This window comes from Pongo abelii, chromosome 6, assembly GCF_028885655.2.
Source record: "Pongo abelii isolate AG06213 chromosome 6, NHGRI_mPonAbe1-v2.0_pri, whole genome shotgun sequence".
Lineage (NCBI taxonomy): Eukaryota > Metazoa > Chordata > Mammalia > Primates > Hominidae > Pongo > Pongo abelii.
In genome coordinates, this window is record NC_071991.2 from 89,856,643 (window position 1) to 90,000,821 (window position 144,179).

General features: G+C 36.2%; 1 long non-coding RNA gene across 2 annotated transcripts; it reads left to right on the forward strand.

Moving 5' to 3' along the window:
- Positions 1-231: 231 nt before the first annotated feature.
- LOC129060261 (uncharacterized) lies at positions 232-112,006 on the forward strand. 2 transcript variants are annotated; one of them, XR_008526839.1, is made up of 7 exons: positions 232-336; positions 19,326-19,376; positions 41,263-41,325; positions 43,885-44,001; positions 60,495-60,552; positions 85,178-85,344; positions 91,701-91,932. It is a non-coding gene; the product is annotated as an uncharacterized LOC129060261 (long non-coding RNA). The 2 variants fall into 2 exon arrangements; XR_008526837.1 differs by lacking the exons at positions 85,178-85,344; positions 91,701-91,932 and adding an exon at positions 111,828-112,006.
- Positions 112,007-144,179: the final 32,173 nt, after the last annotated feature.

A 144,179-nucleotide genomic window follows, 5' to 3' on the forward strand; every position in this document is an offset into this window, starting at 1 on the left:
CACTTCTGCTACTTGTTGATTGAGGGTTTGCTGGAGTGCTGTTTCATGTTGTTCTTTGTCTGGGACCCAGGCTGATGGAGCAGCCACTATCTGAAACATTGCCAGCTGTGGCAAAGGGAACGAAAGATATACAGGGTCTCACATCAGCACTTAAATACTCTTTCCAGGAAGAGACACTCTTAGATTCTATGTACAACTCAATGGCATAATGAATCCCAGCAACCACCACTCAGGGGATTAGGTGGGTGGAGAGGTCGGAGGTGCAATCCTATGCTGTGTGTGGAAGACATAGAGCCTGAAATAACTGTTGAAAAACACGAATGAATTGATACAATGGTAAGACAGTGTTCATCTTGTGTGGGAGCTGTTTCTGTGTTATGTATTATCCCAGAATGGAAAAATAAGCATTTCTATTATCTGACCATTTTCTATGGGTTAGGCACTGTGTTATTGGCTTACATGTATTGCCTCATTAATTCATACAATGACCCTGGGAGGGAAGTATTATGATTATTATTATTACTTTTATAAAGATGAAAATATTGAAGTGAAGTGAGATTAAGTATCTTGCCCACTTAATAAATGCTGGGGGAGGATTAGGGCTCAGGTCTGTGTGACTCCAAAGATGGTGCCCTCAACAGCTGTGGTCTTTCCTTTATATTATACCTCCAAGTCCTTCAGACTCCATCATTTGGTTACTAATTTGCTTTTGATTTTCACTGGGCCCCTGAATGTCCTTTTGTCCACAATGCTAAGTAAGCATGCTTTTAAAAGTCAATACAAAGTAGAAAATGAGCAATCTGCTTTTGTTATAGAGACTGAAAGTGTAATATCTCTGATCTAAAAGGAAAGGTGCTATGAGACAATTCAGACAAACAAATAGTCAAGACTGATTAATCTTATTAGGCAAGACATGAAATTGTATTGTTCTGGTAAAATCAAGTTCTAGATCCTATTCCCATTGACTATATAAAATGTTGATTTGATGTCTGAAAATTGCTTATTGTAGTTCCAAAATGTTTACTAGCTTAATTATTCTTGTAAAATTGAAATTTCCATTTAGTAATAAGGTTTTCAGTTTTATAAAACAAATATAACTTCATATTTAGAATTTTTTCTGTGGAACTTTTATTCTATAAAGACAAGGTTTTCTTCCAATTAAAAAGCTTTAGAGATTATTTTAAGTGTAATCTTCTCTAGTGTTGCATTCTTTTTTGTTTTCAAATACAATATTAATTTTTGATTGGGTGAGGCAATCTCTTTTTTCCTTGTTTTATATTTCCAAACACTCAGGAATAAGCATAGCAGTAACCGGCCTGTTTGCCCTCTCATTCACTGCTCCTCAGGAGAAGAGTCAATTATCATACAGCTAACATACGTGGGAGAATGAACAGGGCTTGTACAACTTAACTGCTTCTCTTTACTTACTTCCTCTGGGATCTGCCCACACAAAGTATGTATCTTATTAATGGAAGGTCCTAATTTAAATGACAGGGAAGGTTCATTTCTCTCTTGGTGCACAAAATAATGGTACGTCTTACGAACCCGACATCATTTATTAGATAAAATATGGTATTCTTCTTTTATCTCTAATATATGGTAGATGAGCTGACTATGGGGGCTGTATTAGGAAGGCTTTCTGGCTACATATCTAGGCTATGACACCAACAGCTTCCTCAGTAATAAAACTGGCATCTCCATCCTTCTGAATCATTTGATCAGCTACCAGTTGGTTCTGAACTATAACAGGAGAAGAGTGTTGTATATTAAATCTTTAAGCCCTCAAATCTGATACATCGGACTAGTCAACTTGGCAATAGATAAGGAGCAGAATTTGGTAAGAAAGGGAACTGTGGAGATTGAAGCATCTTGTTGAAGCAAGACCCTAAGTGATCCAAAAGAATGGCCTTGGGGTTTTGTTTCACCAAGCAGCAATAGAAGTGGGAGTCATGTTTTTTTTTGACTTTGGTAGGTGGTAACTTTCTATAGCATGCCATATGGCTACTTTTTACAATTTATTATTGTTTTTTTTTTTTTTTTTTTTTTGGCTCATGCACCCTGGGTGGGTGGCATTAGGCCTCAGGCTTTAGTAAATTGGCCAGGTGGGATTTTGACTTTGATGGGTCACTGGAGCATATTAACTTTGTCCCAGGAAAGTGACAGTTTTTATTCAGGCAAGGCTGCAAGCACCTGTGCCTTAGACAAACTTTAGCCATACAGGTGACCTCAGCATCTTGGATACAGATGCCTTTAGGTAAGACTGTGACAGCAAGACCTTGAAAATTCATAGTCTCAGCTTGGCCTGGTATTTCAGGTAAAGCTGAGTTGAGATTAGTCGTTTTAGTACTTGTAAGGAATAACATTTGTTACTTTTAAACTGCAAGGCAGCTGAGTTTTGCATTTCTATAGAACACTAATGAGGTTCTGGCTTTGCAGTTTGTACCAGGTTTGTGTAGGCAGTGCTAGACCAGCTGTTTCACATTCTGTTCATCTTCATGTCATGTCACCTGACTTTAAGACAAAGAAAGATAAGTGTAGAAGGAATAAACTATGTGGCCTCAAGTTGGATTGAGTTGTGTTAAGTGACTGAACATTGGCTATACATCCCAATTTCAGAGACCCATGTTATGGGTTTCCCAGAGATGTGTGGTAGAATTTTATAAATAAATAATAATGAATGAAAGCCCTTATTATGAACAGAATATGCTATCCTCTTGAGATGAAGTAAACACAGCTCAAAGTTGAGTTGTTGCAAACCCAGTCTAAGAAGGCAGTTGAAAAGTCCTGTATCAGCCATTATGGAAAATAATATGGAGGTTCCTGAAAAAAATTAAAAATAGAGCTACCATATAATCCAACAATCCCAACACTGGGCGTGTATCCAAAAGACATGAAATCAATAATGTCAAAAAACATCTGCACTTCTGTGTTTGTTATATCACTATGCACAATAGCCAAGATATGGAATCAACCTAAGTGTCCATTAACAGATGAATGGGTTAAAATATATGGTATATATACACAATGGAATACTCTTCAGCTATAAAAAAGAATGAAATTCTGCCATTTTCCACAACATGGATGAACCTAGGGGACATTACGTTAAGTGAAATAAGCCAATCACAGGACAAATAATGCACAATCATACTCGTGTGGAATCTATAAAAGTTGATTTCATGGAAGTTGAGAGTAGAACAGTGGTTATCTACTGTATTGTATGTTTCAAATAGCTAGAAGAGAGGATTTTGAGTGTTCTCACCACAAAAATGATAAATGTTTGTTGTGAAAGATATGTTAATTGCTCTGATTTGATCATTAAACAATGTATGCATGTATTGAAACATCACACAGTATCCCATAAATGTGAACAATTATTATGTATCAATTAAAAACAAAATGAAAACATTCTTAGCAAAAAAAAAGCCTGTACTTTTTTAACTCTAGTAATCAAGTTACTTCAGGAAATTGAACAACAACTGGAATGATTTGTTAAAAACAAAATAAAAGAAGACTGCTAAATAAGCCGAAGAGAGTTGCTCATTGGAAAAATTGATATTTTAGTTGGCAGACTAGACAAATATTTCCTTTTATATCTGACAAACAATACTAGTCAGATATAGAAGGAAGAAGAATTGAACTAGGCCTACCAGCTCTAAGGAGATAGAAGAAAAGGAGAGATATTTGTTTAGTTGTTGCTAAGACAGAAATAATGACAGCAGGACTGAATAACTGTGCTGGAAGGAACCAGGATCCAAAAATGACTATGGAGGTTATCTTTGAAAGCTGAAAATAGAAGATCCCTTGTAAGAATAATTGAGTAAATATACCTAGAAGATTAGGAGGTCTCTGACATTTGGTTACAAGAAAACTTGGACACGTTCAAGGGAAAAAATTAGGACTATCATTGCAAAATATTCAAATCATTAGTAAGTGAGTTTCAAAATGACAGTTACTATAGGGGGAAGTCATATATTACCATCGTCCTGAGGGAACATGCTTGAGGAATTTATGAATTTATATTCTACTGGAAGGCAGAACAAAATGAGGCAGGTGGAATGATAATATAGTGGGGCTTTATCTGTACATCAGTCTAAAGAGGATGTTCTATAGGTTGGGATTAACCAACAAGGGAAGATAAATATTTTTTTCTTGATAGACCCAGACTCACTAGTTTTATCTCTCTCACTATGCCAGCTTCCAAAAGATAAAATCTGAAGAAGTATATTAGTAAAACAAGCTTCTCGGCTAGAAAATCACAATGAAAACAAACAAGTCACTGAAATTCAGTAAACAGCACTAGTCCTACATCTAGTAGAGAAAGAAATTAACTTAAGTAAAAATCAAATTGTTACCAGTACTCCTTAAAACAGCTAAGGTCATCCAAAACAAGAAAAATCTAAAAAACTGTCACAGCCAAGAGGAGCCTAAAGAAACATGACAACTAAATGTAATGTGATATCCTGAATGGGAGCCTGGAACAGAGAAAGGACAATAGGTAAAAACTAAAGACATGTAAAAAAGCATGGACTTTAGATAATGTATTAGTATTGATTAATTAATTGTGACAAATGTATCATTAATGTTAGATTTTAATATTAGGGGAAATTGGGTATGGGTACATGGAAACTGTACATCTTTACAACTTTAAATCTCAAACTTGTCTAGAATAAAAAGGTTTATGTAAAACAATTGAATTGTTAGAAGATAAGACCTTGGGCAATTGCAAAGGGAAATGTTAGGAATCACAGTGTTTTGAGAAGCCGTCTTGGTCCTCAGTTGGCTGCAAAGGACAGGGCACAAGTATTGATAGCAGCCACAATGTGGAAGTTCACTGATGATGATTATCTAAAACAACTGTGGGAAAGGAGACACTCTTTTTAAGAGACAGATTTTAAAGTAGCCTATATGAAGAGGCAATAGAAATAGTTATTGAGACATAGGACTGAAGATATTCATTGCAAGCATTATGGAGGTTGCATCATTAAATAATGCTAACAATTCAACACTAGGGTGGCAGAAATTCAGGGCTCAAAGGAGAGATAAAAATTAAGAGCATTTGAATATATTAAAAGGAACAGATAACTTCCATAACTGAGCTGGCCACTATTGCAATTTTTCAAACAACACAAAAACACACAGAAAAAGCAAATGGAGGATGGAATGGTATAATTTGGTGACTTTTCTATTCAGTACAAAACTGATAAACTTGTTGCTATTATCCCATTTGTGGAATTCAGTTTATTCTCACAGGTGGAAGATTTGGCACATCTCTCATAGATTGACTGACATCTTAGCAAGGTTGACACCAAGATTCTTTCTGTTCACTTTCCTTCCCTCAGATATCTCTGAGACCTTGTGTGATATCTGGCATTATTGTGTTGAGTTTCAAAACGTAGTTTTGTCTGTGATAACTTTTAGTAGCTGAATAATGGTTTGTTTTCTAAGTTCCATGGATATACGGTAAATTCTGTGATAATCTTGTATATCTTATTAACTTTTTTGATCTTTAAAAAATGTAGCTTATGACAGACTTACCAATAAGTATATTCTGTCTTAAGTTACCAAAAGAATTACCAAGGCTGGAGTTGCCGAAGGCTCCTTCTCCCCAGCATTAAGAATCCACCCTATTGAGAATGAGGGGAATAACACATTGATGGGAATACATTTTGGGTTATTAATTTTGTGGAGATTTTAACTCACAAGGATGAATAAAATTTAATTTCTTTTGACCATAAGTTACAAGAAGATTTCTGTTTTTATACTGTAATTTCCTACTAAGAAATTTTAATGAAAGTTGTATTTAAATTGGGACACATTTGTAGTTCTATTTTATAATTAGATAATCTTAATGTCATTTAATCATATTGTAGATCTTCTGATGAGAAGTACTAAACATCATGTCTGTATATCATTTGGGATGGGAATAGAAAAATGTACCAAATTTTCTCATAAGGTAACAATGTGGCTTGAAATTAAAACATTGCCAAGACATTAAAAATCCAAAATATCTCCCATTATTGTGGAGAAAAGAAAGCATATTATGATGGCAGATGGATACTTTACCCCCCTATTAAAACTCAATATTGGAATGATAGTTTAAATTTTATGAAACACACTGTCATTTGATTGATTCATCTGTCTGTTCATTCACCCAACCATCCATCCTTTACTTGCCTTGAATACATGCCTGATGCTTCCCAAGCAAATAAAGATCTTACTTCAAGCTTTGATTGGCACTAAGCAAGCAAGAAATATTTGAATGAGTAAAAAAAGAATGAGTTCTGTGATAAATGCAAATCATTATACTTATAAAAGTGTTTAAATGTAACATAAGATTAACAATGCCGGCTAGGCTCTTTGGCTCACACCTGTAATCCCAGCACTTTGGGAGGCCAAGGTGGACGGATCACGAGGTCAGGAGATCGAGACAGTGAAACCCTGTCTCTACTAAAAATACAGAAAAAAAAAAATACCTGGCATGGTAGCGGGCATAGTAGTAGTAGTCCCAGCTAGTAGGAAGGCTGAGGCAGGAGAATGTCGTGAACTTGGGAGGTGTAGGTTGCAGTGAGCCGAGACTGCGCCACTGCATTCCAGCTTGGGCAACAGAGCAAGACTCCGTCTCAAAAAAAAAAAAGAAAAAAGATTAACAATGCCATTTTACATTTATATTGTGCTATAGGAAGGTATTTTAAAAAATGAGAATCTGCTACTTAATAAAATCACTGACTTTTTTAATATTACACTGCTAGTATACAGCGGACAATGAATCACAAACTGATTTTTCTCTCCTAAACAAGGGCACTTTCCACTACACAGCACTACATCCTTGAAAAACATGGTTCTAGTTTCCTTTTTTATGCTCCCAGTTTTCTTTTAAAAAAAAAATCTGTGACGATATAAATCCAAAGGGAAAGACTTTTTGACTGGTAGTAATTTACATTTCTTAAGGTGCCCCCAGTGGCGACATAATTGATTTTGTTGCCATTGATTAAAAGTCACATTAAGTTTAGAACTGTCAGCTGAGACTAGAGATATTTTCATAATGTCTTTTAATAAACATGAAAGAAATGATTTCATTGCATTCATAAATTTGATTAATGATATTTTCTCAGGACCAAAATAAATGAACTGCTCATTTCCAGGCCTAATTACTCAATTACAGGTATATTCTCCTGTAATACATATATTGGATAGGAGAAGAATACTCCAGATATGGGCCTAGCAAATGACTAAAAATGGATTCTATTAGTAATTTCAGAAATCTCAAAATGATTATGTTTTTATCTAACAAAATAGGGAAGAATATTTTGATTCAGATTTTCACCATAGTGAAAATATGAATATGATTTGTTTTTATCTAAAAATAATTTTTCTAAACAAGTATTTCTGAGCTCTTGACATGCCTCCTCCACTACTTTTTCTCCTTGAGTCTTCCACACCTCAGTAAATGGCAATTCATTCTTCCAGTTTTTATTCTGAAAATTTTGATTTAATACTGGACTCCTGTCTTTCTCCCCTATCAGTTCCATCTTCAAAGTAAAACCAGAATTTAGCCACTTTTCATCATCACCACTGGTCTCCCTGGTTGTGCTTTTGCCCATGTTTAGATGATGTCAATCCAGTGCCCTGTGTGGTCACATTATGTCATTCTTTCACTCAAAAATCTCCAAGTTTCTCCTCTAATTGGAGCAAAACCTAAAGTTTTAACTATGGCTACATGACTCTGTATGCCCTGTTTTTACCCTTCCAGTTACACTACCACCCCAAATTATCTCTCTGACTCTAAATACTGCCTTCCACCATGTAGTGAATGATTATAAGTTTATATAGCCTCAGTATCCATCTTTGAATGCAGGATTAACTTTCTCATACCAGAGGCAGGGCTCAGTCACCCTTGACAGTTTCCAGTTTTACATCATATCAAATGGCTAAAGTTGGTGGCCAGAGATGAGAATTTAGAGGCATCTCTTCAGGCTAGCAAAGTGGGCTCCCTGCTTTCCTGCCGTTGATATTTTTAAAGAGGTATTTCATGGATTTGCCTGTGAACTTAAAGTGACCCACACCCTATTCCCTTACATATACTTCTAGCTGCCATGTGCTCTTCTCTCTCTGCCTGACTCTTCATTCCTGCTTCACATGACCTGGGGATGAATGACTACTCTCCTGACTCATTATGCCCTCCTTTGCCCAGGATCTATATAACTAAATATCTTTGAACTTGTTTCTTATTGGGGTGATGTATTAAATTGGTGCCTTCCATCTGAAGAATCAGGAATTACCCCAGCCTGGGTTTCCCCCTGGATTCATGGAGGAACCCAAAGTCAGACTCCCAGTGGAAAGCGATTGTCAGGCAGGCATAAACTGGACGTGAGTCAGTCAAGAGCCATAAGGGTAAACAAGTTTCCTGTGTGACGGACATCTCCTCTCCCCCACAAAACTAGACATTAGGCTGTCTGTAAGGCATAAGAAGTATCCCATGATTAAACAGTCATCTTCAGTACTTTGTCATTTCCCTCTAGGGCAGAGTTGCTAGCTGCTTTGGTTCTGGAACCCCAATTTGGCTGGAGGCTCCCAAAACACACCATCACTCCACTTCAGTTATTTTGAGTTGCTTAGGCATGCTCTATAATCAGGTCTTTGCAACTGTTATTCTCTTTGCCTTGGACGTTTACCCCCAGATTTCTGCATGATGAACTACTTCTATTCTTTCAAATCTTTAAATTCTCTGGATATGCTATCTAAGACATCAACACATTATCCCTAAAAATAGAGTTTTAAAAATTCTATTTTTAAAATCCAGGTACTTGGAGACCAGCCTGGGAAACATAGGGAGAAGCTCTCTACAAATTCTTTTTTTTTTTTTATTTTTTATTTAGTTGAGCATGATGGTGAGGGCCTGTGGTCCCAGCTACTTGGGAGACCAAGGCAGGAGAGTCACTTGAGCCTGGGAGATCAAGTCTGCAATGAGCTGTGATCACACCACTGCACTCCAGCCTGGGCAACAGAGTGAGACCCTGTTTCTAAAAGAAAAAAATATATATCAAAATCAAATCAAATCCAAGTACTGCACAGGAATATAGTGCTTGGCATATGGTGTGTTTTTAATAAATATTTGTTAAATAAAATTTACCTGTGCTGTTCTTGGCAGCATACATATAAAAATAATTAAATTTACAAAAGCATAAGAAAGGGCAAATCAAATTGTCGAGTGCTTAAAGTTCCCACTCACCCTAATGACTGCCTTTCATTCGGTAGCCCTATTTACAATACTTATGTGATCGTGTTTATAAATAGTCCCCAGACCTAGTGTGAATGTAGGTCACATGTCCTGAGGTCAGGTTTTCCTCCCAACATGTGTTTCTACCCCAACTGTGAAATGGAGCTATACCTCTGAGAGCTGGACCTAAAAAGATGCAATATACCAAGGCCTAAAAGTGTTTCCATGTGACCTCTAGTTTCTATTGCTGACCTAGCTTTGATTTTGAAAAATGACCTCAGGCTCCTTATCTGGGATCCATATACTTTCGGAGGACACAAGCAACTGTATCACAAACTTTAAAGGCCAAATTTTCTCATTTCAACTGACTATCAATGTGTGCTGTACTTCCCAACAGCATCTGATGTGGTCTTGTTCCTGGGGTACTACCACATCCTCTCTTGGGCCCTGAGCCAGCACATCACTCTCCTCTGTATCATGTACTCTGCCAATCTCCTCACAGTTCTTCGGTGCTCCAGTCTCTCTCCTATGGTGAGAATAATGTAATCAACTAACAGTCTCCAGCCTTCTTCCACTTCAGGAAGTTCTTCTTTGGAAGTATGGTCGTCTTGATTGCATACCAGGTGCTACATGTCCACCTCTCAATTATTCCATAGGGAATTACTCCCTGTCCTGGAATTGAAAGTACACGAATGTTTGTATCCCAGTGTTTGGACTGTTGGGAGGCATCAGCTCGACTTTCTGTGAGAAGCAGAAGATAATGGCCTTACAGTTCTCAGTTGGGGGAATTTGGTGCTCAATGTGCACGCTTCTGACACTCCAGTATCTACCCTTATGTTCCAAACCCTGCTTGCTGATAAATAAGAGTTCCAGCTTTCAGACGCATGTGCAGAATTTATTGACCCCTGTAGCTCTATATTATTTGCCCTAGGTCAGACAGTTCTTTTCGAATTGCAAACTAGAATCAAGTATTAACCAAGTCTCTGATTAACAGGTTAAACACCTATGCACCTATGTCTTCGGATGGATACAAAGGGAAGGGTATATAAAAGCAGAATTATTTTTATAAACATCCACTTATTAAACAATGTTTACTGTATGCCTATTATATGTCAATCACTATTCTAGAGAGTTGACAGTATACAAACAAACCCTCCGGCCTCCTGGAAGCTACATTCTATTGAGAGATAAAGACAATCAATAGGTAAATAAACTACGTGTATATTAGATAACTAGAAATAATAAGAAAAAAGGCAAGAGACAGAGATAATGCATTGATGTCTTAGATAGCTTATCAAGAGAATTTATTGTAAAGATTTCAACGAAGTCATGCAGAAATCTGGGAGTGGGGGGCAACGTCCAAGACAAAGAGAATATCAGTTGCAAAGACCTGAGGATAGAGCATGCCTAAGCATCTCAAAATAACTGAAGTGGAGTGATGGTGTGTTTTGGGAGCCCCAGCCAAATTGGGGTTCCAGTACCAGAGCAGCTAGCAACTCTGCCCTAGTGGGAAATGACAAAGTACTGAAGACGGAATTTAATAATATATTATTTAATATATATGGGGAAAGTAGGAATAGAAGAAATAAGTTTATTTTTATATAATCTAGAATATACATATTAGACACATAATTATATATATTAAATATAAGCTAAAATACATAAAAATATCTGTTTAAAAAATATTTTTCATCTCAAGGCACTTTAAAAAGCAGATTCATAGTTTGTAAAGAGTATCTCTTTAGCTACAATCTCTCTTTTTATTTCTAAAGTCTCTCATTATCCTCAATATTGAGTTGATCCCGAAACTTTATCTCTAGCTTTAATATTGTTAGTTGTATTGGCCTGAGTGCCATCTTTTATCAAGATCTAGACAATAAGTTTATTAAGAGCCAAGTCAGAGCCCTTTATCTACATTTGACTGACCTTCCCTCTCCTCTTATGGTAACTCATTAAACATTTGTTTGCATGTTTATAGGAATGCAGATACGTGTAACTTTGCTACTTTCAGGCACAAACCATTAAAAACAATTTTAAATCATTTCATTCATGATATATTTTTAAAGACTCTTAGTTGTTGAAACTGCGATATTGCTATAATTTTTGAGAAGTCCAGTGAAACTCCCATCCTCATTCAAAAGATAGAATTCATTAAGAATTATTTGAAAATAATTTAGGTTTTGAGAATTTGGCTTTGAAAGACCAGGAAGGGAAAGAAAGAGGTCAGAAATATTTTCCTTAGAATAAAGTTTTGTTCATATCCTTAAAAAAACCAAAGCCAATAATTTTAATGGATTAAATTTTAAATCTTATTTTTATAAAAGAATAATTCAGATTAATTTTTTAAAAATTACTTATATTTTAAGTAAAATCATAGTATATTGTAATTCCCTTTCAAAGGATATTTGTTAAAATAAACTGAAGATAATTAACCATTCTCTGATATTGAGTTTACCCTATAGATGCTAACTGTGGTTTTGATCTTTCAGTTATTTGTGTTTTCTTTGTACTTTGCACCTTTTTTTCCCTCACTATCAGGGTTAAAGAATCCTGATATGAATGGTACAAACATGCAAGTGGATAATGTCAAAATATATTTTTTGACCTAATATTATTTCTGGCAATACTTCTTAAAAATTTTTTTAATACAAAGATATACATAGTCATGAAACTTTTTAGCTTGAATGTGTTAAAATAAAACTTCAGACAAATCAAACGTAATGGAGTTTAATTGAGCAAGAAAAAAATGATTCACGAGTTGCACAGCCTTCCAATCACTGCAGATTCAGAGAGACTCCAGAGATGCCTTCAGAGAGACTCCAGGGATGCCCTGTGGACAAAACAAATGTACAGACCAAAAAAAAAAAAAAAAAAAAAAAGTGTCATACAGAAATCGGAAGTGAGGTACAGAAACAGCTGTATGGGTTACAGGTTGGTGTTTGCCTTATTTGAACACAGTTTGAACACTCAGCAGTGTATGAGTATTTGGGATTGGCTGCTGGGATAGGTCAAGACTCAGCTATTGTTACAAGTGCATACTCTTAAGTTAGGTTTTCAATCTTGTCTACCTATTAAGTTAGGTGATGGTTCATCCACAAGGACTTAAATATAGAAGTACGAAGTCCTTCTCAGGCTATATTTAGTTTGCTTTGATAAATGTAATATCTATCTTAAAATAACATGGGGTTAATTAGAAGCTGTGAGTTTTTGTTTTTTTGAATCAATGTCTCACTGTTTCCCAAGCTGGAGTGCAGTGACATGATCATGGCTCACTACAACCTTGACTGTCTGGACTCAAGTGATCCTCTTGCCTCAGCCTCTCAAAGTGCTGAGATTGCAGCTTTCAGCCACCATGCTTGGCAACTATTTTTTTTTTTTGAAGTCCACTGACTTAATGATTCACAAGTTGGGCAGCCTCCAAATCAAAGCCTCCCAATTAAAATCTAATTTAAAACCATTCCCTAATATTTGAACCTTGGCTTCTGTATAGTTTCTGGTTATTGATGTTTCTAATTGCTTCTCATTCACTTTGTATCTTTTACATCAGAATTTCTCATTCAAACACTTTCCTTTTCTTTTTAAGTGGATAACTGCCTCTGTAGTTCATTCAGTCTTTCTACTTAGTACTGGACAGATCATGATTTAAAGTTGCTTAGAACCTGTCATCCTGGATTATTGCTTCACTGTCCCTATTGTGTGCTTGACTGTTTCCTAGATTCTATAATTTCTTCTTTTTTTGATTTCCAATCCAATGTTGCCATTGTACACCCTCAGGTATTCAGGTATAGCCTCTCAATATGGAGTGCATGGAAGAAAAAAACATCTGACCATTTTTATTTATAAAAATGTTTTTAATCTTAACCTCACACTTGTTAATGAATTTGGCTGGAATCCTAGACTGAAAATTATTTTCCCATAGACCTTTAAAGGAATTGGTATAATTGTTGTATGACCTTTAATATTGCTGATGAAAATTCTAATGCCAGTCTAACTCCTTATTCTTTGAGTGATCCATTGTTCTATAATGTTTGTTGTTCTGTTTTGAAAACTTTTCGTTATTCTTGGTGGTCTAAAAGTTCACAATAATACATTTATTTTGGTGAGTTTAAAAATCCATCCTTGTTGGAATTTGGAATTTATATCTTGAAGATTCTCATCTCTAATTAGCTCCAAAATGTTTTTGTCTTTTTTTCTTTGCTTAATTTCTCTAAGATTTTGTGTTTCTTCTCCCTTCCTCAAAGTAATATTAACAGGGTAGCTGAATTCCTGGATTAAACCACTAGATATCCTATCAATTCTCTCAGTTAAAAAATCTTTATTTTACCCTTCCTATTGAACAGTTTATTTCTTTTTTTTTCAAAAAGTATTGCTTTCTTGTGGTAAGAAGACTTAAAATGAGATATATCTTCTTAAAAAATGTTAAGTATACATTATTATATTAGGTATAGGTACAATGTTGTACAGTAGATCTCTAGAGCTTATTCTGCTTGCTTAACTGAAAGTTTACGCCTGTTGACTAGTAACTCCCCATTTCCTGGAGAAAGGATAGTCTGTTCAATAAATTACGTTGGGAAAACTGGATATCCACATGCAGAATAATAAAATTAGCCCCCTATCTCACACCATATACAAAAATCAACTCAAAATGAATTAAAGACTTAAACACAAGACCTGAAACTGTAAAACTACTGGAAGAAAACATACGGGGGTGGGCACAGTGGCTCATGCCTGTAATCCCAACACTTGTGAAAGCCAAGGTGGGCAGAATTCTTAAGCTCAGGCATTCGAGACAAGCCTGGGCAACATGGTGAAACCCCATCTCTAACAACAACAACAAAAAATTAGGTGGACTTGGTGGCAAGTGTCTGCGGTCCCAGGGACTTGGGAGGCTGAAGTGGGAGGATTGCTTGAGCCTGGGAGGTAGGGGTTATAGTGAGCTAAGTTTGTGCTGCCACTGTGCTCCAGCCTGGGTGACAAAGTGAGACTCCCTCTGGAAAAAAAAAAAATTAGAAAACATAAGGTAAAAAGTCCATAATATTGGTCTGAACAAAGATGTTTTGGCTATGGGCCCAAAAGCACAGACAACAAAAGCAAAAATGGGCAAATGAGATTACATGAAACTAAAAAGCTTCTGTATAGCAAAGGAAACAATTAACAGAATGAAGAGATAACCTATAGAATGAGAGAAAATATTTGCAACTAGTACATTGGATAAGAGGTTAATATTCAAGACACATAGAGAATTCAAACAACTCACTAGCAAGAAAACAAATAACCCAATTAAAAATGGGTAAAGAAACAGAATAAACCTTTCTGTAAAAAAGACATACAAGTAGCCATCGGGTTTATGAAAAAATGCTCAGCATTACTAACCATCAGGGAAAGGTAAATTAAAATCACAATGTGATATTGCCTCATTCCTGTTAGCATGGGTATTATCAAAAAGATGAAAAATAACAAGTGTTGGTGAGGGTATGGAGAAAAGGAAACCCTTGTACACTGTTGGTGGGAAAGTAAATTAGTATAGCCATTATGGAAAACAGCATGTACATTCCTCACAAAAATTAAAAATGGAAATATTATGTGATTCAGCAGTTCTACTACTGGGTATATATCCAAAGGAAATGAAATCAGTATGTGGAAGAGATATCTGGACTCCCATGTTCACTGCAGCATTAATCGCAATAGCCAAGATATGGAATCATTCTCAGTGTCCATCAACAGATAAATAGATTTAAAAATGTGGAATATATACACAATGAGATACTATTCAGCCTCAAAAAAGAAGGAAAACCTGTCATCTGTGACAACCTGGACAAACCTGAACATTATGTTATGTTAAAACATAGAGGGGTGGGCACAGTGGCTCACGCCTGTAATCCCAACACTTGTGGAAGCCAAGGCAGGCAGATTGCTTAAGCTCAGGAGTTCGAGACCAGCCTGTGCAACATGCGAAACCCCATCTCTACCAAAAAAAAAAAAAAAATTAGTTGGACTTGGCATGTGTCTGCGGTCCCAGTGACTTGGGAGGCTGAGGTGCACAGAAAGACAAATACTACATCATACTTATTGTGGAGTGTTAAAAAAATTGAACTCCTAGGAACAGAGAGTAAAGTGATGGTTACTAGGGGTGGAGAGTGGGGGGAATGAGGAGATATTGGTCGAAGACTTTGTTAATTAAAAATAATAAAATTATTATTGAACAAAACTTTATTAAGACAGAAGTAAGTTCAAGAGATCTATAGTATAAAATGTTGACCACGGTTAATAATGCTATATCATATACTTGAAAATTCCTAAGAGAATAGATTTTAATCACCACAAAAAATAAGCATGTGAGGTAATACATATGTTAAATAACTTGATTTAGCCATTCTACAATGTGTACAGATATGAAAGCATCATGTTTACACCTTAAATATATATACTTTTTAGCTTCAATTAAAAATAGATAAAAATGGTTAATAAAAAAGTAACTCCCCATTTTTCCCCTCCCTCTAGCCCTGGGAACCATTATTTCACACTTTTATTCCGTGAATTTGACTATTTTAGTTAGATACCTCATAGTATTTGTCTTTTGTGGCTGGCTTACTTCAAATAGCATAATGTCCTCAAAGTTCCATGTTATCACAAATGACAAGATTTCCTTTCTTTAAATTCAAAATAGTATTCCATTGAATGTATATATCACATTTTCTTTATGCTTTCATCTATGGCTGTACAATTAAGTTGTTTTCACACCTTGGTTATTGTGAATATTGCTGCAACAAACATAGAAATGCATACGTTTCTTCAAGATCTTGATTTCAACTATTTTGGATATATACTTAGATGTGGGCTTGCTAGATCATATGATATGACAATTTTAATATTTTTAGAAACTTCCATATAGTTTTCCATAGTTGCTGCAATAAAGACATACCTGAGAGTGAGTAATTCATAAAAGAAAGAGGTTTAATTGACTCACAGTCCAGCATGGCTGGGGAGACCTCAGGAAATTTACAATCATGGCAGAAGGGGAAACAAACACGTCCTTCATGTGGCAGAAGGAGATAAAATAATGACTGCCCATCAAAGGGGGAAGCCATAAAACCGCCCAATCTTTTGAGAACTAACTCACTACTATAGAACAGGATGGGAGAAACTGTCCCCATGATTCAATTATCTCCACCTGGTCCCTCCCATGACATGTAGGGATTATGGGAACTACAATTCAAGATGAGATTTGGATGGGGACACAGCCAAACCATATCATTCTGTCCCTGGCCTTTCTCAAATCTCATGTCCTCACAATTCGAGACACAATCATACCCTTCTGACATTTCACCAAAGCCTTAACTCATTCCAGCATTAACTCAAAAGTCCAAGTCCAAAGTCTCATCTGAGACAAAGCAAGTGTCTTCTGCATAAGAACCTATAAAGTCAAAAGCAAGTTAGTTACTTCCTAGATACAATGGAGGTACAGGCATTTGGTAAATACTCCCATTCCAAATAGGAGAAATTGTCCAAAACAAAGAGCTACAGGCCCATGGAAGTCCAAAATTCAGTAGGGCAATCGGGCAATCATTAAACCTTAAAGTTCCAAAATGATCTCTTTTGACTCCATGCCTCACATCCTGGTCACGCTGGGTGTGGTTTTGTATAGCCTTGGGCAGCTCTGCTTCTGTGGCTTCTCAGGGATGGCTCCTCTCCTGGATGCTTTCACAGGCTGGCATTGAGTGCCTGCAGCTTTTCCAGGCACATGAGCTGTCAGTGGATCTACCATTCTGGGGGCTGGAGGATGGTGGCCCTCTTCTCATAGCTCCACTAGGCAGTGGCACAGTGAGGACTCCACGTGGGGGATCTGACCCCACATTTCTCTTTCACATTGCCCTAGGAGAGGTTCTCTGGAAATCCAGGCATTTCCATACATCCTCTGAAATCTACGTGGAGGTTCCTAAACCTCAATTCTTGACTTCTCTGTACCCACAGTCTCAACACCACATGGAAGCTGCCAAGGCTTGGGGCTTGCACCCTCTGAAGCCATGACGTGAGCTGTAGCTTGGCTCGTTTTAGCCAGGCTCAGGACTGCTAGGAGGCAGTCCTGAGGCTGCACACAGCAGAAGGGCTGGGGACCTGAGCCAGGAAGCAATTTTTCCCGCCTAGACCTCTGGGCCTGTAATGGGAGGGATTGCCACGAAGGTCTCTGACATCCCCTGGAGACATTTTCCTTATCGTCTTGGTGATTAGCATTGGGCTCATCATTACTTATGCAAATTTCTGCAACTGGCCTAAATTTCTCCCCAGAAGATGGGTGTTTCTTTGTTATTGCATCCTCAGGCTACAAATTTTCCAAACTTTTATGCTCTGCTTCCTCTTGAATGTTTTGCCACTCAAAAATTTCTTCCACCACATACCCTAAATAATCTCCCTTAAATTCCAACTACCACAGATCTCTAGGGCAAGGGCAAAAACCCACCAGTCTCTTTGCTAAAGCACAGCAAGAGTTACCTTTGCTCCATTTCCCAACAAGTTCCTCATCTCCATCTGAGACCACCTTGGCCTAGACTTCATTGTCCATGTCACTATCTATCAGCATTTTGGTAAAAGCCATTCCACAAGTCTCTAGGAAGTTCCAAACTTTCCCACATCTTTCTGTCTTCTGAGCCCTCCAAGTTTCTAGCAAGTTCCAAACTTTCCCACATTTACCTATCTTCTGAGCATTCTAAACTGTTTCAGCCTCTGCCTCTTACCCAGTTTCCAGTTGCTTCCACATTTTTGGATATCTTTACAGCAGTGCCCCACTACTCAGTACCAATTTACTCTATTAGTTCATTCTTATGCTGCTAATGAAGACATACCTGAGGCTGGGTAGTTTATAAAGGAAAGAGATTTAATTGTCCCACAGTTCAGCATGGCTGGGGAGGCATCAGGAAACTTACAATCATGGTGGAAGGGGAAGCAAACATGTCCTTCTCCACATGGTGGCAGGAGAGAGAAGAATGAGTGCCCAACAAAGGGGGAAGCCCTTTATAAAACCATCAGATCTCACGAGAACTAACTCACTATCATGAGAACAGGATGGGGCAACTGCCCCCATGTTTCAATTATTTCCACCTGGTCCCTCCCACTACATATGGAGATTATGGGAACTGCAACTCAAGACAAGATTCAGGTAGGAACACAGCCAAACCATATCAATGTACAAGGATTCTAACTTCCTCACATTTTCATCAACACTGTATTTTGCCATCCTGATAGGTTTGAGGTGATATATCATTGTGAGTTTAACTTCTATTTCCTAAATTATTAGTCACTAAGCATGTTTCATATACCTGCTGGCCATTTGTATGACTTATTTGGAGAAATATCTTTTCACATCCTTAGCCCATTTTTAATTAATTTATTAGTTTTTTTATCTTGAGTTTTAGAAATTCCTCATATATTTTGAAGATTAACCTCTTGTTAGATATATTGTTTGAAATATTTTCTTTCATTATACTAGTTGCTTTTTTACTCTGTAGGTTGTTTCCTCTACTGTGAAGAAGCTTTTTAGTTTCATGTAGTCTCATTTGTCTATTTTTGTTTTTGTTGCCTGTGCTTTTGGTGTCATATTTGTGAAATCATCAACCAGGCCAATATCATAAAGATTTTCCTTATGTTTTTTTTCTGGGAGGTTTACATTTTTAAGTCTTACATTTCAGCCTTTAATCCACTTTGAGTTTTTTGTAATGGTATAAAATCAGGATGCAATGTTCTTATTTTGCATATTCCAGTTTACCCAACACCATTTGTTGAGGGTACTGTACTTCACCCATTGTGTATTTCTGACATGCTTTTTGAAGATCAATAGATTATATACATTTGGATTTATTTCTAGGCTCTCTATTCCATGACATTAGTCTAGTCTGTGTGCCTGCATTTAAACAAGTACCACATTGTTTTAATTACTGAAGCTAACATACCCTGAAATCAGAAACTGATGCCTCCAGCTTTGTTCTTCTTTCTCAGGATTGATTTGGCTATTCATGATCTTCTGTATTTCCATATTGTCTTAGTCTTTTCAGGTTGCTATAACAAAATTCATAGACTGGGCAGCTTATAAACAACAGAAATTTATTTTTCACAGTTACGGAGGCTGGGAAGTACAAGATCAAGTTGCTGGCAGATCTGGTGTCTGGTGAGAACCTGTTTCATTTATGTTGCCTTCTTGCTATGTCCTAATGTGGTGGGAGGGGTGAACAAGTTCCTATGGGTCTATTTTATAAGGGCACTGTATTAGCCCATTTTTATACTGCTATAAATATACCATCTAAGACTTGGTAATTGATAAAGGAAAGAGGTTTAATTGAATCACAGTTCCACATGGCTGGGGAGGTCTCAGGAAACTTACAATCATGGCAGAAGTTGAAGGGGAAGCATGGCAAGTCTTACATGGTGACAGAAGACAGAGCGAGCAAAGGGCAAGTGCCACACTTTAAAACCATCAGATTTTTTGAGCGCTCACTCACTGTCACAAGAACAGCATGGGGGAAACCACCCTCATAATCTAGTCACCTCCCACCAAGTTCCTCCCTTGACATGTGGGGATTACAACTTGAGATAAGATTTGGGTGTGGACACAGAGCCAAACCATATCAGGCACTAATTCCATTGATGAAGACTTCATCCTCAACTCCAAAAAGCCCCTCCTCCTCAAGCCATCATATGAGTGATTAGTTTCAACATGAATTTTGGGAGGAGATAAGCATTCAGACTGTGTATTAGTTTGTTCTCACACTGCTAATAAAGACATATCCAAGACTGGGCAATTTATAAAGGGAAGAGGTTTATTTGACTTACAGTTCAGCATGGCTGGGGAGGCCTTAGGAAACTTACAATCATGGTGGAAGGGGAAGCAAACACGTCCTTCTTCACATGGTGGCAGGAAGGAGAAGTGCTGAGCAAAGTGGAGAAAACCCTCTTATAAAACCATCAGATCTCCTGAGAACTCACTCACTCTTACAAGAACAGCATGGGGGAAACCACCCCTATGATTCAATTACCTCCCATTGAGTCCCTTCCACAACACATGGGATTATGGGAATTATAATTCATTATGAGATTTGAGTGGGGACACAGCCAAACCATATCAGATTATAATACATATGAACAGTAGAATTGATTTTCTATTTCTGTAAAAAAAAGTCATTGGTATTTTAGTACAGAATTCATTGAATTTGTAGATCACTTTGAGTAGTATCGATATTTTAACAATATTAAGCCTTCCATTCATGAATACAGAATTTCTTTCTAATTGTTTTGTCTTCTTTAATTTCATTAATATTTTGCAGTTTTCAGTACACAAGTTTTTCACTTCCTTGATTAAGCTTTTACCTTAGTATTTTATTCTTTTCGGTGCTAATATAAATGTGATTTTTTAAAATTTCCTATTCAGTTAGTTCATTTATAGTGCATTATAAAAGGCATCCAAACTGAAAATAAACAAATTGTTCCTGTTTTCAGAAGATATAATAATATACACAAAACCTTAAGGACTCTATAAAATGGCTGTTAGAGTTAACACATTTAGTAAAATGTCAGGACACAGAATCAACATACAAAAATCAGCAGGTAGCTGATTTTTGTGTGCTTACTCTGTACTGAGCCAGTGGTGCAGAGCTATGGGATATACCATCCCAAGCTATCATCTTCATTTTCTCCCAGGTGGTTAATCTGTGATGAACCCAGCAGAGTTTCAAGAATGACAAGTATATTGCCAGGTTTTTAGGCATCCCAGAGAAGTTGGGATATTGGATACATGGATCAATACTTTCCCTCCCTGGGGGAAAGCTGAGAGCTGATATATATATATAATCTGATTATTCTGTGCTGTGCAGGAGAAAGGACCTGTGGTGTCTACAAGCCCAAGCTGTTGTCTTCATTCTCTTTCAGGCAGCTAGACCGTACTAGAACTGTTAGAGCTCCAAGACTGGCAATACAGAAGTGAGTCCTCTGGGAGCTCTCTCAGAAAAGTAGTGGCTCTGGATGTGTGAAGCCAGTCTTCACCTCACCCTAGAGAAGCTTGGTGCTAGGAGGCCTCTTCCTGCATGCATGGCATTGTGACACAGGCAGGTACTCTGGCAAGACGGTGTTGTGAATCTCTCTACTATCTTTGGTTAATGTGGTTTCATATTCTGCTAAAGAACCGAGGCCTTTCAATTATTTTCAGAATTTTTCACAAAGGAAATATGTCTGCAAATTGTTGCTGAATTAGTATGTTTTGGGGTACAAATAATAATTTTAATTTTCAAACATTTGACTTAATTGCAAAATATTATAATTTGACTTATTGTATTTTCTTGAGTCTCACTGAGGATGGTGATTTTTTAGAATATTGTTTTCTTAGGTTATATCTGTTTCTTCCTTGGTCAGTTTTCCTATTTATTTATCTTGTTATTTGTGTTTCAAGTCAAGTATATTTCCCCCCACAAATGTCTAGAGATTCCTTTTTGCTAATTCATTTAAGAGTGAAAGAATTATATGCTTTGTATAAGTAGGGATTTGTAAACTGGCTGGTTTTATTTTAGAGTGAGTGTACATTAATTTATGAGACCCTAAGCAGTAAAAATTGGAGTACATCACTTTGGATGCCATACCCTTAGTAATTTGCCAACTTCTGCATATATTTTATTCCATTCATTTAGTAAATACAGAAACTGCTCAAGTTCAGATAGTTGAAAGGACTCTTAAGACTACACAGGGTATACTCAGGTAAGGCTTTAATAAAAAAGTAAAGGCAATTCCATATAACAGAAGAGATAAAATGCAGGCAAAGGTGCATCATACTTGAATATTTTCTCAGTTGTGCAGGACATGCTTCATTTTCACATTACAAACTATGAAGACATGTACAAGATATCTTGGTTTCAGGGGAACCATGGCGCAATTAATGAATGGTCATTTATATCTCACTGGTAGGCATTCTGGAGATACTCACAGAGCTATTCTCATCTAACTGCAAATTAACCTGCTTTACGCAGCACAAAGAACCCCCTGAATTTTAGCTTAAAATAAATACCTGGTTGTCAGTCATTCTGTGTGGGGGTTGCATGTCAGTATACAGAATTTTAAATAAACTATGTTTCAATCCTAATTTTTATTTCCAATCTACAGTGTTTCACCATTTTTGAGTCCAGAGCTTCTGCGGGGTTTGGCAGACAGTTTGGCTCTTCCCTCAAAAGAAGTTCCTACAGAATGCATTCTAGTTTGTTTCCTCTGTTATGTTTGACTTCTTTTCAACCTCTTCCCATTTTCCAGAGTTTTGTTGAAATCGAAATATTAGTGAGTCAATGCTCTTTTAACTTATTTTCATCTTAATAGATCTATGCAGGCAGATGAAATTAATGAATATGTTCAGTCTTCCATCTTGAACAGGAAGTTTGTTTCGCTTTATAAAGGCATTTTATAGTTTTGTTTTTGATTCTGCTTCATATCAGAAAGAAGAATATGTAGAAAATGGGAACTCCTCAGTACCACTTTAGCAGGGGATTATGTTGTTTATGAAAATCAATATTTGAAATGGTGTTTCTATTATTCCTTAGCCATCATGGGATATGCTGTACATATGTTAGGCACTAAAATAAGCTTAGTAATTTTAAACTTTATGTAATGTTAAACTTTAGTATCTTGCCTGGAACCAAATCCAGCATTGCTTTTTAAACAAAGAAATTATTTCAATTTCCAAATAATAAGATTTGCAAATGAATTTTTAGAACAAAAACGATTTGTTACAAACCATTTGTTAAGTTGGCAATTTACCATGTTGCAAGGTTATTTTAACTAAAAAATGATTTCTGTAACAACATGTCTAGGTGGGAATCATAGGTTTCTTTATCATAGGTTTGTTTTATTGATTATAGGGTGTTTTGACATTTAAATCTCATTATTAATTTATAAGAATTATATAACATTATCAGGCTGTAAGCCATTTGAAATGTTGGCTATTTAGATGTAAAGAATTTGTTGTGTCCTTAAACTGACCTATCTATGAAAATGTTCAGTCTAGGATTGTTATGGGTAAAGATTCATAGAGCATTTTTTTTGGTGGTTTCTTTTCTTTTGAGCTGTTACATACAAAATAGAGATAAAGTTAAAAAACAATATCTAAATGTTCTCATTAATTCAAGGTGAGAGGTTACCTGGAAAGAAATGCAATTATCCCCTAGAGGCAGCCAGATTTCTGAGTCCTAAGTTTGCCACTTTGACTGTTTTAGCTATTTTCTTCTGTTTATTTTGGATTTCACTCACACAGAGAGACCATCTGTAGATATACCAGGGTCTAAATATTTAACCAAGATTTTAATTTACTACTAGTTGGAATGAAAAACATATTTCTATATAGATTTAGTTTATCATCATTTTAAATTTTGGTTTTATTTACCTGATGTTCACAAGTTTTTTTTTAAATTTAAATATATATCTATCTATATCTCTATACATATATTGGAGCAGCCAAGACTACAAGACTAAACTCTAAAATTTAAAAAATAACCTTAGAAAAGGCAAACACTCGCTTTATGCTACACATCTTGAAATAAAAAATAATTTTTCTTGGTGAAATACAAATCAGGAATGAGACAGAAAGAGTTAAAACATATATATATGAGGGAGTCCTAATTCCTTTAAGGCCATTATTTATGTAAATTAAATGTCAAATTAATAGTTTGCTTTTTGTGAAAATGTGTTATGTATAAAGCAAAAAACCTACTTACCGCTATTCCCTAATCCTTCTCTACCTCTCTTATGTGGTCCACTGTGAGTGCAAATTTCTATTTTTAGATTTTTAGTGTTATACAAACTTGTATATGTATCATTTTTACACAAAATTAGGATCATAATATACATATTATTCCCCTGATATTTTTTACTTGATATTTTTTATACATCTTCTCATATTAGTACTTATCTATTTTCTTTTAGTTTCTAACAGCTTTATTAAGGTACAATTGAAGTAATAAGTTGCACGAGTTTGAAGTGTATAATTTGCCAAGTTGTGACTCTTGTGAAATCATCACTACAATCAAGAAATTAAAAGTATTGTTCACTGCAAAGTTTTCTCATTTCACTTTGTGATCTCACTCAGCATAATTATTCTAAAATTCTTGAATGTTCTTGTGCATATCAATGGGACATTCCTTTTTAATGATGAGTAGAATTTCATTGTATGGATATATCACAATTTGTTTATCAATCCACTTGGTGATGGACATTTGGATTATTTTCAGTTTTTAGTTTTACAGAAGCTATGAATATTTCATTTAAGTGTGTGTATACACATACTTTCATTTCTTTTGAGTAAATACCTAGAAGTGGAATGTCTGGTCATGTGGTAGGTAAATGTATTCAGTTTTTAGAAGCTGCCAAATAGTTTTCCAAAGTGGTTATGTGTATGAAAGTTCTAGTTCTTCTGCATCCTTTACAGAACTTGATATAGTCAGTCTTTTCAACTTCAGACATTCTAGTAGTGTGTAATAGTGTATCTTTTGGGTTTTGATTACACTTCTCTAATCACTAATGAAGTTAAGCAAATTTTCATGAGCATATTTGCTCTTCATACATGTTCTTACATTAACAATATTTGAACTTCCAATTTATAAGCACACTACATCTCTTCATTTGTTTAGGTTTTTAATTCTCTCAACAATGTTTTATAGTTTTATAGTTTATAGTATAGGCTTTCCATTTCTTTGTCAGATTTACTCCTAAGTATTTCATAATTTTGATGCTATTTGTTATTGATTTTTAATTTCTATTTCTAATTTTTCATGGTTAGTATATAGAAATATATTTTTATATACTGATCTTGCTAAATTCATTTATTCTAATAGTTTTTTATAGATTTCATAGGATTTTTGAATAAATGATCAGATCATTTCCTAATATGAGCATTTTTATTTCTTTCTCACCGATATGTCTAATTTTGATTCCTTTTTTATGTCTTATTGCTCAGGCTAGGTTCATAATCTTAGAGAAATAGTGTTTAATTTTCACAATAAGTGAGTATGATGTAAACAATAAGTTTTTTTGTATGTGCATTTTATGAGGTTAAGAAAGTTTCCTTATATGCCTAGTTCATTGAGAGTTTTATTAGATCTGTGAGACGTTGTCCAAAGATTTGTCTTTAATTATTGATGTTATTACTTGGGTTTTTTTTTAAAGTATCTTAATATGGTGAATTATGTATTGATTGATTTCTAAATGTTAAACCAGGTGTTTATTCCTGCACCTGGTCATGGTGTATTGTCTCTTTTAAAAAAGGGATGTTGGCATGAAGTTTTGTTTTGTAGTGACTTTGGATTTGGAATCAGTAATGCTGGTTCAAATAATAAGTTGGAAAGTAATTGCTTCCTCTTTAAATTTTAGTTTTAGTTTAAATTATAATTTTTGGGATTGATATTTTTTCATAAGTTTCTGCTAGCATTCACCATTGAAGTTTTGTGCTGCTTAAGGTGTTTTTGTGAAAATATTTTTAAGTACAAATTCAAATAGTTAATTGATATAGGGCTTTTAAAGTTATTTATTTATTCTTGACTAAGCTTTGGAAATTTGAGTTTGTCAAGGAATTTGTTGATTTCATCAAAGTTCTTGAATTTATTGGCACAAAGCTATTCATAATATTCCTTGATTGCTATTTAAAAATTTAAAAAAATTTAGTGATGTCACTGCTTTTATTCTTCACATTGTTATTTGTGTTTTCTTTTTTTCATAATTAGTCTGACAAGAGATTCTTCAATTTTATTGGTGTTCTCAAAGTTTTAGTTGGATTTTTCTATTATTTTCTTGTTTTCCCCTTTGTTGTTTACCACGCTGATCTTTATTTTTGCTTTCTTCTGCATAAGTTGGGGTTTGTTTGCTTTTACTAGTTTCTTTAGGTGAATAATAAGGGCACTGATTTTAGATCTTTATTATTTTTCTGCATTTATTGCTATAATTTTCTTATTTCTCTTTAGCAAAACATTGTCAATTCTGATAGATTGTTTTTTTATTTTCATTCAGTTCAAAATGCTTTCTAATTCCTTTCCTTTTTAAATGTCTTATTTTATCCATGAATTATTTAGAAATGTGGCATTTTCTACCCTCACCCCTAATATTTGGAGATTTTTGAAAGTGCTTTCAGTTATTGGTTACTAGTTTGATTCCTTTGTGGTCAGAGAACACTGCATGACTTGTATCCTTTTACATTTATTGAGACTTGTTTTATTGCTGAGAATATATTGATATATGCCACTTGTGCCCATGTACCCCAGAACTTAAAGTATAATTAAAAAATATTTTTACTTATCAGAAAATATCATTGTAGTGATTATGTAAGTAAACATTGTGTGTGGAGTCCTTAATTTTTTCATGGAAATATTTAGGTAATATCTCTTCAGATTACTCATGGTTCTTATATCTGTATTCCTTACTTTAGAGGCACATTTGTATTATTAGAAAAGTTGATAATATGTGAATAATACTTTCAAAATGTGACATTATCACCCATATAAAATCTTTATCATCCATATTTTTTTCTTGAGAAATATTGGAATCAACTACTACTGTAATTTTTTGGTTATCAAAATTATTTAATTTAATGTCTTTGCCTTTCTTTTCCTAGAAAACACTTCAAGATTTGAAAAGGTAAAAATACAGAATGAACAATACTGCAGTGAATCATCCTTTATGAAAGGATCGTATTTCAAAGATGTGTGCTTCTTAATTAATAAACAGGCAAATAGGACATTTGTAACTAGGCCTATTGACTTTGTATTCCAGCAAACAGAGCCAATTTTGGACTGTGCATTTTAAAGTAGAATACATGGTGAATTTGGGACCAGGGCAGATCAGTTTTATGGGACCTGAAACTCTAAGAAAAAGTAATACAAAAATTTTTAAAAATTGCTATAAAAATGGTATTTGTTTAGAATGAGAAAATCTATCACAAAATGCTACAAATTTAAAAAGCTGGCAAACAATATTAAGCAATAAAAAATGAAATATAGAAATTAATAAAGTTTTAAAATAATTAACTGCTTGACACACCTCTATTATTTTATCCCCCTTCTATTTTGATGCATGCTTGTTATTGACTTGTTTTTTTTTTTTTTCTATATGGATATTGAGTGTTCCAGCACCATTATTGGAGGAGACTTTCCTTTTCTGGTTGAATTTCTGTTGTGTTTTTGTAAATTTACTGCATATGTGAGATCTATTTTTGAATATATTATTCTGTTTCATTGATCCATTTTTCTGTTCTTCAACATTACCACACTGCGTTGATTATTGTAGCTTTATAGAAAGTTCTGAAAACTTTAGTCTTCTTTTTCAACATAGTTTTAGCTATCATTGCTCCTTTGCTTTGCCAAACACAATTTAAAATTATCTTGTCAATTTCTAGGAAGAAACATGCTAGAATTTTTATTGGGATCACATCTATTCTATAGATACATTTTGGGAGATTGGTATTATTTACAGCATTTGGTCTTTTTATTGATGGAAATAGTTTCTTTTGTCACTAATCTAGGTATCTTTTATTGCTCTCAGCATTGTTATACACTTTCAGTATATAGGTTTGTATCTCTTTTTGTTAAATTTATCCCTAAGTATTTTAAAATTTTGTTTTTAAAGACTTATTGTTAATATATTAATAATACAATTTGTATTTTTCCATTAATTCTATATCTTGCAACATTAGTGATGGCAGCAGTGGGCCATCTGGAGTGGCCATTGCCATCACACCGACTGTAGCAGGGAGGTGCGGCCAGGGCTGCATGCTCCACGGAGCTGGTGGAGGCTGGGGACAAGTGGGAGCCCCACTCCTACCAAGGTGGGGCAGGAGCTCCCTGGGTGCTGCTGCAGCTGCTGCAGCTGCTGCAGACTCGGGCATCTCTGTGCTCTCAGGCTGAGAGCATGCTGGATTCCCACCCTCCTGGATGCAACTGCAGCCACCCAAGTCATAGCTGCAGACCCAGGCCTCCTGCTCCATGAAGCAGGCAGGAGCCCTGCCAACCTGGGTGCAGCTTCAGCTGCCCAAGTTGTGGCTCCCAGGCCTCTGTGTGCTCTTGGGGGAGCCCATAGCAGAAGGGAGCCCTGCCCTCCTGGTTGTAGCTACAGCCGCTACAAACCATTGCTGCAGACCTGGGCCTCCCACTCCACGGTGCAGGCAGGAGGTGCTCCCCCACCCCCAGCACAACTGCAATCTCCCAAACCAAGGATGTGGACCCAGCCATCTCTGCACTCCTGGGAGCCCGGGAAGGGCCCCCGTGCCCTTGCAGGCTTGAAAGTGCCTGCTCCCATTGCCTGGCTTCTCCCTGCTATCAGTACCCGTTCTGATCTCAGAGCAAGTTGAGGCCAAGCCTGGGTGCTGTCACAGCTGGGCTGGGTGTGTACACACTTAGGGTAGTGCTAACATGTCAGCCTCCTGCCACCTCAGCCTTCTCCAGACTATGGGCACTAATGAGCACAGGAGGGAAGCCAAGGGGTTGCAGAGGGCAGCTCAGCATTGGCCTGCAGGCACCCCTTGGCATCTACAGCATAGGCACCATGAACAGCAGCAGAAGGCAGACAGGTTCCTGGGTGGAAAGGGCAGGTCCCCAGTGAGGCTACATCTTCAGGCCAGGGAGGGCCTGAAGGCTGGGGGCCAGGCTGCCAGTCCAGTGGAGCAGAGTGGGAACTTGTGGTGCCTTTTCAGGGCCTGCCCATGGCCACCCAAGGACCAATTGGTGTGCACTTCCTCCCCTCTGAGGCCCATAAAAGCCACTGGCTCAGCCAGAGCTGACTGGGTGTCAGGATGATCAGCTGCAGAGAGGTACAACCCACTCTAGGGCCTCCTCTCTGCTGAGAGTGGTAAAGATGACAGGACGACTTGCTTGCAGGGACAAGCCACCCACTCTAAGGCCTCTTCTCTCCTGAGAGCTATTTATATGATGGGATGACCAGCTGCAGAGGAGCTACCCTCTCTGTTCATAGCTGATTGCTATACACTTGTCAGGATGACTTGCCTAGCAGAGAGAAGTAACTCTCTCTGTCCTGTCTCAGGACATTCTGGCTGTGAATGTCTTTTGTGGGTTTCCTCTGAGCTGTTCTATCACTCAATAAAGCTCCTCTTCATCTTGCTCACCCTCCACTTGTCTGCATATCTCATTCTTCCTGGTTGCAGGACAAGAACATGGGACACACTGAATGGCAAAACTAAAAGCTGGAACACAAGCAGGGCTGAGACATGCCCTTTGCTTATCACATTGCGGGTGGAGAAAAGGAAAGATCTGTGGCCCTTTGGGGAGCCCAGACCTGGTAGCTACCCAAGACGGGGCTGTGACTCCCTCTATGGGGCCCTGTGGTTCCTGGTGTCTTCAAACTTCTGGGTGCCACTGTGTTCCCTGGTGCCAGCCATGGAAGCTGCTTGTAGTTCCCCTGGTCTGGCCATAGGCTCTCAGAGAACCAGCACCCAAACCAGCACCTGGAGCTGCCTACCACACTGTAGCAGCTGGTATGTTTGACTGTGCATAGTGGCTGGACCCCACACTTGCTCACACATCCCTTGCTGTTCCATGACTGACTTGCCCTTGGCAGGTGTGGGATCCAGGCCGGTAGCATGAGCTGAGCATGACCTACCAGGGAAACAATGAACCCACCATGCCTGAGCAAAACTTGGGCAAAGGTGCTACTGGCCACAGAGGTTTCTGACAGAAAAACGACACCTCAAAAGTCCTGTAATATTATTTCTAGTGGCAATATTTTTTGGTAATTTCTCAGGAATTTTTATATACACAATTATGTCAACTGAAAATAGTGACATTTTTGTTACTTTCTTTTATATCTAGTTACCTTCGCCACCAGCTTGCATTCTTTCACTGACTAGGAAATCACTGCCATGTTCAATAGGTGTCACTAGGTCAGACATCTTTCCCTTTTACATCATCTTAGAAGGAAAATATACAATATTTCACTGTTAAATATATTAAATGTGAATTTTTGTAGATTGTCACTTATCACATTGAAGAAGTTTCCTTCTGTTCCTAGTTTGCTAAAAGGCTTGGAAATTATAGGGGCTTTTTTTGTCAAATGCCAATTTCATCTATTAAATATTTATATAACATTTTTGGTCTTAAGCTACAAAAACAGTGAATTATATCAATAGATTATCACATATTAAACTAATCTTGAGTTGCTGTGATATACTCAACTTGAATATAGTATCTGAGCTCTAAATATTGTTGGATTTGATTTATACTTTTAAGAATTTCTGAATATATTTTTCAAAAAAATTTTGTCTATAATCTATTTTCTTGTAATGTTCTTGTCTTGTATTGATAATGAGAAATACTGGCCTCATAAGATGAGTAAATGAGTAGTTAACGTTCTCTCTTCTGTGTTTTCTGAGATTTTTGTATAGAATTAGTATAGGTTATTATTTAAATGTTTATTGAGGTTTACTGTTGATGCTGTCTAGGCCTAAAGTATTTTTTGTTTACTCCTGTGTGTGTGTGTGTGTGTGTGTGTGTGTGTATGTAGGGGAACTGAGGATATTTGTTTAATTATAATTGAGTTTATTTATTGGCTAGATGGCTATTTAGCATTTCTACTTTTTCTTTAATCAGTTTTGGTGATTTGTGCCTTTAATAATTTTTTCCATTTAATCTAAGTTTTTAAACTTATTGGGATAAAGTTCTTCATGATATTCCATTATTAGACTCTTAGTTTTAGCAGCATCTCTGAGGAAGTTCCTCTTTTCATTCTTTGTGTTAGATTGGATCTTTTCTCTCTCTCTGTCTCTCTCACGTTTATTAAAAGTCATTCTAGTGATTTATTAATTTCGTTAATTTTAATCAAAGAATTAACTTCTGGTTTTGTTGATTTTCTCTATTATTTTTGTGTTTCTTTTTTCTATTTTAATTTTATTATTTTGTTTATTTTAGGTTCTATTTTTACTGTTCTAAGATGCTAAACTTGGAAACAAAAGTCATTGCTTTACACCTTTCTACTTATCTAATGTTACATTTAAAACTATACATTTCCTTTAAGAATTGAGTTAGATGCATTTCACTAATTTTAATTTGTTGTGCATTTATTATCATCCAATTAAATACGTTTCCTAATTACTAGGTAATACTATTTATCCTCAAGTTTTTTGGTAGGTATTATTATAGCTGTACCAGGTTTTTTATGCTTACTGTTTACATAATGAATCTTTTTTAAAAAATCCTTTAGCTTTCAAACTTTTTGTGCTTTAATGTTTATATTTAATTTTTGTAAGTACACAATTTATCTCATTTTAGTCATTCCTCTTTCTGTTTTCCAGTGGTGTTTCTTTAGATAACAAATATGCATTTATAATTTTTCACAATCTATATTAAAAAATCCTATTGTCATAAAAATTTAAGAAATTTATGACAATATATTTTTCAATTGTCAGATATTTTACTTCTAAATATTCTATAAACATATTTTTGTTATTGTTTTTTATTTAAATGTTAATTGTCTTTAAGAAGACAACAAAATATGTATAAATATAGAAATAATTTCAACGACTGCTAATAATTACTGACCAATTTACTTTTTATGCTGTTCTCCATTCTTTCTTATAAACTAGATTTCTATGTGATATCATTATCTTTTGGCCTATAGAAATTCTTTTAATTTTTTATAGTAGAGATTAATTCTTTTAGGTTTTTACTCTCTAAAAATGATTAATGAGTTGAAATGTTTACCAACAAAACTGACAAAGTAAAAAGCAATATTATTTCATAGGTTTCTTAGAAATGGGCACTCTCACACTTCTATAAGGAGTAGAAAAATGGTGGAACTATGCAAACCAAATTAAAAATGTCAGGCCAGGCGCGGTGGCTCACGCCTGTAATCCTAACACTTTGGGAAGTCGAGGCAGGCGGATTGCCTGAACTCAGGAGTTTGAGACCAGCCTAGGCAACATGGTGAAACCCCATCTCTACTAAAATACAAAAAAATGAGCCAGGTGTGGTGGCATGTGCCTGTAGTCTCAGCTATATGGGAGGCTGAGGCAGGAGAATTGTTTGAACCAGGAAGCAGAGGTTGCAGTGAGCTGAAATTGTGCCACTGCACTCCAGCCTGGGCGACAGAGCGAGACTCTGTCTCCAAACAAACAAACAAACAAACAAAAACTTTATCTTCTGTCTTAAATATTAAAACCCTGGAATTTATAAGAACATTTAGATGTGTGTAAAGGTGTGTCTACAAGCGTGCACATTGCAGCTTTATTTTCTTTTTTTTGTAGTGAATCTTCTTTTTTTTAATTTTATTTTAAGCTCTGAGATACATATGCAGGTTTGTTACATGGGTAAACCTGTGTCATGGGGTTTGTTGTATAGATTATTTCATTACCCAGGTATTAAGCCTAGTACCCATTATTTATTTTTCCTTATCTTTTCCCTTCTCCCTCTGATAGGCCCCAGTGTATGTTGTTTCTCTCTATGTGTCCATTTGTCTCATAATTCAACTCCCACTTTTAAGTGAAAACATGTGTTATTTGGTTTTCTGTTCCTACGCTGGTTTGCTAAGGATAATGGCCTCCAGCTCCATCCATGTCCCTGCAAAGGACATAATCTCATTCTTTTTTTATGGCTGCATAGTATTCCATGGTGTATATATACCACATTTCCTTATTCAGTCTATTATTAATGGTCATTCTGTGTCTTTGCTATAGTGAATAGTGCTGCAGTGAACATATATATGCCTGTATCTTTAAAATAGAATGATTTACATTCCTTTGGGTATATATCCAGTAATGAGATTGCTGGTTTGAATGGTATTTCTGTCTTTAGGTCTATGAGGAATCACACACTGTCTCCCACAATGGTTGAACTAATTTACATTACCACCAACAGTGTATAAGTGTTCCTTTTTCTCCACAACCTCACAAGCATCTGGGTGTTTTTTTTTTTTTTTTTGACTTTTTAATGACAGCCATTGTGACTGGTGTGAAATGGTATCTCATTGTGGTTTTGATTTATATTTCCCTAATGATCAGTGATGTTGGGCTTTCTTTCATATGCTTGTTGGCTGCATGCATGTCTTCCTTTGAAAAGAGTCTTATCATGTCCTTTGCCCACTTTTCAATAGGATTTTTTTTCTTGTAAATTTGTTTAAGTTCTTTATGGATGCTGAATATTAGATCTTTGTTAGATACATAGTTTACAAAAAATTTTCTCCCATTCTGTAGGTTGTCTGTTTAATCTGATGATAGTTTTGCTGCACAGAAGCTCTTTAATTAGGTCCCATTTGTCAAATTTTGCTTTTGATGCAGTTGTTTTTCGGGTCTTCATCATGAAATCCTTGCCTGTGCCTATGGCCAGAATGGTATTGTCTAAGATGTCTTCCAGAGCTTTTATAGTTTTGGCTTTTACCTTTAAGTAAGTCTTTAATCCATCTTGAGTTAATTTTTGTATATGGAGTAAGAAAGAGGTCCATTTTCAATCTTCTGCACATGGCTAGCCAGTCATCCCAGCATCATTTATTGAATAGGGAATCCTTTCCCCATTGCTTGTTTTTGTCAAGTTTGTTGAAGATCAGATAGTTGTAGGTGTGTGGTCTTATTTCTGGGTTCTCTATTCTTTTCCATTGGTTTTGGTCTGTATTTTTATACCAGTGCCATGCTGTTTTGGTTGCTGTATCCCTGTAGGATAGTTTGAAGTCAGGTGGTGTGATGCTTCCAGCTTTCTTCTTTTTGATTAGAATTGCTTTGGCTATTCGGGCTCTTTTCTGCTTCCATGTGAATTTTAAAATAGTTTATTCTAGTTTTGTGAAGAATCGCAGTATACATATGTAACAAACCTACACGTTGTGCACATGTACCCTAAAACTTAAAGTAGAATAATAATAAAATAAAATAAAATGAGAATTGAATTAGTTTAAACAAATAAAAAAAAGAGGAATAGCATTGAATCTGTAAATTGCTTTGGGCAGTATGTCCATTTTCATGATATTGATTCTTCTTATCCATGTGGATGAAATGTTTTTTCATTTGTTTGTATTATCTCTGATTGTTTTGAGCAGTGATTTATAGATCTCCTTGTAGAGATCATTCAAATTCCTGGTTTTAGCTGTATTCCTAGGTATTTTATCATTTTGTGGCAGTTATGAATGGGAGTTTGTTTCTAATTTTACTCTTGGCTTGACTGTTGTTGGTGTATAGGAATGCTAGTTATTTCTGCACATTAATTTTGTATCCTGACAATTTGCTGAAATTGTTTATCAGCTTAAGAAGTTTTTGGGATAAGACTATAGGGTTTTCTATACATAAGATCACTTTATCTGCAAACAGGGATCTTTTGACTTCCTCTCTTCCTGTTTGGAAGCCCTTTATTTCTTCCTCTTGCCTGATTGCCCTGGTCAGAACTTCCAATACTATGTTGAATGGAGTGGTGAGAGAGGACATCCTTGCCTTTTGCCAGTTTTCAAGAGGAATGCTTCCAGGTTTCACCCATTTAATATAATGTTGGCTGTGGGTTTGTCATATGTGACTCTTATTATTTTGAGGTATGTTCTTTCAATACAGAGTTTATTAAGAGTTTTTTAAAACATGAATGGGCATTGAATTTTATCAAAAGCCTTTTTTGCATCTATTGAAATAATAGCGTTGTTTTTGTCTTTAGTTCTGGTTTACATAATGAATCACATTTATTGATTTGTGTATGTTGAACTAAGCTTGCATCCCAGGGATAAAGCCTACGTGATCATGGTGGATAAGCTTTTCAACTTGCTGCTGGATTCACTTTGCCAGTATTTTGTTGAGGATTTCTCCATCAATGTTCAGCAAGGATATTAGCCGGGAGTTTTTTTTTTATTTTGTTTTGTATCTCTGCCAGGTTTTGGTATCGTGGTGATGCTGACTTCATAGAGAGTTAGGGGGGAGTCCCTCTCCTTAATTTTTGGAATAGTTTCAGTAGAAAGGGTACCAGTTCTTCTTTGCACATCTGGTAGAATTCAACTGTGAATCTGTCTGGCCCTAGGCCTTTTTTGGTTGGTAGGCCATTTATTTCTGTCCTGATTTTAGAGCTCATTATTAGTATGTTCAGGGATTCCATTTTTTCCTGGTTCAGTTTTGGGAGGGTGTATGTGTCCAGGAATTTTATCCATTTCTTCTAGATTTTCTAGTTTATGTACATAGAGGTGTGGAGTCTAAGTCTCTTTGAAGGTCTCTAAGAACTTGTTTTATGAATCTGGGTGCTCCTATGTTGGGTGCATATATATTTAGGAGAGTTAGATCTTCTTGTATTGAATCCTTTACCATTATGTGATGCCCTTCTTTGTCTTTTCTGACCTTTGTTGCTTTTAAGTCTCTTTCATCAGAAACTAGGATTGGAACCCCTACCTTTTTTCTGTTTTTCATTTTGCTGGGTAGGCTTTTCTCCATTCCTTTATTTTGAGCCTATGTTTGTCACTGCATGTGAGATGGGTCTCTTGAAGACAGCGTTTCAGTGGGTCTTGATTTTTTATCCAGCTTGTCGTTCTTTGTCTCTTAATTGGGACATTTAGCCTATTTACATTGAAGGTTAGCATTGATATGTATGGATTTTTATCTTATCATCATGATGCTAAGCTGGTTGTTTTGCAGACTTGTTTATATGGTTGCTTTATAGTATGACTGGTCTTTGTACTTTAGTGTGTTTTTGCAGGGGCTTTCCTTTCTATAGTTAGTTTTTCCTTCAGTAGCTCTTGTAAGGAAGGTCTGGTAGTAACACATTCCCTTACCATTTGCTTGTCTGAAACTGATCTTATTTATCCTTTGGTTATGAAGCTTAGTTTTGCCAGATTGGATTTTTTTTTTTTTTAAGATGTTGAAGATTGGCCCCCAATCTCTTCTGGCTTTAGGATTTCAGCTGAGAAGCCTGCTGTTAGTCTGATGGGCTTCCCTTTGTATGTAGCCTAACATTTCTAGCTGCCTTTAATTTTTTTCTTTCATTTCAACCTTAGAGAATCTGATAATTACGTGTGTTGGAGATAGTCTTCTTGTGAAGTATCTTACTAAGGTTCTCTGCATTTCCAGAATTTGAATGTTGACCTCTCCAGCTAGGTTGGGGAAGTTCTCATGCCTAACATCCTAAAATATGATTTCCAAGTTGGTTCTATTCTCCCCATCTCTTTCAGGTACACCAATCAGCTATAGATTCGATCTCTTTACATAATCTGACATTTCTCGGAGGTTTTGTTAATTCATTTTCATTCTTTCCCTCTATTCTTGTCTGCCTGTCTTATTTCAGAAAGCCAGTGTTTAAGAGATGAGATTATTTTCTCTGCTTGGTCTATTCTGCTATTGATACTTGTGATTGCATTGTGAAATTCTTGTAGTGTGTTTTTCAGCTCTCTCAGGTCAGTTTTGGTCTTCTCGATAATGGCTGTTTTGTCTGTCAGCCCCTGCAATGTTTTATCATGATTTTTAGCTTCCCTGAATTGTGCTACAACATACTACTTTAGCTCAATGAAGTTTGTACCTATCAACATTCTGAATTCTACTTTGTCATTTCAGCTATCTCAGCCTCAGCTTCGTTCTAAACCCTTGCTGGAGAGGTGATGCAGTCATTTGGAAGAAAAAAGGCACTTTGGCTTTTTGAGTTTTCAGTGTTCTCATGCTAATTCTTTCTGATTATTGTGGGTTTATCTACCTTTACTTTTTGAGGTTGCTGATCTTTGGATTGTTTCCTTTTATCTAATTTGATGACATTAAGGATTTGGTTGTGGTATAAGGTGGACTCAGATGACTGGCTTTGTTTCTGGGAGGTTTTAGGAGGCCAGCGCTCAGCTCCCAACTCCTAGACTGTATACTCTCCCTTGGAGGGACTTGTATTGAGCCCCAATTTTGTTCTTTATCTCCTTGGGGTTTGGAGTCTACTGTGCTGGTGGTGCTGAGGTGCAGCAGCTGCAGCTGAGTGCTAGTGGATCCCAGGGTGCCTGCCTCCCTGTGGGTATTCACCACAGTAGCAGAGGCAAGGCAGCTGGTAGGGAGTGGGAGGCCCCTGCTGGAAGCTGTGTGTGCTGTTGCACTAGAGGTGGTGTTGGCTTAGGGCAGTGTGCTGGCTAGTGCAGATTTGGGTGCCTTCTCTGTGCTCTGCAAGCAGGAGTGATCAGTTAGGGTGTGGGAGGATCCTCTGTTCTCTGCACAGTATTAGCGCATGGGTGGGATGCTGGAAGGCTGGCTGGCTCTGTTCCTGCCAAGGCTTCATCTGCAATGACGGTCAGCAGGGGTGGGAGGGGTGTAATGCATTCCTGCCTGCTAGTGGGGCAAGTAAATCAAAACCCACCTGTGTAGACATGCATCAGCAAAGTGATGTGAGGAGTTGCTGTGGGCTCAGGGGAAGCTGCAATATGCAGAGGGAATGTGTGGGCTAGTGTGCGGCAATAGGGGCTGCCTCGCTGGAGCTCTCCACCATTCAGGCATGGTCTGCCAGCACAGAAACTATGGCATGGGCCCCCAGGGCACCCAAGACTGCCCTGTAAGCAGGTGTGTCTAGGCTGGGGCTCCATGAGAGGCCAGCTGACCAAGGAGCGCTCAGGTTGGAGTAGCCCTATCTGATGTTCAAGGCCACCCTGAAGAGATCAGGTCTGACAGCTCCCCTAGGACTAAAATCTCTTATGGGAGCAAGTGCAGCCTAGATGAATGGCCATCCCTGGCCATACTCTGCTACAGATGCTCCCGCACCAAACCCTCTGGGCTCAACATCAGCTGGCTTACTGCCCCACCACTTTGCTTGTCTCCTGGGGGCTCTACCCCAGAGAGATGCAGGTCAGCAATTGCTCAGTGCACTCAGGCCAGGATGGAGGGTCTGTGCTGTGGACTCAAGCCAGGGATTCCCTGTTTGGCTACAAGCAGTTGGGGTTGCGTGGTTCCATGGGAGACAGACTGGCTTCCTCTCCTTGGGTCAGCTGCAACTTGTTGAAGGTGTAGATAAGGCACTTAGGGTCTTTACTCCTTTATTAGTTTGAGGGTAGCAAGGATAGTTTCACTGAAAAGGCAGTAGCAGAGAGACTTTCAGTTGCCCCTTGAGGCTCTGTCCAGGGAGCCACTGAGTTGCTACTGCCCCAATAGCTCTGGTTGGGTGTGGCTAGAGGCCTAGAACTGCCAGGTGAGGATATATGGGAATGGGCACATGTAACAGTCTGGCCACTTTTCCATAGGGCTGATGTAGTATTCTGGGGTTCCATTCCAGTTCGTAGTTGCCTCAGACTCTCCAGTACCTGGAGGTATCACCAGTGAAGGCTATGAAACAGCAAAGATGGCAGCCTAACCCTCCCTCTGGAAGCTCTGTCCCAGGGAGATACGGGCCTGTTTCTAGACTGAATGCACCTGTAGGAGGTGGCTGGAGACCCTGGTTGGGAGATCTCTCCCAGTTATGAGGAATGAGATTGGGACCCATTTAAAAAAGCAGTCTGGCCACATTTTCATAGAGGAGCTGTACTGTGCTGGGGGTCTACTTCAGCCCCCGGTCACCTTGGACACTCCAAAGCCCAAAGGCTGGAAAAGCTGTCTCCCAAACAGCAAAGATGGTGGCCTGCCCCTTTCTCTGGGTGCTCCACCCTAGGGAGGTTTCAAAACTGCATCAGGTCGGGCGTGGTGGTTCACGCCTGTAATCCCAGCACTTTGGGAGGCCAAGGCAGGCAGATTACTTGAGGTCAGGAGTTCGAGACCAGCTTGGCCAACATGGTGAAACCCCGTCTCTACTAAAAATACAAAAATTGGCTGGGCATCATGACGGGTGCCTGTAATCCTAGGTACTCAGGAGGCTAAGGCACAAGAATTGCTTGAACCCCGGAGGTGGAGGTTGCAGTGAGCCGAGATCGCACTACTGCACTTCAGCCTGGGAGGCAGAATGAGACTCAGTCTCAAAAAACAAACAAACAAAAACCAAACAAACAACAACAAAAAAACTGCGTCAAGTGGAGATCACTGGTGGGGGTGGCTGAAGACTCCAGCTGGGAGGTCCCAGCCAGTGAAGAAGAATGAGATCAGGGACCTGCTTGATAAAGCAGTCTGGCCATGATTTGGTAGAGCAGCTGCGCTGTGCTGGGGGACTGCCTCTGTGCCCAGTCAGCTCAGACACTTCAAAGCCCGAAGGCTGGAACGGCTAAGTCACCCAAACAGCAAAGATGGTGTCCCCTACTCCCCCACCTCCAGGGGCACCATCTCAGAGAGGTGTAACACTGCTCCCAGCGGCTGGCTGGAATTCCAAGCCAGTAGGTCTTATCCCGTGAGGTGCCAGGGAAGTGGGGTCTGCAGATGGTCGCTGCTCAGCCTCGTGGATTCAGCTTCCTTTTTAGGGGTATGTATGGGGATCCAACCTCCCACTTTGCCAGAGTCACACCTACTTTTGCCAGAAAGCTCAGAAAGCCCGAGTTTCTAAGTCTTCCTGGTCTCTATGCATGCCTGAACGGCTGCCGTGCCAAGACTCCAGGTAGCTCTGTGTGTCATACTGAAGGCCCTCCGTGGAGTGGGTTCATGAGGGGATCTCCTGACCCAATGGTTGCAAAGATACATGGGAGAATCATGGATCCCTGGGGTTGCACGTTCGCTCACCACTTCCTTGGGCGGGGGAGGCTCCCTTGGCTCTGTGCTGCCCCCAGGTGGGTGGTTGTCCTGCCTTGCTTTTCTCTGTCTCCGTGGGTCAAGTCGTTTCCTTGATTAGTCCCAATGCAAGTACCTGGATGTTTCTGTTGGAAGTGCTGTATTTACTCGCCCCTTCCGTTTCTCTTTCTGAGAGCCAACGCATACTAGCTGCTTCTAGTCTGCCATCTTGGACTCTTCCTCAGCTTTATTTTCAATAGCAAAAAGTGGATATAACCTTAAAGTTATTTAGTAAATGACAGTATACCAAGATGATGAAATATTTAGCTATTAAAATTTGTTCAGAGTGCATTGCTAGAGTTGAGGAAGTGCTACAAGACTGTTTTGTATAATATAAAATAACTTTTAAAATACATGTGTTGTAACCTACATAGAATAAGAGATACACATAAAAGTTTTGCAGTGGTGATATATTTTTTGTGTTTGTCAACTTTTCTTCTGTTAGTATGTAATTAGACAAAAGTTCTATAGTACTTATCCAAGGAAGATTTATCAAGGACGCTAGGAAATATTAAATACACTGTAGAATGGAAAACAACTTAGAACTGCTACTGATTTTTGGAATATAGGTAACTCTCTAAGGAGCATAGATGGGTATCTCGCCTAAAGGACCAACAATAAAGCCATGTAATTTGTGTTCCTATTTTCTCCCTTCTTTGCCTAATGAGCTGTGGAGAAGAGATAAAAGTTGAGAAAGACATAGAAGCCACATAATGTAATCCCGAATTAAAAAAAAAAGCCAATTATAAGTGAAAGTGTCATTAAATGTTATAGCACTAATGAAAAGACTGGTTTATATCTTTGCAGCTTCCAAAATGTTTTGAAGGTATTTTTATGTTTTCTGGAATGTGTTTACCCTTTTTACTAGAGAACCGGAAACTGGAAATTGTTAGTTTGTTGGCCTGAAGCTAGTTAACCTGTCAGGAAAACAGTAATGAATAGAAGAGTGTGTTCCATACTCTACTTCAATTTTTATTTTTATTTATGCACACATACATTACCTTAAGATAGAATATGCTGTTGTGCATTTTAAGGTCACGTGAGAAATTGGAATTTAGATCCCATGACAACAGGTTAATTGCCAACTTTATTCTCTTGGTGCAATAAAAACTATAGAACATGTGTTCTCATTGTTCAATTCCCACCTATGAGTGAGAATTAATGGTTGCAGCACACCAACATGGCACATGTATACATATGTAACAAATCTGCACGTTGTGCACATGTACCCTAAAACTTGAAGTATAATAATAGTAAAATTAAAAAAAAAACAAAAAAAAACTGCAGAACATTTACATTTGAAAGAGTATTGTTAAAGGTGTTTATCTTACCTTAATATATTTTTATATTTTGTGATATTTTAAAAGTGTTATTTAGCATTTGATGGTTACTATCAGAAAGAAATATGATCCAATTACTACTTAATAATTAAAAATATTACTTCTGTTCCTAGTAGTAACAAATTGGAAGCACTTATGTTAGAACTGAAGAGAAAATACGGAAAAACTTAAACATGGTAAGTGTATGAGAATAGAAATTTTTATTTTTATATATTTATACATTTTCTTTAACAATATATTGTGACCAATATCCATGGTAATAAATATTTTTCAAAAACATTATTTTCAATGGCTATAAAGTATTCTCCTAAAGGAAACACCTCTTCTTCCACCATCCAGCAATAGATTGCTGAGAACTATGCATTCTTTGTCCCAGGACAATATAATATAATAAAGTTACATGAGTTTTAAGAAATAGTTTTATAAAATTCCCCATGTGACAGTAATTGTACCACGAGTTTACAAAAAAAAAAAAAAGTAATTTCCTAAGCAACTGCTTGTTTTTAACTTGTGGATAGTATATATCATATTAACTACATTTTAAATTTTATCTGCTAGAATGCTTAAAGTTGTGATCTATCATTAGAAGCTATATATAACTTCACTTAGTTTTTCTAAACCTCAACCTCACTTAGTCTAAATTTAATTTAGCTTGCCATATTTATGTATCCTAATGAGATTTATTAAATTTATTGGAAAAAATTAGTGTATGAATAACAATAGAACAACAGCAAAAATTGCCACAAGAAAATTACATGGCTTCTGAAAATATCAGTTTCCTCATCTACAAAATGTGGATAATTATTCCAATACTTTTTGGTAGGGCGTAAGTGAGATTTAAATTAGATAATTTAAGCAAAAGCCTATTACAGAGGTAGGAGGAGTGCAATATTCAAAAGGTGCTTTCCTTCTTTCCTTTTTTTTGCAGATAAAAGCCACTAAATAAATTCCGTTTTCATTTAGCTAACACATTTTCTGTTAAATGTAGCCATTCGGAAACCACCCCAAGTAGATGATAACATATTCAGCATTACCCATATCATGGTATTTTAAATTGGGCAACTTTATATATAAAAATTATTTAAAATGCTAGTGAATATTTTTTTCAGTTTTCAAATAATTGTTTTGGTGTCATATAAATAAATGCTATTTATCCTATTTTTCTTTACTATAAAAAAGATAATTTCTTTAGCAGTATAATCTTATACTATGATTATTTTTATAAAACTTTATACAAAAGTTAAGATATTTCAAATATTGAATTTGTATTAGAAAATAAGTAAAGGAGATGAAAATGTCAGTGCAACACACTCCTGATACTAAATAAGATAAATTTTATCAATAATCAGATTGCTAATAAATCAGAGATGCCTATATTTATGAAGAGATATTTGCCCCCCAACATATGTTTGTGTTAATTTGCATTCCAAGAGTAAATTGGAAGGAAGAGAACTAGCTAAATTTGAAAAATAAATTGAAATCTCTAAATGTTACCTGAATGTAATTATTAGTCTGTGCTTTTGCCTACAGCAAAGATCTCTTCTATTTCTTAAATTGAAAGTGAGTTAGAGGAGAGAGGAGGGAGACAGCGAGGGAGAGAGAGAGAGATCATTCTAGGAAGACAAAAATTTTCTATTACTTTGAAAATAAACAGGACATCATAAAAATTTATATCTATACTAAGTATAACTGTCACCATTTAAAATGTGCATCTTTTTGAGGATTCCTGTCTATACCTTGAAGCAGTGCTATAATTATGATCTCAATTTGATGAGCTTTTGTAAATAACCTGGCAATTATTCCTGATGCACTACTGCATTTTGTCTATTAGTGTTTATTATTTAAATAACCACCATACACAAACACATCTTGGAAATTTTTGTTTCTCTAGTATGTTACCTATTGATAATTTTAAAAAGAAAGCATGGTCAAAATAAAATTTCCTTAATCAGAAAAATTCTTAGTTTATAAATTAGTTCTTGAAATAATTTGGGTGCTTTTTCAGGCCCTTAATTGCCTTAAGTAGTACATTAGTAGTGGGTAAAAAATTAGTGCTGTTATTTTTGTCAGAGTTACCAATATTTATAAAGGAGTTACCAATAGTTATACATATTATTGAGCCTCTGGCAAGATTTTTCTTGGGCCACTGAGTGTTATTTAAATATTTTTGGGGGCCAGGTGCAGTGGCTTACACCTGTAATCCTAGAACTTTGGGCGGCTGAGGTGGGCAGACCACTTAAATTCAGGAGTTTGAGACCAGCCTGGCCAACATGGCAAAACCCTGTCTCTACTAAAAATACAAAAATTAGCCAGGCGTGGTGGCGGGTGCCTATTATCCCAGCTAGTCGGGAGGCTGAGACAGGAGAATCGCTTGAACCTGGGCTAGGGGTGGTGGTGGGGGGAGTGGAGGCTGCAGTGAGCCGAGATGGCACCACTTCACTCCAGGCTGGGTGAAAAAACGAAGCTCCATCTCAAATAAATAAATACATAAGTAAATATTACCGGGTGGATTGTACTAAGTTTGCTCCTTACAATCAACAATAAGTAAGTATTTAGCGCATGGCTTCAATGTGTTCAGTGCAATGCTAAATTAGGAATATATATGCATAAGACATGGATTTTACTTTTACAATAATTACATTTAAATAAACTGATTATACATAGATAATGGTCAGCAGTAAGCTAGTTTCTGATCACACATACTACAATCTATTTTAAGTGTTCTTTGTATTTAGGCAAGAAAGATGAAGCTCTCTTGACCCAGCCATCTGGTCACCCAGGCTGCAAATAAAGCAGATGGGCCATAATAAAGCCACCATTATAAACAACCCAGTGAATACTTTTTGTGAGAGGTAAATGTTGATTATATTAAATTATAAGATAAAATTTCTCCAATAGATCACTTTCTTTTTCTCTCACCTTATAGATACGAAACTGTAAAATATTACTTAGTAATATGTAGCTATGGATAACCCTGTCTGGACTCAGTCAGAGGTAATTTTCTTGTATATTGCCTTCCTCTTGGATTCAATGTTACTGGAGAAAAATATCAAAATTTTGCCATCTCTCTGAATTTGTCTAAGGCTCTATGCCTAGTGAACGGGGTTACTAATAGCTACCTAATACCAATATACATATATGTTTCTGAGTAGTCAAAAGGTGTTAAGAACATTTTTTTAAATTAAATAAAACTTACCAATGACAAATGTGGGCAGCCCATGTGAGTAGGTCACATTTGAAAAGGATTTTAGGGATCGTGGATTTTAGCACGGATCAGAGGAGATTTAACATATAATTTAATAGAAGAAGACTTATTGATGACTAATTTTATTTGGTATTAGGTATTCTTGGAAGCAAGTGTGCATGGATTGTGGATATTAATAAAGAATTGCACTTTAGCAGATACTGCTGAATGTAGCAATGCAATTTTAAATTCTAAAGCCTGTTTCAGATACTAGTCTTCAGTCTTAGTGGGACATTTTCATCCTAAGTTTTAGTCTTGTATTCATATACAGATCATTAGTCCTCTACAAACCAGAAATAAGTTCAAAAACAGTATTATATGAGCCAGTGTTTAACTGGAACATCATTAATATTCTTGATATTATCATCCTGAATTAATTGTAGTTTACTAGCAGCATATATGGCATTATCTTGTATTCTTTTTTTTTTAAATTATACTTTAAGTTCTGGGGTACATGTTTAGAACACATAGGTTTGTTAGACATTTATGCAGTCAACAAACATGAAAAAATGCTCATCATCACTGGTTATTAGAGAAACACAAATCATTATCTTGTATTCTAACAGTTATGAGTGTGGTGGTATATTTTGGACTACTAAGTGACTTGTTTTGGTTAAGGCGTTCTAATTTTTTTTTAAACAAACACACAAACAAAAAAACTTGTTATAGCCAGACATCGTGACCATCATGTAGCTCTTAATGAATTGCTTCTGGTTGCTGTGATTAAGTTGGTGATATGGTTGTGAACAAAGTAAGTCATAATACTGTGTGACTTGAATCTAGTACCTCTTTCTGGGGGCATGCTCCAGCATTGTCAGTAATAGAAGTTAAGTAGATCCTTATGCTGTAATTTCTCAGTGTACACCTCCCAACATAAAAACCCCATGCACATATATATACATGCACATGCGCACAGGCTGATTCTGTGGAGCACGGTGGAAGAAAACTAGATTTTTCTAAAACATGAGAATTTTGTCACATGGTCATAATCTTGCCTTGACCCCACATTCATTGGTTGAAATTATTATAAATCTGATTATAACTGAAAGTGGCACAGAAATTAAAACATAGTAGAAGATCAATATATAAGTAAACTTAAGTAGAATGATTTAATGTTAGACCATAAAATTCTAGATCATTTTATATATTTCTAAAGATTTCCATATGTATTAACTTCAGTAAAATGCAAAATAACTCCACCAATTGAACAGATCTTTTCTTAATCCCATCTTGCAGATGAAGAAACAAAAAAAATTTAAGACTTACTGAAGACCATGTAGCTAATTTGTGTCAGAGACAGACCTAAAAGTCTTCCTCTTGATTTCTACTCTAGGGCTTTCTCCTTTACCAAGACTGAGTACCTATAAAATATACTTTTTAGTTGAATTTTGTCAGTTTAATAATTTCTAAATATCTTGGGTGTCAAGTAGACAAGAGGTGGGTTCATTATAGTTCTTTATAATATGTCTTAGCTTCAATTTGTCTTAATTACCCTAGTGTGTTTACATGTGGTAGGAGGAGATAGCAAGTACTAGATAAAATAAAACTGGTAAGTTCCAGTTTCTGGTGAGTTTCTAGAAAGTATTACTGAAATGACAAGTGTAAATAATTATAAAAGAATGTGAAAATAAAAAGATAATATATTTTTCAAAAATAATTGGTAGAATACTAAATCATGGGGATTTCATGACAGATTATTTTTCAGTAAAGCATTTGACAAATGTTTTCTATTAATTTCTTAAGGTTAAAACATTTAAATTTGAGTTAGATAATACAATTATCAATATTGACATATTTATAGCTGATTAAGGAGTGATGATCAATGACAATTTGGATAAAAGTTATAGAGGCATGTGAAAAAAATGTAACACTTTGTTTTTCTTTTAAAAATTGTTTCATTTGGGATGATTTCTCTTCATACAGTTGGAATATTTAAACAAATTGCCATGGAGACAAAACAAACGCACACACACACCACCATTACCATCATTACTGCCGCCTTCAATAAGTACAGTAATGACTTCTTCTGGCCCCTAGTTCCTGGGGCCAGTCCTAGGCCCCTAGTTCCTGGACCTGAAATCTTAGGGGATTTATCATGAGTAGGACATTAGCAGGATACCTAGTTATGACTATTTTATAAAAATTTAAATTCTCCAAGGAAGAAAAGAACTCCTCTTGGATTTTAATAAAATAGCTGGCAATATTAAGCAAAATTAACACAAACATGTGTCTTTCCTAAAATTTTCCGTACTTTAGAAATATTTAATTATACCTTCATTTAATGATTTCAGTAGAATGTAATGTTAATTAAGCCATACAAATTACTTAGCACACTTTTGTGAGGCTTCTAGGATTCTTCTTTTCTGACACAACAGACATCCATCTATTGCTATTTTGAAAATGAGAAGGTGGATTTAACTCTCTAACTTATATATTCCTGAAGACCTTAGATAACTAAGTATAAAATACTGAATCCAAGCTATGGACTTCATTAGCCAAGGAGACATTTGCAAAAGGTATTTTTGTTTGATTATCTTATTTATATATTTTTTTCAGAACAGATATAATATCTAAAATCTGTGCAAGGAAATACTCAGAAATGATTAAGGAACCATTCGTTATTCTGTCGGATTGTTTCAGACTTCCTCACATTCCTCCTAGATTATTCTTTATTCTGGATACAACAGCTTTGCAAAAGGGAACATCTATGTATCACATGAGATAGGACTGCACACACAAGAAATATATATGATAAATGGCTTTATAATATCTTGGTAATATAAACAGCCTCTAAAAATTGTATGAAATAAATCTACTTACTGTGTGGTTTTTAATTCCTGAAAGAAAGTAAGGGATAATGATAGTTTCCTTAGGAAACTGAAAATAGAAACCCACTGGTACATTTAACAAACAAATTATTTCACATTTTCCTTGGTAAAATAAGGTTAAATATGCATCTACCTATGGTGTTACCCATATGATAGAGATTGGTCTTATAACTCCTGGCTTTTATCTGCCTTCAATGTGTTGTTAAGAGATAATATAGTCGGAAATGTCATTTTCAAAAAAAATTAGCCAGAGTTAGAGCTGGCAAAACCATTAGAAATACTGCTTATCCCCACTGAAATTTTGAAGTCTCTGCTTGACTGTGGATTTGTAAAATGAGAAAACTTCACAAGTGGGCAAGGAGATATTTAATTAGCAGTTTCCATGTGGTACGCTTTTTTGTAGGATATTGGTAATTACCTGGAAGCTACCTGGTTTTAGAGGAAATGTTCCTTCAGATAATCCATGTTCCTCTGTTCTGATTCTTTGCTTCTAAGCAACTTTATTAATTTGGCAATATAATTTTAAAATTATTAAAAATTTACATGGAATTTGGTATTCCAGGTTATCTTGATACTGGGAATGATTTGCTCTAAAATTATAAGTTAGCAAACTATGGCCTGTGGGTCAAACCTGTCCCACCATCTGTTTTTGTAGGACCATGAATTGACAAGTGCTTTTACATTTTTAAGTGGTTAAAAAATAAAAATTAATGTTTTGAGATTTATGAAAATTATATAAAATTCAAATTTTATTTATTTTTTTTGAGATGAAGTCTTGCTCTGTCACCCAGGCTGGAGTGCAGTGGTGTGATCTCAGCTCACTGCAACCTCCACCTCCTGGGTTCAAGCAATTTTTGTGCTTTAGCCTCCTGAGTAGCTGGGATTACAGGCATGCACCACCACACCCAGTTAATTTTTGTATTTTTATTAGAAATGGCATTTCACCTGTTGACCAGGCTGGTCTCGAACTCCTGACCTCAAGTGATCCTCCCTCCTCAGCCTCCCAAACAACTGGGATTACAGGAGTGGGCCACCATACCCAGCATAAAATCCAAATTTTAGCAGGAGATAAAATGTTACTGGAACACAGCTATGACATTCATTTGCTTATTGTTTTTGCTGCTTTGTGAATGCTGCTTTGTATCATTTTACCATGATATATTGAAGTATATTGCTATATTGCAAGAGAAGACCATATGATCTCCAAAATATTTACTATCCAGGACTTTACTGAAATATTTGCTGATTCTTGCTTTGGATAATAAATATGATAATTTTCATTTCTTGGAAAAGGGTGTGAAAATTAGTACGGTAACATCTATAGACTAAAATTTGCCAAGAGAACAGGTGGGGATTGTACAGTGACCTAGAATAAATACAATGGCAGTATCTTTTTTGTTCTAAGGTTATTTTTAGTTTCACTGTGATCTAATTGAATGAAATTCTACCCTGGAAAACCTTTTTATCCTCTGAAAAACTTACAACATCTGAAAATTTTGAATTTCAATACTTACGGTTATAACTTTAAAATAGTAATTTTTCTAAAATAGCAAGTAAAAAAAAATCACACACATCTCTAGTACCTCACATTTAGAAAATTTTATATCTGGTAAATATAAATAAAGGCATCAGGATGATGCTGGACTCATAAAATGAATTAGGGGGTCCCTCTTTTTCTATTGTTTGGAATAGTTTCAGAAGGAATGGTATCAGCTCCTCTTTGTACCCCTGGTAGAATTCGGCTGTGAATCCGTCTGGTCCTGCGCTTTTTTTCATTGGTAGGCTATTCATTACTGCCTCAATTTCAGAACTTGTTATTGAATTCAGGGATTTGACTTCTTCCTTGTTTAGTCTTGGCAGGGTGTATGTGTCCAGGAATTTATCCATTTCTTCTAGATTTTCTAGCTTATTTGCATAGAGGTGTTTATAGTATTCTCTGCTGGTAGTTTGTATTTCTGTGGGATCAGTGGTGATACCCCCTTTATCATTTTTTATTGTGTCTATTTGATTCTTGTCTCCTTTCTTCATTAGTCTGGCTAGAAATCTATCTATTTTGTTAATCTTTCCAAAAAAACAGCTCCTGGATTCATTGATTTTTTGGAAGTGTTTTTCATGTCTCTATCTCTTTCGGTTCTGCTCTTATCTTACTTATTTCTTGTCTGCTAGCTTTTGAATTTGTTTGCTCTTGCTTCTCTAGTTCTTATGTTTGTGATGTTAGGGTGTTGATTTTAGATCTTCCTGCTTTCTCCTGTGGGCATATAGTGCTATAATTTTCCCTCTAAATACTGCTTTAGCTGTGTCCCAGAGATTCTGTTACATTGTGTCTTTGTTCTCACTGGTTTCGAAGAACTTATTTATTTCTGCCTTAATTTCGTTATTTACCCAGTATTCATTCAGGAGCAGCTTGTTCAGTTTCCATGACTTGTGTGGTTTTGAGTGAGTTTCTTAATCCTGAGTTCTAATTTGATTGCACTGTGGTCTGAGAGACTGTTTGTTATGATTTCCATTCTTTTGCATTTGCTGAGGAGTGTTTTACTTCCAATTATGTCAATTTTAGAATAAGTGCAATGTGGTGCTGAGAAGAAAGTATATTCTGTTGATTTGGGGTGGAGAGTTCTGTAGATGTCTATTAGGTCCACTTGGTCCAGAGCTGAGTTCAAGTTCTGAATATTCTTGTTAATTTTCTGTCTCATTGATCTGTCTAATATTGACAGTGAGGTGTTAAAGTCTCCCACTATTATTGTGTGGAGTCTAAGTCTCTTTGTAGGTCTCTAAGGACTTGCTTTATGAATCTGGGTGCTCCTGTGTTGGGTGCTTATATATTTAGGATAGTTAGCTCTTCTTGTTGTGTTGATCCCTTTACCACTATGTAATGCCCTTCTTTGTCTTTTTTGATCTTTGTTGGTTTAAAGTCTGTTTTATCAGAGACTAGAATTGCAACCTCTGTTTTTTTGTTTGGCTTTCCTTTCGATTGGCTTGGTAGATCTTCCTCCATCCCTTTATTTTGAGCCTATGTGTTTCTTTGCACTTGAGATGGGTTTCCTGAATACAGCACACTGAGAGATCTTGACTCTTTATCCAATTTGCCAGTCTGTATCTTTTAATTGTGGCATTTAGCCCATTTACATTTAAGGTTATTATTGTTATGTGTGAACTTGATCCTGTCATTATGATGCTAGCTGGTTGTTTTGCCCATTAGCTGATGCAGTTTCTTTATAGTCTTGATGGTCTCTACAATTTGGCATGTTTTTGCAGTGGCTGGTACTGGGTTTTCCTTTCCATATTTAGTGCTCCTTCAGCAGCTCTTGTAAGGCATGGCTGATGGTAATAAAATCTCTCATCATTTGCTTGTCTGTAAAGGATTTTATTTCTCCTTCACTTATGAAACATAGTTTGGCTGGATATGAAATTCTGGGTTGAAAATTATTTTCTTTAAGAATGTTGACTATTCACCCCCACTGTCTTCTGGCCTGCAGAGAGATCCACCATTAGTCTGAGGGGCTTTCCTTTGTGGGTAACCTGACCTTTCTGTCTGGCTGCCCTTAACATTTTTTCCTTCATTTCAACCTTGGTGAATCTGACAATTATGTGTCTTAGGGTTGCACTTCTTGAGGAGCATCTCTGTGGTCTCTGTATTTCCTGAATCTGAATGTTGGCCTATCTTGCTAGGTTGGGGACGTTCTCCTGGATAATATCCTGAAGAGTGTTTTCCAACTTGGTTCCATTCTCCCCATCACTTTCAGATATGCCAATCAAACATAGTTTTGGTCTTTTAATATAGTTGCATATTTCTTGGAAGCTTTGTTCATTCCTTTTCATTCTTTTTTCTCTAATCTTGTCTTCAATCTTTATTTCATTAAGTTGATCTTCAATCTCTGATACCCTTTCTTCCACTTGATCGATTTGGCTATTGATACTTGCATGTGCTTCATGAAGATCCTGGCAGAGACACAACAAGAAAAAAGAAATTTTCAGGTCAATATCCCTGATGAACATTGATGCAAAAATCCTCAATAAAACACTGGCAAACCAAATCCAGCAGCACATCAAAAAGCTTATCCACCACGATCAAGTTGGCTTCATCCCTGGGATGTAAGACTGGTTCAACATTCACAAATCAATAAACGTAATCCATCAAATAAACAGAAGCAATGACAAAAGCCACATGATTATCTCAATAGATGCAGAAAAGGCCTTCGACAAAATTCAACAGCTCTTCATGCTAAAATCTCTCAATAAACTAGGTATTGATGGAATGTATCTCAAAATAATAAAAACTTTTTATGACAAACCCACGGCCAGTGTCATACTGAATGGGCAAAAGCTGGAAGCATTCCCTTTGAAAATTGGCACATGACAGGGATGCCCTCTCTCACCACTCCTATTCAACATAGTATTGGAAGTTCTAGTCAGAGTAATCAGGCAAGAGAAAGAAATAAACGGTATTCGAATAGCAAGAGCGGAAGTCAAATTGTCTTTGTTTGCAGATGACATGCTTGTATATTTAGAAAACCCCATCGTCTCAGCCTAGAATCTCCTTAAGCTGATAAGCAACTTCAGCAAAGTCTCAGGATACAAAATCAATGTGCAAAAATCACAGCCTTCCTATACACCAATAACAGACAAACAGCCAAATCATGAGTGAACTCCCATTCACAGCTGCTATAAAGAGAATAAAATACCAAGGAATACAACTTACAAGGGATGTGAAGGCCCTCTTCAAGTAGAACTGCAAACCACTGCTCAAGGAAATAAGAGAGGACACAAACAAATGGAAAAATGTTCCATGCTTATGGATAGGAAGAGTCAATATTGTGAAAATGGCCATACTGCCCAAAGTAATTTATAAATTCAATGCTATCTCCATCAAGCTACCATTGACTTTCTTCACAGAATTAGAAAAAGCTATTTTAAATTTCATTTGGAACCAAAAAAGAACCTGTATAGCCAAGACAATCCTAAGCAAAAAGAACAAAGCTGGAGGCATCATGCTACCTGGCTTCCAATTATACTACAAGGCTATAATAACCCAAACAGCATGATACTGGTACCAAAACAGATATATAGACCAATGGAAGAGAACAGAGGCCTTAGGAATAATGTCACACATCTACAACCATCTGATCTTTGACAAACCTGACAAAAACACGCAATGGGGAAAGGATTCCTTATTTAATAAATGGTGCTGGGAAAACTGGCTAGCCATATGCAGAAAACTGAAACTGGACCCCTTCCTTATACCTTATATACAAATTAACTCAAGATGAATTAATGACTTAAATGTAAGACCTAAAACCATAAAAACCCTAGAAGAAAACCTAGGCAATACCATTCTGTACATAGGCATGGACAAAGACTTCATGACTGAAACACCAAAAGCAATGGCAACAAAAGCCAAAATTGACAAATGGGATCTAATTAAACTAAAGAGCTTCTGCACAGCAAAAGAAACTATCAGTAGAGTGAACAGGAAATCTACAGAATGGGGAAAATTTTTGCAATCTATCCATCTGACAAAGGGCTAATATTCAGAATCTACAAGGAACTTAAGCAAATTTACAAGAAAAAACAACCCCATCATTCTCAGCAAACTATCGCAAGGACAAAAAAACCAAACACCGCATGTTCTTACTCATAGGTGGGAATTGAACAATGAGAACACATGGACACAGGAAGGGGAACATCACACACCGGGGCCTGTTGTGGGATGGGGGGAGGGGGAAGGGATAGCATTAGGAGATATGCCTAATGTAAATGACGAGTTAATGGGTGCAGCACACCAACATGGCACATGTATACACATGTAACAAACCTGCACGTTGTGCACATGTACCCTAAAACTTAAAGTATAAAAACAAAAACAAAAGCAAAAACAACCCCATCAAGAAGTGGACAAAGGATATGAACAGACACTTCTCAAAAGGAGACATTTATGCAGCCAACAAACATATGAAAAAAAGCTCATCACCACTTGTCATTGGAGAAATGCAAATCAAAACCACAATGAGATAACATCTCACACCAGTTAGAATGGCAATCATTCAAAATTCAGGAAACAACAGATGCTGGAGAGGACATAGAGAAACAGCTACACTTTTACACAATTGGTGAGAGTATAAATTAGTTCAACCATTCTGGAAGACAGTTTGGCAATTCCTCAAGGATCTAGAATTAGAAATACCATTTGACCCAGAAATCCCATTACTGGGTGTATACCCAAAGGATTATAAATCATTCTACTATAAAGACACATGCATACATATGTTTAGTGCAGCACTATTTACAATAGCAAAGACTTGGAAACAACCCAAATGCTCATCAATAATTGACAGGATAAAGAAAATGTGGCACATATACACCATGGAATACTATGCAGCCATAAAAAAGTATGAGTTCATGTCCTTTGCAGGGGCATGGATGAAGCTAGAAACCATCATTGTCAGCCAACTAACACAGGAACAGAAAGCCAAACACCACATGTTCTCACTCATAAGTGGGAGTTGAACAATGACAACAAATGGACACAGGGACAGGAGCATCACACACCAGGGCCTGTTGGGGGTTGGTGGGGCTAGGAGAGGGATAGCATTAGGAGAAATACCTAATGTAGATGATGCTTTGATGGGTGCAGCAAACCACGATGGCACATGTGTACTTATGTAACAAACCTGCACATTCTGCACATGCATCCCAAAACTTAAAGTGTATATATATATATATATACACACACACATATATATATACACACACATATATATATACACACATATATATATATATACACACACACATATATATATATTTTATATATATATATATATATATATATATATAGGCTTTTGACTCTAACATCCAGTCTCTCATTATCCCTGGTGATGTATAAACCTTCAGCAAAAGAGGTCATCATGCTGATCACTGAAAATAATCCTGCTCTATCAAAAGCCTGGGCCAGAAAGTGTAAGCAGCCACAAGTGAAATCCTACCCACAGACACATTTTTTTCCTTTCTTAGATTCTATGCTTTCTTTAAAAAATCTGATAGTGTGACAACATATAAAAATTGGGAGATTTGGCTGGGAGCGTTGGCTCACGCTTGTAATCCCAGCACTTTGGGAGACAGAAGCAGCTGGATCACGAGGTCAGGAGGTCAAGGCCATCCTGGCTAACACAGTGAAATCCCGTCTCTACTAAAAATAAAAAAAAAATTAGCCGGGCATGGTGGTGGGCACCTGTAGTCCCAGCTACTCGGGAGGCTGAGGCAGGAGAATGGCATGAACCCAGGAGGCGGAGCTTGCAGTGAGCCGAGGTGGCGCCACTGCACTCCAGCCTGGGCGACAGAGCAAGACTCCATCTCAAAAAGAAAAAAAAAGAAAAAAAAAAATTGGGAGATTTCATTTAAAATTTGGGCTTTTTCAGTTTTGAAAATCTATGGCAATGCTGAACACCCACCTGCCTCGATCTCCCCAAGTGCTGGGACTACAGGCATGAGCCACTGTGCCCAGCCTGTCCATAATGTTTTAAACTGTAGACACCTAAATTTATATTATAGAATGTTGGTATTATACTTTGAATTTTTGTTACGGTGGAAAGAATGACATGTAAATAGACTAAACTCTTAGCCACAAAGCAATAAATATTTTGGCTGTCACAAAATTTCTCCACATTTATCTCATAATTTAGAACTTTGACTTTTAAATCAAACAGATTTTGTTTATTTACTAATTTTAAAATTTAGACTTAGCCTTTTAGCAGAAACACACATTTGTACCTATCATTAGAATTTAGAAGGCAAGAGTCTGATCTCTTTTTTAGTCATTTATGGAATTATTAAGAAGTGATCTGCAGCCAAAGATACTTTTACATATAACCAACTGTATTAATTTAACACCCTGAAATTTTATTTTTGAATACTTAAACTTTCATTCTGTCAAGACAATGTCACTCATTCATGTCTCTTGTCTTTTTACTATTACTGCTCTCTCACAAATTTGACTAGGTATGAATGTTTTTTATTTAAAAAACCCTTAAAAGGGCTATCTAAATTTCCCAAAGAAGATAATTTCATTGTAATATAATTAACACAATTATGTAATTATGGTATGTTTACCAAGACATATTTATGAGAAATTTTAAAAATCTGAATAAATGTTATTATTTTTCTTTCAATCATTACCAAGATTTTTAAACATTTACTCTTTTATCTATAACAGAGTAAGAATGGATGAGTACATAAAAGGTCTCAAGCACTATGTCAACTTATATTCAGTATCTTATTTACACACTGGAACAACTTTAGAATTTCCGTTTTATAAATGCAAAAACTGAGAGTGGTTAAACTCCTCCATCGTTATCACTCAACTAGTAAGCAGCAGAACCAAGATTGGAACCTAGGCCTTCTGATTTGTCATCATTATGCTTAACCACTATTTTTTACCTGTACTTAGAAGAGCCTCTCTAAAACATTTTAAAATGTGTTTTCCTCAAATCTACATCTTTTCCTTTAACAATAGTGTTTAAAAATTATGTTTAATAATGACTTTATTTTACATTCTTCAAGCACATACTATCATTTCATTTGTATTATATTATCACTTCAATAAGTTCAAATATTGTATTTTTCTTGAGTTGAAAGAGAAAGTTTTTTTTCTGACGTTTTGATATCCCTGGAACATCTATTTTGTGTTACTACAGAAAAATGCCACTTGATGGCATCTGGCACCCCCTCTACCCCCCTTGTCTATTTATGGCTTGGCAACATACATTCATAAAACAGTAAAAGCACTTTTAAGAAGTGCCAGTGACTTATTCTAGCCCTCTTTTTCTTCCCTGAAGTATTTCCTTTTTTTGACCCTGATTTTTATCAGAAGGAATTTTTACTATTTGTAATTTTAGTGTCTACTTTTACCTAAGTCCATTTTAAGAAAACAATGTTCTAATTCTGTTTGAGCTCTTTGAATCTTGTTTTAGTATTTATTTTCTAGCAGGACTTCGTTGTCTTTATTATTTTCCTTCACTTTAGCATTATCGTTTTCAAATTGTTAAAATATTCCAGCTGTCTTTCTTTTTTTCCCTTTTGTTTCTTTTTTATTTTACGCTGTTTTTCGTATTTAAAGTATCTCTTTTGTTCTGTGATATTTTTCCCATTTGCCTTGATTGTAGTTAGGTTGTTTAGTTTTAGATGTCTTCTTAATGACTTTCCAGTTTTCTCTTTTTTTGCTTTCTGTCCTTTCTCTCATTTTCTTTTGCATATTTGCTTTACTTTATTTTTTATTTGTTTTGCATGCCACACCTCAGCCAGCATTTTTCTCTTTACTACTACAATAGGCATCATCCATCTTTTTGGATGAGTCAAGTAAAGGGAAGAAAATAGTATCCAGAAAGCTTCATCGTAACCCCATTATTTATATGATCTTAAATTCCTCTATGTTTTAAATAATGCCTAGTTATTTCAGATAATAAACAATTTCTAACAGAAACTCAAACATATGGCAGTACAATACCTAATCAAATTTAATCAAGCACATGTCTGTATGCCTTAGAAAGAAAAAAAGAACTAGAAAAGTATCCCCCAAAGGACATCTTTCATTTTTTCTAATTATGAGGATAAATATCTAATTACTTAGAAATATCTAATTGCTTATAAATAGATAAATACTCTAATTATGTGGGCAAAATATCCTTTATATTGAAATAATATTCTTAGTTTTTTGCTGTCTTCATTTTTTTATTATACTTTAAGTTCTAGGTTACATGTGCACAACGTGCAGGTTTGTTACATAGGCATACATGTGCCATGTTGGTTTGCTGCACCCATTAACTCATCATTTACATTAGGTATTTCTCTTAATGCTATCCCTCCCCCTGCCCCTGACCCCATGACAGGCCCTGGGGCGTGATGTTCCCCACCCTGTGTCCAAGTGTTCTCATTGTTCAATTCCTACTTATGAGTGAGAACATGCGGTGTTTGGTTTTCTGTCCTTGTGATAGTTTTCTCAGAATGATGGCTTGCAGCTGCATCCATGTCCCTGAAAAGGACGTGAACTCATCCTTTTTTGTGGTTGCATAGTATTCCATGATGTATATGTGCCACATTTTCTTAATCCAGTCTATCATTGATGGACATTTGGGTTGGTTCCAAGTCTTTGCTATTGTGAATAGTGGTGCAATAAACATACGTGTGCATGTGTCTTTATAGTAGCATGATTTATAATCCTTTGGGTATATACCCAGTAATAGGATCGCTGGGTCAAATGATATTTCTAGTTCTAGATCCTTGAGGAATCACCACACTGTCTTCCACAATGGTTGAACTAGTTTACGCTCCCACCAACAGTGTAAAAGCATTCCTATTTCTCCACATCCTTTCCAGCACCTGTTGTTTCCTGACTTTTAATGATCGCCATTCTAACTGGTATCTCATTGTGGTTTTGATTTGCATTTCTATAATGACCAGTGATGATGAGCTTTTTTTCATGTGTCTGTTGGCTGCATAAATGTCTTCTTTTGAGAAGTGTCTGTTCATATTCTTTGCCCACTTTTGATGGGATTGTTTGTTTTTTCTTGTAAATTTCTTTAAGTTCTATGTAGATTCTGGATATTAGCCGTTTGTCAGATGGGTAGATAGTAAAAATGTTCTTCCATTCTGTAGGTTGCCTGTTCACTCTGATGTTAGTTTCTTTTGCTGTGCAGTAGCTCTTTGGTTTAATTAGATCCCATTTGTCAATTTTGGCTTTTGTTGCCATTGCTTTTGGTGTTTTGGTCATGAAGTCTTTGCCCATACCTATGTCCTGAATGATATTGCCTAGGTTTTCTTCTAGAGTTTTTATGGTTTTAGGTCTAACATTTAAGTCTTTAATCCATTGCTTTCTTCATTTTCTAGAGTTATTCCTAAGATAATAATACATTCTAAGGAAGGTCTTGGCTACTTCAGATAAAAAAATCTGTCACAGCAAAGTTCATTGGGATTTTAAAATTTTCAATTTTATTCAGAAATAAATTATCTATAAGTTGAGGCTGGGAAACATTTTTTTATTGGCATTTTAATTCAGAAGGTATGTGGAAGGGGACTGGCTTTCCTTCGTCTATGTGAAGCCTTTTCAAGCTAGTATAAATGCTGTGGAGGAGTGAAGCAGAGGTTCTAATATTTTGTTGTTGTTGCCATCAGCAGTCTTTGCTGCATGGACCCCAGGTACCCTAGTATTTGTACCTCAAACTTCTTCTATGTTTCTTCTACCAACACCATATGCTGGAAACAGAGTTGGTTCTCTGAATAATAAATTAAAACACAATAGAAAGCCTGGAGTAGAAACATCATCTTATTTGGATGATAAAAATGGATGGGGCAGTTTGTATGTGGCTTATAAAGCTTGGGAGGAAAAGAAATGATAGTACTTATTAATTATTAGTATTGGTGGACAACAACAGTGCTAACAATGATAAAAACATCTATTAAATGCCTAACTCTGTTTTTTTATTAAGGATTAAAGAAAAATACTAACAATAACAACAGTAATACTGATGAAAGCTAATATGTGTATAACACCTATTAGGTTTTGTACCAAGTTCTTTATGTGCATTTTCTTTCTTAATCTTTATGAAATCTTGTGGAGTTTTTATTCAAAAAATTGGCTACAGCTGAGTAACTTGCCTAAGGCCATATAGCTGGTAAATGTTTGAGATAAGTTTTATATCCATGTCTGTCTGATTCCAGAGACTAATTTCTCAATTCCTCAATATTAGTTCAGTACCTACTATTGAGCACTATATGTCAAGCATTATAAGATGCATTTGTGTTCTTTCCTTTTCTGAAACTCTGTGGTTCTAGCAATTCCATTTTGTCATATATTTTAATTACTGAATAAGGCAAAATGTATGAATTACATAAGAGAGAAAGAAAAAAATATTGTAAGTCATCATTAAATTATCCAAATTCCACCCCATCAGGCTCCCCTCATTCCCTGAATAACACATAAAGGGAAATCAAACAGAGACCTACTGCTTCTGTTCATTTGAAATTTAATGTATAATACTATTCATTAGATTAAAAAGCTTGTATTATGAGAGCTTAAATACTATCAATTCTATTAGTTTATTACGTTTAAAATCACCATAATGTATCATCTAAGAAAGTAATTGCTTTACTATATTGCTAGTGGGAAATAACAAGTTAGAGAATTATATGGAAGCAATGTAATGGCCCCAAAGAGCATGGAGAAAACAAACAAATCAGGAGAGGATAATCAATTTTCTGTACTATGAAAGTCTAATGCTGTTCTAATAATAAATAAGAATTCCTTTCTATCACTTGGCATGCTGTAAGTACTATGACTCATTTGATAAGCTTTTGTTGTTCATTCTAAAAGGGCTTTGACATTAGAACTTGTATAAAATAATAGTAGTTTTAAGTTCATTTTCATAAATGTAATTAAACTTCATCACTTCCTATTGATGCAACAAGCCAAGCAGAAAATAGAAAGAAAAATAGAAAAGGCCACAAACACAAAATTTAATTGAATATAATGTAAAATTAGCATCTTCTATACCAAGAAATACATAGGTTAAATTAATGAAATTAATTATGTTCAAACAACAAAATGAAAAAATTTTAGGGAACAACTTTTCTGTTTCTTACTAGTTACAAAGCTACAAGAAAGTTATTTCTATAGTCACAATTATGCTATTATTATCTTTTAATCACATTAAGTAGATTTCCTAAGACATAAGAGAGATGCACTCTTTAAAAACTTCGATCCAGGAGAAATTCCATCCCTTGAATACGTTAAGGAATTTCATAGGTTCATAACTCTGGTTTACTCCATAAAATATTGTAAAAAGAAAGGTGGTGCATTTTTGTGTGTGTTGAAATATACATTTGTATCAGTCCATTTTCATACTACTATGAAGAAATACTTGAGACTGGGTAATTTATAAAGAAAAAGAGGTTTAATGGACTCACAGTTCCACATGGCTGGGGAGTCCTCACAATCATCGTGGAGGGCAAAGGAGGAGCAAAGGCATGTCTTATATGGTGGCAGGCAAGAGAGTATGTGCAGGGGAACTGCCCTTTATAAAACCATCAGCTCTTGTGAGACTCATTCACTATCATGAGAACACCATGAGACAGATCCACCCCTATGATTCAGTTACCTCCCACTGAGTCCCTCCCATGGCTGTGGAAATTATGGGATCTACAATTCAAGATGAGATTTTGGTGGGGACACAGCCAAACCATATCAACATTATATCTGAAATCCCATCTACTGTTGCATTTATAGATGGAGTGGAGGAAGAACAAGAAGAAAATATATCTGGAAGGTTGATGGTTTTCATAAGGTGAATAATTTGTTTCTAAGTGATGCAACTGTTACTGTCAATTAGAAATTCACATTCTGATGAATTTTGTTGCATAGGCTTTAGTTTAGGGACAAATGTTAATGCATGTGGTTTGTTACTATTAAACCTTTATTTTAGATTTGTTAATTTCCAATAAGAACTTGACATGGAGAAATTGAGTTTAAATTTCTCCAATTGTCAATTCATGCAAACTTCAAACTTTTATTTAAATATATATATACATATATATAATAATAATATAATACACTTACAATGAGGAACCCATCCTAAAGCTCATTTTTTCAAAATAAGCAGAAAAATGTTATGAAGTTCCTGTTTGATAACACCTCAAACACACACACATACACACACACACCATAGTTTTTAAATTTTTGCACAGTAACTAAGAGTTACCTGAAACTGCCTTTATTTAAAAAAATAGTATATAGGATTTGTTGAATAAATAAAATAGACATCAAAGGCACATAAGCTTTTGCTTCACATAGAGAAATATTCAATTCATATTCTATCAACTGCTAACAATAGTGATGATGCTGAGTTAAGCTTTATGTTTGTGAATGATAACTTGAAGTGCATATGCCATATTTTTACAAATGTTTATGATTTAATTAAAGATACTAATTCTTCTTCCAAGGAGCTAATATTGTATATGTTTATTTAAATTATTTAACTCTAGTTATCTTCTCTATAAAGAGCTTACAATAGGCTTTAAATAGGACAGCTTACCCTTTCTAAAGTATGTTACTTCTTCTGGTAAGCCTAGAGACAAAATCCAAGGAAATAAAATCGTACTAAACTTCAAAGAAAGAATGGAATATCTTTCATTTTTTAAAAATAGACTTAAAGCAGTTTTAGAATCACAGCAAAATGGAATGGAAAGCAAACAGATTATCCGTATATACTCAGCCCCTCCACATGCATAGCCTCTTCCATTATCAACATCCCCTCAGAGTGGGACATTTATTGCAATTGATGAAACTACACTGACACTTCGTTGTCTTCCAAAGCCTGTAGTTGGGTTTGTTCTTGTTATTGTACATTCTAAGAATTTGGATAAATGTGTAATAATGTGTATTGACCATTATAATATCACACAGAGTAGTTTTACCACTCTAAAAATCTTCTGTGTTCAATGTCTTCATCCTCTCTCCACCTTAACCCCTGGAAGCCCCAATGTTTTACTTATCTGCAGTCCAGAATGTAAGATAGACAGAATTATATGGTATGTAGCTTTTCCAGATTGGCTTTTTTCACTTAATAATATGCGTTTAAATTTCCTTCATGTGTTTTAATGGCTTAATAGCTCATTTATTTCTAGTACTGAACAATATCCCATTATCTGGATGAACCAACTGTTTATCCATTGACTTACTGAAGAACATTTCTGTTCCTTCCAAGTTTTGGTAATTATGAATAAAGCAGCTATAAACATCTGTGTGCATGTTTGTTGTAGATGTAATTTTTAACTCCATTGGGTAAATACCAAGCAATGCAATTGTGGGATCATATGGTAAGAATATGTTTAGTTTTATAAGAAACTGCCATTTTGCATTCTCACCATCAGTGAATAAGAGTCCCTCTCGTTGCACGTTCTTGCTAGCATTTGCTGTTGTCAGTGTTGTGGATTTGGATACTCTAATAGGTGTGTAGTGATACCTCATTGATGTTTTCATTTGTATTTCCTTGGTGACATATGATGCGGAACATTGTTTCACATGCTTACTTGCCATCTATAGACCTTCTTTGGTAAGGTATTAAGGTCTTTGGCCTATTTTTAAATTGATTGTTGGTTTTCTTATTACTGAATTTTAAGAGTTCTTTGTACATTTTTGTTAACAGTCTTTTAATAGATATGTCTTTTGCAAATATTTTCTCCTTGTCTGGGCTTGGATTTTCCTTCTCTTGATAGAGTCCTTCACAGAGAATAAATTGAATATCATACATTTAATTATTAAATCCCCCCAAAACATAGCCTCTCTAATATTTTATTGACTAGAACCTAAATTTACTTTTTATTTCTTCTTGTTAGCTCAGATAATTTTTGGAAAAAGTATGATCTTTTGTTTTAGCTCTTTGGGGAATGGAAAGGGGGGAGAGAGAGAAGGGGGAATATATATATACACACACATACAAACACACAATAATAGTTATCTTATATATATAACCATATATGTATATATGAATACATATAATATGTGTATAACCCTGCATATATAATAATTATGTATATATATATAATTATATATGTTATACACACACATATATATGAGACTGACTGGAAAAAGAGCAGAAGAAAATACATCATAATATTAATAATAATTATGTATACAATTATGAATGATTTACAACTTTTTGCTTTTATGTATTTTTATAAGTTTTCTACAGGAATTGTAATCTTTTTATAGAAAAATTACTACAAAAGGAAAACATGTCTGAGAAAACTTAAAGACATAGTTAATCTGAAGATTTAGGGGGAATATATATATTATATATATGTATAATTTTTATTATATATGTTATATTTCTATATATTGTAATATATACTATATAATATATAATAAATATTTTATATAATATATAATATATAATTTATATAATATATAACATATAATATCTTATATAATATTCTATATATAATATATAGTATTTATTATAATATATAAATATATATAATAAAAATTATATATATAAATACATATATATATTTTGAGACGGAGTCTTGCCCTGTCGCCCAGGCTGGAGTGCAGTGGCACGATCTCGGCTCGCTGCAAGCTCCGCCTCCCGGGTTCACGCCATTCTTCTGTCCCAGCCTCCCGAGTAGGGAGTAGCTGGGACTACAGGCTCACGCTGCCACACCTGGCTAATTTTTTTGTATTTTTAGTAGAGACAGGGTAGGGGGAATATATTTTTATAGATTAGTACTATTGAAAGAAATATGTGAGCCACATATGTAACTTTAAATCCTCTAGTAGCCATATGAAACTGGTAACAAGATACATGTGAAATTGATTTTTAAGAATATAATTTAATGCAAACTTACTTGCTTAATTTTGCTTTTTCTTTTGCCTGTGTTTTGGTGTCATATCCAAAGTCATTGACCAGATCAATGCTGAGAAGCTTTTTCAATGCTACAGTTTTGTGAATTGTTGTTTTTTTTTGAAAATTGTAAATACTTTGAGAGAAAACCACCCTAAAGTATTAATAAAGCACTATGTCATATATTGTATGATTAACTTAAATTTTAAAAAGTACTCATTTTCAAATTTTGAATTAACTGATTATCTAACATAATTGCTTGGTGACTTAATTTAAAATATTTTTATATCTTTATTTTACTCTTCTCATAATTTTCTTACAAAATTTTTAAATAAAATAATTTATTTTCCACATCTTCATCTACAAATAGTTTATTCATTTTGCAACAATCTAAACCATATTATATATTGCTAAAGTTATAAGCTCATATTTTGTTTAAAATTATTTTAAATTCTTTGATATTTAATTATTTTATTCATTCTTTTTTTGACTGCTGAGATAAATCTGTAAAAATATGTTTAGAATAAGTTAGGTAGGTGAATTTACTTTTTCAATTTTCATCAGATTCACTATGTATTTGCTAAAATGTCTCTTCATATTGTTTAATTTCTTTTTTTTATATGTACTTTGAGTTCTGGGGTACATGTGCACAATGTGCAGGTGTGTTATATAGGTATACATGTGCCATGTTGGTTTACTGCACCCATCAACTTGTCATTTACACTAGGTATTCTCCTAATGCTATCCCTCCCCTAGCTGCCCACCCACTGACAGGCCCCAGTTTGTGATACTCCTCTTCCTGTGTGCATGTATTCTCATTGTTCAACTCCCACTTATGAGTGAGAACATGCAGTGTTTGGTTTTCTCTTCTTGTGTTACTTTGCTGAGAGTGATGGTTTTTAGTATCATCCATGTCTCTACGAAGGACATGAACTCATCCTTTTTTATGGCTGCATAGTATCCCGTGGTGTATATGTGCCACATTTTCTTTATCTGGTCTATCATTAATGGGCATTTGTGTTGATTCCAAGACTTTGCTATTGTGAACAGTGCTGCAATAAACATATGTGTGCATGTGACTTTAGAGTAGAATGATTTATACTCCTTTGGGTATATACCCAGTAATGCGATTGCTGGGTCAAACGTTATTTCTAGTTCTAGATCCTTGAGGAGTCGCTACACTGTCTCCAGAAATGGTTGAACTCGTTTACACTCCCACCAACAGTCTAAAAGCGTTCTTATTTCTGGGGGAGGGATAGCATTAGGAGATATACCTAATGCTAAATGGCGAGTTAATGGGTGCAGCACACCAGCATGGCACATGTATACATATGTAACTAACCTGCACATTGTGCACATGTACCCTAAAACTTAAAGTATAATAATAATAATTTTAAAAAACGTTCTTATTTCTCCACATCCTCTCCAGCATCTGTTGTTTCCTGACTTTTTAACGATCAGTATTCTAACTGGCGTGAGATGGTATCTCATTGTGGTTTTAATTTGCATTTCTCTAATGACCAGTGATGATGAGCATGTTTTCATAAGTTTGTGGCTGCATAAATGTCTTCTTTTGAGAAGTGTCTGTTCAGATCCTTTGCCCACTTTTTGATGGGGATGTTTGTTTCGTGTAAATCTGTTTAAGTTCTTTGTAGATTCTGGATATTAGCCTTTTGTCAGATGGATAGAGTGCAAAAGTTTTCTCCCTTTCTGTAGGTTGCCTGTTCATTCTGATGACAGTTTCTTTTGCTATGCAGAAGCTCTTTAGTTTAATTAAATCTCATTTGTCTATTTTGGCTTTTGTTGCATTGGTTTTGGTGTTTTAGACATGAAGTCCTTGCGCATGCATATGTCCTGAATGGTATTGCCTAGGTTTTCTTCTAGGGTTTTTATGGTTTAGGTCTAACATTTAAGTCTTTAATCCATCTTGAATTAATTTTTATATAAGATGTAAGGAAGGGATCCAGTTTCAGCTTTCTGCATGTGGCTAGCCAGTTTTCCCAGCACCATTAATAAATAGTGAATCCTTTCCCTATTGCTTATTTTTTTCAGGTTTGTCAAAGATCAGATGGTTGTAGATTTGTGGTGTTATTTCTGAGGCCACTGTTCTGTTCCATTGGTCTATATATCTGTTTTGGTACCAGTACCATGCTGTTTTGATTACTGTAGCCTTGTAGTAATGTTTGAAGTCAGGTAGCGTGATGCCTGCAGCTTTGTTCTTCTTGCCCAGGATTGTCTTGGCTATGTGGACTCTTTTTTGGTTCCATATGGAGTTTAAAGTAGTTTTTTCCAGTTCTGTGAAGACAGTCAGTGGTAGCTTGATGGGGATGGCATTGAACCTATAAATTACTTTGGGCAGTATGACCATTTTCATGATATTGATTCTTCCTATCCATGAGCATGGAATGTTCTTCCATTTGTTTGTGTCCTCTTTTATTTCATTGAGCAGTGGTTTGTAGTTCTCCTTGAAGAGGTCCTTCACATCCCTTGTAAATTGGATTCCTAGGTATTTTATTCTCTTTGAAGCAATTGTGAATGGGAGTTCACTCATGACTTGGTTCTCTGTTTGTCTGTTATTGGTGTATAGGAATGCTTGTAATTTTTGCACATTGATTTTGTATCCTGAGACCTTCCTGAAGTTGCTTATCAGCTTAAGGAAATTCTGGGCTGAGATGATGGGGTTTTCTAAATATACAATGATGTCATCTGAAAACAGAGACAATGTGACTTCCTCTTTTCCTAATTTTATAAGCTTTATTTATTTCTCTTGCCTGATTGCCCTGGACAGATCTTCTAATGCTATGTTGAATAGGAGTGGTGAGAGAGGGCACCCTTGTCTTGTGCCAGTTTTCAAAGGGAATGCTTCCAGCTTTTGCACATTCAGTATGATATTGGCTGTGGATTTGTCATAAATAGTTCTTATTATTTTGAGATACGTTCCATCAACCTAGTTTATTCAGAGTTTTTAGCATGAAGGGCTATTGAATTTTACTGAAGGCCTTTTCTGCATCTATTGAGATAATCACATGTTTTTTGTCATTGGTTCTGTTTACATGATGGAGTACGTTTATTGATTTGCGAATGTTGAACCAGCCTTGAATCCCAGGGATGAAGCTGACTTGATCATGGTGGATAAGCTTTTTGATGTGCTGCTGGATTCAGTTTGCCAGTATTTTATTGTGGATTTTCACATCAATGTTTATGAAGGTTATTGGCCTAAAATTTTCTTTATTTACTGTGTCTCTGTCAGGTTTTGGTATCAAGATGATGCTCATCTCATAAAATGATTTAGAGATGAGTCCATCTTTTTGTATTCATTGAAATAGTTTCAGAAAGAATGGTACCAGCTTCTTTTTGTATCTTTGGTAGAATTCGGCTGTGAATCTGTCTGGTCCTGGACTTTTTTGGTTGGTTGGCTATTAATTATTGCCTCAATTTCAGAACCTGTTACTGGTCTATTCAGAGATTTGACTTCTTCCTGGTTTAGTCTTGGGAGGGTCTATGTGTCCAGGAATTTATCCATTTCTTCTAGATTTTCTAGGTGATTTGCGTAGAGGTGTTTATAGTATTCTCTGATGGTAGTTTGTATTTCTGTGGGATCTGTGGTGATACCCGCTTTATCATTTTTTATTGCATCTATTTGATTCTTCTCTCTTTCTTCTTTATTTGTCTTGCTAGCAGTCTATCAATTTTCTCGATCTTTTCAAAAAATGGCTCCTGGATTTATTGATTTTTTGAAAGGTTTTTTATGTCTCTATCTCCTTCAGTTCTGCTCTGATCTTTGTTATTTCTGGTCTCCTGCTAGCTTTTGAATTTGTTTGCTCATGCTTGTCTAGTTATTATAATTTTAATGTTAGTGTGTCGAGATTAGATTTTTCCTGCTTTCTCTTGTGGGCATTTAATGCTATAAATTTACACACTGCTTTAAATGTGTCCCAGAGATTCTGGTACGTTATCTTTGTTCTCATTGGTTTCAAAGAACATCTTTATTTCTGCCTTTATTTCATTATTTACCCAGTAGTCATTCAGGAGCAGGTTGTTCAGTTTCCATGTAGTTGTGAAGTTTTGAGTGAGTTTCTTAATCCTGAGTTCTAATTTGATTGCGCTGTGGTCTGAGAGACTGTTTGTTGTGATTTCTGTTGTTTTATGTTTGCTGAGGAGTGTCTTACTTCCAATTATGTGGTCAATTTTAGAATAAGTGTAATGTGGTGCTGAGAAGAATGTATATTCTGTTGATATGGGGTGGAGAGTTCTGTAGATGTCTATTAGGTCCACTCGGTCCAGAGCTGAGTTCAAGTCCTGGATATCCTTGTTAATTTTCTGTCTCGCTGATCTGTCTAATACTGACAGCGGGGTGTTAAAGTCTCCCACTATTATTGTGTGGAGTCTAAGTCTCTTTGTAGGTCTCTAAGGACTTGCTTTATGAATCTGGGTGCTCCTGTATTGGGTGCTCATATATTTAGGACAGTTAGCTCTTCTTGTGGTGTTGATCCCTTTACCATTATGTAATGCCCTTCTTTGTCTTTTTTGATCTTTGTTGGTTTAAAGTCTGTTTTATCAGAGACTAGGATTGCAACCTCTGTTTTTTTTTTTTTTTGGCTTTCCATTTGCTTGGTAGATCTTCCTACATCCCTTTATTTTTAGCCTATGTGTGTCCTTGCATGTGAGATTGGTCTCCTGACTACAGCTCACTGAGAGTTCTTGACTCTATGTAATTTGTCTGTCTGTGTCTTTTAATTGGGGCATTTAGCCCATTTACATTTAAGGTTAATATTGTCATGTGTGAATTTGATCCTGTCATTTTGATGCTAGCTGGTTATTTTGCCCATTAGTTGATGCAGTTTCTTCATAGCATTGATACTCTTTACAATTTGGCATGTTTTTGCAATGGCTGGTACCAGTTTTTCCTTTCCATATTTAGTGCTTCCTTCAGGAGCTCTTTTAAGGCAGGCCTGGTGGTGACAAAATGTCTCAGCATTTGCTTGTCTGTAAAGGATTTTATTTCTCCTTCACTTATGAAGGTTAGTTTGGCTGGATATGAAATTCTGGGTTGAAAATTATTTCTTTAAGAATGTTAAATATTGGTCCCCACTCTCTTCTGGGTGTAAGGTTTCTGCCAAGAGATCTGCTCTTAGTCTGGTGGGCTTCCCTTTGTGGGTAACCTGACCTTTCTCTCTGGCTACTCTTAACATTTTTTCCTTAATCTCAACCTTGGTGAATCTGACGATTATGTGTCTTGAGTTTGCTCTTCTCAAGGAATATCTTTGTGGTGTTCTCTGTATTTCCTGAATTTGAATGTTGGCCTGCCTTGCTAGGTTGGGGACGTTCTCGTGGATAATATCCTGATGAGTGTTTTCTTACTTGGTCCCATTCTCCTGGTCACTTTCAGGTATGTCAATCAAATATAGGTTTGGTGTTTTCACATAGTCCCATATTTCTTGAAGGCTTTGTTTGTTTCTTTTCACTCTTTTTTGTCTAATCTTGTCTTCTTGCTTTATTTCATTAATTTGGTCTTCAAACACTGATATCCTTTCTTCCGCTTGATCGATTTGGCTAACGAAGCTTGTGGATGTTTCACGAAGTTCTCGTGCTGTATTTTTCAGCTCCATCAGGTCATTTATGTTCTTCTCTACACAGGTTATTCTAGTTAGCAATTTGTCTAACCTTTTTTCAAGGTTCTTAGCTTCCCTGTGTTGGGTTAGAACATGTTCCTTTAGCTCAGAGGAGATTGTTATTACCCACCTTCTGAAGCCTACTTCCATTAATTTGTCAAAACTCTCTGTCCGGTTTTGTTCCCTTGCAGGCCAGGAGTTGTGATCATTTGGAGAAGAGGCATTCTGTTTTTGGAATTTTCAGCCTTTCTGCACTGGTTTCTCCCCATCTTTGTGGTTTTATCTACCTTTGGTCTTTGATGCTGGTGACCTATGGATGGGGTTTTGGTGTGAATGTCCTTTTTGTTGATGTTGATGCTATTCCTTTCTGTTTGTTAGTTTTCCTTCTAGCAGTCAGTCCTCTCAGCTGCAGATCTGTTGGAGTTTGCTGGGGGTCCACTCCAGACCCTGTTTGCCTGGGTATCACCAGTGGGGGCTGCAGAACAGCAAATATTGGTGCCTGATCCTTCCTCTGGAAGATTCGTCCCAGAGGGACACCCACCAGATGCCAGCCAGAGCTCTCCTGTATGAGGTGTCTGTCAGCCCCTGGTGGGAGGTGTCTCCCAGTCAGGCTACACGGGGGTCAGGGACCCACTTGAGAAGGCAGTCTGTCCGTTATCAGAGTGAAAACGCTGTGCTGGGAGAACCTCTTCTCTCTTCAGAGCTGTCAGGCAGGGATGTTTAAGTTTGCTGAAGCTATGTCCACAACAGCCCCTTTCCCCAGGTACTCTGTTCCAGGGAGATGGGGGATTTAGCTATAAGTCACTGACTAGGGCTGCTATCTTTTGTTCAGAGATGCCCTGCCCACAGAGGTGGAATCTAGAGAGGCAGTCGGCTTTGCTGAACTGCAGTGGGCTCCGCCGTGTTCGAGCTTCCCTGCCACGTTGTTTACACTGTTAGCATAAAACTGCCTACTCAAGCCTCAGCAATGGCAGACACCCCTACCCTACCAAGCTCCAGAGTCCCAGGTCGATCTCAGACTGCTGTGCTAGCAGCAGGAATTTCAAACCAACGGATCTTAGCTTGCTGGGCTCCGTGGGCATGGGACCCACTGAGCCAGGCACGGAAGGGAATCTCCTCGTCTGCTGGTTCTGAAGACTGTGGGAAAAGCGCAGAATCTGGGCAGAAGTGTACCATTCTTCCTGGTGTAGTCTCTCAGGGCTTCCCTTGGCTAGGAAAGGGAAATCCCCTGACCTCTTGTGCTTCCCAGGTGAGGCGACGCCCCACCCTGCTTCAGCTTGCCCTCTGTGGGCTACACCCACTGTCCAACCAGTCCCAATGAGATGAACCAGGTACCTCAGTTGGAAATGCAGAAACACGCGTCTTCTGCGTCAATCTTGCTGGGAGCTGTAGAACGGAGCTGTTTCTATTTGGCCATCTTGCCAGAAATCCTCTAATTTCTTATTTCTATTTGGTACTCAATAAAAATCTCCTTTCTTTTATTATGATACAGAAAATTTCAATTGACATTTTTTGTGAAACTTATATCTCCTTCCAGTCTCTTTTGTCTTTACTGTTTCTGTGATAGTACCAGCTTCTGCATCTTCATTTAATTCTGTATCAATTATAACCATATATTTTATTTTATTTTTTGAGACAGAGTCTCACTCTATCACCCAGGCTGGAGTGCAGTGGCATGATCTCAACTCACTGCAACCTCCACCCCCAGGTTCAAACAATTTTCCTGCCTCTGCCTCCTGAGTAGCTAAAATTACAGGCATGAGCTGCCACACTCAGCTAATATTTGTATTTTTAGTAGAGACAGGGTTTCACCATGAAACACATGAAATCAATCCAAATGCCCATCAACGATAGAATGGATAAAGAAGATGTCATACATATATACCATGGAGTGCTATGTGGCCATAAAAAGGAACAAGATCATATCCTTTGCAGGGACATGGATGGAGCTGGAAGCCATTATCCTCAGCAAACTAACGCAGGAACAGAAAACCAAACACTATGTATTCTTACTCATGAGTGAGAGCTGAACACTGAGAACACATGGACACAGGGAGGGGAATAACACACCCTGGGGCCTCTAGAGGTTGGGGGGAGGGTGATGGGTTGATAGGTGCAGCAAAGCACCATGGCACATGCTTACCTATGTAACAAACCTGCACACCCTGCATGTGTATCCCGGTACTTAAAGTATGTATAAAAATGTTTAATTTTATTAAAGTTTTATTTTCTCATACTATTGACGTTTCAACTAGCTACATGTGGCTAGTAGCTATTTAATTGACAGCCCAGTTTATAGAAAATAGCATTTTTAAGAAAACTAAAGTTTAATCATTTAAATGATGAATATTCACTTAAATATATTGTATAGCATCAATTCTTAAATCTTATTGATAATTTAGGTATTGATCTTTGAACGGTATGTATAAATCATGGTACTTTGCATGTGCATTGTACATGAAGTGGTTGCATATTCCTTTGTCAAATTATGTTTACTGTGTATACTCACTATTTCCTGCGAATATGGGGTCTTAATTTTTATACAATCAAGGTTAAGTTGTTATTATCTTAAAATAGTATATTACAACTACAAGACTCCTTTTGTTAACCCTGTAATAATCACAAAGTAAAGAAATTACAGCAAATACATAAAGGAGTAAGAGAAATAAAACAAAGCTTAGTAGCACAGAAAAGCCTCAAATCATGAAGGTAAATAACAGTAGAGAAAGAAAAGAATAAAGGATATACAAAACAACCAAAAAAAAACATTAACAAAATAAAAAGAGTAAGTTCTTATCTATCAATTATAACTTTGAATGTAATGTCTAATTTGTAATATAGATATGTGTAGAAAAATATGAAAGGCTATATACCAAAGTGCCAACGACAGTTATTTTTTTAGATGGTGGAATTAAAGGTGATTTTTTTTATTTCTAATTTTTATACAATTACCATATAGTGCTTATATAATAAAATAATACATTATTCAAGGGAGATTTTAAAAAAAACTTTAAAAATTGTTTGCCTTTTCTTGCTTTCTACAGTTTTCTTTAGAATTGTCTTTTCCTAAAAATAATTTAGTTTCCTAAAAAGACTTGCTTCAGAACACTAATTTAATTTGCAGAAGAGGAATTTATTATAAGACTTGAAAAATGCCAGATCAATAATCTGTAGATAGTTGGGTGAGCTTATAGTTGTAACAGAGGTGATTTTTTAAAAGCAAAATGTTGCTATCACTTGGTGCCCTTCTTTTACTTTATTATGACTTTCGGCCAAATATACAATTTAAGTATTTTCTAACTGATACTCTCAAATAAATTTACTTTTACAGTAAGGTAGTGGATAAGATGCAGTTTGAGAAAAGTCTTAAGAACTTGAAAACTTGAATAAATACCTTTTAAAAATATCATTTCATAGATAATTATTTAAATAAAAGAGATTATTAACTGCTCCTATAGTATAATTTACTGGGTAGGTTCTCTGCTTCTTCAACTTTTTTGTTGATGTTTAAATTTTTTCAGCAGGAAACAAAGCATTTCATTCCAACTTTATTTAAGGTTTTTTTTTTTTGTTTTTTTTTTTTTAGATGGAGGCTTGCTCTGTTGCCCAGGCTGGAGTGTAATGGCAGGATCTTGGCTCATTGCAACCTCCACCTCCCAAGTTCAAATGATCCTCCTGCCTCAGCACCCCTAATAGCTGGGATTACAGGCATGTGCCACCATGCCCGGCTAACTTTTTTGTATTTTTAGGAGAGATGAGTTTTCAGCATGTTGGCCAGGCTGGTTTTGAACTACTGACCTCAGGTGATCCACTCACCATGGCCTCCCAAAGTGCTGGGATTACAGGCGTGAACCAACGTGCCTGGCCTATTTAAGGTTTTAACATTTCAAACTAAATTTAAACTGTGGGACAAATGACTGACAGTAGACCCTTTTCTGGATTTAATCATTGGAGGAGGAGAGGAAGGTGAGAATATAAGGATCTATCAAGGCAAGAATCAGGCACAGAAAGAGGGTTTGGTGGTGAGGAGGGAGAATGATGAAGCTAAACTCTACACAGTTCATAGTTTCCTGGGTCCTCTTCCATGTGTCTTCAATATTGGCTCAAAGAGAAGTTCAGAAAAAACTCACATTGTGTTTTTTCTTTTTCATTAACGTTCTTTTTTAGCACAAAGTTTAGCAATACCAAATATCCACTTTCCTACAAACAATGCAAACCACCCTTGATAGGTCAATGTTGCTGAGCGTGTGTAACCAAAGAAAGACCTGCTCTACTTTTTCAGGCCACTCTGTGCATAGTTTTCTGTCACTTGTTGAATCAGTTTTTCTGTAGTCCTGCCTATGTGTGCTTTTCGAATAATAAAAGGAAATATTTGAGGTAGAATAGTAAGATACTGTCCTGAAGTTACCAGATTAAGGTGTGGTAAGTTGCAGGCCTAATTGCTCATTTGGTAAATGGAATACATTTAGTCTCCTGCCCAGGAGTTCACATGTGACTTTTAAGCATGTAAACACACAAACACACAATTGGCAGTAGAAGATTGAAACTGAGAAATGCTAGGAACATTATCTTAATACTTGTGGCAGGCTTGTTGCCAAATTTATCTATAGAAGACATAAAAATTGTAGGAATTCCCTATAGAAATTATAGCTACACACTTGTAGCTTGTAATTACAGTAATTTTTAAAAAATTAAGTTACAAAATTAAATTAATTAAAAATTGTTATCTAGAATTATTTTCTAGTTTAAACTTGATTGCTGAGTTGATACATAAATGGATCGACTGTATTACCTCATCCCTATCCCTGATAGAAGGGAGTTTGGGCCTCTGGCTGGGATCTGTTGTGTCTAACTTCAGGTTAGCTAAAGTGTGAGTGAGAAATATTAGCACACACAGCAGTGAACGGTTTTGAGACTGAGATGTGGACATCTTTCCATGAAATGCTTGCAATCGAAAGCCAGGCCAATCCTTCAGCAGTCATCAATACAAAGAGCTACACAGAATGGATAGAAGGAGGGGGAAAAAAAGGAGAGACTTGAAACACAGTGGGGGAGGAGGCAGGAAAACAGGGCTGTATCCTTATTGAGGAAATTTTCTAGATCTTGGAACCTAGCAAGAAATATATCTTGTAGTTGACCCATGGCTTTTCTGTGGCCAAGAGAATTGCTGTATTGGCTGTTATTGATTCTGCTTAGAGAATACCCTTCACATAAGTCACAATGTACTACTAAGTTTCTCCTCAACTTTCTTTACTCTCCTACCTATAGTATCCCATTCCTTTCCTTGGGCTCATTTTCTGTATGCATTTCACTTCTCAATTCACCCAATATGATCGTACCCATTCTTTGAGATTTATCTCCACTGTGAAGCCTTTTAAATTTCCACAATCAGATATTAGCTTCTATTTATTCATTACATTGTAAAATGTAATGAATAATTATTATTCTGAGCATTATTTTGTAGTAGGAGTTGGTCAAAGTGGAGGTGATGGTTGTGAGTATATTCTAGGCAAATGAAACAAAGCATGGACAAAAAGGTGGATCCCAATAAGTTCCTGGCACATTGAGAACTTGAGCTTTGTTCATGATCTATTATTGGAAATTAATTGGTGTAGGGGTGGGATAAGGTTGATGGGAGATGACACGGGTAAGGCTAACAAGAGCCAGATAATGGCGTTCTATAATTATCTGTTGAAGGAAGAATGAACCATGAAGGACCTTGTTTAGACATATTATATGATTTGCCCAAAGCCACATAGCCAATTAGTGAAAAAGTCAGGATTCAAACTCAGTTTGTGTCTTATTTTAAAACCCGAGCTCTTTATCTCTATGGTAGCCTAAATCTTGAAATAATTCCTCCACTAGAATGTGAAACAAACAGCCTTGGTTATAGCACTGCTCAAAGCAAAAGAATTCAGTGTGCAGGAGAGAGAAAGATGTGATTTTAGGGAGTGAAAAGAATGTTTTTTTTTTTCTTTACTTTCAAAGAGAGTGCACTGAGAGAAGAAAAACTCCTTAGAAATAAAATTTGTGGAAACTATAATTAAATGAGAATTTTGAGTTTTGGAGAGATGAGAATACTCTGTAATTTGTGTTAACACTCGTAATATAAGGAAGTGATGATTCCAGGAGAAATGTGAATAATATTATATAAGAAGGAAAACAAAATATTATGTAAGAAGGAAAACAAAAGGCAGGGTGAGACCAAAAATATTTCCTTATAAATAGGACTGATTCTAAAGCCACCCATAAGCAAATGTTTGTATAGCAAAACTATAACTCATTTCAAATCTGATTTTGAAAAATCTTGAAACATTTTATAGGCAATATGGATTTCTACTAAAGGAAGATCAAAAGTTAAAATCTGCACTATAGGTATATTTTTTGAGAAGCAAATTGAATCTGCTTAAGTTAATTGCTTAGTATAATGCATATGATTCTTTTTTTAATGCATATGATTCTTAAGCTTCTGTGTATGTCATAATTTTGGGTTGTAATTCTCTATATGTATAAAGCTAAGGTACTTCTTCTGATAATGTAAATAATCTAATCTAGATGAAACCCAACTGAGAGATGCTTCCAAAATATGTGTGAAATATCTGTATAATGCTTCCATGTAATGTTAGTTGTTAGCAACTTTGACTTGAAATGAGCAGAAAAAGTAAGGAATAACGTAAATATTCCCCAAATTTGGCAAACCATCAGAATCATGTGAATAAATCCTTAAGGGAATCTCAAGGTTCTCCCCAACCTGAATGAAGCAGAATCTGGTGGGACCATCTTGGAAATCTGCATTTTTAACATAAACATTGACCTGAGTGTTCTGATGAAGAGCCTGACTCCCAAAAACACATGTGTATTTTTTTTTCTCTGTTAGCAAGAGGACTGTGCAGAAAGTAAAGTAACTGGAGTTAGAGCAGAACAGTTATTATGTGCTTCTCTCCCCAGGTGATATAGGAAGTTACTTATTTTACAATCAATTTACCCTTTACCTATGAGCTGAAAGTTTATTTTACAATTACCACAAAGTGAGCAGGTCATCTCTGAAATTGTTATTTTTGGCCCCCAGATTTGGCCTCCTGAAATCCTTGACATTTCCCAAATACACTTCCAAGAGCGAAGGAGAATTGTCAATTGTCTCTGAGGCATAAACATTAAACTAATAGTAAGGTCGCTTGGAATAAGTTCTCTATCTTAGTCAGTTAACTTTGTGAGCCCCTTAAGATCTAGATAACATTGTGCATCTTTCCAGAGTGCAGTGTATATTTGGTAAAAAGGTAAAGATGAGTGAAAGTGGTCTGTATTATGGTGAGGGGAGTGGCCATTCATATAGGTGTGGTTTAGGGAGTTGAGGCAAACACTTTCTCTCAAATGTGATTTCAAATGTGATTGAAATCTAGTATCTAAAACTTAATCCATTGATCCTTTTAAAATGCAAATGAATCTCTTTTCAGATATTTATACTTGTGTGAGAAAAAAGAGTTTTAGTGTATGTAGTACTGGTAGGTGTGTGTGTGTGTGTGTGAGGGGGGTGTGGTAAAGATACAGGAGATGAGCTATCAATGAGGAAGAATAAGAACAAACAGGCTGGAATTTATAGTTTCCTGATTTATTTGCTATATTTCCTCTTGATGGTGCTTAAATTTGTAGGTTAAGCCTTGGGATACAGTGCTAGGGCCTTGTTTCTGCTCTCTCAAAAATTATAGTTTGTAACCTCCTTTTTCTACGTTCCAGTCAATGGTTTCTAAACTTTGTGCTGCAGGAACTATAAAGAGTAGTCATTCAGCAAGGACTGTTTATTTAGTGCCCTCCAGGGTGCTGAGAGCTGAATCAGAGAAAATTTATGGCATTCTACTCCCAAGCTTTGATGCTGGTTCTGAAATATAGAGCCTCTTGACACATATCTCCAAAGGGACATTTATACCTCTTTTTAATGTGCATTAAGGGAAGAAAACTACTTGACCGGCTTATTAACACATTTTAATGTCAAATGCACTTTTTCAAAGTCAGATTTATTAAGGCATAATTTGCATATTGTAAAATTTACCCATTTTAAGTATACAGTTTGATGAATGTAATAAACGTATATAATCATGTTAATAGTTTTACCACCTCTAAACATTCATGCCCCTTTGTCATTAACGCTCCTTCCCTAGAAACAACACTTGGCAACCACTGATATGAATTAAGTTTCTACAGTTTTGTGTATCCCATAATATCACATAAATGACTCATACATTATGTGTTTTTTGATACCAGCTTCTTTCACCTGGCGTAATGCATTTGTGATTAAGTCATGTCATTGTGTGAATCAGAAGTTCATTTCTTAACGTTGCTGAGTAACACTTAATTATGGATGTCGTGGTTTGTTTACCCATTTGCCATTTCAAAGACTTTTGGGTTGCTTCCAATTGTTGATGATTATGAATAAAGCCAACACAAATGTCCACATACAATTTTTGTGTTGTGTACAAACACAAGTTTTTATTGCTCTTGGTAAATTTTGAAGTGGGATTATTGGATTATATAATAAATGTCTGTTAAAGCTTATAAAAGAACAGACAAAAGTGGTTGTGCCAGTTTGCATTCTAGACAGCAATGAATGAGAGTCCCAGTTTCGCCTCATCCTTGCTAGAAACTTGGTATTGTCACATTTTTTATTTTAGCCACCTTTATAGGTATCTAGTAATATGTCATACCAGTTTTAATTTTCATTTCCCTAATAATGCTGAACATCTTATTATGGGCTTATTTGTTTATATATTATCATCAATGAATTCAGCGTTCACATCTTTTGCAAATTTTTATTGGGTTGTTTTATTAATTTGTAATTTTATGCACGCACACACACACACACACACACGCTATACAGGTCCTTTACAAGCTGTATATCAGATAGGTGTTTTACCAATATTTTTTTACAGTCTGTTTTGTCTTTTAATTTTTGAGTAGTGCTTTTCCAAGACAGGTTTTAATTTTAATGTGACCCAAATTATTATTTTTTATATGGCTCATTCTTTTTGTATTGTATCTTTTAAAAAATTGCCTAACCCTAAGTTAAAGTTTTCTTCTTTTTCATTGTATAAGATTTATAATTTAGGATTTACATTAAGTATTCATTCATTTAAAGTTGATTATTCAAATTAGTTATGGAATAAGGTTAATTTTTTGTTTAATTTTATATTACGTATCATTGTGCAATTGCCCCAGAATCATTTGTTCGAATGACTTTTGACTTCCCATTGGACTACTTTGGCATTTTTGTTAAAACACAATTGACTTTAGATGTGTTTGCTTATCTGTGTATTTAGTGGTCTATATCCTATGCCAATGCCACACTATATTGATTAATGTAGTCTTTATAGTATGTGTTGAAATAAGATAATATTAATATTAGACTCCAGGCTTTGTTCTTTCTGTAAATGGTTTTAGGTTCTTTGATTTTTCACATTAATGGTAAACCAGCTTGTCAATTTCTACAGAAAATTCTGCTGGGAATGTGATTGTGATTGCACTGAACTTTAAGATCAATTTGGGGAGAAGTGACACCTTAATATTATCAAGTCTGCTAATTTATAAACACAATATTTTTCTCTGTTTGTGTAGATATTCCTTATTTTCTCTTATCAATGATTTATAGTTTGCAAATTATGTACATATTTTCTCAGATTTATCTACAGTTTATATTTACAATGCTATTGCAAATAACACTTATACTTTAAAAGTTTAATTCCTAATTGTTTACTGCTAGTAAATAGGCTTATAATTCAATTTTATATTGACTTCATACTCTGTGGACTTGCTAAAAACTCATCCATTAGTTGTGATAGCTTATCTGAAATGTTCTGTGTAGACGGTTATGTTGTCTACATGTATACACGTTACAAAAAACAACAGTTTTGTTGCTTCCTTTTCAATATGTATATCTTCTATTTCATTTTCTTGCCTTATTGACCTGACTAGAACCTCCAGTGAAATGATTAACAGTGATGGTGGGAGAAAATATCCTTGTCTTGCTCTTTTTTTTTATTTTTTTATTTTTTTTTTTATGAGTTTCGCTTTTGTCACCCAGGCTGAAATGTAATGGCTCGTTCTTGGCTCACTGCAACCTCCGCCTCCCGGGTTCAAGCAGTTCTCCTACCTCAGCCTCCGGAGTAGCTGGGATTACAGGGGCCCACCACCACGCCCAGCTAATTGTTATATTTTTAGTAGAGACATGGTTTCACCATGTTGGCCAGGCTGGTCTCGAACTCCTGACCTCAGGTGATCCACCTGCCTTGGCCTCCCAAAAGTGCTGGGATTACAGACGTGAGCCACTGTGCCCGGCCATCTTGCCCTTGATATTAGTATAACAACATTCCATCTTTACCATAAATTATGATGCTATAAATATTTTATAGATGTCCCTTGTCAGATTGAGGAAGAATCTTTCTCTTCTTAGTTTGCTGAGTTTGTTATGAACAATGTTAAATTTTGTAAAATACTTTTTCTATTTCTGTCATATGATTGTTCTTTTTCAGTCTGTTTTATGAATAATTTCATTGATTGATTTTTCTAATGTTGAACCAACTATGATTCCTGGAGCAAACCCCATTGGTTGTTACTTTTAAAATATGTTATTAGATTCAATTTGATAATACATCTTTAAGGAATTTTGTGCTTAAGTTTACAAGGAATATTGGTGTTTAGGGGTTTTTTAAATGCCATTTTCTTGTTTTGCTATAAAGAAAACGTTGGCTTCATAAAATGAGTTGGGATGTGTTTTCTATTTCTCTATTTTCTGGAAGAGTTTGGGGAGGTCTTCAAATTTAGATTCTCTAATAGATGTAAGACTACTCAGATTACCCAGTTTTCAAGAATTGGGCTTTGGGATTTTGCATTTTTCAGGGAATTTGACTTTTTCAAGATATGTTATCAAATTTAAGGGCATGAATTTGTTTATAATACTTTCTTATTTCTATTTTAACTTCTGTAGAAACAGTAGGATTCTGTGATGTCTCTTTTTATATTCCTGTTATTAGTAATTTGTGTCTTATTTTTTTTCTTTGATCAGTCAGGTTAGAGACCAGTCAATTATATTAGTATTTTCAAAAAACTAGTTTGTGGTTTTATTGATTTCTAAAATTTTTAGTTATTTATTTCAACTTTATTGACCTCTTACATTGATTTTTCTCCTTTATGCTTTCTTTGGATATATTGGACTTATTGATTTGGATATTTAATGTTTTCTGATATTAACATATATTGTTGCAAAATTCCTCCTAATTATTGCTTCAGCTGTATCTCACAAACTTTGGTATATTGCATTTTTATTTGTATTCATGTCAATATACATGAATACATGTATTTGTGTGATTTTAATAATTTTTAATATTTTTGTGTGATTTATTTGACTTATGTATTATTTAAAGTACATTATTTAATTTCCAAATACTTAGGCAATTTCCAATTGTCATTTACTTTTGGCTTATTTTCATCAAATATTGTTTATAGTATTTCAACCTGAAAAATTTTTGACATTTTAATTATTGCCGAAGATATGGTTTATATTGGGACACACGCACATGAAATGAATATGACTTATGCAATAGTTGGGAGAAGCTGTCCTAAATATTAATTTGGTCAGATTGGTCTTAGGATTTTTCAGGACTTCAGATATTCATTTTCTGTCTAATTATTAGATTAAATATTGATAAAAGAGAGTTGATATCTCCAAGTACATTTGTGAACTTTTCATTTTCTTTTGTATCAGTGTTCATCTTATTTTATTTTATGTGTCTTATGTATTTGTTGAATATACATTTAAGATTTGTATGCATTCTCAATGAGTTCACTGCTTTAACATTATGTAAGTCACTCTTTAGCCTGGTAGCTCTTTATCCTAGGTTTTAAAATCTGTTTTATCTTATTTTAGGCATTTTAACTTTCTTTAATTAGTTTGTACACGCTATGTCTTTCCATATTTTTGCTTATAACATATTTATATTTTTAGATTTAAAGTAAATTTATCGTAGGCATCTTTAATGTATTTTCTATAGGTAGCATCTTATATTTAATATGTTTCTTGTAGGCATAGAGTTGTAGCTACTTTTATTTTATTTATTTATTTTTATTATACTTTAAATTCTAGGATACATGTGCACAACGTGTGGGTTTGTTACATACTTATATACATGTGCAATGTTGGTTTCCTGCACCCATTAACTTGTCATTTACATTAGGTATTTCTCCTAATGCTATCCCTCCCCCATCCCCCCACCCTACAACAGGCCCCGGTCTGTGATGTTCCCTGCCCTGTGTCCAAGTGTTCTCATTGTTCAATTCCCACCTATAAGTGAGAACACGTGGTATTTCGTTTTCTGTCCTTGCCATAGTTTGCTCAGAATGATGGTTTCCAGCTTCATCCATGTCACTACAAAGGACATGAACTCATTCTTTTTTATGGCTGCATAGGATTCCATGGTATATATGTGCCACATTATCTTAATCCAGTCACCATTGATGGACATTTGGGTTGGTTCCAAGTCTTTGCTATTGTTTGAATAGTGCCACAATAAACATACGTGTGCATGTGTCTTTATAGTAGCATGATTTATAATCCTTTGGGTATATACCCAGTAATGGGATGGCTGGGTCAAATGGTATTTCTAGTTCTAGATCCTTGAGGAATCGCCACACTGTCTTCCACAATGGTTGAACTAGTTTACAGTCCCACCAACAGCGTAAAAGTGTTCCTATTTCTCCATATCCTATCCAGCACCTGTTGTTTCCTGACTTTTTAATGATCGCCATTCTAATTGGTGTGAGATGATATCTCATTGTGGTTTTGATTTCCATTTCTCTAATGACCAGTGATGATAAGCATTTTTTCATGTGTCTTTTGGCTGCATAAATGTCTTCTTTTGAGAAGTGTCTGTTCATATCCTTTGCCCACTTTTTGATAGGGTTGTTTGATTTTTTCTTGTAAATTTGTTGGAGTTGTTTGTAGATTCTTGATATTAGCCCTTTGTTAGATGGGTAGATTGCAAAAATCTGTAGGTTGCCTATTCACTCTGATGGTAGTTTCTTTTGCTATGCAGAAGCTCTTTAGTTTAATTAGATCTCATTTGTCTATTTTGGCTTTCGTTGCCATTGGTTTTGGTATTTTACTCATGAGGTCTTTGCCCATGCCTATGTCCTGAATGGTATTGCCTCGGTTTTCTTCCAGGGTTTCTATGGTTTTAGGTCTAACATTTAAGTCTTTAATCCATCTTGAATTAATTTTTATATAAGGCATAAGGAAGGGATCCAGTTTCAGCTTTCTGCATATGGCTAACCAGTTTTCCCAGCACTGTTTATTAAATAGGGAATCCTTTCCTCATTGCTTGTTTTTGTCAGGTTTGTCAAAGATCAGATGGTTGCAGATGTGTGGTGTTATTTCTGAGTCCTCTGTTCTGTTCCATTGGTCTATATATCTGTTTTGGTACCAGTACCATGCTGTTTTGGTTACTGTAGCCTTGTAGTATAGTTTGAAGTCAGGTAGCATGATGCCTCCAGCTTTGTTCTTTTGGCTTAAGATTGTCTTGGCAATGTGGGCTCTTTTTTGGTTCCATATGAAGTTTAAAGTAGTTTTTTCCAGTTCTGTGAAGAAAGTCATGGATAGCTTGATGAGGATGGCTTTGAATCTATAAATTACCTTGAGCAGTATGGCCATTTTCATGATATTGATTCTTCCTATCCATGAGTATGGAATGTTCTTCCATTTGTTTTTGTCCTCTTTTATTTCATTGAGCAGTGGTTTGCAGTTCTCCTTGAAGAGGTCCTTCATATCCCTTGTAAGTTGGATTCCTAGGTATTTTATTCTCTTTGTAGCAGTTGTGAATGGGAGTTCACTCATGATTTGGCTCTCTGTTTGTCTGTTATTGGTGTATAGGAATGCTTGTGATTTTTGCACATTGATTTTGTATCCTGAGACTTTGCTGAAGTTGCTTATCAGCTTAAGGAGATTTTGGGCTGAGACAATGGGGTTTTCTAAATATACAATCATGTCATCTGCAAACAGAGACAATTTGACTTTCCCTTTTCCTAATTGAATACCGTTTATTTCTTTCTCTTGTCTGATTGCCCTGGACAGAACTTCCAACACTATGTTGAATAAGAGTGGTGAGAGAGGGCATCCCTGTCTTGTGCCAGTTTTCAAAGGGAATGCTTCCAGTTTTTGCCCATTCAGTATGATACTGGCTGTGGGTTTGTCATAATAGCTCTTGTTATTTTGAGATACGTTCCAACAATACCTAGTTTATTGAGAGTTTTTAGCATGAAGCGCTGTTGAATTTTGTCAAAGGTCTTTTCTGCATCGATTGAGATAATCATGTGGTTTTTGTCTTTGGCTCTGTTCATGTGATGAATTGCATTTATTGATTTTCATATATTGAACCAGCCTTGCATCCCAGGGATGAAGCCAACTTGATCTTGGTGGATAAACTTTTTGATGTGCTGCTGGATTCAGTTTGCCAATATTTTATTGAGGATTTTCGCATTGATGTTCATCAGGGATATTGGTCTAAAATTCTCTTCTTTTGCTGTGTCTCTGCCAGGCTTTGGTATCAGGATGATGCTGGCCTCATAAAATGAGTTAGGGAGGATTCCCTCTTTTTCTATTGTTTGGAATAGTTTCAGAAGGAATGGTACCAGCTCCTCTGTGTACCTCTGGTAGAATTCGGCTGTGAATCTGTATGGTCCTGGACTTTTTTTGGTTGGTAGGCTATTAATTATTCCCTCAATTTCAGAACCTGTTATTTTTCTATTCAGCGATTCGACTTCTTCCTGGTTTAGTCTTGGGAGGGTGTATGTGTCCAGGAGTTTATCCATTTCTTCTAGATTTTCTAGTTCATTTGCATAGAGGTGTTTATAGTATTCTCTGATGGTAGTTTGCATTTCTGTGGGATCGGTAGTGATATCCCCCTTATCGTTTTTTATTGCATGTATTTGATTCTTCTCTCTTTTCTTCTTTATTAGTCTTGCTAGTGGTCTATCAGTGGTACGTTTTGTCTTTATTCTCATTGGTTTCAAAGACATCTTTATTTCCGCCTTCATTTAGTTATTTACCCAGCAGTCACTCAGGAGCAGGTTGTTCAGTTTCCATGTAGTTGTGTGGTTTTGAGTGAGTTTCTTAATCCTGAGTTCTAATTTGATTGCACTGTGGTCTGAGAGACAGTTTGTAATGATTTCTGTTCTTTTACATTTGCTGAGGAGTCCTTTACTTCCAACTATGTGGTCAATTTTGGAATAAGTGCTATGTGGTGCTGAGAAGAATGTATATTCTGTTGATTTGGGGTGCAGAGTTCTGTAGATGTCTATTAGGTCTGCTTGGTGCAGAGCTGAGTTCAAGTCCTGGATATCCTTGTTAACCTTCTGTCTCGTTGATCTGTCTACTATGGACAGCGGGTGTTAAAGTCTCCCATTATTATTGTGTGGGACTCTAAATCTCTTTTTAGGTCACTCAGGACTTGCTTTATGAATCTGGTTGCTCCTGTATTGGGTGCATATATATCTAGGATAGTTAGCTCTTCTTGTTGAATTGATCCCTTTACCATTATGTAATGGCCTTCTTTGTCTCTTTTGATCTTTGTTGGTTTAAAGTCTGTTTTATCAGAGACTAGGATTGCAACCCCTGCTTTTTTTGGCTTTTCATTTGCTTAGTAGATCTTCCACCATCCCTTTATTTTGAGCCTATGTGTGTCTCTGCACGCGAGATGCATCTCCTGAATTCAGCACACTGATGGATCTTGACTCCTTATCTAATTTTCCAGTCTGTGTCTTTTAATTGGGGCATTTAGCCCATTTACATTTAATGTTAATATGGTTATGTGTGAATTTGATCCTGTCATTATGATGTTAGCTGGTTATTTTGCCCATTATTTGATTCAGTTTCTTCCTATCATCGATTGTCTTGACAATTTGGTATGTTTTTGTAGTGGCTGGTACCGGTTGTTGTTCCTTTCCATGTTTAGCACTTCCTTCAAGAGTTCTTGTAACGCAGGCCTGTTTTCTGTTCCAAGATGGCCGAATAGGAACAGCTCCAGCCTGCAGCTCCCAGCGTGATCGAAGCAGAAGATGGGTGATTTCTGCATTTCCAACTGAGGTACCTGGTTCATCTCATTGGGACTGGTCGGAAAGTGGGTACAGCCCACAGAGGATGAACTGAAGCAGGATGGGGCATTGCCTCACCTGGGAAGTGCCAGGGTCGGGGGATTTCCGTTTCCTAGCTAAGGGAAGCTGTGACAGACTGTACCGGGAAAATTGGGACACTGCCACATAAACACTGCATTTTTCCAGGGTCTCAGCAAATGGCACACCAGGAGATTATATCCTGCACCTGGCTCAGCGGGTCCCATGCCCACAGAGACTTGCTCACTGCTAGTCTGATTTTGAACTGCCAGGCAGCAAGCCTGGCTGGGGGAGGGGCGTCTGCCATTGCTGAGGCTTGAGTAGCTAAACAGAGTGGCCTGGAATCTCAAACCAGGTGGAGCCCACCACAGCTCAAGGAGGCCAGCCTGCCTCTGTAGACTTCACCTCTGGGGGCAGGGGATAGCTGAACAAAAGGCAGCAGAAATTTCTGCAGACTTAAACGTCCCTGTCTGACAGCTCTGAAGAGAGCAGTGGTTCTCCCAGTACAGTGTTTGAGCTCTGACAACAGACAGACTGGCCTCTCAAGTGGGTCCCTGACCCCGGTGTAGCCTAACTTGGAGACACCTCCCAGTAGTGGCCGACTGACACCTCATACAGCCTGGTGCCCCTCTGAGATGAAGCTTCCAGAGGAAGGATCAGGCAGCAATATTTGCTGTTCTGCAATATTTGTTGTTCTGCAGCCTCCACTGGTGATAACCAGGCAAACAGGGTCTGGAGTAGACCCCCAGCAAACTCCAACAGACCTGCAGCTGAGGGACCTGACTGTTAGAAGGAAAACTAACAAACAGAAAGGAATAGCATCAACATCAACAAAAAGGACATCCACACCAAAACCCTGTCTGTAGGTCGCTATCATCAAAGACCAAAGATAGATAAAACCACAAAGGTGGGGAGAAACCAGAGCAGAAAAGCTGAAAATTCTGAAAACCAGAGTGCCCCTTCTCCCCCAAAGGATCACAGCTCCTCGCCAGCAACGGAACAAAGCAGGACAGAGAATGACTTTGACGAGTTGACAGAAGTAGGCTTCAGAAAGTTGGTAATAACAAACTTCTCTGAGCTAAAGGAGGATGTACAAACCCATTACAAGGAAGCTAAAAACCTTGAAAAAAGATTAGACGAATGGCTAACTGGAATAAACAGTGTAGAGAAGACCTTAAATGACCTGATGGAGCTGAAAACCATGGCACGAGAACTACATGACGCATGCACAAGCTTCATAGCCGATTTGATCAAGTGGAAGAAAGGGTATCAGTGATTGAAGATCAAATGAATGAAATGAAGTGAGAAGAGAAGTTTAGAGAAAAAAGAGTAAAAAGAAATGAACAAAGCCTCCAACAAATATGGGACTATGTGAAAAGACCAAAACTACATTTGATTGGCATACCTGAAAGTGATGGGGAGAATGGAACCAAGCTGGAAAACACTCTTCAGGATATTATCCAGGAGAACTTCCCCAACCTAGCAAGGTAGGCCAACATTCAAATTCAGGAAATACAGAGGACACCACAAAGATACTCCTTGAGAAGAGCAACCCCAAGACACAAAATTGTCAGATTCACCAAAGTTGAAATAAAGGAAAAAATGCTAAGGGCAGCCAGAGAGAAAGGTCAGCTTACCTACAAAGGGAAGCCCATCAGACTAATAGCAGATCTCGCAGCAGAAACCCTACAAGCCAGAAGAGAGTGGGGGCCAATATTCAACATTCTTAAAATAATTTTCAACCCAGAATTTCATATCCAGCCAAACTAAGCTTCATAAGTGAAGGAGAAATAAAATCCTTTACAGACAAGCAAATGCTGAGTTGTATCTACTTTTAAATCCAATGTGATAACTATGTCTTTTAAGTGGCAATTTTAGACCATTTGCATTTAATATAATTATAGATTTGCACTTAAATCCACCATTTTGCTAGTTGTTTTTAAAGTTTTTTAAATAATTTTTTTCTCTGCCTTGTTTGTATTAATTATCTATTTTTTATGATGGGATCTTATCAATATTGCTTATTAGTTATACTTCTTTATTTTGAGTCTTTTATCATATATGTCTTTAACTTATCATAATCTGTTTCAAAATATTATATAATTCTCATATAGTATAAGAACATCATAACAATATATTTTTACTTCCTCTATTTTATCTCTTGTGCTATTATTGGCATACATTATATTCATACATATTTTCTAGAAAATGCATTTTTAGAACTTGTGGCTTTAAACAATTATCTTTTTAAAAAAACTAAAAGGAGACGAAATGTGTTTTATACTTACTCTTTTAAAAAGATCTTTTTCAATGTTCTTCTTTGTGTAAATTGAAATTGCCATTTTTTACTAGCTTCCTTTAACATTTCTTTTAGGGTATATCTCCTAGAAATGAATTATTTCTACCTGTATTTGTTTGAAAAAATGTGTTTCTATCACCATCATTTTTTATCTCTCTATGAATAAGCCCAATATTTTTTATTTATTGATAAGTGATTATAGAGTTTTTGCTATGCACCAAATTCTATGACTATGTATACATGAAATGCATCTAACCTAGTCCTACTGTGGAGGAATACTCAGAAAAGGCTTTGCTTTAAAGAAAGTAATATATTAGTTGAGATGTAGAAGCTAAATCATAAATGCAGTAAATGTAGACATGTAATCTATAGTTGAAGGCATTACTTTTTAAATACAATCAGCCAAAAAATTGGCATTTTCTATTTTCCAGAGTTATAATTTCTTAATAAAATTAGAAGGTTTTGAACTGATTAGAATTTGGTCATTTTGTACATATATCAGTAAAATTGTATCATGTACTGTTGTATTTCACCGCAGATAAACAAATCAGGTAAATATTGCTTTCCAAAAATTAGTATCTGTTTAAAAAATGTATTGGGCCATTTAAATGCTCTGTTGTCAACTGTGGGATATCTATAAAATCATCAAGAGCATATTTATTACATAGATTCTGTGGCATATTTTTAGTATGCTTTAGAACAAACGTAAAGCAATGCAACAGAGTTTGCCCATTCCTCTTCAGTAAAAAAAGCTAAGACTACAGTCTCCTCTTTTCCCTAAATGTCATCTACAAAATTGACAATTGCCAAATATAACAAACCAACAATTGACAACCTGATGATAGTGCCACAAATCCATTTAAAGTTTAAACTGTCTCTAATAACTATTTTCATTCAGGAGTGTGGTAGGAGAAGATGAGGTTAGAGAGGAGCTCATTTTTCTCCCAGTACAAATACTTCTCACTAGAAAATATTAGATTTAGTAAATTTTAATTTAGAATGGCAGCAAGTAAGGATAGAAGATGCAAACACCCAATTGCCATGTAGTTGTCTGCTAGTCTTCTCATGAGCAGCATTTCCCTGATAATAGATATTGGATTAACTTCATGATCTATTGGCATAGTTTAAGTGATATACCTGTTTCTTATTGCATTGTGTGCACTTTGTCAAGAATAAACTCTAGCTTTCAATATTTATAAACAAGAGCTTAGTACCACTTAATATGATAACATCACAGAATGAGGGCAAGGGTTGTCAAATTGCTGCTTAAAATATCTGAGAGGCAATGTTTGGTTAAAGTGTGGTGAGATAGTGTTGGTAACGTTATAAACTGGAGAACGGCTTTAGAGAGTAAAAATGATATTGATCCTGAATTCCACTGGTACTAGTTTATCACAGATGAGGTTTGGGGGAGAATGATTTATGCATGTGATATTATCTTATATAATTCTCACAGCATCCCAAAAGGCATCGCTTACAAGTCACATTTTATGTGGGATCATTTAGGCTTAGAAAATTTACATGGTTTGTTCAAAAATGTACTAGAAGAAGCAGAATTGGAATTTTTGCCCATATCTGACTCCAAGCCCCATGTTTTTATCATTTAAAAAAATTTAATTCATTGGATCAGTGCATACCATGTACCTATAGTGTCAAGTACAGTGATAGAGACTTGGGACATAAATATGTTTCTTACTTTTGAGTGATTTATAGCTTCTTGAAGAGAGTTAGAAGATCAACTGATAGTGTGAGAGAGATTTAAGGTCTATGATAGAAGCATTAGCTACCCAGTGAGTGCCCAGAGGGTAGAGTGATCAATCCTCCCTTAGAAAAATGGACTCAAAACAGACTTTATTGGTGGCTATGATGTTTCAACTGAGCCCTGGAACATGAACCTGTACTCAACGGTCCAAAAACCAGATTATAGGGATACGAAAGGTTATTCCAAGGAAAGGGTTCAGCCTGAGTAAGACACAGGTATAAGAGTTTTTCAAACAATGGTTTACAATAGATTAATTCATTAGGATAGTTTTGGTGCCCAGAGGAAATGGGACACACAGAGTTGCTTTTGATGCCTTGTAAAGCACAGCTTATTGGAAACAGAACCAGGTGATATCCTCAGTGGGGGTGATGTCTCTCTGACATTCTACATACAAGAAGGACCCTTCATTGAACAAAATAATTTTGGGTAAATGTGAAAATTAGAGATCAAATCTTTGAATCTTATAAAACATTGAAAAGGCTAGTTTGGGCAGGGAGAATAATGAGCTTCACCTGGAATTTGTGGGCTGTGTAAAGATAATTAGAGCCAAATGTTAAGGCTTAACGCATCATAGCAAGAAAGGTTATGCATAAGCAGATGGCTTGCAATTTCTAAATAAAATAAGTATTCACAAAGTTAAAATCTTGGTTAGGTGGAGCAGAATTTCAGTTGATGAATTTCAGCAGCTAAGGGGTAGTTGAGAAAAAAGACTTTAATGTGATTAGGCAACTGCTTAGGATAGTGAGTTTGAAAGATGGCTGCATATTAGAATCACATGGACCACTTTTTAAAAATCCAAATATTCAGCTTTCACCTCATGCCGGTTAAATTAGAATATCTGGGAGTGCTAGGAAGGCATCAATATTTTTATAGATCTTCAGATTATTCCAACGTGTAGTAAAGTCTGGAAATAGGTGCCCTAGGACAAACATATACTACATTTTCTTAGATTAGTTTTACCTAGCAAAACTTTGACATGAAAAAGAAATAGTAAGAGAAGCCACGTTTCTTTTTAAAACAGCTCATGAAGCTGGGCACAGTAGCGCATCCCAGCACTTTGGGAAGCCGAGGTGGGTGAATCTCTGAGCTCAGGAATTCAAGACCAGCATGAACAACATGGTGAAACCTTGCCTCTACCAAAAATACAAAAAATTAGCTGGGCATGGTGGTGAGCACCTATGGTCGCAGCTACTCAGAAGGCTGAGGTAGGAGGATTGCTTGAGCCCAGGAGGCAGAGATTACAGCAAGTTGAGATCCCTCCCACTACTGTACTCCAGCCTGTGCAACATAGTGAGACCCCATCTTTAAAATAAAATAAAATAGTAAAAGTGCTCATGAATGCTACTATCTACACCAGGAACTGGAATGCCTGATGGAATTTTAGAAACATACAATCTTTAAGATGTGTTTTTCCCTTATATTTGCAAAATACCTGGGCTATCTTGTCTATCATTATATATATTAGAATAAAACATGACTGATCACTTATTATTCTCCGGAAATCAACGATGATAAAGCATACCAACTGTTCACATGGCACCTTTCCCGGAACACCTAAGGCATAAGAAAATATTATTGTAAATTCTCACTTTGTTCTGTGGATTGGTTGAGACAATGACCTTACCATTTTTTTTTTTATGAAATAGGAAAGTGAGGTGCAAGCAACTGAAGCTGGAATATAGGTTTATTGATTTTCATTCCCAGATAGCATCTATTGTCCCTCTACTGCCTGATAGAACAAGCCTAAACTGAATAGTAACATGATTAAAGCTGGGTGCCAGAAATGCTATTTTTGGGGTAAAAAATGGCAAGCTGAAAATGTTGCTTTGCAATCAGTATATTTACCCTAAAGGTAACATATTTCCAATGGAATGACTGAAGATTAACATAGGGTTTGTGAGAAGGCACCACTTAGAATATACAATAAGAAATAAAGATTATTAATCCTAAAAATAATTATACATATATTATTAACCCACATACAAAACAAGAAGTGTTTATTGCATGGATACCATATCCTTATTCACTGGGCAGTGTGGTGCGAACAAACAGAAGAAAGTTTCTTTGTGTAAGGAGGTTGCAATATTTAAGACAGTTTATTGGTGTAAAAGGAGATTTTAGATATTGGTGTGCTAAGATAGCACTTGCTGTAAAATCAACATACAGAGTAGTAGAATGTGTGCTGTTTTGTTAATGCTAATGAAAGAAACTTGATCTTGTCCCATCATAGTGTGAGAGGAGTCACGTATCTTTTATAATGTCCCTTCAGTATTATAGGAAAACATGTTAATCTCATAGTTCTGAAGATATACATCAAAAGAATTTGGGAAAGAGGAGATTAATATGCATAACTTGAAGAAGTTTTTCTTTGTCAACGTGGAAGGGGAAGCTATGGAGGAAAGAAGAGCTCCTTCAACAAATGACCAATGAGTACCAGATATAAAACATATTTGGCTTCTTCTAAATTACTCTTCATGTTATAACAATCAATAAATAGGGAGAAAAACTCTCCATGTCATGTCTCTTTAATAAATTCCTCCATTAGACTATTAGCAACTCTTTCACCAGACTGTGAGTTCCTTGTTGATAGGGACAGTGTTCTATCAATCTTTGATTCTTCTGCGCTAGGGCAAGGGCCATGTGTATAAAAATAATTTGATAATTGTACAACTTACCTTCATTTTAGATAAAAGATAATGAGGCATCGGTTAAGCTGTCATCTGTCTGCCCTTTTTATTGTGCATTTAAAATCTTCTCTCTTTGAATCAGTTCCGGAGATCATTGACTTTGAGTTATGTAGAACAAACTGAAGGCTTAAATTCTTTCATTTTGATATGAAAGTTTAAATCATTTCACTGATCATTTGGATAATTTGACTGGAACTGCCCTGAATCTATAGATAAGGGAGAATTAATATGTAAACATTATTGAATTTTCTAGTAAGTTTTAAAATTTTGGATGCTTTTGTTAACTGTGTTTTTCATTTTATTTGGCAACAATTTGTTGCTAGCATACTTAAATACGTTTAACTTTTGGATACTCTCTTTGCATCTCAATCTTGTAAAAATCACTAACTGGTTGTAGAAATTTTCTGTAGTTATTGCCTTTGTTGCACTGGCTAGGACTTTGTGTGGAATATGTGTTAAGAGTGAGTATCCTTACTTTTTCCTGATTTTAAGGAGAAAACATTCAGGTTTTTACCATTGATTTTTTTCATAGATGTCCTTTATCATGTTGAAGAAGTTTCTTTTTATTCCTAGAATCTACTTTCCATTCCTAGTATCTGTTGCTAAAAAATACCATTGTCTGTAACTTGCTTTCTTGTAATATCTTTGTATGGTTTTGATTATAGGATAGTGCTGGAATCACAAATTGAAAGTTGTTTTTTCTACTCCAGTATTTTCTGAGACATTTTTGTAATATTAATTTCTTAACTATTTGATATAATTCACCAGTAAAGCTGTGAGTACTGCTATACCTTCACTCAGCAAATGTTGACATGTTGTATTTTCATTATGTTTCAGTTCAATGCACTGATTTTCTTTTGTCATTTCTTCTTAGACTCAATGGTATTATTTAAAATTATGTGACTTAATTTCCAAATATTTAAGGCTTTTCTATATTAATGGTTTTTACTTTAATTCCATTGTTGTCAGATTTAGTTCATTTTTAATTTTGGGACTCATTTTATGGCCCCTAGAATGGACTATTGTGATGACTCTTCCATGTACATTTGAAAACAATGTATATTCTGCTATTATTTGGTGGAGTGTTCCACAAATGTGAACCAGATTCAAGTGGTTGACAATTTTGTCCAAGCCTTATACATCCTTGGTGATTTTATGTTTGCTTGTACTGTCAGTTACTGAAAGGGCAGCATTGAATTCTGCAACTTATAACATTGGATTTATTTGCTTCCCTTTTATTTTTTTCAGTTCTGGCCTCATATATTTTGAAGCACTTACCAATGGCATATTAATACATTTAGAATGTTTATTTATTCCTGATAAATTGACCCCTTATGAGAAACCCTTTATGTTTCTCTATATCCCTAGTAATATTGCTGTTCTGAAGTGTACATTGTTCTGATACTGATATAACCATTCCAGCTTTCTTATAATTAGGTTTATGTGGCATATCTCTTTCTATTCCTGCATTTTTAACCTGTGTCTTCTTTAGTGGATTCCTTATAAACAAGATAGTATTGGTTATTTATGTATTTCTTCATCTTCCTCCATGGGAATATTTTTTGTTTTTGTTTTTTAACTTTTAAGCTCAGGGGTACAAGTGCAGGTTGTAAAAAAATGAGGATATTTAAAAATATATATTCACATACATTTTGAATACTCTCTTGCTTTTTATTCTTTTTTATAGGGCCAAATATCCATCTGACATCAACTTTCCTCTTCTTGGAGAATTTTCTTTAATATCTAGTCCATTGATCTCTCTTTTGCTAATTTTCAAACTTTCACTAAATATAAAGTAGTTTGAACTCTTATTTGGTAAATAAAATTATATGGGATATACAAGCAAGTATCTGCAGTCATTTAATAGCAGCTTACCAGTATTCTAAATCTATGCTGTGAATTTAGATTTATAACTTGGGAGCAAACGGAAAGACAAATTATGTTTTATGGTGTTTGTGAGTTAGATATCAATTTAATGTATAATCTAAAATATAACTTGAAGTTTTTTTGGGGTAAAAATAACCTATATTTTGAGCAGAGTAGGAACCCCTCTTAGGGGCTTGCCAGGAACCCCTCTCAGCCTATCATGAAAATAAATACAAATCTTGAGTTCCTTTAAGGGAAATTCCAGCTACGTAGCTAGCCCCGTGAGCAACTTGATAAGCAATAAGATAATAGTAGCTTAAAACAATAGCCAAGGAAGTTAGAGTCAGGAAATGTTTTGTTCGTTATAGAAGCTAAAGATAAAATACATTGTCGTTTCTTTTTAACTTTTATTTTAGGTTCGGGGGTACATGTGAAGGTTTGTTACACAGGTAAACTGATGTCATGGGGGTTTGTTGTACAGATTGTTTCATCATCGAGGAATTAAGCCCAGTACCCAATAGTTATCTTTTTTGCTTCTCTCCCTCCTCTCCCCCTCCCCCAGACCCCCTCAAGTAGACCCCAGTGTCTGTTGTTTCCTTCATTGTGTTCATAAGTTCTCATCATTTAGCTCCCACTTATAAGTGAGAATATGTGGTGTTTGGTTTTCTGTTCCTGTGTTTGCTGAAAAATCATAGCCTCCAGCTCCATCCATGTTCTCCCTAAAGACATTATCTCATTCTTTTCTTTGATGGCTGCATAGTATTCCATGGTGTATATTTACCACATTTTCTTTATCTGATCCATTTTTGATGGACATTTAGGTTGATTCTGTGATTTTGCTATTGTGAATAGTGCTGGAATGAATATTTGCGTGCATGTGTCTTTATGGTAGAATTATTTATATTCCTCTGAGTATATACCCAGTAATGAGATTGCTGGGTTGAATGGTAATCTTGCTTTTAGCTCTTTGAGGAATCACCATACTGCTTTCCACAATGGTTTAAGTAATTTACACTCCAACCAACAGTGTGTAAGTGTTCTTTTCTCTGCAACCTCCCCAGCATCTCTTATTTTTTGACTTTTTAATAGTAGCCATTGTGACTGGTGTGAGATGATATTTCATTGTGGTTTTGATTTGCATTTCTCTAGTGATCAGTGATATTGAGCTTTTTTTTATGTGTTTGTTGGTCACATGTATGTCTTCTTTTAAAAAGTGTCTGTTCAAGTCCTTTGCCCACTTTTTGATGGGGTTGTTTTTCTCTTGTATATTTGTTTAAGTCTCTTATAGATGCTTGATATTAGACCTTTGTCAGATGCATAGATTGCAAATATTTTCTCTGATTATGTAGATTGTCTCTTTACTCTGTTCATAGTTACTTTTGCTGGGCAGAAACTCTTAAGTTAAACTAGATCCCACTTACCAATTTTTGTTTTTGTTGTGATTACTTTTGTTTTTGTCATGAAGTCTTTGCCTGTTCCTAGGTCGAGGATGGTATTGGCTAGGTTGTCTTCCAGGATGTTTATAGTTTTGGGTTTTATATTTAAGTCTTTAATCTGTCTTGAGTTAATTTTTGCATATAGTGTAAGGAAGGGGCCCAGCTGCAGTCTTCTGTATATGACTAGCCAGTTATCCCAGCACCATTCTTTGAATTGGGAATCTTTTATCCATTGCTTGTTTTTGTCAGCTTTGTTGAAGATCAGGTGGTCATAGGTGTGTGGTCTTATTTTTGGGCTCTCTATTCTGTTCCCTGAGTTGTTTTTTACAAACCCAGAACTCCACCAAGTGGATCCCCTGGCATGTAGACCTCAGGTGAGGGGAGAACTAAAGACTGGTCTATGACCACTTTTCTTTGTTTTAAAGTTCTTCCTGAGGGGCCTGGAGAAAGTCATATCTACCAGCCAGAGCTAATATTCTTTTCTGTTGACACTTAATTTTTAAACAACCCTTTTTTTTCCTTAACCAATTGAGAATCAAAAAGTATTTGAGTCTTCCTATGATCTGTAACTCCCTGCTTCAAGAGATCCTGCCCATTTATACCAAAATCAATGTATAATCTCCATGCAAATTTATTTATAATTTGTCTGTAACTTCTGCTTTTCTAAAATTTACCCCTGCTTTTAAAAGCCCTCATCTATAAGCCATCAGAGAGGTTTGGATTTAAGCATTAACAGCCTGATTCTCTTTGCTTGGCACCCTGAAAATAAATCCTTACTACTGCTGCAAACCTTGATATAGATATCTGGTCTTACCGCACCAGGCAAGTGCACCTCAGTTCTGTTCTATAACAATAATACTTGCTTTAAGCTTGTTGAAAAGATTTAAAGAATAGGCTTCTAGAAATTTCATATATATATATATATATATACACACACACACACACATACATATATATGTATATATATGTACGTATATATATGAGAGATATTCTTTCCATTTAGATATCAAGTAAAGCTCTAGTCATTTTTCATGACAGATGCAAGTTTACCTGACAAGACTGTCAATTCATGAACTAACTTCATTATTGTATTTATTTTTCTTTTCCTCATTGGTGCTACATTTGTCCCTTTGGTTCCAATTCAGGAAAAATCATAACAGTCATGCAGTACTCAATAGGAATATATTGATGTAGAGTTGCTTCATATTGCATTACTCTCAGGAAGTAGAAATGATCATTTTAGGTGAATTTCAGGCAACTTCTTGTGGGGAGAGAAAATGTAAGGACTATAAATGTAACATAGTAGATGTGTTTGAGTGAGTAGCTAGGCAGACATGAACAGGGCAGGAGAGTGCCCCTCAGGAATGTCAGGTGACCAGCAGATGATGTTCATGAGATTGCTAAACTGTGTCTCCAAAATAATAATTGGCTGCAGCCGGGACTAGGGAAAGGCGGTCTTCCAATAGATAGAAAACACCTGAAGCTGGTGATAAGCAGCTTCCCAATAAGATCTCAGGAGTTGGGCAAGTGGGCTTAAGCATGTGCACTAAGAGGCGAAATGCAGAGTTTAACTGGTATAGGACCTTCCTCTAGGAAAACTCGACTAGTAAGGGAAAACACCTCAAGTGAGCATGCAAACAACTTCAGTAAACACACTGTACATGTAGCCTCTTCTAAGGGCTAGCAGGCCACTGCACATGTGGACAGCCCAACCCAGGGGAAAAATCAAGGGATGAAAAAGGGAAACCTTGGAACCATGCTAGTATATAAAACGTCAAGTCGAGGGCTAAATTGTGCACTTGAATCTTTCAAGTCATTGGCTTGGACCTCTTCCAAGTGTACCTTCTTTCGTTCCTGCACTAAAACTTTTGGATAAACTTTCACTCCTGCTCTAAAACTTGCCTCAGTTTCTCCTCTATCTTATGCCCCTTAGCTGAATTCTTTCCTTCTAGGAGGCCAGAATCAAGTTTGCTGCAGACCCATATGGATTCACCACTGCTAACAGATGGGGATTTAAAGACAGCTGAAAAGAATATGTTTAGGAATTTTTGAGGTGGTTTATTAATGTAGACTGTCTAGTTATACACATTTCATTCTTTGTTGTCTAAACAACTTCAGTTTATTTCTTTAATAATATCTAACAGTTGAGAAAAAGGAAGAAAAATATGCTAGGCCTCTTAAATTATCTTAGTATATTCTTTCAACAACATTTAAATAAATATGTTTTATCAATATGTAAACTGAAAGCCAGGAAAATAAAATGACTTGCTTAATAAGTGGAAGAACTTGGGTTGCTTCTCAGTATGGCTGACTAGAAGCAACTAGTGTGTGCCGATTTCACAGGGAGAAAAAGTGTGAGTAAATACTAGATCAACTGAAACATCCAGGTGGACAACACTAGGATTAATCAAGGAAACAACTCCACCCACAGAGAATGGAGGTAAGCAGGACAGGAAGCCCACCCATCCAGAAGGGACATTGGGCCAGAGATGGCTTCCCTACCATGTAGAAATAGTGAGTGAGAGACCCCAGGGACCCATACTCCTTTTTTTGCCTCCCAGGTTCACATCATTCTCCTGCCTCAGCCTCCCAAGTAGCTGGGACTACAGGTGCCCGCCACCATGCCTGGCTAATTTTTTGTATTTTTAGTAGAGATGGGGTTTCACCTTTTTAGCCAGGATGATCTCGATCTCCTGACCTCGTGATCCGCACACCTCGGCCTCCCAAAGTGCTGGGATTACAGGCATGAGCCACCGCTTCTGGCCAGGACGCAAACTTCTTCCGTGGACTTTTGCAACCCTGGGCTCAGAAGATCCCCTCATGAGTTCATCCCACCAAGGCCTTCAGATTGTCACACAGAGTTACATGGAGCTTGGGAAGAGCTGTTACTCCGGCACACATGGGAGTCCCAGAAGCCTTAGATCTTCAGGCATTTGGCACTAGTGGCTGCAGCTCTGGCAATGGGGGGGTAGGTCAGACTCCCTCATGTGCCCCCAGGAAAAGGACTGAATCCAGGGACTGAATGATGATGGACTGCAGGCCTCACTTCTACTGCAGCTTGGAGGATAAGACTCACTGGTCTAGGACTCCAGCCACCTCCCTCTTGGGCTCTCAGATAGGTAGCAGGTCTGTACTTTCTTGGGATTGGGTTCTCACAGGGACAGGCAAGCCACAATTTTGGCTGTCTCACAGCCCTCCTTGCTACTGCCTTCAGGCTCCAGAGGGTGCACAGTGACTAGGGACATGCAAAGATACACAGCACAACACAGCTGCCCCACGGAAAAGTAGCCAGACTGTGTTTTACATAGGTCCCCAATCCCACTTCTTTTCACTGAGTGGGCACTCCCGACCTGGGACTCCAGCCACAGCTCACTGGGGCTGTCAGGCCTGTAGAAACTGCATTTCCCTGGGATGGAGCTTCCACAGGGAGGGGCAAGCCGCCACTTTGGGTTTGTTGCAACCTTTGCCAATTTTGCCTTTGGGCTCTCAAGGGTGTGGGATGACTAGGGACAGGTCCAGATTCCCAGCACAACACAGCTGCCCTGTGAAAAAGGGCATGTCCACACATGTCCATACATGTCCCCAATTCTGGTTCTCCTTACTGGGCAGGGCCTCCTGACCTAAAACTCCAGCACAACTACCCTGTCCCCACCTGAACACTTCAGTTGAAGGTAGCTATGCAGTTCTTTGAGGAGGAAGTCCCAGATACAACCCACAATCCCTCCACCATTGCAGCTGAAGTGGTATGAGCCTAACCACCCTCAGGCTAGGGAAGGAACAAAGGGCCTAGTTGCTATGCTGGCACCTCCAGCACACTGCAACCACCATATGGAGAACAATCCAGTCTCTCTTCCCTGTAAGACCCCACTCCCCACTCTTGAACAGGCAAGTCCTCCAGCTCAGGACCACAGATCAGCTATTCCACTCATGGTTGAGCACACCCACTAGCAGGGGCTCTGAGTTTCCATGACGAGAGGCTCCCAGAGGCAACCAACAGCCCCTCTGCCACTGCCACAGCAGTGGTTCTGCTCCTGCTGCCCTCAGTCTGGGAAAGAAACAAAGAGATGGAGGGCTTCACCTTCACTTCCAGCACACCACAGTCAGCATACAGAGAGGGACCCAGTCTCTCCTTCCTGTGAGACCTTCACCTTCCACTCCTCAACAAGTGAAGCTCCCAGCTCAGGCCAGCAGTACAGCCAACCCACTCCCCTGGCTGAAAACTCCAGTAGTGGCAGCTCTGTATTTCTCTGAGATGGAGCTCCCATAGGCAACCAAAAGCCCCTCTCCCACTGTCCCTGCAGTGGTACTGCTTTCACTGCCCTAGACTGGGGAAGAAACAAAGACTCTGAGTCCTTTAACCACACCTCCAACAAGCTGCAGTTGCCCTAAGAAGAAATTGTGTGAAGACCCAAGGCCAGTGTTTCTCTCATGAGACCCACAGAGCCCTCGCTCATTACGACAGGATCCACCAGCTTGGGTCCACAGGGCAGCTGCACTACCTCAGGCCAATCATTACTGATTGATAGTGGTTCTTGGGTAGAGCCCCAAGAGACAAGTGAAAAAGGCCTGACCCAGCCATTCCATTACTGGGTATATACCAAAAGGATTATAAATCATGTTGCTATAAAGACACATGCACATGTATGTTTTTTGCGGCACTATTCACAATAGCAAAGACTTGGAACCAAGCCAAATGTCCATAGACTGGATTAAGAAAATGTGGCACATATACACCATGGAATACTATGCAGCCATAAAAAAGGATGCATTCATGTCCTTTGTAGGGACATGGATGAAGCTGGAAACCATTATTCTCAGCAAACTATCACAAGGACAAAAAACCAAACACCGCGTGTTCTCACTCATAGGTGGGAATTGAACAATGAGAACACTTGCACACACGGCAGGGAACATCACACACCAGGGCCTGTCGTGGGGTCGGGGGAGCGGGGAGGGATAGCATTTGGAGATATACCTAATGTAAATGATGAGTTAATGGGTGCAGCACACCAACATGGCACATGTATACATATGTAACAAACCTGCGCATTGTGCACATGTACCCTAGAACTTAAAGTAAAATTAAAAAAAAAAAAGGCCTTCTGCAACCATCACTGCTAAGGTTGCTTCTTCTGCTGTCTCCAAGGTGGGGAGGGAACATAAAGCCTGAGGTTGTCCCAGAGCTGCAGTGTGCAGCCTGGGAGTGCCAAGCTGAGATCTGCAGCCCGCACTTTCAGAGCACTGAGAGGGAGCATGGCTGCAACTGTGAGGAAATACAGAGGAGTCAGGTGGCTGAGCAAGAGCCTACCTACTGGCCATTTCACTTAAGTGTCACCTTCTGGGTCACAGGCAAAAATTTCAATAAAAATGTTAATACTTTGCTAATATACCCCCTGTGAAACAAAGGACAATAATTTAACTACAAATAAAGACCCTTCACAAAGCCTTGGCCCTCTGAAAACATCCAGAAAAGGAGTCTGCTGACTATACTCAAATTACACCTCAGTGAAAGGAACAACAACCTACACAGATGAGAAAGAACCAGTGCAAGAACTCTAGCAACTCAAAAAGCCAGAGTGGCCTCTTTCCTCCAAACATTCACAGTAGTTTCCCAACAAATATTCTTAACTGGCTTGAAATGGTTGAAATGACAGAAATAAAATTTAGAATATAGATAGAAACAAAGATCACTGAGATTTAAAAAAAAGTTGATACCAAATCCGAGGAATCTAAGGATTACAATAAAATGATACAGGAGCTAATAGATGAAATAACTATTATTAAAAAAACAAATTGATCTGATAGAGCTGAGAAACACATTATAATAATTTCATAATGCAATTGCAAATACTAATGGCAGAATAGACCAAGCCAAGGAAAGAATTTCAGAGCACAAATCCTGGCTTTCTGAAATAAGTCAGTCAGACAAATAAAAAGAAAAATTAATAAACAAGAATAAACAAAACCTCTGAGAAATATGGAATTATGTAAGGAGACCAAAGCTATGACTCATTGGTGTTCCTGAAAGAGATGGGGAGAAAGCAGGTAACTTGGATAACATTCCATGAAGACTTCCTCAATCTTTCTAGAGAAGCCAATATTAAAATTCAGGAAATTCAGAGAATTCCTGTAAGATATGTAGTCATCAGGTTCTCCAAGGTTGAAATGAAAGAAAAAATGTTAAAGGGAGCTAGAGGAACGGGACAGGTCACCTACAAAGGGAACCCCATCAGGCTAACAACAGGCCTTTCAGCAGAAACCCTACAAGTCAGAAGAGATTGGGGGCCTATTTTCAGCATTTTTAAAGAAAAGAATTCCAACCAAGAATTTCTTATTCAGCCAAACTAAGCTTCATAAGCGAAATAGAAATAAGATCCTTTTAGGCAAGCACATGCTGAGAGGATTGGTTGCTACAAGACCTGCCTTACAAGAGGTGCTAAAAGGAGTGCTAACTATGGAAAGGAAAGACCACTACCAGCCCTTGCAACACATACTTGAGTAGACAGATGAGTGACACTATAAAACAACCACACCAGTCTGCATAATTAAGAGCTAATAACAAGATAACAGGATCAAAATTACACACATCAATACTAACCTTGAATGTAAATAGGCTAAATCCCCCAATTAAAAGGCACAGAGTGGCAAGCTGGATAAAGAAGCAAGACCCATTGGTATGCTGTCTTCAAGAGACCCATTTTACATGCAATGACATCCATAGGCTGAAAATAAAGAGTTGGATAAAAATCTACCAAGCAAATGGAAAACAGAATAAGCAGGGGTTGCTATTCTAATTTCAGACAAAACAGATTTTAAGCCAATAAAAATTAAAAAAGATGAAGAAGGGCACTACAAAATGGTAAAGGGTACAATTCAACAAGAAGACCTAACTATCCTAAGTATATATGCATCAACACAGGAGCACCCAGATTCATAAAGCAGTTCTTAGAAACCTACAAATAGACTTAGTTTCACACACAGTAGCAGTGGGAGTCTTCAACATCCCATTGATATTAGATAATCAAGGCAGGAAATTAACAAAGATATTCAGGACCTGAACTCAACACTTGAACAAAGAGACCTAATAGACATCTTCAGAACTCTCCACCCCAGAACAACAGAATATACATTCTTCTTATCTGAACATAGTACATTATCTAAAATTACCCACATGGTTGGACATAAAGCAATCCTCAGAATATTCAAAAAAACCAAAATTGTACCAAATACACTCTCAGACAACAGCTAAATAAAAATAGAAATCAAAGCTAAAAAATCACTCAAAATCATAAAATTACATGAAAATTAAACAAACTACTCTTGAATGATTTTTGGGTAAGTAATGAAATTAAGGCAGAAACCAATTAGTTCTTTGAAATTAGTGAGAACAAAGATACAACATACCAGAATCTCTGGGACACAGCTAAGGCAGTATTAAGAGGGGAATTTTAGAGCACTACACACCCATATCAAAAAGTTAGAAAGATCTCAGATGAATAAGATAATATCACAACTATAGGAACTAAAGAAGCAAGAGCAAACCAACCTGAATGCTAGCAGAAAACAAGAAATAACTAAATTCCAAGCTGAACTAAAGGAAATTAAAACCAAAAAATACAAAAGATCAATTAGTCCACAAGTTTGTTATTCACAAAATTAATTTTTAATAAGTCTATTTTTTAAATAAGTCTTCCCAAGTCTGGACCAAAAATTAATTGAATCCCTGAATGAATAATGAATTCTGTAATTGAATCAGTAATAAAAAGCCTACTAATCCAAAAAGGCCCAGGACCAGACAGACTTACAGCCAAATTCTACCAGATGTATAAAAGCTGGCACCATTCTTACTGATACTATCCCAAAAAATTTAGAAGGTACTCCTCCCCAATGTATTCTATAAGGCCAGTATCATCCTGTTACCAAAACCTGGCAGAGATGCAACAACAACCAAATACCTTTTGGCTAATGTTCTTGATGAATACAGATGCAAAAATCCTCAAAAAAATACTAGTAAACCATATCCAGCAGCACACCAAAAAGCTTATCCATCACAATCAAGTAGGCTTTATCCCTGGTATGCAAGGTTCGTTTAACGTACACAAATTGTGAATGTGATTCACCACATAAACAGATTTAAAAATAAAAACCACATAATTAACTCAATAGATGCAGAAAAAGTTTTTGATAAAATTCCACATCACCTCATGTTAAAAAACCCTCAATAAAGTAGGCATTGAAGGAACATACTTGAAAATAATGAAAGCCATCTATGACACACAGCCAGCATCATACTGAATAGGCAAAAGCTGAAAACATTTCCCCTGAAAACCAGAATAAGACAGGGATGTCCTTCCTCACCATTCCCATCGTACATAGTATTGGAAGTGCTGGCAAGAGCAGTCATGCAAGAGAAAGAAATAAAAGTCATCCATATAGGAAGAGAGGAAGTCAAGCTATACTTGTTTGCAGATGACATGATTCTATATCTACAAAACCCCATGCCCTCTGCTCAAAAGCCTCTTGATCTGATAAAAAACTTCAGCAAATTTTCAGTATATAAAATCAATATACAAAAATGAATTGCAGTCCTATACACCAACAACTCCATCCAAGCTGAGAGTAATATCAGGAATACAGTGCCATTCACAATTTCCATAAAAGGAATAAAATACCTAGGAATAAAGCTAACCAGAGAGGATAAAGATCTCTACAATCAAAGTTACAAAACACTGCTTAGGGAAGTCAGAGATGACACAAACAAATGGAAAAATATTCCATGCTCCTGGATCTGAAGAATCAATGTTATTAAAATGGTCATACTGCCCAAAACAATTTATAGATCCAATGCTATTCCCATGAAACTACCAGTGATATTCTTCATAGAATTAGAAAACACAATTTAAAATTCATATGGCACCAAAAGAGAGCTCATATAGTTAAGGCAATCTTAAACAAAAAGAACAAAGCTGAAGGCATCACATTACCCAACTTTACACTATACTACAGGGATACAATAATCAAAACAGCATTGTACTGGTACAAAAACAGACATGTAAACCAATGAAACAGAATAGAGAGCCAAGGAGTAAGGCTGCACATCTTACTGGTTACAGATAACCATGTGATCATCAACAAAGCTGACAAAAACAAGCAGTGGGGAAAGGACTCCCTATTCAATAAATAGCTCTGGGATAACTGGCTAGCCATACGCAGAAGACTGAAACAGGACCCCTTGCTTATACCATACACAAAAATCAACTCAAAATGTATTAAAGCCTTAAATGTAAAATCTAAACTATGAAAACCCTGGAGGCTAACTTAGGCAATACCATTCTGCACAAAGGATATGGCAAAGATTTCATGATGAAAATGCCAAAAGCAATTGTGACAAAAGCAAAAATTGACTAGTGGGACAGAATTAAACTTCTGTACTGCAAAAGAAACTATTAACAGAATAAACAGACACCCTCCAGTATGGGAGAAAATATTTGCAAACTATGCATCTGACAAGGGTCTAATAGCCATAATCCATAAGGCGCTTAAAGCAACAAGGAAAAAACAAACAACTCCATTAAAAAGTGGACAAAGCATATAAACAGACACTTCCAAAAAAACAAAGACATACATGTGGCCAAGAAGCATATGAAAAAATGCTCAACATCACTAATCATTATAGAAATGCAAATGACAACCACAATGAGATACCATCTCACACCAGTCAGAATGGCTATTGTTAAAAAGTCAAAGAATAACGAACAGGGAGGAGGTTTTGGATAAAAGATAATGCTTATACACTCTTGGTGGGACTGTGGGTTAGTTCAGCTATTGTGGAAAGCAGTGTAACAATTCCTCAAAGAACTTGAACCAGAACTACCATTTGACCCAGCAATCCCACTATTGCATATTTACCCAAAATAATATAAATTGCTTTACCATATAGACACATGCATGCATATATTGATCATAGCACTATTCACAATAGCAAAGACGTGGAATCAACTTAAATGCTCATGAATGGTAGACTGGATAAAGTCATGTGGTACATATACAGCATATTGTACTATGTAGCCATAAAAAAGAACAAGATTATGTCTTTTGCAACAACATGGATGGAGCCGGAGGTCATTATTCTAAGCAAACTAATATAGAAATAGAAATCTAAATACCACGTGTTATTCCCTTGATTACTGTAATAGTTTATTGTTAGTAATCCCTGTGTCTGCATTCTATTTTCAAGATAATAACTTGAAAATTTAATATGGATCATGTCAATCTTCTTTATTCAGTCTCATTGTTTCAGAGTAAAAGCCACATTTCTTACAAGGGCCTAAGTCACTACAGGATTGGATTAACTTCTTCTAATATTCTTGTTTATCTTTTTATATATTTTGCTCCTGGCTTAGAGACCTTCTTTGTCTCCTTGGAGCATGTTAGTTTAAGGCTTGCCGTAGGACCACTGTACTGGCTGTTACCTCTAGTTGGCATGTTCTTTCCCCAGATTTCTGTAGAAATAATTGTTTACCTTCTTTAAGATTTACCTTAATGTCTCTTTCAACCAGGTCTATCCTGACTACTGTATTTAAAATCATCTGTACTCTGAATCTCCATTATCCTCTGGTTTTTCTTCTTTCCATAGTACACATTAATTTCTAATATACTATGTAATTTAACTTTTCACTATCTCATTATTTTTCTGTCTGTACTCCTTATTATAGAATGTAAACTTCAAAGGAAATAAATCCTTGTTTCAATGACTGGCCTCTCTATTATCCAGAAAAGGTTTAGGACACAGTACATACTCAAGTAACATTTATTGAATACATGTATAGGTGCTATTACAGAGGGAGTTGTTGGAGTGGGGAGTAGTTGGATATTAAAGTGTAGGATAGAGGCTGGAAGAAGGGCAGACTGGAAAGATCTAGCTTTATATCCTGAAATGGGTGACATAGTTCTAAATCATATGTATGTACTTTAGATTGGAAGGGATGTGACTTAACTGCTGAAATACATAGGTCCTCATAGGCCCATGAAATTATAGTGGTCTGGAAGAATGTCCTCTTTGTCAGATGATCAGTTAAATATTTGTTCTAAATGAAGTAATAAATTCTTCCTGGCCTTTATTGAACCAGCAGAAGGATGGAGGAAAATCCTAAAAAATCTTGTGTTTAGCTTGGATTATGGCTGACAGCATATGTTATTTTCTAGTGACTTTACTATTAAAAACAGGCAAGCAAGCAAGCTTTCTTTATGAGATCTGGGAAGGTGTATTCTGTCATTTTAGTACTCTTAAGTAATAAGGTTGTAGGAACACAGGCAACTCAACTCTGACAACCCAATAGATATTGTGGGAAGAAAAACACATACAAATAAAAGCAATTTATTCTTCACTATCACAAGATGCCATTTCAGAGAATCATCTGGGGTCAAGAGGTCAAGAATGTGTTCCTGGAGGCAAATTGTATTGCTTTATATTCCTGGGCAATAGTTATTCAACTAAGCAGAACTATCAGAGAATCAATCAGGAGAAGAAAAGCTGATGTTTCATTTTCTCATTCAAAATATGCCCTTTTTGAAAATAAATGTTTGGTGAAAATAAATTGAATTGGCTCTAAAATGTTCATCTTAAAACATGGGTCTAAAACCAGCTATAAATATTTTTTAATGTTGTCGAGGTTGTTACTAAACACATCTTCAACAATGAAAAAATTGTAAAGACTCTTTATACTTAAAATACCCTCAGAAATATTTAGTGCAATATTGCATTTTCAGTCACCTTTTTACATCTAACTTACAAAGCTGAGAAAACAGTGATCTCCTTCACAATGTATAGCTGCATGTGAGTACTTACTATTCTAATAATTTGCTTTTAAATTTGCATATATTAGTAGGAACCAATGTTTGAACTTAGAAATGGAAAATATTTTCACCTTTATCTTAACCTCTGATTTTCCCCAATTTAACACAATTCTCAAGTGAATTATTCCCATTATTTCTAATTTTAAAGAATTCTGAAGATGTACATTTATACATTTCTGTATCTCTCAACCTGTCTTAATTGGCTATAGACAATTGGCTATAGACTTTCCAATTTTCAGATCTTGAAACTCTGTGTGTATTTGTTTTTAAAATTGATCTTAAAATTATCTGAAAAGTGGTTGGGTTTATAGGAATTCTCTCCTATTTTACAGCAGGTAAGTATATTTCTCATGTATCCTACGTCCTGATAATTGACACTGCTCCAAGGCCTCAAAATCTAAAAACATCAAACTATGGAAATACTTTTAAAAACCTATCTTTCTCTCTGATATATATTTCTGTTAAGTGTAAAACACGGCTTTAAAAATAAGGTATTAGCACATTAGACTATATCTGAATTCAGATACGGGGTAGAGTGGGGCGATAGAAGTAATAGAAAGTTTCAATCAGCAATTTTGTCTCTTTGATCCCTTGACTATTTTTAAAAATGTCTAGTTTTGGAGCAAAGCAAATAGAATAATGATAAGAATGCTAAAAATTACACTTTAAATAAAATTAAATTTAATGAATACTTGCCTATTCTTAATATTAATTGCTAAAAAATGTTATGGACTAGTGATGCGGCCTGATTCAAATATAATTAGAATGATTTTGGAATACTGAATTTTTGACAGCACATTCGACACAATACACAGAAAAAAATTTTGTATAATTTCTTGTGAAGTCAGTGTGTGCTATAAGGTGGCCAATATGTATTTTAATAATTGTATGATAAAATGTCAATACAAATGTATCAATCATCTTCAGTTACCTCAGAAAATATTTAATATTTTCTAATTTTTATTAGTGAGACTTAAAATTTATGCTAACTACCAGACTGCTTCGTTTTTAGTTACCCATATCTTTGTCTTTCATCAAATATAAAAGTACTATTTGTTCATGATGTGTGAAAAAAATTAATGGAGTTATTTTTTATTTTTATTCTCGGGTTTTATTGAAGTAATCTCCAAAGGCAACTAACAGAGTTCTATATACACATGCACATTTACTAAAGAGATACCGTATCTTTTTATCATACTGCTCACCTTCTAAATAATTTAATATAGTTAAATATTATATTAATTTATTTAAAAATTAATAAAAATGACACATTTATTAATCTTCTCATATTTGTAAATTATATATATGATTTAATTGTATTAGATCCTCATAATTTTAATTTTGACCTGTATTTCTTTATCTTCTAAGATATATTCTATAATACATGTCTTAGTAGATTATATAATATGATGTCTTTGGATGCACCTGTCTGTCCAGATTTCAAGGTGGTGGTTTGCTTTGTGACCTTGTTCTCTGACGTGTGTAAGAGAAGTCATTGATTTTTAATTTGCTCCATTTTTCTGTTCTGGTTTGGTGTCAGTGGATTGATTTTCTCCTCATTATAAGGCATATTGTTTATTTGCAAGCCTCGTAATTTTTACTGGAGGCCAGACATTATGAATTTTATCCATTTGTTGGCCAGATATTTTCTGTCCTATAACTTGTTTTGTCCTGGAGTTCAGCTAGGAAATACTTTGATCCTTTGGAAATACAAAGGAAATTGTTTGGAAAAAGTTTTATCCTTTGGAGTCTTGCTTTTTAGATTTTTTTTAGGCTTAACCACAGCAATGTTTATTCTAGATCTAATTATTACCACTACTGAAGCAAGATACTTTTGTGTATTCCCTTCCATGCTTATTGAATCTTGAGGTTTCTCAGACTGGCTGGCGGAAATAAACACTGTTCCTGGATCTGTGGAAGTGTGTATTTTTTCTAGTCTTTCATGTGATTAGTTGCCTGACTCATCTAGTTTTCTTACACACATGTGCTGATCAGTACTCAGCTGAATAGTCAAACCATAGGTACTCTTTGAAGGTCCCCATGGTTCTCACTCTGTGCAGCATTCTCCTCTTTGGTACTCTTTCCTGAGCACTGTGACCACCTCAGTCTCCTAGGCCTTCTCTTGAAATCAATGAGTCTGCTGAACTCTGCTTGGGTTTCCCTTCCTTGTGTGTGTCTTGGAAGCTCTTTCAAGGCAGTATGCTGGGGCAATCATAGGGCTAACTTCATTTGTTTCTCATCTCCAGGAGATCCCTGTCCTTTATTCTCTTGTAGTCAGGGTCCTGAAAACCATTATTTCATGTGTTTTGTCTGGCAGTTAGCAGGAGGGTAATTCTGGTCCTTGTTACTCCTTTGACCAAAAGTGGAAGTTCACATGTTCACATTGAGCACTTGAAATGTGGGTGGTGAAAATTCAGATGAGCTGTTCGTATAAAATAGATACCAGATTTTGAAGTGTTAGTACTAAAAATGATATAAAATATCTAATTAATATTTTTATAGTGGTTACATTTTGACATGAAAATATTTTTGGATATGTTGGGTTAGGTAATAAATATTATTAAATTTCTTTCACATGTTTCTGCTTTTTAAAATGTGACTGCTGGAAAATTTAAAATTATTTATGTATTCCCATTGTATTTCTATTGCATCGTACTGATTTAGACATTCCACAGAACATTATTTTCATTTGCTGTATTTGAGAACATCATTTTAATACTACCTGGGGATCAGGAAGCGGAAAGTACTTTGGGTGTTGTGTTAAAATACATGTGGTCCAGGAAGTAAGATATATCATATTAAGATTTAGGGACATGCTACAGTGATGACTCTACAAGTCATCATTGTAGCATGATGGGGTCCAATGTTCTGTGGCCTTGTAGTAGGCTCTTAAAAACAGAGGACATAGGTGGAAAATACCTGGCTCTGGTTTATGGATGAGTTAGCTCAGATATGGGCATGTCTGTAAGGAATACACTTGGTTTTGGTATGGAGAGAGAATTGGCATGAGATAGAAAATATATGTGGAATCCTTGGCGATGACAAATAGCTTGTCTAGTCAGTCATGAGCTTAGAATGAAAAAGATTGGGATATTTGAGAGAGATGGTTTATGAAAGATTGGCTTATGGGAATGGGCTCAAACTTTGAAGATTTTTGTATCCACAACAATGCCCATGACAGACATTTAAAATGGAGGTGGTACTGAACAATCAGCTATACATGATGATTTGTCCAGTCTTTGTCCTTGCATATACCAGTGACTGTGTTGTAAGACCGTGAATTGAATGATTATGATTGCAGGGTGGACATTTTTCCTAGGCCTTAAAGCATCAGTCTCCTATCACAAGGTTCGCTTAGCCTATTTCTGTAGCTGAATGCTTGATCTGTCAGCAGCAGAGACCAGTAGTGAGTTGAGGACACCAGTCAGCCTTCTGTGGTATTGAGACTTTGCCTATGTTAGAGGGAGACATTTGTCGTTTGTGTGATTGACATGTTTTCTGGTATAAGTTTAGTTTGCTTGCCTTCAATGCCTCAATCAGCACCACTGTCTGAGGCCTCAGATATGCAGAATGCTTTAACATTTTGAGTCCCCACATGACACTGCTTCAGATCAAGTGACCCACTTTGCAATAAAGGTCTAACAAGGAGCACGTGACCATTTCCACATTACCTAGGAGCTTCAGAACTGATAAAATATTGGAATGACCCCTGAAAGGTATACAGAAGTATCCAGTTTAGGCATATATTTTGAAATAGCAGCCATATATGGTTCTGTGCCATTAACAGGTAAAATACATTGGTCCAGGTACCAAAGGGTAGAAGTAGGAATCTACACCAAGTAAGTGAATACCATAACAGAGAATCCACATATGTTAGTACTTTATCAGATCACTGTTCTAGTGACACCCTTGCAGAGTTTGTGTTTCACATCCCTGAAAATTTCAGCTCAATATAACAAAAGTTTCCTAGGGAAGGATGCATTTGCCAGCAGACAAAATAAAGTTACAGTTTACCCCCTTCCTGTAAATACAGGCAAAGAAACAAGGAAAAAGATCATTCTATAATGCCAATGGTTGCAATTCAAAACTAAGATTAAAAAAATTGATGCATTTAAAACGTGGCATAAATATTCACAAAGTATCATCTATTGGAATACATTATTTATAAAACTGACTCCAGAAGAGATGGAAAATATAGACATTATCATAGGAAAAAAGTTTTAATTTTTATTAAAAAATGTTGAATCTGACTTCTCTCATTGGTTTGACAATAGAAACTAGTTTGGTCTCTTAGTTTATGTGGAAAATATTTTCCAAAAACTGAGTCAAATAATTTTATAGTTCCAAAGGTTTGACAAAAACCTTTAAATTATGTAAGATATAATGCTTTTATAAAATCTATTATATTTGCAAAGAATTAATGAACCATAGAATACTTTTATTTTCCTAATCCTTCCTTAGTGTGTCAGATTAAATTAGGTACCTATAAAGGAGTATAGAACAAGTATAATTAAGTTATTTAATAGCGCTTATCCTCTTTCTGTATTTCAGAAATTGAGATAGCAGAGGAATCATGCCTGAACAAGTAATTCATTAACTCCACAAATGAGGATTTCTGTCAGTCTTGGATGGTCTATGGAGAAGCATCTAGTCAATTGGATGATATGATGGATAATTAAAATGTAAATTTGTGACAGAAAGGGAACAAGCAAAGAGTCAAACATTTTTTTCCTTACTCCTCTTTCTCCCAGGATTAGTAGTAAAAGCAAGTTATCTAGATTCATTTAAAAATACTAAAGTTCAGTTTGAAATAGATTTAAACTGTTTTTAAAATAAAAATGTATGGATTTTAAACTTCTTTGATGAAAAATGTATAAAAATATAAGACTTCAATACTTGTAATTCTCAGTGTTAAAAATTTTGATGCATATGGTGCAATTTAAAATAACCATAATTTACCAGAAAATTTTATGAGCAAATATGTAGGAAAGGCCATATTAAATTTAAGGAGATTATTTTTCAGTTCAACTAAAGCTAATCTTACAAGGATGAATCTTTCAGTTTTACAGATATGTCTTTAATATATGATTTTATAATTATTATCCTGTTAGATAAAACTACTCCTTTAAGCCACATGAATTTTAAGTTCATATCAATGAAGGGTAAACTACTTACTAATTATGCCATGATACAGTTGTTTTCTGGGATTTCTGTATCACCCTTCTGAGGCTGAGTTATGAAAGAGGTATTGAAATGAACATAGATAATAAAGGAAAAAATATAAACTAAGCAATCATTTTAGTACAGAACCAATAGAAAGAGGATGGTATTTTATGTTTAGTGTTGAAGGTAGGAACATTTATTCTCCACTCCCCATGTTTCTAAAGGAAAGAAGAGGAAGTCTCCCCTTTTTTTTTCTTCCTTAGGATAGGTGTGAATGAGAAAAACAGTTCCAGCCTCTTGCAGCTCCTTCTTCTACTGTATTCCAGAAAGGGGGAAGTAATATTTTTGGCTGATGAGTTAACAGAAGGAACTGAGATGTTGAGATCCATAGGCAGATGGATATAACATTAATACAATGATTACTAGAAGTGCGGCCACTACTAGTCAACTTTGCATTCATCCGCCTATTGAGAATGTACTATGGTCAGTACTCTGCCTTGAGATAAAATGCCTTTTTTTTGGAAACAAGGTCTTGCTTTGTCACTCAGGCTGAGTGCAGTAGCATGATCACAGCTCACTGCAGGCTTGCCCCCCGGGGCTCAATGATCCTTCCACCTCAGCCTCCCAAATAGCTGGGACTATAGGCATGTGCCACCATGCCTGGCTAATTAATATTTTATTTTTTGTAGAGACAGGGGTCTCACTATGTTGCCTAGCTGGTCTCGAACTCCTGGACGCAAGTGATCTTCCTGCCTCAGCCTCCCAAAATGCGAAGATTACAGATGTGCGCCACGACACCCAGCCTTGGTTGCCTTACATTATGCTAGGCACTGGGAGTGTGAATGGAGGGTGAAGCATTAGTAAGCCCTTTGTTTCCACTAAACATGCTTGCCATTTTCATCTCTGACACCTGTATTTCTTGTTGTTTCTAAACTTGGAAAACAAATAGTGTTATTTATTGACTGTGAATCCTTCATTGTAGAACATGGTACACTGTCCCACTGAGAATGTTGTTTTCTACAGGAAATAAGTGAATACTATAACTTGGACTCCATGTATGTGGGTAGTTTGTCAGATCACTGTTCTAATATGATTTGGGGTGTGATTTTATGTTTATTCTCTGTTGAGAGGGTTAACTGATTTCAGTGCATTTGGGGACCTTCAATCTGATCTAGTAAATCATTGTCTGATAAAAAGGGGTAAAATAGGAAAAAAAACTCACTGCAAATGGAAAAATACTGCAATAATCTGACTCACTCATAATGGGTCAGCAGTGTCATCTTCAGAATCAGGACAGTGCATTACTTTAGTATTTGTAGATCTACCTCAGGGCAGAAAATGGATGCCCTGCTTTCTTAAGATTTTTCTTAGCCCTCAATTAAAGGAAGAATGATATTCACATTCATATCATATATAAATAATTGACTGTGGGACCTTGAATTTTCCTGTTTCCACAGTTTCCAGCTGGGATATTAGGTCACAGAATAACAAATCTCATAACATTATTAAATACCAATTGTGCATGTTAAATTATCTAAAACACATATTTTAGTCTAACAGCTAATGTTTATTTGTAAATTAATTCATCATTTTTTATAGTTGTGATTTTAACATTTACCTTTCTCTGGTGCAGGTTTCTTTTTCAAGCAACTTATAAATAAAGAGCTTGTTATACAGCATGGCTTTGAATCAAATAGTATGCAATACATTGTAATTATTTTCCAGGCAAATGTACATTTCATAGAGTATGTTGGAAAATATTAGAGTTAGTGATATGGCAGTTGTGAGTGTGAGGTTGACTAACACAGTAGTTAAGGCTATCCTTACAGAGTATCATAGTCATGGATGGATGAAGATACGCTGAGACTGGATTCAAGAATTTTGGCAAGCATTAATTTCAATATTAATTAAAAGGAAAAAGACTCAATGCAAGTTTCTTATTTCATAGAATGATTATCTAAAGTGTAATGTTTACGAGTATATTATCTGTAGAATTTAGACATTTTCAGTTATTTCTATAGCATTGGTGGGGTAGGGCTTCCTCATGGCTTATTTTAATAGGACTTACATATCTTAAAAAAAAACTCACTTTGAAGAAATAGACATGAAGCCCACAAACGTGATCTTAGCATTATCTTTCAGAATTGGAGGAGAGGGATGGTGAAATGTATTGTACAATATATATCATTCAAATTGGTGTTAAAGTTATTCCAATAACTACAAACTCTCAGGAAAGGATATAGTAAACATATAAAAGCATACATTTCTGAAAGACAGGAATCCAAACTTAATACTATTTCATAACTCCTGCTTAAAAGTTGAGTGTGTTGCTAATGAGAAAAGATGGAGAAAATTGAACAGATATTTCCCCCATTTGTGATTACTGCTAAAACCCAGAATGGATAATAATTACATGAGTATAAGACTTAACCAGAATATATGGACATGATAAATAGTAGTAATTGTAGAAATAGCAGTAGTAGCATTTATAGTCGCTAACTCTTTTATGACACTTTCCATATACAGACTCAGGTCTAAACTTTTTGGTAAAGCATATTTTTATGGACAAGCTTCAAAGCATTAAAAGGAAATAGTGTTTGCAGCCTTAAAATGACTAGAGCACTCAATGGCTTGGAGTCACTCTAGAGGCATTTAAAGCCTCAGCAGAAGATGTAGATCAAGTAAATGGAAAATGGAACCGTGACATAGCTGAGTGAACTATGTGCATGAGAATATGTAAAACATTCCCTGAAAAAAGGTAGTTAATGGTAGTGACTCTGAAGAGAGGGGTCAGAGATAACTATCAGGGTGAGTGAACATCATTTACCCGTAGGTTTTCAGGACTGGGAGATAAACATTATATGAAGGAAAATGCTAGAAAAATCTTAACAGCCAGAAACCAACACTCCATTTCACTTGCCTACAATGTCCATTTCTCTGTCCTTGATTTAGATGTGAAAATGTTACAACAGGGGTTGAGGATTTCATCTAGGTTGCTTTAGCTTTGTCATTTTCTAGCACTCTATGTCTCTTAGTAAAATGATGATAATTGTTGTGATAAAGAAAAAAAGTAATTCACATTTATTTTTATTTACATTAAATATTCAATAACAGGTGTCAAATACCAATGCTGATAATTACCTTTTTGGAATCTCACACTGGTCAGCATTCTAGAAGCCATCTGCCATTTTTGAGATGTCTTCCAGAATATCCCAAAGTATTATTTCAATGTACTGTGTAGTTTATATTTAAGGTAACACATTTGAAACTTAAACTCTAATTGGGAATAATCAGAACCACTGTTTTCCAGTAACAGTTTAATGCATAAATAAATAGAAAAGAACTTAATTTATATATTAATTATACATAAAACATCATAAAATTAGATGACTTACAGAATTACACAGACTTTACGTGGTGAATTAAGTGTTAGAAAACTGGATTTCTTGAAATATCTGAAGAGATGTCAGCAAGACGGTTGACTAGAGTTACTTGGTGATCATCCCTCCCACGCCAAGGAAAGAGATCAAAACAATGAATAAACAACTCCCAGTGCAGAACGGAATCCTGGGATAGCACCATAGAGATGGAAGTGAGGCATTCTGCCTCTGCCACACTGTCTCCCCAGTGAGAATGAGTTCAGAGTCAGGGGTACTTCTCACGGGGGAAAACGTAAGCTGAAGTTCCTCAGTAGTACCTGTTGCTGCCACAAACACCAGCAATCCTGCTACAAGAGAGTTACCCAAATCCTCACAGGCTTCAAGCCAGTTTGTTAATTAGCTGGGAGTTCATGCAGCTGCACTGCCCCAGAGTAGGAGCTCACCTTGAGCACTTCCCGCCCCCATGACCTAAGAAGCTATGGCTTGGCACCATCCTGCAACTGGATTTATTACTATAGTGTATCTAATCCTGAGGGATAGTAGCAACAGATTCTCTCAATCCCTGAGACCCCTGATCATTTTACCACATTCACATTAGTGTCTGCAGCACTATAACCCCAGTCACCTGAAGTCTATGTGATACCAAATAATTGAAATCCCGATGTCCAAACCCATGCAGCAGCCCCCAAACCATGAAATAGATAGATCTGCATAGCAGCAAAGCCATGGAGAAGCTGGCCACCTGCCTTAACTGTGTGTACATGTGCTGCACAGCCAAATGGCTGGTCTAGCCTACATGTGTCCATACCTGGCCTGATAGCTGGTCCTCCAGTACCTCCACTTCCCAGACAGACTGCCATAGGGCTGCCTCACCATACTGCAATCATGTATACCTAGCCCAGCATCCAGTCTGGTGGCATTCCCACCTCCCTGGAGACAGCTACACAGCTGCCCAGCCAGCTGTGCCCATGCATGCCTGTGTGCACCTGAGCCTGGCCTGACAACCAGCCCAACAGTGGCCATTTGCCTCCCAGGAGAGTCCAGCACACAGCCTGACAACCTTTGCCCCTGTACATGCTTGGCCCAACAATCAGCTCAGTGCCCACAACCACAGCAAGACTGTGCCAATGCCATCTCAAGCTTCCATAGCCTAGGTCACTGAAACAATCACAGGTATTGCTAATGAGGATTACAGGTAAAGACACTGCATGGAGACTATGCTACTGAGTCCACCCAGAACCAAAGCTAATACACCATAGGTCCTGACACTCTGACAAACTGACATCCTAGGTCCTATCTACAGGAAAACTGTTAAAAGAGATAAAGAAGGTTATATAACAACAAATGATCAATTTAATAAGAGGATATAACAATTGTAAGTATATATGCACTCAACACTGGGGCATGCAGATATATAAAGCGAATATTATTAGACCTAAAGGGAGAGATAGACCGCAATAAAATAACAGTAAGGAACTTTAACAGTAAGATCATATAGAAAAAAAACAAATATTGGACTTAAACTGCACCATATACCAAATGTAATTAAAAGAAACTTACAGAACATTTTCTCCAACAGCTGCAAAATACACACATTCTTCTCAATCGCACATAAGACATTTTCCAGGATAGATCATATGTTAGGCCACAAAATAATTATTAACAAATTTAAGAAGAGAGATTATATCAAGTATCTTTCTTGACAATAATGGTATACAACTAGAAATTAGCAACATGAAAAACTTTGAAAACTTTATAAATACATAAAAATTAAACAACATGCTCCTAAACAATCAATAGTCAATGAAGAAATTAAAAAGCAAAGAAAAATTTTCTTGAGACAAATGAAAATGGGAATATATAATAACAAAACCTAAGGGACATGGCAAAAGCAGTTGTAAGAGGGAAGCTTATAACAATAAACGCCACATTAAAAAAAGAGAAAGATTTTGAATAAACAACATAATGATGCACTTTAAGGAACAAAAAATCCCATAACGTATTAAAACTCAACATTGGCATAAGGAAATAATAAAGCTCAGAGCAGAAATAAATAAAATAAAGACTAAAACATTTAAAAGTTTAATAAAACAGAGTTGGCTTTTTGAAAAGACAAACAAAATGAGCCTGTCTTTAGCTAGACTAGGAAGAAAAAAGACTCAAATAAATAAAGTCAGAGATGAAAAAAGAGACATTACAACTGATATCATAAAAATACAATCATAAGAGCCTATTATGAACATCTATAGGTCAACCAATTTGATAGCATAGAAATGAATAAATTCTTGAACACATGCAACCTACCAAGGTAAATTATGAAGATAAGAAAATCCAAATAGACCAACAGTGAGCAAGGAAATTGAATCAGTAATAAACAGTCTTCCATCAAAGAAAAGTGCAGAACCCAATGACTTCACCGCTGAGTTCTATCAAACATTTAAAGAAGAACTAATATTATCATCAAACTATTCTAGAAAATTGAAGAGAATGGAGTACTTGCAAACTTGTTTTTTCAAGGCCAGTATTGCCTTGATTCCAAAACCAGAAAAGAAAAAAGAAAAATACATGCCAGTAGTTCTGGTAAACATAGATGCAATAGCCCTCAACAAGATATTAGCAAACTAGACCCAATACCACATTAAAAAGCTCATTCACTACGATCAAGTGGGATTCATCCCAGGAATGCAAAGATGGTTTCACATATGGAAATCAATAAATGTGACACACCACATTAACAGAAAGATAAAACCCATATGATTATATCAATAGAAAGAAAACACATTTGACAAAGTTCAACATCCCTTTATGATAAAAACTCTCAAAATAGGTATAGAAGTTATGTATCTCAGCACCACAAAGACAATATATGACAAGCTCACAGTTAACATCATATTGAACAGGGAAAAGCTAAAAAGACTTTTTCTTTAAGATCAGGAACAAGGCAGAGATGCCTATTTTCACCACTTCTATTGAATGTAATAACTAGAAGTCCTAGCCAGAGGAATTAGGCATGAGAAATATAAGGCATCCAAATTGGAAAGGAAGTGGTTAAATTGTCCTTGTTTGCAGATGAAATGAACTTATATATAGAAAGCCCTAAAGGATTCACCAAAAAAAAAAAAAATAGAATTAATAAATAAATGAAATAAAGTTGTAGGATACGAAATCAACACACAAAAATCAGTTGCACTTCTATACACTAATAGCGAACTAACTAAAGAATATATGGAAGATGGCCGAATAGGAACAGCTCCAGTCTACAGCTCCCAGCGTGAGCGACGCAGAAGACGGGTGATTTCTGCATTTCCATCTGAGGTACTGGGTTCATCTCACCAGGGAGTGCCAGACAGTGGGTGCAGGACAGTGGGTGCAGCGCACCGTGCGCCAGCCAAAGCAGGGTGAGGCATTGCCTCACTCAGGAAGTGCAAGGGGTCAGGGAATTCCCTTTCCTGGTGAAGGAAAGGGATGACAGACGGCACCTGGAAAATCGGGCCACTCCCACCTGAATACTGAGCTTTTCTGACAGGCTTAGGAAATGGCGCACCAGGAGATTATATCCTGCACCTGACTTGGAGGGTCCTATGCCCACAGAGTCTCGCTGATTGCTAGCACAGCAGTCTGAGATCAAACTGCAAGGCGGCAGCGAGGCTGGGGGAGGGGCACCCACCATTGCCCAGGCTCGCTTAGTTAAACAAAGCAGCCTGGAAGCTCGAACTGGGTGGAGCCCACCACAGCTCAAGGAGGCCTGCCTGCTTCTGTAGGCTCCACTTCTGGGGGCAGGGCACAGACAAACAAAAAGACAGCAGTAACCTCTGCAGACTTAAATGTCCCTGTCTGACAGCTTTGAGGAGAGCAGTGGTTCTCCCAGCACGCAGCTGGAGATCTGAGAACGGGCAGACTGCCTCCTCAAGTGGGTCCCTGACCCCTGACCCCCGAGCAGCCTAACTGGGAGGCACCCTCAGTAGGGGCAGACTGACACCTCACATGGCCAGGTACTCCTCTGAGACAAAACTTCCAGAGGAACGGTCAGACAGCAGCATTCGCAGATCACAAAAATCCACGGTTCTGCAGACACCGCTGCTGATACCCAGGCAAACAGTGTCTGGAGTGGACCTCTAGCAAACTCCAACAGACCTGCAGCTGAGGGTCCTGTCTGTTAGAAGGAAAACTAACAAACAGAAAGGACATCCACACCAAAAACCCACCTCTACAACACCGTCATCAAAGACCAAAAGTAGTTAAAACCACAAAGATGGGGAAAAAACAGAGCAGAAAAACTGGAAACTCTAAAAAGCAGAGCGCTTCTCCTCCTCCAAAGGAACACAGTTCCTCACCAGCAACGGAACAAAGCTGGACGGAGAATGACTTTGATGAGTTGAGAGAGGAAGGATTCAGACGATCAAACTACTCCGAGCTACAGGAGGAAATTCAAACCAAAGGCAAAGAAGTTGAAAACTTCGAAAAAACTTTAGACGAATGTATAACGAGAATAACCAATACAGAGAAGTGCTTAAAAGAGCTGATGGAGCTGAAAGCCAAGTCTCGAGAACTACGTGAAGAATGCAGAAGCCTCAGTAGCCGATGCGACCAACTGGAAGAAAAGGTATCAGTGATGGAAGATGAAATGAATGAAATGAAGTGAGAAGGGAAGTTTAGAGAAAAAAGAATAAAAAAGAAACGAACAAAGCCTCCAAGAAATATGGGACTATGTGAAAAGACCAAATCTGCGTCTGATTGGTGTACCTGAAAGTGACGGGGAGAATGGAACCAAGTTGGAAAACACTCTGCAGGATATTATCCAGGAGAACTTCCCCAATCTAGCAAGGCAGGACAACATTCAAATTCAGGAAATACAGAGAACACCACAAAGATACTCCTCGAGAAGAGCAACTCCAAGACACATAATTGTCAGATTCACCAAAGTTGAAATGAAGGAAAAAATGTTAAGGGCAGCCAGAGAGAAAGGTCGGGTTACCCACAAAGGGAAGCCCATCAGACTGACAGTGGATCTCTCGGCAGAAACTCTATAAGCCAGAAGAGAGTGGGGGCCAATATTCAACATTCTTAAAGAAGAGAATTTTCAACACAGAATTTCATATCCAGCCAAACTAAGCTTCATAAGTGAAGGAGAAATAAAATACTTTACAGACAAGCAAATGCTGAGAGATTTTGTCACCACCAGGCCTGCCCTAAAAGAGCTCCTGAAGGAAGCACTAAACACGGAAAGGCACAACCGGTACCAGCCGCTGCAAAATCATGCCAAAATGTAAAGACCTTCAAGACTAGGAAGAAACTGCATCAACTAACGAGCAAAATAACCAGCTAACATCATAATGATAGGATCAAATTCACACATAACAATATTAACTTTAAATGTAAATGGACTAAATGCTCCAATTAAAAGACACAGACTGGCAAATTGGATAAAGAGTCAAGACCCACCAGTGTGCTGTATTCAGGAAACCCATCTCACGTGCAGAGACACACATAGGCTCAAAATAAAAGGATAGAGGAAGATCTACCAAGCAAATGGAAAACAAAAAAAGGCAGGGGTTGCAATCCTAGTCTCTGATAAAACAGACTTTAAACCAACAAAGATCAAAAGAGACAAGGCCATTACATAATGGTAAAGGGATCAATTCAACAAGAAGAGCTAACTATCCTAAATATATATGCACCCAATACAGGAGCAACCAGATTCATAAAGCAAGTCCTGAGTGACCTACAAAGAGACTTAGACTCCCACACAATAATAATGGGAGACTTTAACACCCCACTGTCAACATTAGACAGATCAACAAGACAGAAAGTTAACAAGGATACCCAGGAATTGAACTCAGCTCTGCACCAAGTGGACCTAATAGACATGGACAGAACTCTCCACCCCAAATCAACAGAATATACATTTTTTTCAGCACCACACCACACCTATTCCAAAATTGACCACATAGTTGGAAGTAAAGCTCTCCTCAGCAAATGTAAAAGAACAGAAATTATAACAAACTGTCTCTCAGACCACAGTGCAATCAAACTAGAACTCAGGATTAAGAAACTCACTCAAAATCGCTCAACTACATGGAAACTGAAAAACCTGCTCCTGAATGACTACTGAGTACATAACGAAATGAAGGCAGAAATAAAGATGTTCTTTGAAACCAACGAGAACAAAGACACAACGTACCAGAATCTCTGGGAAACATTCAAAGCAGTGTGTAGAGGGAAATTTATAGCACTAAATGCCCACAAGAGAAAGCAGGAAAGATCCAAAATTGACACCCTAACATCACAATTAAAAGAGCTAGAAAAGCAAGAGCAAACACATTCAAAAGCTAGCAGAAGGCAAGAAAGAACTAAAATCAGAGCAGAACTGAAGGAAATAGAGACACAAAAAACCCTTCAAAAAATTAATGAATCCAGGAGCTGGTTTTTTGAAAGGGTCAACAAAATTGATAGACTGCTAGCAAGACTAATAAAAAAAGAGAGAAGAATCAAATAGACGCAATAAAAAATGATAAAGGGGTTATCACCACCAATCCCACAGAAATACAAACTACTATCAGAGAATACTACAAACACCTCTATGCAAATAAACTAGAAAATCTAGAAGAAATGGATAAATTCCTTGATGCATACACTCTCCCAAGACTAAACCAGGAAGAAGTTGAATCTCTGAATAGACCAATAACAGGATCTGAAATTGTGGCAATAATCAATAGCTTACCAACCAAAAAGAGTCCAGGACCAGATGGATTCACAGCCGAATTCTACCAGAGGCACAAGGAGGAACTGGTACCATTCCTTCTGAAACTATTCCAATCAATAGAAAAAGAGGGAATCCTCCCTAACTCATTTTATGAGGCCAGCATCATCCTGATACCAAAGCCTGGCAGAGACACAACCAAAAAAGAGAATTTTAGACCAGTATCCTTGATGAACATTGATGCAAAAATCCTCAATAAAATACTGGCAAACCGAATCCAGCAGCACATCGAAAAGCTTATCCACCATGATCAAGTGGGCTTCATCCCTGGGATGCAAGGCTGGTTCAATATACACAAATCAATAAATGTAATCCAGCATATAAACAGAACCAAAGACAAAAACCACATGATTATCTCAATAGATGCAGAAAAGGCCTTTGACAAAATTCAACAATTCTTCATGCTAAAAACTCTCAATAAATTAGTTATTGATGGGCCATATCTCAAATTAATAAGAGCTATCTATGACAAACCCACAGCCAATATCATGCTGAACAGGCAAAAACTGGAAGCATTTCCTTTGAAAACTGGCACAAGACAGGATGCCCTCTCTCACCATTCCTATTCAACATAGTGTTGGAAGTTCTGGCCAGGGCAATTAGGCAGGAGAAGGAAATAAAGGGTATTCAATTAGGAAAAGAGGAAATCAAATTGTCCCTGTTTGCAGACAACATGATTGTAGATCTAGAAAACCCCATTGTCTCAGCCCAAAATCTCCTAAAGCTGATAAGCTACTTCAGCAAAGTCTCAGGATACAAAATCAATGTACAAAAATCACAAGCATTCTTATACACCAATAACAGACAAAAAGAGAGCCAAATCATGAGTGAACTCCCATTCACAATTGCTTCAAAGAGAATAAAATACTTAGGAATCCAACTTAAAAGGGACGTGAAGGACCTCTTCAAGGAGAACTATAAACCACTGCTCAGTGAAATAAAAGAGGATACAAACAAATGGAAGAACATTCCATGCTCATGGGTGGGAAGAATCAATATAGTGAAAATGGCCATACTGCCCAAGGTAATTTATAGCTTCAATGCCATACTCATCAAGCTACCAATGACTTTTTTCACAGAATTGGAAAAAACTACTTTAAAGTTCATATGGAACCAAAAAAGAGCCCGCATCGCCAAGTCAATCCTAAGCCAAAAGAACAAAGCTGGAGGCATCACGCTACCTGATTTCAAACTATACTACAAGGCTACAGTAACCAAAATAGCATGGTACTGGCACCAAAACAGAGATATAGATCAATGGAATAGAACAGAGCCCTCAGAAATAACGCCGCATATCTACAACTATCTGATCTTTGACAAACCTGAGAAAAACAAGAAATGGGCAAAGGATTCCCTATTTAATAAATGGTGCTGGGAAAACTGGCTAGCCACATGTAGAAAGCTGAAACTGGATCCCTTCCTTACACCTTATACAAAAATTAATTTAAGATGGATTAAAGACTTAAACGTTAGACCTAAAACCATAAAAACCCTAGAAGAAAATCTAGGCAATACCATTCAGGACATAGGCATGGGCAAGGACTTCATGTCTAAAATACCAAAATCAATGGCAACAAAAGCCAAAATTGACAAATGGGATCTAATTCAGCTAAAGCGCTTCTGCACAGCAAAAGAGACTACCATCAGAGTGAACAGGCAACCTACAAAATGGGAGAAAATTTTCGCAACCTACTCATCTGACGAACGGCTAATATCCAGAATCTACAATGAACTCCAACAAATTTACAAGAAAAAAACAAACAACCCCATCAAAAAGTGGGCAAAGGATACGAACAGACACTTCTCAAAAGAAGACATTTATGCAGCCAAAAGACACATGAAAAAATGCTCATCATCACTGGTCATCAGAGAAATGGAAATGAAAACCACAATGAGATACCATCTCACACCAGTTACAATGGCAATCATTAAAAAGTCAGGAAACAACAGGTGCTGGAGAGGATGTGGAGAAATAGAAACACTTTTACACTGCTGGTGGGACTGTAAACTAGTCCAACCATTGTGAAAGTCAGTGTGGCGATTCCTCAGGGATCTACAACTAGAAATTCCATTTGACCCAGCCATCCCATTACTGGGTATATACCCAAAGGATGATAAATCATGCTGCTATAAAGACACATGCAAACGTATGTTTATTGCGGCACTATTCACAATAGCAAAGACTTGGAACCAACTCAAATGTCCAACAATGATAGACTGGATTAAGAAAATGTGGCACATATACACCATGGAATACTATGCAGCCATAAAAAATGATGAATTCATGTCCTTTGTAGGGACATGGATGAAATTGGAAGTCATCATTCTCAGTAAACTATCGCAAGGACAAAAAAACCAAACACCACATGTTCTCACTCATAGATGGGAATTGAACAATGAGAACTCATGGACACAGAAAGGGGAACATCACACTCTGGGGACTGTTTTGGGGTGGGGAGAGGGCGGAGGGATAGCATTAGGAGATATACCTAATGCTAAATGGTGAGTTAATGGGTGCAGCACACCAGCATGGCACATGTATACATATGTAACTAACCTGCACATTGTGCACATGTACCCTAAAACTTAAAGTATAATAATAATAAAAAAAAGAGGGAGGAGAGAGGGAGAATTGTAATAGTTAAATAATTTTTTAATAAAATAAATGCACAACAAGAAAAAAAATGATAAAAACAATTTCACTTACAATAGCTTCATAAAAAATGGATTCCTAGGAATAAACTTCACCAAGGAGGGTAAAGATTTGTACATGGAAAACTATGAAACTTTGATAAAGAAACACAAGTAAATTGGAAAATATCTCATGTTCATGGATCAAAAGAATTAATACTGTTAAAATGGCCATACCACCCAAAGGAATCTACAGATTTAATGCAATCTCTATCAAACTACCAATGACATTCTTCACAGAAATAGAAAAAGCAATCCTAAAATTCATATGGAACCACAAAAAGGCCCCAAATAGCCAAAACTATTCTGAACAAAGAGAACAAAGTACCTGACTTCAACATATACTACAACGCAGTAGTAATAAAAACAGCATGGTGCTAGCATAAAAAAAGACACATAGACCAATGGGACAGAATAGAGAATCCAGAAATAAATTCACACACATACAGCTGACTAATTTTAGACCAAGATGCCAAGAAGAGATGTGGGAAAAAGACAGACTTTTCAGTAAATGGTGCTGGGAAAATTCAAAATCTACATGCAAAAGAATGGAACTAGACCTCTACCTCTCACCATATACAACAATAAACTGAAAATAGATTAATGGCTTAAACGAAAAACCCCAAATTATAAAACTACTAGGAGAAAACATAGGGGAAACACTTTGTGATATTGATCTGGTCAAGCATTTTTAAAATAAGACTTCAAAAGCACAGGCAACAAAAGCTAAAATAAACAAATGAGATTACATCAACTAAAAAGCTTTTGCAAAGCAAAGGAAACTAACAGTGAAGAGACAACTGACAAAATGGGAGAAAATATTTGCAAACTATACATCTGACAAGGAATTAATATCTACAATATGTAAGAAACTTAAACTACTCAATGACAGAAAAACAAAAACCCATTTAAAAGTGAGCAAATAAACCTTAATAGACATTTCTCAAAAGAAGACTTAACAAATGGCCACAGGTATATGAAAAAATACTCAACATCACTAATCGTCAGAAGCAAATCAAGATCACAATGAGATACTGAAAAGAGGAAAGAAAACAAGTGCTGGCAAACAAAGGATGTGGAGAAAAGAGAACACTTACACACTTCGTGGGATTGTAAACTAGTACATCTGTTATGAAAAACTATGAACATTCCTCAAAAAATTAAAAATAGAGCTACAATATAATCCAGCAGTCTCACTACTGGGTTTACATAAAAAAGAAATGAGCTAAGTATGTCAAAGAGGTATCTGCACTCCCATGTTTATTGCAGTACTATTTATAATCGCCAAGGTATGGACTACCTCAGATGAATGGATCAAATAACTTGGCATATATACATAATGGAATGCTATTCACCCATAAAATAGAATGAATCCTGTCATTTGTGACAACATGGATGAACCGGGAGGATATCTCATTAAGTGAAATAAACCAGACCACATAAAGACAAACACCATGTAATCTCAATCATATGTGGAATCTCTGAAAACATAAAGTTGATATCACAGAGCAGTGAGTAGAGCAGTAATGACCAGATACTAAGGTAAGGAGAAGGGAGGGGAAGATGAGGACAGGTTGGTCAAAGGCTACAAAGTTGTAATTAGATAGAATAAATAATTTCTGGTATTTTATCACATAGTAGGGTGGCTGTGGTTAATGATAAAATATTGTGCATTAAAAAATAGAAGAGATGCTTTTGAATATTGTCACTACAAAGACATGATAAATGCACGAAGTGATGAATACACTAACTACCCTAACTGGATCACTATACAACATAGATGTGTATCAAAACATCAAATTGTACCCCCTAAACATGTACAATTACAATGTATCAGTTAAAAAATAAAAACAGAAAAAGAAGTCCATCAAATAGAGTTACTACAGATCTAGTCAGGATGAAGTATAACGCAGCTCTTCTTGGAACAGGGTGGTAGATTAAAAAAATTTAATTTTTTTCAGTTCTAATATTTTTCCTGAAAAACTTGCCAAATTATAGTAGTCAAATTCAGTAGTCAAAAAACTTGCCAAATTCAGTAGTCAAAAACCTCTGAATTTCCTTGTTCTATGGAAATTTTTGTTAAACTTGCATAAGAGCAAAGACAATATATGAAAATCTTTTTAGAATTATTCTGAGACGTAGAGAAGTTTCTTATGTAATAAACAACTCCAGTGTTACATTAACCTTCTCATTTGCCTCTTCGGTTAAGAAAATGATTCTTAGAAAAAGTACAGTGAAATGATGAGTGGGAATGCTGTACTACATTAGAATGATAAATTAGAGAGAAAATAAATTAATGACAGTAAAATCACACTCATATTAAGGTACAACTTTAATGAATGTTCACTTTACAAAATCATAATGCTAATGACTTTCTTAACTAGAGCTATTTAAACTCATAGTAAGCATTAACCATGTTTCCTATCACTCTCACAAAGAAAAGTTATTTGTAATTTTAGGGGAGTATTTGAATATTCTAAATATATTTTCTGCTTATGTTAAAGGACTCCTCAGGAAGTATAATTGTTTATAGCATCATTGGTTTAATAGTTGGACAGGTTGATTTGTTTTGCTTACATGTGAACTTTGCCCCAGCCACGGGGGCACATGAAATCCTCAGTCTTTTCTCTTGTCACTTTCTCTCTTCAAAATCCTCTTTTCCTGTATCTTCAAGAGGCTGCCTCCATCTCATTATTCAGGTCTCAACTCAAATATCAGCTTCTCTGCTAGGCTTCTAACTCTTCCCTCTAAAGTAACAATTCTAGTCACTCTATTTCATTATACTGTCTGGTTTTCTTCATTTCATTTACTACTACCAATATTTATTTAGAGAATATTTTTTTTCAGCACCTACAATGTGTCAGGCACTGTTGAAGGGGCTGAAAGTAATGCAACAGTAAAAGGAAAGAAATTTCTGCTCTTATGAAACTTATATTCTGAAATCCTTTTTAGTTTTGCTTACTTTTACGGTACACCTAACAAGAATGTGAGCTCCACGAGAGCAGAGATTTTGTCTTTCTTGGTCTTCATTGCACAGCCAGTTTCTAGGTTTGTGTAAATTAGTAGGTGCTCAATACACTTGCGTATGAATGAGCTCATTTTGCAAAGTGCTTAAAACTTTCAGTATGCCTCTACCTCATGGACTTACCAGAATTCAATGCTGTCCTTTCACTCTGTAAGAAACAATGACTGAAGATCCTGATTGCACCATTGTAGTGAATTAGTCCCTGGTATATCAGTTACTCTGCCTTTGTTAGTTGAACTTATCCAGATAGCTTTGATTTTTCTCAAACTTATTTATGGCAACAGTGTTAGATTTTTATTGGTGTGTAACAAATCCCCACAGATTTAATGATTCAAAACAACACACATTTATTGTCTTATAGTTCCAGTGGGTCAGAGGTCTGAGTACAGCTTAACCTGGTGCTATCCTTCAGAATCTCTGACAAGGCTGCATTTAAGTTATTTACCAGGATTAGGTCTCACGTGAAGGCTCAACTGGGAAAATATGTGCTTCCAAATTCATGCAGTTGTGGGAAGAATTCACTTGCTTGAGAGTCACTGAAATGTGGACCTTGGTTTCTAGCTGGCTATTAGATGGAGTCTACTCTTAGTTCATTGTCATGTTTGTTTCTCCAATATGGCAGCTAGCTTCAGCAAAGTGCATAAGCCAAGGAGGCAACAGCATCTGAAAGCAAGACAGGAGACATTATTTTATGTATGTTAATACATAAGTGACATCACATCTCCTTTGTGATATTCTATTGATTAGAAGCAAAACACTAGGTAGCTCAGACTCAAGGGGAAGAAATTATACAAGGAATGAATCCTAGGAGACTGGAATCATTGAAGGCATCATTGAGTCTGCCTGTCACAACAGTTGTTTATTTACTAATTTAATCATTTGGTTTAATTAATAGTGAAAAACAATAATATATGAGTGGGAAAAGAGAGTTGTTGACGTAAAAACTGTTACATGCTTTGTAAAGACATGATAAAGTCAATTTGCTATATAAAACGTTTTTAAATTGTGTGTGGGATTAGAGCACTATAAAAAAATAACAATCTCTAATTCCACGTACGGGTTTTTTATGAGTGTCTAATTTTTTCTCCTACTTTAAATACATGCAAAATCAAATTATAACTGATCCATTATGGATGTGACTTATGCAATAGAGATAATGTAAAAATTTTATCAACCATATTCAAAAAGGCCCTGCCATTGCAACAAAAATATGGCCCAGATGTTGTCAACAAATTGAGTTTGATATAGAAGCTGGAAAAAAAACAAAACTTACGGGATTCACATATTAAACACTAACTGGGAGCAATTATCTGCTGATATGCATGCTGCTCAGAGACTTACAGAAGATTTAAAGTCATTCATCAATAGAGAAAATTGGATTAGAGAGCAATTCTACAAAATTGAAGAATTGGGTCTAAATGAGAATGTGTCACATTTTCTTACAAAAATAATGGCACAGAATCAGAGCATGCAACATTTAGAATCAGAAATCCAAAGAAGAAATCATAGCAACCTCTTGTAGCAATGCAGCTTGTATCCAAAATTGCTATTTTTAAAAAAATCAGCAAATTCTAGAACTTCAAAAACATAAATATTTTATATTTACCAGTTGATTATAGCTCACAAAAATCAACATGGGTGAATTCTGAATTATTCAAAGAAACATGAAAAAATAAATTTACATAAAAAGCCAAAGCCTTTTTAGATAACACACTTTCACAACTCAGTGTCAAAACCTTGAAGGCACTGAGAAAATTTTTTGTCTCATCAGTGTTACATTTTAAATTCAGCTCATGTAATAAAGAGTTCTAGATTGTTTTAAAAGGTGACACAGGCGAAAATTGCCAGTTCTGAAAAACATACAAGACAAGAAAACAGGTCTTAGAGAATCATTAAGATTTATTAAACGAAGATTTTCATAATGTATTTTTATTATAAACTTAAACTACTACTTTAGCCTTTGATAAATACAGGTGAAAAATATCAGTTGAGAGTGATAGTGCTATGGTAAACTTTGAACAAGAAACTAATTAACATTTCAGCATATTAACTGATTTTGAGTAAATTAGAGATTGTAAAAGTTTTCCTGAAGATAACACATAACAAATAATTATAGTTAATGTTCTGAAAAATAAATAGAAATCCTATATATGGACAGAAAAAATAAATATAAAGAAGCTACAAAATTGAATCCAGAGCGAAATATTGCTTATGCATTACTCAAATAAATCATAGGTGCAATTATGTGTTATATATTTTTATGACTGACGGTTGAATGAACCAATAATATTTTGATAAAATGTTTAAAACTCCTGAAGAAATGTATTTCTTCTTCTCAATAACTTAAAATAATATCATTAGATACGTCAAATATTAAGTTAAAACAATATATTCTAAATGCTTTTAAAATATATACACTTTTAACCAACAGGTTTCATTATGTGAACAAGAACTACTCTATAAATAGTACTAGATCTGAGAACTTTTAGTGATGTAGCTTATACTCAAACTGGACAGCTGGCTCAGCTAGAGCCTTAAAGACATTTGTGAAAACTCTGCCCTGTGTTTATCCTACTGATGGTAATTTGGCTGCATTAAATACAAGGAAATGACACTTTTGATAGGAACAGGAATCTCAGACCTGGCTCCATAATAGTGGCTAACTAAAATAGTAATGTTAAAGCTATTATTTCCATTGATTGGTGGAGAAAAAAAGGAAATGTATTTTTTGGTGGGGGGTACTACAATTTAATATCCAGTAATTGGTTAGAATCTGAATTTACAACAGACTTAAAATACTTAATATTTGATATATAATACCAAGCATAGAAATGTAAATGCAATTAAACTGGAAATGACACCATTCATATAAAAAAAACCAGATGATTATAGTGCTCATGATTCGTTGTCTTCTTATAATTTATTCTTTGTCCTATTGTGTAGTAGTCACAACCAGTCAATAAAATCACATCCTTTTTGCAAAGTAATTGATCAGAGATGCACATGTGATCCAAATTGGTCCTGAGTGAAGCTCAGAGCTTTTAATTCATGGTTGGGGAAGAGAAATTATCCAGATAGTTCTGTGTGGTGGTAGCACCTGATACTGTTTCAGACATCTCATTACTATGAGCAATACTAGACTGAAAGTCACATGTACATAGATGAGGCTGGAACAGAGAGAATTGAAGAGAGATAGAGCTAAAGGTGTGACAAGGCATACCTGAAGTTAATCCTACCTTTGAGTGTTTCAGTAATAACATTTATAAACAATATAAGTTATATTTTCTGTTATTTGCAAAATATCCTTATATAGTAAATAAGTATTTTTAAAATTTTAAATGCAGGGGTATTTGTGCAGGAAGTGCAAGCTTGTTACATAGATAAATGTGTGCCATTGTGATTTGCTGCACAGATCATCCCATCACCCAGGTATTAAGCCCAGCATCCATTAGCTGTTCTTGATGCTCCCCTTCCTCCCTACTCCCACCCTCTGACAGTCCCCAGTGTTGTTGTTCCCCGCCATGTGTTCTCATCATTGAGCTCCCACCTATAAGTGAGAACATGCAGTTTAAGACATTGAAAGAACCTTAGAGGGTTGAAAATCAGCACCCAGAATTTCCCCGAGTGACTTTAAAGATGAGAGGTGGCTGTTTGAGCAGAAGAGGCTACTTTGCAAGTGAACACCACAACAATAAATGCCTGGTAATGTCACTGTTAACAGAACCATATCTCTGGTGGTGCTGGGGCAATTCAAAGCTGATTGCCTTATGGTATTTAACGGTTGATTCTCCTAGAGACATGGAATGGTTTTTACTTTGAAATAAACTGTACTTCTACTTGCCAATGATATTTTCCTCCCCACCCTGTTGATCTTTGGCTAACAACATTAATTATTTATTGGAGTTACACGTAACTGAGAATTATTAGTGATTGACCACAGCTATAACTCATAAAATATTCATTACATATCTTTAAATTATTGATTGATATTACGAATGTACAGGCACCATAATAGAACAAAAGTTTAGCATTGTTTCCAGCTGACAAGGATTAAGTAGAAATGCTTCACCCCCATCCTTTTCTCTCACTCTAGAAAGCTGACAACATTAGTAAGTTAAGTGTTTTCATTTCTTTTGATAATAGCTTACCAGATATCTGGAATCCTACCTCAAAGGTGGATGGATAGGTAAAATAATGCTAATAACTACAAATAATAAAAATAATAGTTAACTCTTATGTAATACAATAAACCAGGTATTATTTTAGCACTTTCCACATGCCAGCTAATATACTCTTTAGGATAACCTCAAGAAGTAGATACTATTATTATCTCTTCTTTATGAATAGGAAAGTTGAGGTATACAAAATCAAGTCACTTGCTCAAGATCACAAAGCTTGAAGATGGAAGGGTTGGGATTTGAACCAGGCAGTTTGGCTACAGAGCACATGCACTCAACCACAAACTGTAACATGCTAGTGATCATAAATATCACTAAATGTTGGAGAGCAGACGCTTGCCTATGGCTAGTTATTCTTGGAGTTAATCCAAGGGAATTTTGCACTGAAATGTAAAAGACTCAAACTACAAATTGGTCCCTAGAGAGAAGATTTTCCTCATACTGGGTGGCAACAGCAACGAGACTCACCATAGAACAGCATCATATGAAAATATTCTAGAATAGGTGGTGGTTGATTATAATAACCGAGGACTACTTCATACTGGGAGACTCTCAGAGGATATTAATTCTATAGTGAATTTTTAGAACTACTGTTGCAGGTTTAACAAAAATGTGGTGGGTGATTTTTGTTTTCTGAACACTTGGCATTTTAAACAATTTATGGGAAGCCAGGGCTGTGTGAGTATTTTGTGAATCATGGAGAAGGAAATTGACATTGTGATTTTTCTGGCTCCAGGTGTAACAAGAGCAAATAAACTATTACTGTATTTTTAACTTTGACCCACAGGAAACTTGTGGTATAGCAGTGAATTGATGTTTTTAAGAAATTGACCAAGTAATTTAAAAAATTACAAGAGGTAATTTTGGAATATTCAGACATGAATAAAATTTTCATTAAAGTTAGTATTCTCCAGAATGGATGCTGTGAGGAGTAGAAGTCTGATACTCAGTTGCCAATAATGCCAATGAGAAAGCAGATGGAAAGACATTAAAGAGCACCAATTTTACTTCACAGGAAGTGATCCATCTTCAGATTTTACAGGATCATGCGGCTTCAACTGCCAACTTATATAATTTTAGTAACTGTGTATGAAATTCGAGCCAAGATTTCACTCCAAACCCTGGCCTATATATCCAGGTGCCTATTGAATATCTACTTAAGATGGTGCGGATTTACTCTCTTGGTAAATGACCATCACGTATTTCCATTTCTACTTAAATTTTTAAGGCTTTAACTGGCTCTATAAGTTAAAATAAATTTGTTTTCCTTTAAATGTGTTTATTCTTATTGTAAGCATTTTATAATTTTGTATAAATATCCATTGTCTCTAATCATTTTGCTTTCAGTAAAATGCTTTTTAGCTGTTTTGGATATTAATTACCAGTGGATTGATATGATTGCTTTCGTTGACTAGTAAAACTTATTGCCTATGCTGATTAGCTTAGCCTTGCAAAATGAAAACATTACTAGCCTTTCTCAGAAATAAATATATATATATATATATATATATATATATATATATATATATATATATATAGCCTGACTTAGTCCTTAATGCCTCTGCTTCCCTCAGAGAACACATCAAATTCGATTCTAATTCTGTATGTATACTTCCCAATTCTGACCTTTTTCTATAAGTTCACCATCTTAGATTAGAATGTCATCATTTTTGAATAGATGATTGCAACAATCTCCCAATAAATCCCCCCTGCCTCTTGTTTTGCCACCATTCAAATCATATTTTTTTCCGAGCCATCAGAGTGAGGCTTATATGCATCAATCTTATCCTGACAGTCTCCTATGTAAAATTCTTTATTTGCTCTCTATGGTTTCTGAACAGAGTCAGTATAGGACCCTTCAAGATCTGGCCCTTATTCAGTGACCAGACTTACCTGTCACTGTTCCACATAACTATCCTTGTTTTCTGAAAGTTATCCTCCAGCTAATTCCAAAGCATTTATTCTTCCTATAACCCACCTCATGTTCCATTTTTTTTTCACGATGAATGTGTGTGCATGTATATCCAAGAGTGCATTAAGAATTTTATTGTGATGGTTATATGGTATGGTGAAATTTGTGACTTAGAGTATTTGTGGGCATTTAGCATACATTTTCTGTAAAAGCTGTCCTGCTAGTAGGACCATATCTGAAGTAATCCTTAGTTTTGGGTGCCAAATTTTAAGAATAAATCAACAAGCTAGAGCATGAACAGCAAAAAAGAGAAGCCTAAAAAAAGATTAGTCTTATTGTGCTCACCATAACTCAAGCAATAGTTGAAGGCCTGTTGTATAGATTGAAGCTTTGGCTAAAGTGCATCTCCCTTTTGTATAACTTTGGAGAAGTCATTAGAGAGAATGTAGAAAGATGTTTTTACTCCATAGGTTTCCATGTGAGGAAATATTTAAATACAAGCTCTTACCTAAGATAGAGGGAGACAGTGAAGGTAGTAGGCAGGGTTCGGACACCAGACCAGATTGAGGACTAGCTAAAACAGACCCAGGGCAAAAGCAGCTTTCAATCAGATGCCCCCACTAGTGTATGTCAATTTACCATTACCATGGCAACACCCAGTTATCACCCCTTGCCATGGCAATGACCCAATGACCTCAAAGTTACAACTCCTTCCCTAGAAATTTCTGCATAAGCCACCACTTAATCTATGTGCAATTGAAAGTGGGTATAAATATGACTGCAAAACTGCCCCAAGTGGCTACTCTTTGCCTACAGGGTATCCCTGCTCTGCAGGAGCAGTCACAGAGCTGTAACACTGCAGGAGCTGTTAAGACTGTCTCTTCAATAAAGCTGTTTCTTCTACCTCTGGCTTGCCCTTGAATTCTTTCCTGGGCAAAACTAAGAACGCTTGCCAGCTAATCTCTACTTTGGGAGTCACCTGTCGTGCATCAGTAGGACTAAAGCAATCCCCCACATCACCTTTCATTCTGATTATTATTTTGTGTCTGTTTCATTTTTCACCTTAAAATGGTATAATAGGCCAGGTGTGGTGGCTCATACCTGTAATCCCAGCACTTTGGGAGGCCGAGGTGGGTAGATCACCTGAGGTCTGGCGTTCAAGACCAGACTGACCAACATGGTGAAAACCCATCTTTACTAAAAATATGAAAAATTAGCTGGGCATGATGGTGTGCGCCTGTAATCCCAGCTACTGGGGAGGCCGAGGCAGGAGAATCGCTTCAACCTGTGAGGCAGAGGTTGCAGTGAGCTGAGATCACGCCATTGTATTACAACTGGGATTCAGAGCAACACTCTGTCTCAGAAAAAAAGGGTATAATAGACTGCCTCAGTGCATCAGTCAAGACCTCATTTTGGGAACCATCAATGATCCATTAAAAACAAGTGAGTTTTTATCAACATGTTTGAGAAGCAGTACCTCTAGACCTTACACAGTTTCTTGTTTTCTAAGTGTTTCGATTTTGATCTCACAAACTGTATATTTTTCCCCTCATTTTATGTGACTAATTGTATCTATAAAAAGATGATTAAGAAAGTGAAGTATCTTCATTAAATTCTAGTGTGCCCTATTGACTGTTTCATTTGTTTTTAAGTAGTATTGATTTTTAATCTTTAAGTTCAGTGTGTCTAAATAAGTTTTTCGTTATAATTTGGTCTAGGGCTGTTAGCTTACATTTTCTTATTTTAGTTTTATTTTACATTACTAATTGTATATACTTTTAGTACTACTCTATTAATGAACAGCTAGTGTTGTTTTTTTGAAACAAGCATTTTAGAAAATAGGAAATAATACAGAAGTATTCTAAAAATCATGTTTAATTCTTCTACTCAGAGTCACTTTTTAACAACTACTAATTTTAGTATATTCATTTCCAGTCAGTTTCCTAGATGTATACATTTATTTTTAACTTCATTAAAATATTTAAATTTTTACATTTAATTTTATTTATTTATGTATTTATTTATTTTTTTAGAGACAGACTCTTGCTATGTCACCAGGGCTGGAGTGCAGTGGCACAATCATTACTCACTGTAACCTCAGACTCCTGGGCTCAAGAAATCCTTCTGCCTCAGCCTCCTGAGCAGCCGAGACTAAAGGTGTGCACTATCATGCCTGGCTAATTTTTAAACCTATTTTGTGGAAACAGGGGTCTTGCTGTGTTGCACAGGCTGGTCTTGAACTCCTCGCCTTGAGCAATCCTACTGCCTCTGCCTCCCAAAGTGCTGGGATTACAGGCATAAGCCAGTGCACCCAGTCATTTATGTTTAAATGGTTGTGATTTCACCTTATTTGTAACTTTGTATTCCACTTTTTCAGTTAATATTATGTGCATTATTGCATGTCATTAAAAAACTTCCTAAATATGTTTTTCTTAACCCACAGTTATTAAGGACAGGATTTTCTGAGCAATTAGGTTTTAGAGATTTATGTATGAATGTCTTTTATTCAAAAGAATTAATGCAAATTGGCTGTTCAGTAACTACCATTCTAACTAACTTGAATCGACATAATTGCAGAAAGAAATTTAAGAGAGAAATCTTAGTCGGCTCTGAAACATGCAGGATGTCTCTGATGAAATGTCTAACATCCCTTAATTTCCTCTACTTCATTTACAACAATTTTACTCCTCTCTCTCACCTTTAAACATCCTTTGTCCTTACCCTACAGTTCTTTCCTAAAAATCAAATTACTTGACCTATTTTTGTTCTAAATGCTAATTATATTTCACATTGTTAAGCAGATTTTTGTCTTAATTATGAGGTCTTAAATTAAGAATAATTATTAAACAACATTTTTTCTATTACTCTATGAAAATAGAGAAATCACTAGTGATTTAAAAATCACTTCATATCTACCATGTAAGCTCTGAAAGAAGAAAAGATGCATAACTTATTTCTTATATGTCAGGAGCTTAGCACATGGCAGGCACTGATCCAATAGCATTTAATAAAGTACAAAAATTAAAATTTGCTTTTTAGCATGTGAATTAAAAATGAGAGAAAAGCAAAGAAGAAAAAGAGATGAGAAAAGTTAGGAAATGGGTAGACAAAAATGAAAGTTGGCATGTGGATGTTTTGCTACATCTTCTTGAACATATTTGTCTTCCTGGGTTCTGCATATGTGTGAATCCAACCAAGATGCATAAGCCAAATCAACTCAACTTACATCATGTCTCCTAAAGTAAAAATAGGCAAAAACATTTCTCTTCTAATTTGAGAATTTAACAATTAGAAAATTATAGGTAAAATAAGTAATTTTACATTATTTTTTAAATGAAAATAACATATAGTATATTTTTAGAAAATGAACCTAATATAATTTTTTAAATGAATCATTTGGCTTAGGAAGCTAGTTTGGAAGTAATCTGGCTTCCTAGTTAATATAGTTTTCATTGAGGGAATATTTGGAAAGTAGAGATAATGAGATCACTTGCATTCATCACCTAGATATAAGTCATGTAAATGCTTCATTTTCTGTTCTTCGTCTTTCGCCCACATGTATTGATGCACAGTTTTCCCAGTAAAACTGGGATTATATCATACGTGTATTTCAACTAAAATTTTGTAATTCATATGTTTTTCTTTTATTCTCATATTTTTAAAAATCATTAGTCTTCTGTATTATTTTAGGCATACTATTGTTTTAATATATGAAACCAAAGCATACCAGCCTGGAAATGATCTGTGTTTTAATTTTAATTAAAGTGTGTTATGTCTTCAAGTTTTAGGCACTTCAGACAATATATTCAAAAACCATTTAAGATAAATGTTATGAATTTCTAACAACAAGTCAAGGGCTATGTTCAGCTCTTTTTTTCTTACTCATATTTCATGGCAGGGACAATTTGGATATATAAGGGGAAATTTGACTGTGATTGCAAGCAAAATCAATCCTGAGATAGATTGGTATGAACAGTGAAACTTTCAGAAATTTGTGTTTATTATTAATGGTAAAAACAAGAAAACAGACAAACAAATCCCAACACGTGCACACCCCTACCCCCTCACCGATGAGCAGGTGAGAGCAGCTTATACAGCTGGCTTGAAATAATTGAAGCTATTCAAGTGATAAGCCGATATAACAACAATAGAATCTTTCTCATGTATAGAACTGATGTCTCTTTCCTATAAAATGAACATCTCAACCTTGGCAAGGTGTTAGAATAACCTAGTGAGTTTTTAAAACAAACAGTAGGGCTGGGCACGGTGGCTCACGCCTGTAATCCCAACACTTTGCTAGGCCAAGGTGGGTGCATCACAAGGTCAGGAGATCAAGACCATCCTGGCCAACATGATCAAACCCCATCTCTACTAAAAATACAAAAACTTAGCCGGCGTTGTGGTGCATGCCTGTAGTCCCAGCTACACAGGAGGCAGAGGCAGGGGAATCACTTGAACCCTGGAGGTGGGGATTGCAGTAAGCCGAGATCGTGCCACTGCACTCCAGCCTGGCGACAAAGCGAGACTCCATCACAAAAAACAAAACAAAACAAACAACAACAAGAACAAAACAGACTAACAAACAGAAAAAGAGTAGTATAGCTTTACCCCCTAAATTGGTCTGTGGTGGAGCCTGAGCTCTGGTGTGTTTTAAAAAGAACCCTGATGATCCTTTTGTTTAGCCAGGAATAAGGAGTATTGCTAAAATGAATGCGAAATTGCAAAATTGGATTTTGAGAAAGTAAAATCTGATCTTCTCTTTCTAATAAGAGTAAACAAAGGAATAAGATGAAGGCAACTAACAAGCTGAAATATATTTTTAATTTTTTATATTCACCTGGGCAGATATTATTTATGCAACACTTAAACAGATTATTTATTTCTATAAAAGTTTACATTTAACCTGTAAGCTTTCAAAAACAATATCTGTTCTTTTTTGATGGAAAAAATCCAAAATTCACGCAATTCACTTATCATATTAAAAAATAAATCTGTTTTTTAAATTTATTTTTTTCTCACACAGTCTCATATTAATCTATGGCAAACAAAATAATTAGCCATTCAATTTTGTGATGTTGTTGTAAAAGTATTTCAAAATAATTATGTTACCGTTTACATTTTATGTTTTGTACCAAAAGATCTATTTCAAATTTGTGAACAATAGACAGAGGTAATGTCAAATAATGAAATATCTTTTTTGGGTTAAAATTTGATTACATTGTCTAGCTGTTTTTTAAACTGTGTTGACTTAAATTAAATCCTTTCTTAAATTAAGATAATAAAAGTGTTCCAGGCTGAATCTAAGTCCATTCTGAGAAACAGCGGTAAATCACTCTATAATTAACTTATCTAAGACAACTTCAGAATGAAATTTGCTTTCTGGTTTCTCTACCACTGCTAAGAAAAATAGCCCCAAATTTAATTAATGAAATGTTGTTTGCCTATATTTTATATTAAGCCTTTCATCTAACATAATCTCCATGTGTTCTATTTAGTTAATAATTCGTAGGTTTTGGTGTTAATAAGGAATCATTTAGGGGTGTTGCTTAAAAATTTAGATTCTTGGGCTCCAACCTAGACATTCCCAGGGAGAAAATCTGGGAATCTGCATATGTTAAACAAACTTCTCCGTCTATTCTAATGTAAACAATAGTCGTTCACACTTGAGAAAATGTTCTTCTTGTTGTTCTTATTTCCAGGCATTTTGGGAAAAAGATGCTGTGAGGTATACTTCACAGGTGTTTGGAGGAAGGTTGGTTGGCTGTTACAGTTTTTCTGCTTGCAGACCCACAACTATCCTTAACAAGGCGTAGGCCATCCCCTGTGCCCTGTGGTTTTTAGGGCACTTCAGACTTTTTCTGTTTCCTCAAGCATTTGCACTTCCTTCCTTTGTTGAGGTAATTTATGTCCAAAGGGTAAAGCCATAAATGTGTACCAGTACTCAGGTTTAAATTAGAAATATTTGTAAGAAAAATGTATCTATTTAAATTCATACTTAGGTGTAAATGAACGGAATCTTTTCTGGTAAAAGAAGTGCAGTGGGAAAAGGAATGTTAAGGGCATTAATATGGGATGTTGAGGAGGAGTGGGGCACCACAGGGACTGAAAAACTGGCTCAGAACGGGAAGTCTGTGACTGTTGAAGAAATCGTGCCAGTCTAACAAATTTTGCTCTGTCTTGGTTTTAGCATTCTCTGCCTATCTACCTATTTACTACCTATCCATAAGTTCCTTGAGGACAATTTCTCTTTTATATTTCTTTTTCAGAATTTGTCTGAACCTTATTTTGTATTTAACGCATTAAAGGCAGACAGCAAGTACTTGCTGGGTGTTAAATGATACAGCCCCTGGGTCACTTTAAACTCTGTTCCCTCCCTCTTAGTTCACCTTCTGCCTTCTAATGATTTTATTATTGACATCCCACTACCATTTCCTTACTTAGTGGTCAAGTTATTTCCTGCCCCGTCTCCTTGACTAATCTTTTATCTTGTCAAACCTGCCTTCCACATCAAAAGCAAAGTAACCCTCCATTGCCTAAATAATATTTTCTGAACTGTGTTTCTGGGAATACTTATTTCCAGAAAATGGAATCCCATTGGACTTTAGCAATTCAAATAAGTTTGAAAAATGATTTCATTGTGATTTTTTAGAGCCTTTACATGTAAGGTACTCTCCAAGGGGATGTTCTTTTCAGTATTTCCCAAGCTTATTTGACCGGTAGTCCATTTTTTGTGAAACGCTTTTTGGCCTATAAGAAGAACTATTCATTTCTCACCATGGTACACAAAGCTTTTCAAGACCCTCCTCACTGTCTTTCTTTCTGGGTTATTTTCCACCACTTTCTCCTGTACATTCCTCAAACGGCAACTCTGAGCTTCTTTTTGTTTCTGCTGTGCTACACGTGTGTGTCTGTCCTTGCTTTTGCAGACCATGATTGTTCTGCCTGGAATGCCCCCTGACACACCTTTCACTCCAACCTTTACTCTTTTATGTCCTTAGGTTTTTATTTCTTTTGAGAGGCCTGCCTTTATTATCCCATTCACAGTATCCTCCTTTTACTACATTATCATTACATCTGCTGTATGTCTTCATCAGTGCATCTACCACAGTCTGATTTCTGTGCATACTTCCTTCTTTCTCTAGAATGAGTTTCTTGAAGCCAGCGACTATTCACCTTTGTTTCAAAAGAACTGGATTTCAATACATGCTAAATGAATGAATAAATGCACAAATAAGTTTTCAGCTCAACTGATATTTGCTTACTGGCTAGAAATCCTGAATTAAAGTTTGCCTTTTTACAATCTCCAAGTTTCACTTGCATCCAAATTATTACATTAGAGCATAGTACGTTTGATTCTGATTTATTCACATAATTCATTCAAGTATCCACCTGTTTCAACTGCTGTTGTCTCCAGGGAAGTGCTGGAGTGCCCACTGTGTTTCTCCTGAACATAAATATACTTGGAAGACTGTGCTGTATTTGAGAGCAGTTTTTTTTTTTTTTTAAATTAAGACCCTGAGATAGAACACAGGACTATCAGTAGCTCTTCTTTCTTTTTTATGGTTTACTTTCTTTGAAAGAATTCATCTAAGAGAGCTTTAAACCTCACTATTTTATTTTTATTTAACAAACACATATGGTATTTACTATGTAACCATATTGTAAGCAATTCAGAGATATTAACTTATCTAATCATTATGAAAACTCTACCCAGGCAGATATTCCTGTTGTCCATACTTCACAGATGAGAAAACATAGGCAAGAGGGTGGAAGTATGTTACTACGGTGACACTATTAAAAAATAAGAATAGCATTTGATTCTGAGCAGTCTGTCTCTCAGAGTTTGTCGTTGAAAGCGCTTAGCCATGCTTCTTTTCATTGCGTTCAGATTCATGTGGAAGAATCGCTGAGCAGTTTTTAGGTGCACATGCCACCTTATCGAAATTCCTTAAATGCTCTGTGAAAAGGAGTTTTTAAAGTTTCTTTCAGTTTAGCTAGCTGGTAGAGAATATAAATCCATAAAAAACTTAAAGGTTATTGATTGGATAGGATTTATCTTTCCAAATGTAATCATGTGGACTTCTAATGTTGAGAAAGTAAACAGATTTTAAAATGAAGGGGAGCATTACGTCAGTTATAAAATATTTCTTTTTTAAAAAAATGGAATATAACTGCAATAGGTTTTTATCTAAGACTCAGTGAATCTTAAAGAGATTAAGCCATACTAGGAACTCTTATGTGAGAAAGATTGACATAGCTGCGGGACACAGACTATTTCTATGCAGTATAGCTCTTTTTAATGAAAAAATAATCAAGGCAATGGAGCTTCAAAAATGTAAGCTGCAGATGATGAGGAAGAATGGCAGAAGATAAAACAATAGAAGAAAGGGAGAGAATTACATAGCATAAGAGGGTTGACCTACATCTGTTCATTTACCTTATAACCTAATATCTATTATAATGTTGCCTTATCCATTTTTCTTGCTGTAAAGAAATAGCTGAGGCTGGGTAAGGGGCTTACTTGGCTCATGGTGTTTCTGCAGGCTGGACAGAAAGCATGTTGCCGACATTTGCGTTTGATGAGAGCCTCAGGAAGCTTCCACTCATGGAGAAAGGCAAAGGAATTTCAGCATCGTGTGCAGATCACATAGTGAGAGAGGAAGGGGAGTGGGAGTCAGTCAGGCAACTACCCTGCATTTAACTGAAAATGCACTAATCCTTTCTCCAGAATTTTACTTTTAGGATTTTAATATTTGGGATTTTAATCTTTTGGGATTGTGATTTTCAGGATTGCAGGGATTAGGAATTTTAGACTTTAGGAATTTTGATCTTCAGGAATTTTAATCTTTTGTGATTTCAACATTCAGGATTATGGCATTTGGGGTTGTGTCTTTTTGGATTATGATGGGTGCCACTTTTCCTAGGCAATTCCTGAAAGTGACATTCCATCACTTTTTCATATTTCATTTGTTAGACTAAGTTAATAGGCCCATCCCACAGCCAAAAGGAAGGGACTACACAAGAGTAACTACATCAGAAGGTGAAGGACATGGGGGCCACATTAGAGTTTGCCTACCACAATTGTGATGGGCTTGTTAGATATTGTTTAATTTGCTTGAATAATGTTTCTGATAGCTTCAGCATTCTAATATAGAAGACTTGAAATTGAAGGTGTTGGTGTTTATTAAATCCAACTTAATTACTTTTAAACCTAGATTGAGAAATATTCTGTGTTCTCTGTGGTGTCATTTTAAAATTTGTCACAATGAAAGAATGCAAGAGTTTAAGATAGCTCAAGATTTAAAATAGGATAAAAAGATTACAAAAACTTAGATGTACTATTCTATCAGGCTGACAGATTCAAAAGGCAAATCTTTTGTCTTTTAGTTAGTACAGTGGCACCTTGCACCGAATAATTTACTGAATCATTTTTGCACAAAAATACATAGCAACAAATCAAATCAGTACTGGAAACATAGTCACATTTCATGGTCGCTTGTGGAAAAAATGAAATGGAATAAAATAATTATTGTTTCATTTTGACAGATACAATAATAATATCTAATTCATGTTCATGTAGGATGAGTCACATAGCTTGGCATTTGAGTAAAGTGTGATATCATTCATCTTAGGGGATTATCAATCAATAATCATTCTTTGAGTGCTTGCTCTGTGTAAGAAATTGTGGAAATATAAAGATGACCTATGAGCTCTCATGGGTTGCAGGTCTTTTTTTTTTTTTTTGAGACAGAGTCTTGCCCTTTCGCCCAGGCCGGACTGCAGTGGCGCTATCT